General features: G+C 38.6%; 2 protein-coding genes across 5 annotated transcripts in view; both read right to left on the reverse strand.

Annotated features, from left to right (window-relative positions):
* Nucleotides 1–702: 702 nt before the first annotated feature.
* On the reverse strand, nucleotides 703–91,066 carry FANCC (FA complementation group C). 2 transcript variants are annotated; one of them, XM_064437905.1, is made up of 15 exons: nucleotides 90,994–91,066; nucleotides 76,730–76,903; nucleotides 75,038–75,122; nucleotides 69,705–69,799; nucleotides 36,927–37,046; nucleotides 36,202–36,266; nucleotides 32,209–32,373; nucleotides 29,062–29,218; nucleotides 23,351–23,403; nucleotides 19,286–19,385; nucleotides 14,513–14,588; nucleotides 13,607–13,688; nucleotides 10,200–10,371; nucleotides 7,106–7,306; nucleotides 703–5,220 (listed from the first exon to the last, which is right to left on the reverse strand). In XM_064437905.1, the coding sequence occupies exons 2-15, from the start codon at nucleotides 76,892–76,894 to the stop codon at nucleotides 5,077–5,079; spliced, it is 1,680 nt and encodes a 559-aa protein (XP_064293975.1). In that variant the 5' UTR covers nucleotides 76,895–76,903; nucleotides 90,994–91,066; the 3' UTR covers nucleotides 703–5,076. The 2 variants fall into 2 exon arrangements, with proteins under 2 accessions (XP_064293975.1, XP_064293976.1); XM_064437906.1 differs by lacking the exon at nucleotides 90,994–91,066 and adding an exon at nucleotides 90,389–90,764.
* A 24,425-nt stretch (nucleotides 91,067–115,491) lies between these two features.
* PTCH1 (patched 1) overlaps nucleotides 115,492–144,179 on the reverse strand; it is a 75,342-nt gene continuing 46,654 nt past the window's right edge. For 2 of the 3 annotated variants that reach the window (XM_064439594.1, XM_064439592.1), the window contains exons 14-24: nucleotides 142,496–142,895; nucleotides 141,668–141,977; nucleotides 135,926–136,068; nucleotides 133,785–133,968; nucleotides 131,972–132,252; nucleotides 130,293–130,430; nucleotides 126,716–126,858; nucleotides 123,653–123,752; nucleotides 122,014–122,268; nucleotides 120,402–120,930; nucleotides 115,492–118,727 (exon numbers count right to left, since the gene is read on the reverse strand). In XM_064439594.1, coding sequence (XP_064295664.1) covers nucleotides 120,403–120,930; nucleotides 122,014–122,268; nucleotides 123,653–123,752; nucleotides 126,716–126,858; nucleotides 130,293–130,430; nucleotides 131,972–132,252; nucleotides 133,785–133,968; nucleotides 135,926–136,068; nucleotides 141,668–141,977; nucleotides 142,496–142,895 — 2,482 coding nt within the window. In that variant the 3' untranslated portion in view covers nucleotides 115,492–118,727; nucleotide 120,402. The remainder of the gene's footprint in view (nucleotides 118,728–120,401; nucleotides 120,931–122,013; nucleotides 122,269–123,652; nucleotides 123,753–126,715; nucleotides 126,859–130,292; nucleotides 130,431–131,971; nucleotides 132,253–133,784; nucleotides 133,969–135,925; nucleotides 136,069–141,667; nucleotides 141,978–142,495; nucleotides 142,896–144,179) is intronic. The other variant, XM_064439593.1, reaches the window with a different exon arrangement.

The raw sequence follows: 144,179 nt of genomic DNA on the forward strand, positions 1-144,179 counted from the left end.
GCATTTTAAGAAGAAACTTAGCGGCCTATGGAGACAACATTTGTATTTTTGTCATGTATCCAGAAAAGATGGTAATGATCCTGCCTACTAGAAATTTCACAGATAATGCCTGAATTCACTGACACCCATATCAGTCATTTCCATCTTAAGAGTTATTTCTGTAGCAAATTTCAAGGCCTTTCTCCGCGTCAGTGGGATTCGATACTGGCTTTTCCCTCTCTATTCACAGCCATCTTAAGCTGATGTGGAAGTGCAGTACAATCATGAGATTAAAGGCACTTGAAACACTTACAGGGAACGATAATACAGATGAGAAATTCATATCTTTAGCTGCCATTACAAGTTAGTCTGGAATAAAAGAAATGGAAGTCCTATCTTTAGACAACATATACACAGTAGAAGTTACAGCATCATTAGTCAAAACAAAGAAAAGCTGCTTTCTCATACGTGAAATATTAAGGGAATTCTTAACAGCAGCATGCAAATGACATATTGTGTGCACCTGTTTTGGGAGCCCCAAACCCACACACTAAGAAATAAAACAGCAAGCATTGAATAAACTCTATAGACAGGCTAATTTGGCACATATGCATGGGAAATCTCAAGGACAGTGTAATTCAGAATGTGGATAACTAAGTGGAACGTTGATTATGGTCAAGAATTTATAACCATGTTCTTTTGAAGATGGCCATATGCATCTGCAAAAGTTCAAGGGCGTAACAGATATTTTTATTCAAAATAATAGAAAAGAGAGGGTCATTGTTCCTGAGGAGCTGCTTTTTTTATGAAATGAGTCTATCATCTGACATAATACAGAAGAGTTATGAAACATGGTTTTAAAATAGAAAGATTTGTTAAGAGATGGGAAGTTAGTTAAATGTACAGACCTATTAAAGACATAGTATTGCTGGTGTTTTTTCTGCTACTTGTTGACGTCCAGGTTAACTGTCTTACCTGGAACTGTAATTTCCTAATCCTATCAGCACTACAGTTACATTGAATATAAAAATCACAGCTAAGTTTCTGCAACTGAGTTTCAACATGCTGCATTTTTTCTTCCTTCTCACCCTCTCTCCCTTCATACACGTGCAATATAAAATACAAACTCAGTCACAATCCATGCCCACTAACTATATTGCTACAACTCAGCTACAGCCAGCTGACATTTCAAATTTCTGTTTCCGTGGCTGATGACAATCCAGTGCCTATCCCTAGCTGGCTCTTGGCCACTAAAAAGTCCCAGTCACTATGAGTACACTTAAGCCATCAGAAGGGGCTCATGAGGTTTATGCCTCTCCGGCAGCCAGACAGCTGGTTAAAGGAAGATGGCCAATGCAAGCAAGGGAAACTCCTTTTTGGCATTCGCTAGTGAACAGACCACCTAGCAGCAAATTCCCAGAATAAGTGACTCTCTGCTAAGGCGGCAAATGAAACAGCTACCATGAGCATATCTTTTAAATCCAGGCAAGCATTTAAGGAAAAATTGTATCACGAGTAAGAAAAACTTGCCAGAGAGGTAGGTGGAGTTAAACAGGCCCACATGTGAATACTGCTATGGATTAAGTGCTAGAAGGCTGCCTCTAGCACCAGCTAACTCAGCTACGTGGGTTTAACTTCTGGTGTTGCCCAGCAAAACATGCCAACTGCATAACAAACCCCTTGCAGGCTATCTGGAAAAGTATAAAAACATGGATTCAAAAACATGCTTGGTGCTCTCGTGAAGGACTCCCCCCATAACATTCTGGGTTTTGACTTTTCAAAACTGGGTCTAACAGAAATGCGCTTCAGTGTCAGAATTTCTCACCTTCCTATATCACATTTAATTAGCACAACATTACTCACACACATGAAACATTAGCATTTTTTCCTGTCATTGGATAATACAGCAAAGAAGTGGAGTAAACCTGTTTTAGTAGTGTTTGGTTTAATAACTGCAAGTAATTTTTGCTAGACATTTCACCCTAAACTTGTATAATGCTTCAGAATTTTTTTAAATTTTTTGGAAAACCAAAATGAAACCAAACAGAGACAGCCATGGCATGAATTCTAACTTACCAAAACTAATAGTAATTCACTTGCATCTTTGGTCGGACTTACTATTAACACCTCTTTGCACTTACAATGCTCCAAGTATTGAAACCTGATCGCAACTCCCAAAAATAACAGATTAACAGGTTATTGCTGGTCAGCTAAATTGCAATACCTGCTAACATACCTGTGCCTACCATATCTCTTAACATAAAATGTATTCTGCTTTGTATAAGCACTGTACTAAGATCTCAGTTGAATGAAAGCCACAGAAGTGGCTTTTTTTTCTGAAGGAAATCCACAGAAACCACCCAGCCCCATGCTAGAAAGCTTGCAGAATTCAAAAGGCTATAACTTAGCAGTCGTAGACTGGAAAGAAACATCATCAATGAAAAAGATTGTAGGTGTATTCAAAACAACTCCCTGAAGCATAAAAATTTTGAAAAGCCCTCTATATTCAGTACAATATCCAGGATCAGTGTGTGTGCTGACATGGAGACTGGAGGGAAGGGAACAAGCTACTTGAAGCCTGATTTTAGGACTCACTGTCTGTTTCTGCATAAAAGTACAGCCCTGAAGGCTCCAAAGAACTTTTCCAGGACACAGTGATTACAGAGAAGACCCATGTTAGATGGATAATGCAGGAGCCACCATACAAGAAATCTTCCATTACTCAGATCTATCAAATCACGCTGTTGCCTTCCACTTGCAAACTAACAAAAGTGGCTTCAGCATGCCACAAAATCATGGTTTATATCAAAGTTAGATCATAATTAAAGCACTGCCAAAGAGCAAGGAAAAGAAATAGCAAAGATTTATAAAAACTATACTAAAAAAAGAAAAATCATGCCACTACACATGGATCTTTTTAAAGTAACAGATAGTATCAAATAGGTTTCTTCCTTAAAGCCTCCTGAAGCAAGCAAACCCTCCTTGTAATATTTAAATCATGCAGTATTTCTTAAGAAGCCAAAGTCAGGAAAACAAGAACGTACCGGTTCACTACTAATTTTGTTCTTTCTGCCCTTACTGCATGTTTCCTTTCTGCTTGAATTGACTTATCACTATTTAACTGGATATTTATTGATTTTGTTTAAGAAAGTGAGAAGACTTTTCATGTGCTTAGTTGGTGGGAAAGAAAATGACTGCACTGTGAAAGAACAGTGAAAAATTAATCTCCAACAACTATAATACAGATAAAAATATAATATCCAATTAATGAATCTAAAAGATTTTCAAGAATCATATCTTGCAACTCTGCCAATCATTCCTTTAAGTAGTTAAAATTACATATAGTTGTAATATGGAGAGAACTTAAGGACAACCAGAGAATCTCACATCCAACAACCGGATTAGAAATTAAAGCAATAAAGAATAAAGAAAAATCATTCTTCCTTTAGAGACAAATTGTATATTATTTATCATTCTAGGTAGAACACTCTATACATATTCTCACTCGACAAATACCTCAGAGCTTGTGATCAACAACCAACTTTGTTTAATCCCATGCTTTTCAGGTATGATATTCAGGGAATAGAAAACTGGGTTGTTTGATTTTGCTTTTCTAGATATGTGTAGCTAAAAACAACTGAAAAATTTGCAACATATCTCTTTCTGATTTTTCATTCAGAAGTATTTGTAATCCAAAAAGAGGGAAAAAACTTTCTTCACAGATACACATTATGTATTTACTATGTTTTAATATGCTGGAATCAAATATTACAAACATTAACAAACTGAGAGGACATGTAACTTCTGTAATTTGGTCTGATATGACTCACTGGGAACAAAATTGTAAGAAATCAGTCAACAGCTTTACACAAAATATCCTCCCACTTCTCAGAGCCAAGGGACACTAAGCACATTGTTTTTCTTTTTCCTTGCTCAAAAACAAATGCTACATTCAGAGAGCTGTGTTAATTTAAGATACAGGCCTCTGATTCTGTATGCAAGGATAGTATTCCAAGTAGCATCTCTGAACATAGCACAAGTGTTGAGATTAAAGCTAGGTAATATATGAGAACAAAACTGAAAAGAGTTAAGATCCTCTGTTATTACTACTCTCCATGCTTATTTTTCTAGTTAAGCTAGAAACAGGTTCACAAAACTTCTTGGGACAAATACTTTCCTAAGGGTAAAACATTAAGCCATTGCTCCCTGTCCATGCTCTTTGCATGACACAAAAACCTAATCAAAGAAGCAAGCAAACTACCACGGGACACAAAAAGGAAGGAGCTGAGTTGCAACCATATGCTCTCCTTAGGAAATTCAGCCCTCAAACTGGAAAGTTTCCTTATTCCTATCTTGTGCTTGCCCTTTTTTGTCTGAATGAAAAAAAAAAAAGATTTCTTAAATGAATAAATGATAGCATCAGTCATGGCACACTGAAAATAGGCTGTACTGCAAGCAACCTTCTACCTGCAGTACCTGTTGACAGAGACCAGCTATTTGTATAGTACTTCGCAGAGAACACTGTCCTATAAAAGCTGCAGTACTGAAAAAAATCATTTAGCAAATCTGAGAGGAGTTCTGGAAACATTCTCAGAAAGAACTAAAAGTTCAGGAAATACTTTTGATTTCCTGAGAACACAGAGGGCATTCTCCATGAATCACTCTCACTTGAGATCATCGTTAGTTTCAAAAAGCAAAATTATAGAACAAAACAGTTTAGGAACAACTTACCAACCAAGCAATTGGATATGATTTGTTAATAAAACCATGTGTAATCTGGGAGAAAAACTGATCCTCAGCCAGATAAACAACAAGGAGATGAGTGAACTGCTTTAAAGAATGTATGTCTCTTGTTAAAGAAGATGGTCAGAACAAAATTTTCACCCATCTTTAATACCTACTCTTATGTTCTAAAAGGTTAACATTTCCAAAACCAAGGGCCATTTTCAAATATATCTGAGGAAATACAAAGTTGAGGGATATGCTTAAGCAGATATTTTTCTACTCTTGGTAACCTGTGGTGCAAATGTTAATAAAAGCCTGGCAAGTGGATAAAGATCTGACTTGTTGGCTTGATAAATAGGTAACATAAAAATTCTAAACTTTCAACATTAGTTTTTGAAGAATTTCATTCAGCAGCGTCACGGTCCTTTGGTTTTCTTCTCCATTATGATCCATCCTGTATGCAGTACGGATAAGAAGGCTACAAATTTCTTTGCTTGTATCAGTTGTCTCAGCAATCTGAAGGGAAACAGAGAAGATGGGATATAATGCAATTATGTGGCTAGGTACTAAGAATTCTCTGTTAATATATGCAACAAAACCACAGATTCATCCCTCACCACTGAACATGTGAGATGCTCTGAGTTCAAATGCAACTTCTGCCCAAGGCGCCTCTTTTCGCACATCTTGGTGGAACTGAGCAACTTTAAGATTTCTACTGTTCTCTCAAATTTAAGTGAAGCAAATCAAGAGGTCAAGAAGTTTTTAAAGAAACACAAATGGCCAGACAGCGTAACCATTTAGAAGTCATCTCCTTAGAAAACAACTAAAAGCACATGAAGGTTTTGGGGAGACAATTCAATGCTATAAAGCTTTCAAAAGTAAAAACAAATCCCTCCCCCAAAAGAAGACAAAATACCAGGAAAACACCCTTAGTTGCAGTGTTTGCAGATCAGGAGGGACTTTCTTCCACATTATCTCCTGTGTTAATCCCAAAGTTTACTAGGCTAACCAAAACCACTGCCATGCATCCCAGTTTGGTTCCACACCATTCTGCCTGTCATATATTGCCTTCAGGCCTTTCAAATCACATGGAGAGCCTAGTTACACATTAATGATTACACAGATACAGTCAAAATTAATTAGACCAACATACTCGGGCCTACAACAGCTCATCACTACCCTGCAGTAGGGAATACTCAGAGTTTTGAAAGTCAGTTATGTTGCTTTCTATAAAGAAATAAGACATTGCCTTTGGTCTTCCTGAAGCAGTTTAAAGCAGCAGCCTAATATATTACAGCACAACTGCTCAACAGCCACACTGCTCGAAAGAGAAATACTAAAAACAGCAGACAGTAAAAATAAATATATACAACCCCCCTAATTATATCATTATATTCTTATGCTACTAAGAAATTGACCACTTGTGAACTTAACCTAAAATGGTAGAAATATCTTATTCCTTCTTAAACAGAAAAATGTTGTCTGTTTAGTCAGTCAGATGGAATAACCACTAAAATAGGTTTCCAGTTCCCTGTGTCATAAAATAAGATTCCTTATACATGACATATACCCTATACAGATAGAAGAACACACTGCTGCTGAAAGAAAAAATCTTTTGAAGTGCTAAAACCACACACTAGCCCAAGACCTGCTGGCACAGGAGGCTTGTACTTCTTAAGACAGTATGGTTTCATTGTTAGAGAAGAATAAATTTCTAATCTCATACTAAGATGGCACTATTTATCTTGAGAGACAGAACCACATTATAACATTTGCACCAATATACCTCTGAAGGTTCTCATCAACAACAGCAAGATATTGTGGCATACTTTCAACATTTTAGTCCTCTTCAGCTTTTTTCACACTCTAAGTGACACTCTCTCGGGTCTTAGTTCTTTTTTCCTCTCAATTACTACACCGTCTTCCTCTCCGGCTTTAATAAAGCACCAAGCTTCTGACTCATCAATGCTAACACTTAGTAACCAGCTGTTTTACACAATGGAAAACAGAGAGAAGACAGTTCCATCATCTCTGCAGCAGCTGGATAATTAAGGGAGTGATTTATAAATGTGAAAAGCAAAATGTTTACACATGCTATCTATGCCAGGTGTAAATGAACAGTAGGTACCCCTTAACTGCAAGCTACTACTCCAACTGTTTCTGCAGCTGTGTAGTCAGGACAGCAACCTTTTCAGTGAGATCTTGTCAAGAAGTGTCAAGAAGGAAAAGACTTTGACAGTAGCTGAAATATATATGTAGCACATTAGGTATAGTTACTGTAGTCACAATCTTCTTTAATTCTCTGTTATGTATTTTCTTTATTAAGAGGTAGGAACTTAAATCCAAAATGGTAAAAAAAATTTATATTTTACTTAAACTGAAAAAAGGAAGAAACACTTACATGGTAAATGAATTCCTGGGCAATCATATGTCCACCAGAAGAAAAGAGCAAAAAGTTGGTAAGAAGATGTGTGATAAGATGCTGGTTACAACACTTCTCTATACCCGTTACACTGTGTACAGCAGCCTCCAGATCTTTGACAGAAAGGACTGTACAGCTGAAGAACGTCATTAAATTATTGTAGACTGCTTGAGCTTCTACCTGTAAGAAACAGTTTCAAAGCACACAGGATCAGAGGAGAGTAAAGGTCATACCTATGGTATTTTTCCTTTGGATTTATTCACTAACAGGAAACAGAATCCTTGGCAGAAACTACCCAAACATTAAAAGAATTTGAATTTAAGAAGCAGAGAGAACAGGGAAGGAAGGGCTGTACACATTTCTTTTATACTGATTCACACACAGAAGTGGACAGAATGGATTTTTTAACTTTCTTTGGTCTTGCGAATTAAGCACGCAGGGCATCAAGCCAGCATTTGACCTTTTTTAATAATAAAAGGAAATGGAGAGAGTCCCTCAGCAGAACATACTCAGATTTTTGCATTGTGGGAAAAAGAACGGAGGCTCCTCAAGGGCTCATTTCAGTATTGCTGCTTCAAATCAATTAAATCCCCATGCAACCTGACCTTGGCTGATAAAACCATCTGGTAAAAATGCAGTTTTTTCCTTCTTCCTGTGTTGTTTGTAACTTATGGTTTTACCTTTTGAGTTAGCCAGTAAAAACTAATTTTTAATGGGAGTAGAAAACGGAAGATTTTGGCAACTACACAATGGAAGAGAACTATAAGCAACTATTGCAAAAAATCCTAACAATAATTCTGTTCACTATATTAAAAATAAACCAAACAAACTGGTAGAAAAACCCCAAATGAGTAAGTGCAGGAACAATGAAAAAATATACCACTGCAGACCAAAGGAAAAGGACACCCATTTCTCAACCATGTTCATTAGGACAATTTATTTCAGTCGTTTACCTGACCTTGCTTTTCTCATCCCTGCCCTATTAACAATTCCAAATAAAATAGTTTGAAAAAGCTGCTGTTCTCGTATTATGTCCACAATTACATGTGAGGCAAGAAATGACACCAGAACCTAATGAAAGGTAACTGGAATTCTTCAAGATGCTTTTTCCCTCTGTGCATCTTATTCTTGGTGTGCCTCCATCCCATGTGCCAGAGACTGGAGACTGATACTAGCAGGCTCTGCTCCCATGAGCTCATGTACCCGAAGAGACTCATTCATAGTGCCAAAGTTACTGTGACCATCCTCCAAGTTTTGTTCCTCCAGTCTTTCAGAGTCCAAAGGTATGAAAGGGCTCCAATAAATTACTAAATATTGGGGAGCAGAATATTCAGTCCTGCACATATGAGTGAAGTCTAGTGAACAGCAAAAGTAGTCTTTTTCTTCTTTAAATCATTTTAACCCTACATACTCCACTTACAAGCTGCTACCTAAAGTAAGTAGCAGGAAGACAAAATCTTAAGTCATGAGTGTGTGCCTTTCCACACAAAAATATGCTGAATGGAAAGCCCCCCAGCTTAGCATCTGCCAGAAGTTCCCATCTTAATCCTCAACTGGTCAAAGTTGCACAGGTTGAGGAGGAAACCACTCCATTTGAAAGAGCTGAGAGCTAATCTGCCAAACTACAAATTAAAAGAAAAAGCAAATATCTAGCTGAAGGCAGAAGCTATGCATGAACTGTGAAAATGCTTCTGAAGTAGCCTGACCTGTGGAAAAAAAAAAAGTCTTACTTGAAGTAACTAAAGAAAAGAATCATAATGAACAGAAATATTAGACCTCTGGGAACACATGAGTAACAGCATGGGCTGTCAGTGGAAAAGCTTTTTTCTCATTAAAATTTGTCATACATTATGACAGAATAACAAACTGACAGAATAGGGGACACACAGGGAGATGACTTTATATATGGGACACAGTGATTTCATTCTGTGGTACTGGAGTTAGAACAGTGTTCCATACATAGATCTGCACCTGTGGGCCGTCAGTTTCATTCACTCACGTTTATTGCTTGGGTGTTGCCTTTTTTCCCAAACCTGCATTCTAAAACCAACCCTGGTTTCTTTACTTCACTGAAGCTCTAACCTAACTCTGCTCAGCCAACATCTCCCCCCCGCCGCCCCCCGCTTCTAGACTATAAGAAACTAAAAAGTTAAAAAGTGATTGGGATGTGAGCTTGCGTTTGTAGTGCCATCTGGGTGGCGGGAGGGGAAAGAAAGGAAATAAAATATTGCAGAACACATTGCTGTACATGGACCGTTAGATGTAAAATGAAAGCATTAATTTTTACTAGTGTGGTGTACTGAGCTGCATTTTTAAACCAAACAGAATCTGTTTTCAAATTACAGAAAACTAGAGGTGCTACAGCCAGATTTTGAACCCGGGCTTTGTAGATCAGATTGCTCGAGCTAGTTCAAATATGCATAATAGGTCTAAATTCAAGGCTTTCATGTATTTGCATGCATACACAGACACACAGCACTCTTCATGCAGTACAGTGTGTGAGACTAGAATACTGCTTCCTTCTATTAGAAATCTAGCACGTGGGAATATAACATACTTGTTACAATCTCATACATGCCAAAAATTAGTAAAGATACATATGAGAAATCAGAATAGATGGGCAAGATTGGGATTCAGGGCTGTGTCTGGTAAGTATCTTTACTGTTTCAACTGCTGTTGGGACTTCTCTTGTGTTTCCTTCTCAGAAGATGCCATTAATGCAGGAATGCTGAATTCTGCCACACAGTGATTTAAAAAATGCCATTCCCAGACTACTTTTACTTATGGTTAAAAGCACCCAAGATATTGGAAAAAAAAAAGAAGTCAAGAAAGTGCTATTCTATATAATACACTACAAAGAGGAAAAGTATTTTCTAAATGGCACCAAGAAAATCCACAAAAATTATCTTCCAACTTCTCCACTAAAACACAATTCCCAGGAGACCTTGTAAAGCCAAAAGCTTCTCCAGTGTAGACCTTTCATTTTTCTGGAGTGCACTATTTGTTTTATAGCAATAAGAGGTAAGCAAACTATTGACTGCTTATTGCTGCTTACTATCACTACATTACCCACAATTGTTTGAGTCCTTTGTTGATTTTCATTCTGAGGACTGTAGTAAAATGCCAGCAGCCACAGCAAAGCATCTGGTTCTACAGCAGCCTTCAGTAATTGTTCTGCTGCGATGTCCAGCCATTCTCCAAAACAAGCAACCAAAAACCAGATTTCAAAAAGGTTAGCAGGAGAACTGGAAAATAACAAAGACACAATTAAGTATTTCCTGTTATTTAACATTTTTAAAAGTCTTAAGTTAACTGCAGTGAGTGATGACATGAAAATAAAAATCATTAAACTACTCTTCAACAGATAATGCATTACCTGCTAAGCATACAGCCATGTACTACTCTATTATCTGCAGTCATGATCAAATGGGGAGATGTAAACTAATGGTAGCCATCTCCACAGCAAAAAGTCAAACTGAACGTGGAAGGAAAGACAGGCAGGAGGACAGCTGGAAGGAGATTAAGAACCAGGAACAATTCTTCCTATTAAATTTTGCAAAAGTTTGAAGAACAGAGGTTTTTCTTATGTTTTATTCATGGGAACTCCAAGAGCTGCTGTGCCACCCTTCCCAGGAAACTCCAAGACATCTTAAAATCTCAGGAGTTGATGAAGTTGTCTGATACCACCACTTAACCTGGAGAATGTGACAATGTCATAGTTGGAATAAACTGCTTTAACTTTAAGACTTTCTGAGGAGGTGGGAGGCACAGTTTTATGAATGAAGGTGTGGTGTGTGCAAATAGTATTCTATGTCCAGAGTACACTGGCAAGTGATGTTTTCTACAGGTGTCCCAGAAATTATTGATCCTGTAAATGACAGATTCTATACGCCACAGAATCTGAGGGTCTCAAAATCCTAACCCTAGGACACAAATCCACCACATTAGTATTCTGGGATAAGTGTGATCACTGACATCAGACATAAAAGATTTACATAGTGTGACACAGAGTCATAGGGAGAAAACAGAGTACTGAGATGACTGCTATAAGAGTCACCGTTGTTGATATTCCACAGCTTTTGGAGGGGCAGCAGCATGGCTCAGACTGCAGGGAACTAGGGACGTGTGACAAACTCCAAGACTAAAATCCCTTAGCTAAAGGAACAGGATCAGCACTAGTAAAGTCTTTGAAGATACTAGAATCCCGAAATGTAACTTAAAAACCTTTGCAAAAGCAAACAAATGTGATAGTGATCTAGGACAACAGCCCTCCCTTCAGCAAAATAATCTACTTATCTGACCACAATTCAAAGTTGTGACAATATAAGTGTATAGGCTAGCGCTGAAACCCTGTGATGTACAATCAAAATGAAATTTAATTAGAAGTTAATTACTGAGAACAGATAACTATACTTCGGGAAGTATAAACAGTAGTTAAAACTGGAAGTGTTCATAGCTCAAAGGGCCCTTAAACAAGTCCTTGAGCTTTAAGCATTAAACTAGTTTTAACAGGTACTTAGCAGAATAGAATTTAATTCTTGCCTAGAGACCCTAGGCACTGCTGCACTTGCAGCTCACCATACCTTTCCTGTACCATCACAGTGCCTGGTGTGGAGTCGTGTACCCTCCACTTCTGCCCACAGGGCTGTTTCTACCCACTCTGTAGTGGCACCTATGCCACTGCTCTACTCTAACTGCCAAAAAGTGGCCCTTCACTCTTTCTGGGACTTCCCCCCCCAAAATGTACATCAGTTGACTGCTTGTTTAAAATGTCACATAAGATTTACTGTTCACTCAGATTACTGCATATAATAATAAATCATGGCACAGAAGCAATCTGTTGATTAGAAGTACAAAGAAAGCGCCTTACTGTAGGACTTATATTTGGTGTAAAATAAAATAATTGAAAAACAAGCTATATAAACAGAGAGCACTGACCATAAGAAGCAATAGGATATGCTTTATAGTAGTATATTTTGCTCCTCTGTTAATCCCATTAAGTAGAAAGGATGGGGAATTGGGAATAAAGCAATAAAACAAAATTGAATAGTTTCCTCATGATTATTAGTATTTAAAAACTTAAGCCAGATCCATTTTTGTTGTACCTGAGAGGGGTTTGGTGGAAAACATAATTGTTGCACATGTTCTAAAGGAAGTAAGAGGATGTTCTGGCAAGTACAATACTATTCAAACTAGTGTACTACCAAAGCAAAGGGGAGAAAAGACAATATAAGCCAAGAAAGGGCTAGGGAACAAAAGGAGAACAGGCATGCTTCTTTTATTACAACACATTATGAAGGATGATATTTGTTTTATTTGTTTGTTCTAAGTCTCAGTTACGTATTTCTTTAAGAAGCATGGGTCAGCTACTGGTCACAGTCCAAGGGCAGAAAGGTTTGACAGAATTCAGGGACAAACACGCGAGACACAGCTGAACTGCAGCTCATACAGAAAGTGAGAAACTGCCAGCAGACAGCCCGGCCTCAGAGGGAACAGCAAAAAGGTTTTTTCTGCCATTCAACAGCAAAAATAAAAGCCTCCATGAGTTAACTAAAACCAAGCATGGATGAAGGTATCTGCCTTCCAGGACACAGGGGGACAGTGGGTCTTCTTGTTTTGCAGGTCTATCTGGGCTAGGTGTTCCATGTTTTTATCGAAATATTTCAGGGTTTAAATGAAAATGAAATTGGTTTCTTTGAATTTTAAAGCTGTTTGATATTCTTTGGAAAGCTCACTCTCGGAGCAGATCTAAGCAGAGTCATATCCAAGATGTAAACAAGTCAGATCTCATCACACACCTGATCAGAAAGATTTACAAGGCAGCAACAGATAAAGATCTTCTTTCATTCTTTCATATAGTTCTAGAGCATCTGCTACCAGAGCAGAATTCCTGTAGACAAACACTATCATTCATTATAGCAACTATTGGGACAAAAAAAAGCTAAGGGCAACAGGTCAGAAACATAGGTTATCAGGTCAAAGAGTAATGTAACAAATGATACTGCATTCTAGCAGTCATTTCTTCATGAAAAAAAATCAGGAAGTTTGAATGTTTGCACAATCCTACAGAAAGCCAATACAATCTCCTTTATAAAACAGTACCACTCACAACAGGCTCTTTCCAATATTAGCTGCTTTTCTAGTTGGAAGAGTTTTCTTGTTATTCAATCCAGAATCAGTTTTAAAAGTTTTGGGGGAGATGTGGGAGAATAGGCAAGTAAGTATTTCTGTTATACAGCTAGCTATTTGCCGAAATGAAAAGAATAACAAGATTTTGTTTACTCAGATGCTATTTGTCGGGTCTATGGGTGCTACAAAGTTCAGGTTCTTTAATCTAAGTCCTATTCTTTAAAACAAAGCTCTATTTAGAGAATAATATGAAAGTGATGAAATGTAGCCACTAAAGACTTCAAATGACATGATATTTCACAAAGTAGCATATGCAAAGGACAAAAAGTTAGAAAAGATAATATTGCTTACCTAATGTTTGTATCTTCTACTAATGCTTTGAGCATATCCGAAATGTGTTTCAAGTGTTGAGGCCAGTGTGTAGTTGGCAGTTCTGAGGAGGAAGGATGAAAATAAAACTCGTAAAAGTCTAGTCTGTCCAACTAGAACAGAACAGTGATATTAACCATATTAAGCTAGCATTAAAATTTGTGCAACTTGATTCAGCTATCACAAAGCATTTAAAACTACATTTTAAAATTTCCCAATTTTCAAGAATACCTATTACTGTGTTTCTTAGAACAATTCATTGACAAATCCATGTGAGGAAGTACAGCTAGTAAGAGTCAAATGAGGCTGATGCACCCTTGTGTAAATGCTACCTCAATATTAAATACATAATCAGTGGAGAAACATTCTCAGAGGCTCTTGTACTGAGCTGAAATTATTTCTCACGAAAAACTGTACCATATTGAGCAGTGGTTTCTTGATCTATAAAAATGGGAAACACGAAGAAAAATATTAGGTTCGCAATCTAAAAGATCAGCAGTATTCAAGCTTCAGAGACACAGCAAGGCTATTTCTTGTAATAGACATACAAATATTTTCGTAACCACCATTACTAATATTATGAGATAAGAATATTTAGCATTTTTACAATCTTGGTAACTTGTCTTCATTCCTAAAAAATTATGCACTCTTTCTTTGCTATTCACTTCTGGTTTAGTTTTCTTTAAAATCACTTCTGTATTATTGTTACATAAGAATTAGATGTTACTGCAAAAAAATACATTAGAAGAGTATTACTAAAATTGCTAAGTCAACATACCCTATTCAGGAAATAGCAAAATTTCATCTTCATCCCTTTAAAGTTATTTTAAGACATATACAGATCATGCACATCGACTAATGCTGCAAGTATTTAATGAAGAAGCTTACCATAAGGACATCTGAACAAAGCTGTTACAAGAGGCTGGTGATGATAAGGGAAGTAGGCCTTCAGTGGAAAATTATGCTAAGATAAAAAAAGCAAAAAGAAAAAAAAATTATTTTAAGAGCCTTCTGGTCAGTTTTCAAAACAAACCCAGACTGAACAATCTCATCTTAGGTAGTAATTAACAGTACAGACTGGAGCAAGAGAACACAGAAACTCTACACTTAATTTTAGGATTTTGCATAAAGAAAGAAGGGGAGTATTTAGGAAAAGCTTGCTTAGAGAAAGTAATTACAGATTTTTAAAAAACATGCATTAAAAAAGGTTCAGAGTATGAAGAAAATTACATCTGAATATTCTTGGGCTTTTCCCCTGTAATCAGAAAAGTCTTTGTTCTTAATAGGCAGAGGGAGACACTAATTAGTTTAATTTCATTTTCCAGTGTAAACAGGTTCACAGATCATATTAACCTAAGAACTAATAACATCAAAATTGGAAACCTAAAATTCTTAGAATCTGATTCAGCACAAGGTAGGGTAGTCATAGATAGCAGACTTGCCCTCTATTTTTCTGGGTATGTGTGATTTGTATACTGCGAACGTTGCTGCTTGCCTGATTGAGACTAGCAGCAGCATACCTTTAACTGTTTTGTTATGCAAACATCTACTGCAGGCATGCCTAATGTGTAGGATGCATGTGCAAGTACAATATGAATTACCTTTGAGTTGGACTGAAAACTGGCTGAATGGCCAGGCCCAGAGGGTGGTGATCAGTGGCACAAAGTCTAGCGGGAGGTCAGGAACTAGTGGTGTATCCCAGGGGTCAATACTAGGACCAGTTCTATTTAACATCTTCATTAGCAGTCTGGATGATGAGGCAGTGTTCCCTCGGCAAGTTTGACACAAAACTGGGAAGAGTGGCTGATACACCAGAGACTCTTGCTGCCATCCAGAGGGATCTTGACAGGCTGGAGAAATGGGCTGACAGAAGCCTCATAAAGTTCAACAACAAGAAAATATGAAGTCCTACACCTGGGAAGGAACAACCTCAGGCACCAGTACATGCTGGGAGCCAACCAGCTGGAAAGCAGTTTTGCAGAAAAGGACCTGAGGGTCCTGGTGGACACCAAGTTCAGTGTGAGCTAGCAAGGTGCCCTTGTTGCAAAGGCAGCAAGTGGTATCTAATGCAGCTCAGCCCTGCTCAGCTGCATTAGGCAAAAGATTGCCAGTGGGCTGAGGGAGGTGATCCTTCCCCTCTCCTCAGTACTGGTGAGCCGCCACTCTAGCAGCCAAACCTCGAGTACTATGTCTAGTGTTATGCTCCTTAGTACGAGAGAGACATGGACATACTGGAGAGAGTTCAACAAAGGGCCACAAGGATGATTAAGGGCCTGGAGCACCTCTCCTATGAGGAAAGGCTGAGAGAGCCTGGAGAAGAGAAGGCTCAAGGGGGATCTTATCAATGTATATAAATACCTGAAGGGAGGGTGCAAAGAAGATGGAGCTAGGCTCTCTTCAGTGGTGCCCAATAACAAGACCAGATGCAATGGGCACAAACTAAAACACAGGAGGTTCCAGCTGAATATTAGAACCCCCCTTTTTTAAATTTTTTTTTTACTGTGAGGGTGATGGAGCACTGGCACAGGTTGCCCAAGGGGGTTGCAGAGTCTCAGTTCCTGGGTATATTCAAAAGCTGACTGGACAAGGTCCTGAGCAACTGGTTCTGGGTGGCCCTGCTTGAGCTGAGGGTTGGACAAGATGCCCTCCAAAGGTCACTTCCAACCTCAACCGCTCTATGATTCTGTCATTTCAGACTTCAAGTCTCCACACCAATGACCTTAGAACTCTTCTGTTTCTTTTATTTAGGAATAACAGGCTATTTAGCAAATAGGTCGTCTCTTGAAACACAGACTGGGACTACAGAATCTATAAAATGTGATAAATTTCTAAATCCAATGAAGACCGTATTTAGTAACTTACTTCTGTTGGGATATACATGCATGCAGCTTATAAACAAATGGAATGATTCATTCTTTCTCTACTCACTTTTTTGTCCTATAAACAATAGTTAATTGAAATTACATCAAACTAATAAATACAGTATTCTCAGACAGTCTATGTGTCACTGGTACCATAAGACTCTAAAAGTCTACTTATCAAGTGGAATTAAGTTAATTTGAAATTAATAATCCCTACACTAAAGTATGGATGTCGCTAATTAGCTCGCACAAAAAATCCCCACGAAAAAGCAGCCCTTGACACAGCTAGTAGTAGCCAAGACAGCTCACAGCATGTTACATATGAAAACAGTATTGTCAAGTAAGTGAAAACCATTTTTCAGCATACTGTTTAAGCAAATCAAAAAAAGTTTGCTTCCTATCATACGCACAGTATTTTAGGCAGTTCTTTCCTTACATAAGCCATCACAAAGTGCAAAACAAGGTAAAAGGAGACAGAATTAGTTTGTATGTGGCTTGTGATAATAGTTGCCATGATCTATAACAGGAAGCAAAAGTTGAACATTGGCTTAAAGTATTTATTCAGCTATTCAAAATAAAATTTCCAGGTCAAAATCACTGACTATTCTAAAATGATTAAGGGAAAAAAAATCCTGGAGAAAATTATGATTTCCATGAAATAAAAACATTAACTATAAGGTCATAAATTTACAACAAACATGACCCAAATATCCTTCGGTCAGCTTTCACTACCATCACGAACTTGAAGAAAATTTGCTTGTACAGAACATCGAAAGGATTATCCCTACAGTGATCTCAGCACACCCACTCTTAAATTTCTTATTTAATGACTACACAAATTATCTTCTTCCTTAAGTAGGTTTAAACTCTGTGTTCCATTCATATCTTTTTCAGTCTCCCAAAACACAGAGGAAACAAAGCTATTCCTAAACTCTGTAGCACTGTTTTATCACACTCTTCAGCTTTTTTCTGCCAAACCTTATTCTCTCTAAATGGTCTACAAAGTTATTAGAAAACACAGCTATTTCTGACAACTTCCACAATTCAACAGACAATAGTTCTCCTACCTTGCAAACCTGTGCAACTGCCAGACGTTACCTAGTTCTTTTGAAAATTTTGTGGACGCATCTGTTTGCCTAGCCTTTTTTCATTTAACAGTACCATAAATTGCTATGGTCTCAGATGACCCAGTCAGAACCCTCTTCATCCTCTGTCGTTAATGGTTTTACCATTTCTCTCTGAAATGCTAATGGAGCACATTATGTCCTGTCAAGAGCATCCAGATACCACAAAGATGGGTGCCTTATGAATAGATATACTATTGGTATGACAAAAAGATATGATCTGACCGATTTAAACAAAGTTTAGGAAGCAGTCCATGCCTGCAGTTTTGTATGCCAACTGTTAATTAACATTACAGTTGATTAATAAACTGTGAAACAAGAGGTTTTAAATTCTAATATGGAAGATAATACCTTAATTAAAGCCCCCTGAATTAAAGTGTATGCAAGTTAAACAGATGAAACTTAATATTTAAAACCACTTTAAAAAAGTGGGCAATATTCCATGTCACAATGCCAGCAGGTGAAGGACTTTCATCCTGAAGCAAATGCATCACCTGCACAATAGGATTAGCTCTTGGGTGTTTGATGGTTGTGGAATCTTTACTTGTATTCTCCACCCAGTCACCCCCACATGGGCTACACAGTGTGCTGCTGCCATGTAGTCAGGATGGCATGCAATTAACATGCACACCACCTATATATTAAGCAAGACAGCCACAATGTCATCCTTAATGCATGTTGCCTGAAGATAGAAGACAGATTCAATCACACTGCTAATTAAAGGCCAGTACATCACAAGTTCCAAGAAGTCCCAAAATTTTCTTAACTACCATGTCCCCAAAAAAGATGCAAAAATCAAAGCAACTGGAAATTTTCTTAAGTCTAAAGTGAAAGCTATTAAATGATAGGATACTTTCAAAATTTTCGTCATATGAATTGGAGTTAAACCACCAAACAAAATGGTCAGCATGTGAAATGACAGGAACCTGCAAAGAAGCTTGCAACCTATAAACACAAGCCATTTTCATATCACCATTTTGAAATCTAAAAAACAAGGAACTGATTCTGCTCGTTTAAATTAATACATACAAAAGTAAGTCTACTTAATTCAGCTCAGTAAGACCTGTATAAAAATCTGTGCAGAAGAAGAGACACTAAGCTGGGAAATTTGAAGCTTTAGACTGAGGAAAAAGTTCTTAGAGGCCACTGTTGAAGACCAGAAGCTGAAATTTGTATGTATTCTATGACTTTTACCTTTTGAACAGACAAATGTGACTATTTGGTGTCCTACTTACAATTATTTGGGGGAACAGGCATGGGGTTATTACCTCTGTTTCATTAGTTATCAGAAAAACTGCTACTGCAAAAGGAAAAACACATCTGAAGTTTTTCATTCTTTGATATTTATCAAAGATGGATGACCATGATCATGTTCACTATGCAGGCAGAAACTTCAGCGGAATGGGGACTGCCTCTGCAAAAATCAGTTTAGGCTGCAGGATTACTCCAGGGTAAAGTAAGGTAAATTCCTCTTTCGTATTGGTTTTACACTATGATTTTATTCACAGGTGAAAATGTTTGAACTGAACTTCCGTATGTATATGCAGCTGTAGAGAGATGATATTATTCAGCTCATTATATTCAGTCACCATTCTTAACAACAGAATTGTTCTTTTCTTGTGGTGTTTCATACCTTCTCACTGAAAAGAAACATTAAGAAATAGATCTTGACTAACCTGCTTGTTTTCATTCTGATGAGCCTGAAGGAAGAGCTGTGTAAACACCTGTATTACGGTCATAACTTCTGGAGTTCCATTAGTTTCCAGCAGTGTGTTCCTAAGCATTGAAAAGTTAGATTATGACAGATCAGATAATTAGTCTGCCCATCACGCCATTGTTAACTGAAATGAATGGAAAAAAAAAAAAAGGTACATTCTTTGTATGCTGTCAATTCAAGCTGTGTCTAAGCTCATTATGCCAGTGTGGAAACTAATAGAAACACTAACTTTGCAGGCTTTTTAAATGTTATTTTTACTCAAAAAAAACCCCATATGCAACTCCTACAAATAAACTGGATTTAGTAAGTATATACAATATACAGGCAGGCACAAGTAATTTACCCTACCAATAGGGGAAAAAGTGTAAAACTAAAAAAGAGACTACCACAACTTTATTACGCAAATTTGGCATCTAAACAGTCTTATTGGGTTCAGAGCAACTATTCCCTTGCCTACAGTTAAGCATACTTCAGTGCTTGGCAGGACTGCATCCCACAGGCCATCTCAAATTAGAGAGAAAGCACAATCTAGTACAATCTCCTGGGATATGGTATCTGCAGGAAAAAAAAATCTTGACTTAAACTCTTAAGTATAACACTCCTACTGGAGCCAGGGAAACTAACAAACAAAACTTGTTGATCAAATTTAAAAGTTACACATCTAAAAAACTATAGAAGGAGACTGAATTTAAATAGTACAGCTGGCTGTTCTATTCTATCAGGAGTCACTGGGACTCCTTAGTGATCATTAAGCAATGAATCAGAAGCACAAACAGAAATAAGCATATACCAAAGGCATACTTTAGATCAGTAATTACTACATATTTAGTTAGGGATGAGTGCATTCCAATGTGCTTTCAATGGTGAAATCATAAAATCCACTCTAGAGGTTCAGGAAGGTGAATGCTTTAACTGTCCTTCCACAGGGCATAATGTAACCTTGAGCAAATAGAGCAGAAAAGCATGGGCAGCAAAGTATAATTTTAATTCTCTAATTTGAAAGACATGTAGTAATAAGTAGAAAAAATGTTCACAGTAAGTTGCCACTGAGGTATAAGGTTTTATTAGAGAATTGTTTCATTCTTTCCATAATGATATGAAAGGTAAGAACACAGTGTAACAGAGACATTTCACGAAACTACAGACACAGATAATCATTAATATAAACACAAGAAATAGTACACAGAAACTCAAGACAGTCTAAGAGTGTGTACTTCTGTATAGCTGCACCCAGCAACAAAAAAACCTTCTACTTGGGAAATAAAAACACAAGTTAATAAGCCTGAGATAAAACAATGTAGCGCAATCAACCTCAATAAAAAGCATGCAAACAGCAGGAACAGTTATTCCTGAAAGAGACCAAACGCTTAGATGATAGAAACATAGTGGTTGGAAAAGACTCTAGGATCATCAAGTCCAACCATCCACCCAATGCTTTATACATAATTTTCATAGTTAGGTGATGATTTGTATGTATTCTCAGAAAATCCACAGGAGAGGTCGTGCGTATGCAGAAGTGGTCATGGGTCAGCTGGATTCAGCAGAACAACAGCAGGGGGGATTCCTGTGTGATCCAGCTGAAACTGCCATTGCAAGGACCTATGCAACACACTTTCCTTACACATTTAGAGAGCAGACAGCTATCCTTTTTGAGACACTGGATTCCCCAAACATATGTTACCCTATGCCAAGATCCCTCTTTTTTAACACTCTGTATCTGTGCAATAGGCAACAAGAAAAATAGAGATACATACAGTATGTTTTGGATCTTTGCTTCTTCTAGCTATTCAAAATTAAAATTCTGCTTCAGTTGTTCCCAGGAGCCAGAGAGGTAGCTACCAGGTCTACAAATATGAGGAATACATCACCAGCTTTATCAGAAGGTGTAGAATTATTGCAGTTATGTTTATTTCCTTATGAGAGTTCAGTGAACTCTTGTAATCTGAGGGTTAGAGCACACCTTTATTTTCTTTTCAGATCTGTTTTCTTTTCCTTGAATTCTAATTCTATTCCTCTGATTTAGATTTCTTTTATTCACTTTTTTATCTTCTGATACTACTGCTCTTATGTCTTGAACACTGCCAAAAAGTTGTTCTAGTTCATTTTTGGTTGGGGTGTTTTTGTTCAGTCATACCGTCCAAATTCCGTTAACTCTTCTAATGCTGCTGCATTAACACCTACAACTTGTCCTGCCTAAATCTATGTTTCTTCAGTTGCATAGTTTTTCACAACAAAGACTTAACTACATAGTCTCTCCCAAGCTGATTCAAACTTTTCAGCATCTAATCCAGTATTATTCTGTTAAGTAGAAAACCACAACATTGAACCTCACAGATTTAGGACTTTAGATGACATCAGATCTGTGCTTCTAACAGAATATGAACCCCCCCAAAATAAAAGAAATTTTCTGCCAGATGTAGAAACATAAGTTTCCAAACAATTAAGTACAAGTTCTTTATCAGCAGCTCTCTATAATCTCACATGTGACTACATCTAGAATAGTATCTTAATGTCTTGCACACCACTTGACAATAGTTGGAAGGATGTCAAAGACATACAACAAACATGAACACAAGGCTGCAGAAACCAAACGGTCTCCAAAAGCGGGCTGATGTATATAGGTTACCTTAATACCAAGAGGACCTGAGACATAGTATTTTTAAAAATTATTAAGGGTTTAATACCAACAATGTAGAGGAACAGGCATACTAAGTAGAAAAAATGGAAAGCAAACAAGGGAGCGGAAATGTAGGCTGAGCACAGGAAAACATTATTAATTTCTAAGACAATTTGGAACACTAATAAAAGTGCAAAGTTCTATTAGGAATACTCTGCCAGACAGACTCCTGCAGTATCTGAGAAATGGCATCTCATCCATTTCTACTGCCTACCAAACAGAAAGGGTGCAAAAGAGTTACATAGCCTCATGTTACATTTAGAAAGTATTTTATATACCATGACCCTAAATAAGCCAAGAAGCTGAACAAATTTTGCTTCCTTATACCATCACAATATACAGCCTCCAGCCTACAACATTAGTTAGTACAGCTCTGTAGAAGTCACATAAATTTTCAAGTGCATTTTGCTTTGGGAAGGTGACTGGTCTCAACTATTCAGAAAATGGTAGCTGTGCTCAGACGCTGGACCACAGCAACAGAAAGGACCGCCATAGCAATAGCTGCCAAGTGGTTCCACTCTCACAATACAGCAGCCTACAGTTTCTACAGCAAAGACTCTTCTGTAAGTGCCTGCACAAGCCTAAACATGCACAGAGACACACAAATGCCTCAAGATGTGGGAGCCCTTTTTTTCTTAAAAAAGGAAAACACTTGATGAACGAAGAATGTCAGTCACTAAATATGTTACTGTTGGATCGAAGTGGTAATACTGATAATCTTGGCAGTAGATCTGCTTAAAAAGAATGATAATATAGTATGTCAAGTGAAGTGAAAAAGCCACTGAAAACTGAGTACAAAGGACTGGAAGCCCCCATGTGGTAAAAAATATATATTGCTTAAAAAAAATCTTAATGCATTCAGAGCCAAACTCATTATTAACAGGCAGACAGTTTAATGCCATTAAGAGTGTATCTGGTATCAGTCCTGAAGGCTATTAAGATAATGTAAAAAGGCTACACTGGTAAATCCATGTTTTAGCTAAATTCCATCATCATGTTCGCATGGGCCAAACCATTTCAGCATTTATAATTTTCACCTCAAAATTATATTTCAATCACAAATCTCTAATGAAGTATAAAATAAATTATAAATTATAAAAGCTAAAATAACAATGTAGTCAGCTGTATCAATTATTATTATAATGCAACTTTTATGTAAAGTTCACAAGATCTTAAACATTTTTCAGTATTTGCAGTATGTTACCCAGAAAGGGACACTAGGCATACAGCTACAAAGACATCCTGAAATTATAATACATCCCAGATTATTATACTTCTTCTCATGAAGAAAACCTCGATGCATAAACTGACCATTGAAACACTTCCCACTAAAATTTCAAAACTTACTTGAAAATTTCATTAACAATCCTGAAAATGACAGGATGGCTTGCTGCTTGTGGCTGTTGATAAAAAAAATGAAAGAAAATTAGTCATTAATAAGAAACAACTCAAACAAATGCCACTGTATAATTGACAGCTTAACTCATGGATGCTATTACACTGCAATTACTAAACTGTAAATGGCGACCAACACTTATTAAAACCTCAGATTTTCTCAGAATTAGGTTCTTCAAAATTTCTACGTCTAAGTCATGGAAGGAGATCCACAGCAATACCAAGCAGGCTAAAGAGCTGATAAATGCGCACACCTGGGATCCCAAACTTGTTTGTGACAACCATCACCAAAAATACTAAAGGTGGCAGACAGAAAGAAAAGGTTGTTGCACGTAATTGCTGGAGGCAAGAGACAGGGAGCAGATTTACAAAAAGTTTTTTCCTCCTCTTCACAGACAATCTCTTTTGGATGGACATTCTTAAATTCTAAGGTTTATTAGGCTTTTATAGAGCACCAAGAATAAATAACTACTTACACATTCCCCAAAGTATATTTGTCTAAGTTAAAAAACAAAGTCATGCTTTGTGTTTCTGAAGTTAGCACCTGCAGGTTTGATTAGAATATAGTTCTTGAACAATCTACATTGTTAATATGCTATTATTGTTGTTCAAGCAACGTCATTTTGATGTGTATCGATTGTTGATAGATAAACACATTTAATAAAATGCATTCAGGATTCACGGAAGGAATAGCGTTTATAAATGGCATTTATTGTAACAGCTTTAAGTGCCTGACACACTATTCCACAGAAAACTTTTATGCAGTTGTTTCAAGCTAAGAAGTACCAAGTAGAATAGAATCTTTTTCCTTTTTAATCGCACACAGGCAGAATGAGGACATTACTCTATATGATCCCTATCTGATAGTCTCAGAAAATAAAGAGACAACCTTTAATACCAACTGTCTAGAAAAGCTCCTTGTTTCTCACAGTTGTCTTTGCCATACAGGAAATACTTGGTGGCACCTCATCTTCATGTTTTACCACGCTTTGTCACACGGCTATAGCTAAGTTGTCCTATTGAACGTGTGCCATCTAGTGTTGGAGAGTATTTACAGCCGGTTGTTCGGACGCATGAAGAACAGCATGCAGCTTGTTGCAAGGCTGGTCTCCACACGTCCACTTCCTTATGGGGAGGAAAAAAACTGACTGGATGAGGCAAAAAAGAGAAATGTTCATCTCGGTTGTTTTTTTAAAGGAAAATTTGGACTCGACGATCTCCAGAGGCACCTTCCAACCCCAAACATTCTACAATTCTGTGAAAACAGCGGAAAGTGAGAAGTATGTTTTTCAGTCCTCTGGGCTAAACACTGAATTCAGCTATTTCTCTCCACTGCCTTTTCAGCCACTCTACCTACCTTTGCACACATACTTCTGTGGTGGCATACAAACCCATTGTTGCTTAAGACAGGTTGAGCATAAACTAGAAAGGGTCCATCAGCACATCGCCACACATAAAGATCAAGTGATAGTTTTTTTGAACAACACTAAAATAAATGCTGTATGCAACGACAAACTCTCCACCCTTTCCTGCCAGATAGCAGCAATCTACAAGAAACCACAGTTAATAGCTCCTAATATTTAATCTACACTACACTCAGTATGTATTTCATTACTGGTATTTGAAAGGGGAAACCAAAAAAACCCCAAACTCCACCACTGTTATCTAATTCCACAAGATTCCGATCAATAGACTGCATGGAATTAATCTGCATGCACTCAAAGTAAGAATGCTGTCACAGCGCAAAAGTCTCCAAGGCAGTTTGAAGATGTGCCTGTTTGCGTAGCAGGACTAGAGCAGGCAGCGCAGTTCTGCTGCGGCCAGCGGCGGTTCTGGAGTTTGGGACGGATTATCAATTTCAAGAGGGATTCTCATAGGGTTTTAATGATGTTGACATTATCTCCTTTTTTTTTTCAAAATAAAAAGGCATTTTGCATTTTAATAATCTTGTCTGTGACTATGCAATGTTTTTCACAGAAAGATCAGAAATCCAAACATGCTGTATACCAGGAGCTTGTCCCATCACCTTTAAAACATGCACAATATATACAGCACAACACAAACTAAACCAGAAAGATCCAAACACAGGGAACTGGAGCTGCATATGTGACATCATGGTTACATATTTTAAGAACATGTGCTTCTTCAGAAAAAAAACCCACATAAACACACTGAGATTTTTTTAAAGAAATAAAATAGGAAAAATATACTGTGACATAAAGTATTACATACACAAGTTCTATAGAACTACATTACTTTTGTATCTGTATTATCAGAAAGAAGAATCCTAAACAACTAATTTACAATACAAAACCAGAGCTGAATACAGAAATATGAAAAATAAATTTGTATCTACAGGTTGAAAGTAAATGGCACAAAGAGGGACAGACTAATAATCATATACTGCATTTTATTCCCGTCATAGAATGCTCTGTAACAACTGCAAGTAAGAATAAACATAGGGAAACAAATTGTGCCCAAGATCACACAGCAACAGATTTGAGGTCGTAACACTGCAAATACCAGTTGTCTTGACTTCCAGACTCACATGCAACTAATTGGACACAACTCTTCTCTTCTACCATTAAACACTTCTAGCTTTAAGAAACTACTACACTCCTGTATTTCAAATGTTATCTGTATTTCCAAATTGCCTACTTACCTGTATTCCTGAATTTTATATTTATCAATTAAAAATGAGAAATGTCACTTTTTTTTTTCTGATACCAAGTTCTGAATGTATTTTTACTTTGAAGCATACAACTTGTTTTGAAAGCACAAACATCTTTTTACAGAAGTTTAAAAAGCTCCTGAATTCATCAACATTATGAATAAATTAGTGTGCACTATTTCAAAAATTTTACCATAACAACACAGGTTTTGAAGACAGGCAATACTGAGGTAGGTAACTGTAACTTAGATGGAATGTATTCCAACAGGAAAAAAACCTTCTCATTTTCTCTGTCTATCCTTCCCCCTTCTCCCTCGTTAATGACTATTTCATTGGCACAGCTCCCAGTGAAAGGGAGCATGGATCCAGCTAGACTCAAAACTTGGGCATAAGGCACAGCTAGGGGGCAATGCAAGGGCATGGGAACCAGAGCAGTCTCCAGCTTGGTATCCTGTCAGGCAATACAAGAGTCACCATATCACCCACTAAAACTCTGGGTTTAGTTCTGTAATGCTGAAGTGAAAATAACAGCAAGGGAGACCCCACAGCTAGAGCTTTAACTGCAGAGCACAACGTAATTTCAGTTCTGGGCTGGACTTAGGAAAGCCAACAAGGCGGAAAAACAAAACCCAGCAATAACAGATGGTGTTTAAAGGAGAAGCCGACAAGTTTTAAATCCTCTCAACCTATTGCACTTCTCTTGCAACATAACTTTGAAAGAAATAAAACTACTTTGGAAAGCTGTCTAAGAACTGAACACAAACTATAACTGAGGCCGATTCATTCACATGCTTTAAAAATCTATTTATATACATACCTATGCATTTCTGGTAAAGAATAAAATTCTAATATGTGTATTTATTTAAATTTTAGTTGTTAATGCACACATACAAACCTTACAGTTACTTTAGAAAATAAGATATCAGCTCCCCCACCAAATTTTGAAGAAGCTAAAATATCATTTGTGATGGTCACTTAATCTGTTTCTATTACTTCTGAATAACTATAGAATTTCCAATATTAATTCCAGTGTAGCCTCAAAACCACAAACAGAATAGGATACTATATAAAACACAAGTTAGTGGACCATCATACTACAATTACTCTTGGAATTAAAATAGAAGAGTATTACATATCAAGTTTCTTTCATAATAGAAATACAGTGGTTTACAGCTATCTGGGTACCACAGATGTCTATGAGGATTATGTACAGTTTCATTGCTGTGTCAAGATATTTTGTTTAGATAAGTGACTCTGATAATGCAGTTATGAAAGAGCTTATTGAAATTTCCTTCTTACCATATACTATAATCAAATCACTTACATGTTTCTGCCTATTTGTACTCTAGGGTTTTTCTTCCAAATAGAAAAAAATGTATAGATCAAGTTTTGTCTCATGATTCCACTTTTTATTACCATACCCATAAGGCACACAGAGGCCACATCCTACAAAAAACGCAATCCAACTGCCAAAAAATGCATACCTAAATGCATTCCTAAATAAATATTCAAATGTCTTTCAGGCAGGCTAAATTAATCATACTGTTGGATTCAAAGTGCTGACTGTTATGTCACAAAAGCATCTTTACAGAACCATGTACAAGTTGTACAGAATACCATTAAGTATTTTAGAACACAAACTCTGGATCAAATCTTTTCCTTCTATACTGCCTCTCCGAAGCTTCTCATCCTATTGGTTTTAACTGGTATTCCATCTCCCATTTATGCACCCTCCCTCTTGTCAATGCCTATCAATCAGCAATATCCATCTTCCAACTGCTGTCTTCTTTATGCCTCCCTTCATCCTGCTCCCTGTCCACAGGAAGTCCTCTCTAAACTAGGATTCAGTGCTGTTGCACTCATCTTTCCACTCTGTGAATGCCTTATTTTGGAAGCACAAAGTCTTCGGAGCAGAGGAAATTGGGGACATAACCTAAGTGTGGTAGCACAGTAATGTTCCATTCTTTTCAGGGATCAGGATGTGAAGACAGGGTAAATACCAACACTGGTAATAAACAACAATAAATCAATAATTAAAACAAAGACTTTACTTCTTTTTATATATAACCTAGATATTTTTTCCCTCAGCCCTTTACAGTACCACATGCTGTATTCAACTCAGTGTATCTGATACAGAAAAATTAGGCAGAGGTCTTGTATATAGCCTTGTCTCCTGGCTTACCTACATCCCCAGATGACGTATGAAGTGCTTTTGACGCCAAGCACTTTAATGAGATTTACAAGTATTGTAACGGATCCGTAAAATAGAAATTTGCAGATTCAATTAAAAAGGAAGAATATTTAAAGGTATCATTCTTTTCCTGTCTAAAATACATACCCTTTAGTTCTATCCATTTTATGAAATAATTTAAGTACACAACACACATTCTATTTCACACTGTAATTAACAATTAAATTTACACTTAGTGTTGCAGACTAGCTCATTATTTTGGAAAAGGTATTCTGTCATGTTTTCGCATAGGAAAGATTTTTGGTGCACCGCATAACACAGCATTTGAAAACAAACTTTAATTACAGTTTAGCAAATGTTTCGGATTAAGAATTTTGTTCACATTTGCAAACAAAACTAAGTAACTAGGCAGTCCATAATAAAATAATCTACAAGGAATTTAAATTGTTTAAACTGCTAAACTCCCAAGGGTACAAAGATTGACGTAAAACCAGATTCAAATCCTCCCTGGACAAAGTTCATCATTTTTTAACAAAAAGGCAGGTACTCAGCGCCCTTACCGGTCAGATTCTTGTCTCTTCATCCATTCTTCATCAGTGGATGAAATCTTTTTCTCTTTTACCAATTCAGTGTAAAAACTAAAAATTTAGTGACACCTGTAAGACTCAAGATTTGTAAGACTTTGCATTAGCAAGTTATATGCCACATGACAGCCATTTCCCTGAAAGATGCTGACGTAAACTCTCTGGCACTTCTGAAGCATGAAGGAGCGGTATCAAATGTACTACATATTGCACATACCAGTAAGGATTTTTTTATGACACCAGCCACTTCTTCCAGTGAATTCAACTGAATGGAAACCAGCTGGTCTAAAAGATATACTGTGGCTTTTTCGAGGCTTGGTAAGTGACGAAGCCAGAGACTGAGGATAGCTGATTCAGTGAGGGAGATCTTCTTCCTGGTTTAGAAAGAAAAATACCGTTTTCCCTGAGAAACTGGAATGAAGACAAAAATGTGCTTTTGTTTTTTTTAAAGCACATCAGGGAAAAAGAAGACAAAGATCAACCTGTATCAAGAGAGAGAAAATCTTGCTTAGAGTACTCTGTTCAATATCAAATCATAATGGCAAAGAATAACAGGGCATCACCACCTATCTACAGTTGAAACCTAACCACATGGTTTTAAAATCCAAACATTTGGTTATGGTGGATTCCAGCAAATGGAAACAGAACGTTTAAGTCTGGAATTCCTTCTTCTCTAAAGGAAGGTCCTGCCCGGCCCTTGTGCTCTTTCAAACCCAGACTGCTTTCTGCAGACTGATCTGCTCAGAAAGTGTCAGCAGCTGACAGGTAAGCAGGAAGGTCCTGAATAATTTAACTGCTGGCTAAACCTGTCTTTGCAAAGAAATAAGAAAAAATCCCTAAATCCGAGGTAGAGGCAGGTAAGTCTCTGGCCCACCAACACTGACCAGAGCCCTTCAAAAGATAAATGGTTAAGAAGGCAATTATATCTTCAGCTAAAACTTCCAGCTATAGCTCAGCTGAAGTATAGTGTTGTATCACTAGGAAATAAAAGAGAGTTTATTTTGAGACAATACTGTAATTTGTGTGGACCAGCACAAATCAAAACATACTAAAAGTAACCACCTAAGGAGAAGAGCTATCACAGGAGAAAACATCCTGGAATATTTTTGCAGCTGTCATGATAGTTGCAAATTAAAAGGTTAAAAACAAAGAAATACATAAATAACAAGAAATATGTGCTGTGGTCTTAAATAGAGTTAAGATTAAAAAAAAAATTAGGCTGGAAAGTAGATATGTACTAAAGCCACTGATAAAAAAAGAAAAACATCAGCAGAAAGAAAGATTTAGCACCATTTTAGGATCTACTTTTAATGTTTGTATTTTACCACACATATGTTTAAATATCAGCCTTCAGAATTCTAGTTTCCATCCAAAAGCTGTATTTATTTCCATTCAAAACTACGTAATAGCTTAATTTAGAAGTGTATATCTGTAGACAAGAAATATATCAAAGTACATAAAATGTACTGCTCAATTTCAAGATTCTGTTTAATTAAGAATCACTACTAAAGCACATATGCACATCAGAGTAAATTTAGAGTGACAAGAGATTACTCAATTTTGCCACAATTCTCCTCTTTGTTGTTTTTGTGGTAGCATGCAGGTAGTGTTATGCCAGGAAAAGAAATCTAATAAGCTTACATAGAGGTGTTCCAACTCTGAGATTTAAAAAACATATAGGAAATAAACTGTAGTCATTATCCTTCTGCAACTGAACTTGCAGATGGTCCCACTGGGGCAATGCTGAATTCTATGGAGCACCCCAAGTCCCAGTATTTGGTAACCCTATTTCCTGGAGCAGGCTTTACCCATGTTGAGAAGGAAAACAAGTGTTCAGAACACCATGACAGAGTTAGGGAACTGGTCAGAACTGGTTAGGGAACATGGTCAGAATTCAACTGTTAAAGTGGGGGAAAAAAAATAAAATACAAGCACATTCATGTTAAGATCACATGAGCTTCAGTGATAGGCCAGGAGTATAGCATGCAAAGCATGTGTGAGCCTACATGTGCTCTCAGGGAAGCCATATGCTTTTGTCAAGACTCACTTAGTCAAGAGCCATATCAATGGAATTATTTTTGCTCACTGTGATAAAAAAGTAGTTCAAAAGGTAAGCAAAGGGACATCTATTTCAGTCAGAAGAAACTTTTATAACCATCTAAAGGATTCAGGCTCACACTATGAAGTGGCAAAAGTCTGTCATGGTGGACTGCCCGTTGGCTCACTGGCATCAGTATAGACCATCCATGCTGAACCTGTGAAATTGCTCTGAAAGTTTTCCAAACTGCGTTACTGCTTGTGGAACATGTCCAGTCTGAAGCCATGGAAGATGGACAAGTGAAAGTTAGCTCTCTTTTCTGGGACACATCTTTCACACCTTCACATTCCTTTTTCACTTCGTTTCATCAGCTTCTAGTGACATGTACAAATTAGTAATTGTGCTTTTCCATTAATTATTTATTTTTGCTGGAGCCATCAATGGACCAATGTATCAGTCTTCACTGGAAGATCTCAGACATTATCATGTTTGGTACAGAGGAAGGAATCAATTTTTGATCAAAAAATTTTTTATCTCCTTTGATCAAAAAGGAGATGAATGGATAACTGAGGTAAGTGTTCCCAAAGGACCTCTTTTAGTATGTAAAAAAAAGTTTATTATATAGTCCCTCAGCTACAACTTGAATAAAGCAACTCTCAAACAAAAATGGGCTGTGCTTTCCCTGATGTCTTTCCTACCCTGGCATAGCCAATCTTGCTGATGTTCAGCTTCGCCCAGCTGGCTTTCATCCATAGAGTGATTTTATCAAAACAGTGGTTTCAGTGCCAGCAAAACAAGCAAAGTTATAGTTCACAAATTGTTCCTACCAGACTCACTAAAACTAATCTGCTGAAAGAGAATTTAGAATTTTGAGAACCAATTTCACACACACACACACACACACACACACACACACAAAAAGAGAAATATGGAACCACTCAAACATAAGGATCTATCTTGTACACAGAAAAATACAGATGGTTCTCAAAATGTCGTTAGGAATGTTGATACATTGATATGAAAGGTAAATAACACTTCTATGGAAAGTGATCATATCTTCCACAAAACTCCTAAAATCTATTGAAGACTTTAACCACCATTTTAGAAAAAAGGTGGGACAAAGTCCCAGTCAATATTAAAAACTGTTATGCCACAATTTGTGTATCAGCATTTCAAAATTCTGCTTTGGCCTGCGACCTGAGCTCTACTATTCAACTGCAGAGCATGTACAGAGCATTCAGCATACAAACTCAGAGAAAAGACATTTAATTGCATTAACAATCTGTATGAAAAGAGCCTAAAAATCATACAGACCATACTACTTACTTTAAAAAGGCCTCATTCACAGCCTCCAGAAGCTCCAAACTGAGAATTTCTTTTGATGCACCTCCATGGTAAAGAAGAAGAGTTTCCAGAAATGGAGTTAGATCAGGCAAAGTAATGAGGGGGAGACAGAAACGGGACACAGCATTCACACAACTGGCTGAAACTCTGAGGGAAAAATACAGTTCATATTTTAGAAACATATAACTTTAATTTCTAAACTGATAAGGTCAAAAAAGATTTAAATAATTACAGAAGATTAAACGTAAGAGATGCATACCTAACTGCAGAAAAATTATTTACTGGAATGACTGTTGACATGTCATTACATATTGTCTGAAGAATCTTAAGGAGAAGTCAGATAAAATTTTGATAATTTAGTGCTCAAGGCAAACAACAATATCAACCCAATTCTGAAGTGCAGCCAGTTGTGTTTGCTCAGTAATCACACCCTTCCTACCATGGAATGCTTTGTCTTTTCCAAAATCAGAGAAGAACAGGTAAGGAAGGCTACAGATTCACAGCTCCCATGGAGGTTTGCTAGACCCTCACAAGAGACCACCCAGCTGCTTTTAAGGCCTCCTGTTGTTTCCTTGAACATTTCCTCTCAACAGAAAAAACTTTTATGAACCAAACAATACGGAATCCTGCTCTCTTCAAGTGCTCAGTTGAAAAATTTTTGTCTTACAGATCTACAGTTGAAGGAAAATGAAACACTCTTGGATCTTAATATACGAACCACTTGACCTGCTTGCTAAAACTACATGCTTGGAAATAAAGACAGTGGAACATGGAACATAAACAAAACATGGAACCTTTGGAACATAAACAAAAATAAAAATGGCACACAATGTAAGAGATAACATTTGCAAAAGGAAACCACAAGTTTCCCAGAGTATGTATAGTTTCTAGCACATGAAACTGCAGGTTTTTCTAGATGCGGTTTTGACAGGAATATATTTATGGAAGAACTCGAAAATACTGAACTCTAGCATATTAAAAAGTGCTAGATTGTTTGTAAAAGGCTTCATTGAGTTCCTGCAAGTTTCTCCTGATTGCATTTTTCACTAAAAGGGGTGCATTCTGTGCAAGCACCTAAAACTGTTTTCTTTGGGGAGCCACCAATACAGTGTATGAAGAGCTGAGACAGGAATTACACTACAAGCTGCTCTGAGTAAGAGCTAATTCTGTTGCCCTGCATGTATTAAAGCTACTCCCAAATAGGTGTTGCCTAATGGTCACTGGCATATGCTGGGACAGAAGTGCTATGATTTGTGGACATGGGGTACCCCATTGTGGTTCCCACAGTGAAATAAAACATGACACATTTTCAAAGACTCAAATTTCTGAGTAGGTACTTAACCAAATATGTGTTAAAGCTTCATACGCTGAAATACTTTGCGATGCAGTTTTACTGTAAGAAGTGTTTCTGTAGGAATGGTAATTCTTGGGCTGATATTTATTGTGCAGTAGTGTTTTTCAGGATATATATGTAAAGTTCACAAACCCAAAACTCTTTAAATCAGTCCCCTTTACAAAATTCTATTTCTAATTCCTTACCTAGAATTAGAAAAATTAGCAATTTACTTTACTCTTAACTTTGGAAGAAAAACCCTGCAAATGCAGTTTTCTTCTTCTGCTACATAATCTTCAAAATATGTTCTTGGAGAATGTTGCACAGTGCATTCCACTGTGTGCAATGAATTTGCACAGACATTGTCAACTGCATTGCTGTCAGCATCACTGAATGGAGAAATGAGGCAAGGTACACCTCTAACTCCTACTTGAATATACAGCCATATCAAAATTTCTAGGCTCAAAAAAATCCACGTAGAGTTCAAAGTTTTCCTTTTCTCCTAGTAGAATTCAGGAATTTCTCTTCCCGACAGTCTCATTTAGCTTTTCAGCTAAGCCTGTTTCACCCTACTTTACAAAATGTGAGTGGTTTGTTTTCTACATGATACAAAACTTTGTGATGATCCTCATTAACTGTGCGCATGATTTTCGTACTAAAGTCAGGTCTAAATGAATTCAGCTTATTTACTCTTCCTTAAGCAAACACCTAAGGGAGAAAAACAGCCAAGCTATTGGCTTATGATATAAGGAAGATATTTCAGTCAGCCTCATCTTTCTTATAACTTTACAGGCTATGTGGTGTAAATAGGTCATGGAACTCATTTCATCATATCAGCAGCTTTGACTCTGAAGACCAATATAATATAAACAGCAGAGTCATAAATTTAAAAAAGACACAATTTGAGTATATAGTCTATATTAAAAATATCTATCCTTATTTTTACTTTTGTGTTTTGGCTGGAATACACTTAATTTACATGCATTCAAAACGATCTACTAACGTATTCAAATATGATAATTTTTAAAGTATTGACAAAAGACTATGATCAGTATAAGGGCACAAATTACAAATTATAGAGTTAAAAGGCATGATCATATCAAAAATAGTGACAACAGTAGCATTAGGCAAATGTATTCCCTTTTTTCTGGTCACAGATTTTGGCTTAATTCACTGTATTTATGTAGTGTGGATAAAGAAGGTGATTATTCTCACTGACTACACCTAGACATGTAGAAACACCCCACACAAGATGTCAGGGTGATTATTAGCATCTCCTGATAATCTGGATTGGAGATTTGGCCAGAACACATCACAATTTCCTTCCCACCCACTTTCTCAGACTTTCATCCTTAGAGAACCAGGCTGAACAAGCAGCTAAAGGGTGGAAATACTATGTGCTTGGGTACATTTAAAATAGTTTTATATCAAACACACAGTATTGCCACACTACTGTTTGGTACCAGATCAAGGAACTAATAGCAGGAAAATGAGAGGTTCTTGAAATAAGCATGGGCAAATTTTATCATTAAAACAAGTGCAAGGTAATTTCTATTCTATGAAATTAAACTACCACTCACACAAACAGTGGAATAAATTCCTTTGGAAATTTTTTTTTTGCTTTTTCTTATAGTAACCACCAGTTAACTTTGGCTATAAGGACACACACAGCAGCCAACATTATGATTAGGAAGTTCATGAGGTTCAAAAAAGCCAAATGCAATGTCCTGCACCTGGGTCTGTGAAATCCCCAGTATCAATACAGGCTGGGGGATGAAGGGATTGAGAGCAGCCCTGCAGAGAAGGGCTTGGGGGTACTGGTGGATGAAAAATTGGGCATGAGCTGGCAATGTGCGCTTGCAGCCCAGAAGGCCAACCATATCCTGGGCTGCATAAAAGGAAGTGTGAGCAGCAGGCTGAGGGAGGTGATTCTGCCTCTCTACTCTGCCCTGGTGAGAACCCCCTGCAGTGCTGTGTCCAGCTCTGGAGTCCTCAGCACAGGAAAGACACAGACCTGTTGGAGCAGGTCCAGAGGAGGGCCACAAAAATGATAAGAGGGCTGGAGCACCTCTCCTATGAGGAAAGGCTGAGAGTTGGGGTTGTTCAGCCTGGAGAAGAGAAGGCTGTGGGGAGACCTTATTGCGGCCTTTCAATCTGTAAAGGGCGCTTCTAGAAAGACAGTCTTTTTACCAGGGCCAGTAGTGACAGGGCAAGGGGCAATGGTTTTAAACTGTAAAAGGATAGATATCGGTTAAATATAAGGAAGAGATTCTTTACAATGAGGGTGGTGAAACACTGGAACAAGTTGCCAAGAGAAGCTGTGCATGCTCCGTCCTTGGAAGTGTTGAAGGTCAGGCTGGATGGAGCTTTGAGCAACCTGGTCTAATGGAAGATGTCCCTGCCCAGAGCAGGGGGGTTGGACTAGATGGTCTTTTAAGGCCCCTTCCAATCCAAACCACCCTGTCACAGTATAAACTGTTATCTGAAGAACAACTTAACAAGCTTGTCCACACCTGAAATTATCTACATATATATCCAAAACTTTCCAACTGAAGCCTAAGTTGCCCAAGACTGTAAAAAGGTCCTCACTGAACTGTAACTGAACTAAAACGTATCAAAATGAAGTTTAGATTAACACCTACCTCCCCTGAACTTTAAGTCCATTGAACCAATATCCTCTGACTTCTGTTAGTAATGAAGAGACCATCTGTTAAATAACATAACATAAAATAATATAAAATAAAAATAAAATAAAATAAAATAAAATAAAATAAAATAAAATAAAATAAAATAAAATAAAATAAAATAAAATAAAATAAAATAAAATAAAATAAAATAAAATAAAATAAAATAAAATAAAATACACATACTGCAAATAAGCAGACATTAGTTGCACGGTTCTCTGTGTGACTGACATACCATGGAGGTTTCTCTGTTCACTCAGTTTGATTTTTTAATATTTTAATTATTGGTGCTAAATTAAAGCTGATCAGATCACTGAATAAATTATGCTGCAAAACATTTTTGAACACATATTTGAAACTAAGAAGCTATTTATTTTAGCTTTGCTCCCCAAGACTTGAGGCAAAACTTTAATGATAGGGCAAACATTGTTTTTCTTATAACACATCAGCAACAGGAATCTTGTTTTTATGAACATTTATTACAGTATACTCTAATAAAAATTTTTCTCATTTGTCCAGAGATATCCCACTTCATTTTTTCCCTTAAAAGGCTGTAAAAGTAACTGAGGTAAGAAAAGATAAACAAAGTCCAGTACATGTTCCTTATAACAATGACAGCTCTATATGTGCTTATAAACCGGTGATTTATTATTAACAAAATCCCAATTGCACAAAATACTTACCTTTTTAACTACGTGACTATGATAATTTGCTGACGTATAGCCAAGAGTTGATAGGAAGGTACCGGTTTCAGCTTCATTACTTTCCCACTTAGAAGAAGAAAGGAAATGGCACAGCAAACTCTGTGAAGAATCAACAGAAGGGCAGTAAAAAAAAGTATTAGGCTACAACATGCTGTGTGAAAGGAACTGTCTGCTATTGAACTATACCGGGGGTAAAATCTTTTGATCAGTTGTGGCCATGTCACACCATCAACACAGAAGAGAAGGCAGCTCCCATCAACCACAGGAAAATGCTGCAGCTGCTACAATCAAACGTGGGTCCACACACCAAACAATTTCAGAAGTTGTGCTATAGCAATAGAGACCATCTGTGTCAGAACCAGAGAGACGTTAGGTAGGTTGCAGTTCTCTGGGAGCCATTTCTGATATCATCTGGATAGCAGTAGTCATGTTGCTACACAGAAAAAAAAACTCACCTGTAGTCTTGATCAGTACCATGATCAAGAAAAGAAAGCACAAAGTTAACATTTACTTTTCCATATCACTCCTTCAAGAGGCCCCAGTATTTTTGACGGGATTCAGGGTCTGGCCTAATAACTTAATTTTCTTAATTTCCTCATTATCTTGAGAAGGTAATAACAAAATTTTAGTTTGACATTTACTTCTCTACCAATATCACTACGCAATGCTTTAAGTCACATTTAATAAAAGCTTTTTAATACATCATATAAAAATCAAAACAATCCTTTGATGATAGATTCCAACTAAAGTCAGATTAACATATTTGATACACTGGTCCTACAGGCACATACAGAGGATTCTGAACATAGTACTCTGGTGTCATGCTTTCCCAGTTCTTCAGCACTAAACTAAAGCTCGGCTGTCTTTCGGACAGATCTTACACCCAGCACCTTCCCAGCTGAACTCATTTATGAAAGCTGTTGTGGTAAACCTTGAGCAGGTTTTTGCATCCTGCTGTCATAAGGGAGCAGAGGTAGTTTTATGTTTCTCATCAAATGATCAGCTCTGATTTTGTTAGTTTTCTTTTCTTCCTGTCCTCTGTTGCTGGCATGCTGATACAACAGCAACTACATACCCTTTCCAGAGGTTCATTTCAGGGCTTTATATATCACTAACACTTAAAAGTATAAACTAAATTACACTTTGTATGGCAATAAGTATAAAAACCTTTGTAAAAGAGGGTCAGAATTAGCAAACACTGAAAAAGACCTTAATTTTTAAATTATGCAATTAGAAGGAAAGGTCAGAGAAAGCTCTGTGAATTCTATGGTCTTAGGGTGTTTCACTCTACATATTCGTTTTAAATGAGGGCTCTGATGAAAGATTCGAGACTAAAAAAGTAAAAATTAGTTAACCATTTTTTGCTTTCAGAATTCCAAACCAAATATTTATGCACACTTTCATTGTGCCCTAAGCAACTGCTTCAGAAGTCCTGGAATTAGATTGTCCATGTTTGATTAATGTCAGAGAGAAGACAGAATCAGCAGAAGCACACAAGACATCAAAGAAAATTCAGTACTATCAAAATAAGTAACAGGCATTTGGAACATCTTATTTATAGTACTTTTGTTTAAAATTATTTTACTACGTTGCAGACTTATGTTAAATGCTTAAATATCCTTTTCTTTCATCGTGAACCTTTTCTCCTACAAAGCCCTCAACAGGAGAAACTGCTGTTTTACCGCCATCTAGTGACTTTCCTAAAACTAAGGAGGAAGAAAAATGCTTGGCAGCGCAGTTTCAAAGAAGTAATGTATGTGCAACTTCTGCATTCTTGAGAAAAAGACATTAAAATGTGGATTGTCAAATTGTACAAGCATCTAAATATGTCAAAAGCTAAGATTAAAATCCACTAAACTGTACGTTCTCCAAACACCCCTTAATCAATTTATTAATATGGAACTATATATATTTTCATCGCCCTTTGCAACTATTACTAAAGTTAAAATTTGTTTACAGAACATTATCAAGGGTTCAGACAAGTAATTCCTACAAAACAGGATGGTTTGCCAAGTAGAATGAGATAAGGGATCAAACTGCAAGTTCAAAACAAAATAAAGGAGTTAGCAGGAACAAACCTGGGATGCTACTTTTGCTAGAGGTAGGAGCAGGGTTTGAAAAGTAGAAGTTTGTTGGGTTGCCCAGTGAAAGACTTGCAAAAAGCTTCACTGAGAGAAAAACATAACAAGCTCTGAAAAAGATTTGACAGGTTGACATGGCAGCTAATGACAGCTAAATGAGGGAGTAGCTTAAAACCCTGTAACACTAGAAAATACATTATCTAGTGACCCTCTCTGTAACTAGAATTTTCCTAAGGATAAAACTAATCCAACATTCTTTATGTGAAGAGTAATTTCAAAATTACTTTTCCCCTACTCGTGTGTAACAGGCATTGTCAGTTAACCAATCAATAGAGGAAAAGACAAGACAAAATTACTATACATTGTCAGAGTCTGCATATGGTCTGCAACGCTTTCCTGGTTTTTTTTTGTTTAGTTTGTTGGTTGGTTGTTTTTTTAGTTGGGTTCTCCTTTTCTGAGCACTTTACTATATCCATGCTAGGATTTTACAGATCACTTTAGTTTTTTTTTTTGGAACACACAAAATCTCTGAACAGCCAGAAGAGGGCAAGGGGAACAGGGGTAAGGAGATTTTGTAGACAGGAAGAAAGGAGGTATTAGGTATGTATAAGAGAAATGTATGTAATAAAGGTGAAAAACATTTAGAATTCAGTTCTGTATCTTAGGTATTTCATTTTACAGATGCTATTGCCACTGCAAAGCCTCAGACGTACCTACACGCAACAAAGATAAGAAATTTGGTAACAGTAATTTAAAGCATTTCTCATTTATGGTTTAAATGCTTTCTTTGGTCTAAAACATGTCCAGAAAGTTGTTCTCTCTAGAAAATGTAGCAGATTTACTGCACATAATTCTGGTTGTGATAATTCTTTTACTATGGTATACTGCATTAGCAGAAAGCTGCCTGAAAGAAAAGTAAATATTGACAATTCACTCTCTTATCCATCTAACAGTCCATTTGTCAAATAAGGAATCAGCTAGATAGCTGTCTCCAAAGAGTTGCACTCAATAGCTCAATCTCCAAATGGAAACCGGTAATGAGTGGTGTCTTGCATGGTTCCACACTGAGACCAATACTATTTAATTAATCTTCATCAATGGAATGGGACAGTGGGATTGAATGCACCCTCCACCAAGCTATGTGGTGCAGTTGATTTGCTTGAGGGAAGGGATGCCATCCAGAGGGACCTTAACAGGCTTGAGGAGTGGGCCTGTGTGAAGGTCACAAATTTCAACAAGGCCAAGTACAAGGTCCTGTATCTGATCAGGACAATCCACCATATCAATGCAGACTGGGGGTGCTAATATCTTTAATATATTAATAACTTTATCAGTTGTCTGGACAAAGGGATCGAGTGCACCCTCAGTAAGTTTGCAGGCTACACCAAGTTGTGTGGGAGTGTCAATCTGCTCAAGGGTAGGAAGGCTCTGCAGAGGGACCTGGACAGGCTGGATCGATGGGCCAAGCCCAACTGTATGAGATTCAACAAGATGACATGCTGGGTACTTGGGGCACAACAACCCCATGCAACACTACAGGCTTGGGGAAGAGTGGCTGGAAAGCTGCCTTGCAGAGAAGGAACTGGGGTGCTGGCTGACAGCTGGCAGAACATGAGCCAGCAGTGTGCCCAGGTGGCCAAAAAGGCCAATAGCATCCTGTCTTATATCAGGAACAGTGTGGCCAGCAGGAATAGGGAAGTGATCGTGCCCCTGTACTTGGCACTTGTGAGGCCGCACCTTGAATACTCTGTTCAGTTTTGAGCCCCTCACTACAAGAAGGACATTTAGTTGCAGTGCTAGGTTAATAGTTAGACCTGATGATCTTAAGGGTGTCTTCCAACCTAAACAACTCCATGATTCTATGAATAGATTGAGAGCAGACTTGCAGAGCAGTACTTGGGGATACTGGTGGATGAAAAATTGGACATGAGCCAGCAACGTGTGCCTGAACCCCAGGAAGCCAGAGACACTGGAACATGTTGCCCAGAGAAGTTGTGGTTGCCCCATCCTTGGAAGTGTTCAAGGTCAGGTTGGACAGAGCTTTGAGCAAATCATCTAGTGAAAATTTCCCTGCCCGTGGCAGGGGGTTCTGAGTAGGTGAAAGTTAAAGGTCCCTTCCAACTCAAACCATTCCATGATTCTATGATTTGTGTAAGGCAACTGGTTTCTTGAAAACAAGATGCTTTCAGCTGTTCTATCACATGATCCTCTTACAACAGTACACTTCTGTGGAAGTACACAGTGTGGAAGGGGTAGTATAATGGCCAGAAATAAAGCTTATACCTAATAACCTCCAACTAAAGACTATTTTTTTCATATGCTATTTCCAGACACTTAGCAGGTAAACTGAATAAGGCAAACTCAGCTGATGCAAGAAACTGAATTTTCCAGTTAGAACATGGAAAGAAAGATAAAACAAGCAAACCATACCAAGAGATAATCTTTAAAGAGACAAACTAACTGAGAACAAAAAGATCATCAGGTAATAATTTTCTTATGATATTTGCCCATGCTCTTTCATCCTATACATGATTAACTAGGTTATCAAAAATACACTGTAAACCAGGAATGGCTAATTTTTAATTAAATGGCAGTGAAAACTTGTTTTTACCTCAAGCTTCAAAGTTCATAATGTTTAAATTCCAGTAATTCTCAGATCTAAAGGGACTGTATCAGTAGTTATTTCACATCATACTTATATGTAAGTTTCTCCTTTCACTTTTGAAATCAAGACTTTCATAAAACACTATAGGGAAATCTAGAAGGCTTCGGGAGATTTTCTCACAGAGTTCCTTATAGGATGCTATAGAAATAACAAACTTAGTAATAGGTTCCATTATTGCATTATGAACTCCCCACAAAGCATTGTGGAAAAGAAAAATACATAACCTTTTATACAGCCACAGCATGGATTCCTGGGGTCAGAAAAACTGATGATTTTACAGAATCATTTCAAATCCAACAGAAGGTATTCAAGAACATGATGGGAAAGCTGTCAATACTAAATGCATTCCTGCACTGATGATCTTAGTCATGAATCCTAGCCTAATCCAGCAAAGCAGACAATTTGAGATTTACATAATTGTCAGTTACTTTGGGGAGTAAATCAATTACCAGTCACTGTCTAATCCACTAATGCCATATTCTACAAGCCAGAAAAATGGATGAGCCTGTGGCAAAAGTGCTGCATTCAGAAGGAAAAATAACAAGGTGTCATGATTCTGGCAAATGAATAGCGGTCAGGCATACTGTGATATCAGAAATATCTTTCTTGATTTCCCTCACCACTGGCTAAATAGGGAGCCTGAAGGAAACCACCTTGGTTCTAGTTGCAAGATACATCCATTCCCATGGCCTTGGATTAAAGTTCTGCAACAAAATCCCTTTCAGCCTAAAATTGAATTAATGATTTTTCATAAAGCCCTCACAATGACCAACTTCCTTGAACAGCCTTGCCAGTGTCTTTATTTTATTGGTGTAATTTATACTGAGTAATAGTCTAGCTAACTCAATTTAACATCTACTGGTGCACTGAGATTTCTAATACCCTTAACAGGCAGATAATCCTAGGATCATTTGCATGAAGACATAAAAAAAATTATTTTATCAGTGTAAAGACAGAGCTTCATATCTACCAGGCTTTGTAGTGGAGGAGGCCTGATTTAACATTTACTCCTCTGATTTACAGATTGGTTATAAGGCTGTCCCTTATTAAATCGCTCAGGGAAGGTGGAGGGAATGAGAACAGATTTGAAACTGAAGACTTCTGAGAATACAAATGAATAAAAGAACCCTCTGTGTTCCCTGGTTACTGTCCAACTGTATCTAAACAGGACTAAGCAACTGAAAAACATTTCCTACGTATCACTTTTCAATTAAGCTAAGCCAACTCTTTTGGTATTCCTCTTTAAATAATGAAGTCTGATTTCCATCTGCTACAAGGGCTTTGTTGAGTTACTCTCCAAAGTTTGCTTCTCAGAGACAACCATCTCTTAGAGCATGTGTCTATGAAACCCTGGAAATTATTTTCCTGGAGCAGAATTTACCCCTCCACTGAGATAAGTAGCACAGTACCAGGCAGATACCTACTCAGCTACTGTCCACAACTCCAGAAAGGAGGAGGAGGTGCTTTAGTCTTCTGATACTTTACTGAGCCTTTACTAAGCAGGGATCCAAAAGCTCTGAAGCCTTTTCCCTCTTCTTTCTGTAATACAAAATATCTTCCTGCTCATGCCAATGGGAAAAAATATAGAAGCCTGAATTAAAGGCACAATTACCTCTGAAATTAGACATCAGCACAGAAATAGCACTTGATTTTTATTACAGGACCACATGACAAGTTTTATGCTAGTAACTCTATTAGTGTAGCAACTGTTCCAGAATTTATGACACAGTTTCAAAGACATTCCAGGGGAACCAGATAAACCAATTTGTTTCTGGAAACTTCTCAACACACTCTGTCCAAAGTATTTATGATTCTGAATGTCCTCAGAAGCAGATGTGAAAATCAACAGGGGCAATATATTTTGGAGAGAGGCGATGGATGGTTTCACTGGGATGAGCCATTCAAACCTGATACTGATTAGGACTTCCCAGTGACACTACTGGGCTCTTTTTTCCAACTTGGATGAGTCAGTCAAAGCGACAGATAGAGCAGGATGGAAGAGAAGGATTAATCATTTATCCAAAAGGATAATTCTCTTCAGTATATTCTCCCTGAAACATAGAGTCACATTATTTTTTGAGAAGAGATCATTAACGACATTTTGCTGAAAATTATGAACTATGTGAATTTGTTGGAATTTGTACAACACAGAAACCCAAGGGTAAATTTCTGAAATCTGTTCAAGTAACAGGTTTGTTTCTGACCTTTACCTCCGCTTCGACGGGAACCAGATTTCCTCAGCTCTGCTAAGAAAAAGCAGGTACAATAAGAAAAGCTAAATCTTATTCAGAGGAAGCATTAGAAGTAAGTGCTATTTCCTCTTTGCATTTTACCAGATTTTGGAATGAGTATTTCTTGTATAGCAATGATTTCAAGAGTCTGTACATCAATTTTGTTCTTAGGTGTTCCCTGTACAGTCAAATGGCCCATTGCTTCCAACACAGGTCTAGAAGACAAAGAGATCAAGGTCTATTTCCAACCTGGCTTTAAAAAGACTTCAAAACTGTGTAATCAATTACAACATTAATGATAAGTTAGATAATATGATTTCCAATCATTATTAAAAAAAATAAAAATGCTATAAAATACGTACAATTTATTTCTTTAAATAGGTCAGAATAGGTTAGAATAGAGGATTCTAACATCCCAAATTACTTCCTAAATTATTTAAACAGAGTTCTCAGGAAGCAAGGTACACACATTGGTCTAATTTGTTTAAATGTAAATTAATTTGTATGTTTGCTAGATTTCAGCAGCTCAGTCCTAACCAAATTCCTCCAGATACTTTTAACAATATTTTATTTAAAAACCTGTCTGAAGGCTTAAGAGTTTTATTGTGTCCCATGCTTTCTAGATTAAATGATCGACAATAAAACACAAACAGTATTTTTAGAACCTTTCTACTATGAAATAAACAGCCAGTTCTTGAGAATCATAGTGCCTAAGTCAGTAAATGAGAAGGCAGGACGCTCATTCACAGACTGCTTCAACACCAACTGTTTATGAAATCAATTCTGTGAGCAGGATGCTGACCTAACAAAATTCATATTATTTCCACACACTTATCCAATCATAACAAAGTCTGAGACTTTTAATTCTGCTTACAAGACCTCTTGCTCACTTGCTCCTTGGTTCCAGGAAAGGACAGAAAATCAGTTTTCCACAAACCAAAACCAAAATGTAAAAGAAAATAAGGTAGTAAAACATCTTGCAGATTTAAATATAACATGCAGCTTTCAAAGTACTGTTTTACTCTGAACAATTTTGTATTCTCAAAATTTTATAAACATCTCAGTGTATAAATTAGGGGAAATTATATGGCATATGTTTGTTAACTTAATTATTATCTGTATGTAAGAGTGTATTTTAAAAGCTAGTAGAAGACATTTCTTAACTACTTACCATCGATAACCAAAATCTCTAATTTCTGCTTTAAAATTAAAGTTGTTTAAACACATTTCAAATAGACGAGATGTTACACTATGCATACACATATATTTCAATGATTAGCTAGTCTACACAACCTCCCACTTTACCAAATTGAGTCTATTACAGTAACCACTGAGAGGTTTTGCACAAAGAAATCACTTCAGTTTCAACCTAACTTTAAGAAAGTTTAGAATATTCTTCAGTAATTTACTGGATCAGGGCCAAAGTGCCTAAGTATATGGTGGGGAAGGGTTTTCTTCCCACATTTCTTTCTGACATTTACTGTCAGGAAGGGTTTTTTTTTTTGTTTCAGCACAGTTTATGGATACACATACTTTGCATTTATGGATGGTTTTCATTAGCTAAATTCTATACCGGCACACTAAATAAAATTGTTGGCCACAATTACATGTTTAAGATTTATTGAAGCTTCTCATTTTTCTCCTTATTCACTTGGAATGACAATCTGACATCTGCCCACTTCTAAATCTTCATTGATAACCATGAAGGACTAGTTGATGGTAAACAAATTATTCTGCTAAACACTCCTACAGAGACAAGGGTCTTGCCATTTAAGCATGTGATCAAGTTACAGAAAATCTACAGATAAATGACTAGACTGAGTGAGTATTACTTTAGAGTTAAAGAAAATTCAGGAACAATATTATACTTTCACAAAATTAATGTTGCCAGATGCACTGGCTTCATTGCTTTTCACATATTCCCAGTCAGGAAAACATAGACTCTATGAAGTTCTCCACACTGTACCTGATGCAACAGAGCCCTTCACCCTCTACTCTCCTTGAAGCATGTAAGCAGGCTTACCTTCAGTCAGCATCTGCAGTAAAGCTGCTCAAGTGCCCTTACCTTAGGCCAGTTTCTGTAACTTTGCTTCCACAACTGTAACTGCAATTTGTTTTTCAAAAAAAGTAATAATGGCAAAAATACACAAAAGGTCCACGAAAACCTACTAGAAAAACTTAACTGAAAAAAAAAAAATCAAAAACCCATTCAGACAGTTATGGTTTTTCTTTAGAAATTAATGTATGTTATGAATTGTGTTAATCTTTCTGATACCTGTATCTTGTTAACAAGACTAGGCTCATATTCTACCTCTGTTTCTTAAAATTGAAGAAAAATGTTACATACTTCTATACAATTCAGAATGAACCTGATCCTACTTTCCAAACGATATGCAGCAAAGAAAATTATGGGAAGGGGCTGGGGAGGGGGGACAGGTTGCATTGTTGTTCCCTCACCAATTCAAGCTCAGTTAACTTCTGTGAGACTAGTATAGGAAAAACATGTTGCACTACTACTGTGGCTAAGACCACACAACTTTTTAATGGATGAGATCCAAAGCCTAAGCTCCATCTGCAAATCACTAACAAACCCTTGGAAATCATAAGAAAGAAGCTAAAGAATTGTGGGTCTGGCAAGCTTTGAGTCTACTCTTGGCCTCAGACAGGAAAAGCTGTTTCAAATCTCTTTTCTTTTTCCTCCCTCTTTAAGAAACACCCACCTAAAAAGTGCTATTACTCTTTGTATTAAAAAATGGGAGACTTTTGCTGATGAAATAAAACATACATTTACACTAACTTACAAAAGGAAATTCAATAGCTTTACCAGAGTCAACCATAAATCTTTTTTTTTTTTTTTTAAAGCCCTCTGGTTTAGCCAGAGATTTAGAATTAATTTCCCTCTTCCCTCCACAATTTTCAAAAAACAAAATGCAAGCTTCCCACTGAAGAATTCCTTAATTCCACAGAAAAACTATGAGGATAAAAGGGATGAATAAATTTAAGTTTAGAAAGAGTGGATGCATCATAAAATGGTTTCTCTTCTTGTTTAAATCTGAGAGTTCAGTAATTTCTAGAAAAAAGATTATCCTGAACATGCTTTTTTCAATAAATGTATGTGTCCAATGTCACCTCTATATTTCCAGTAGGTACATGTTGCAAATACCCCAGAATCACCTAACGTAGAATGATATTCAGGAGAAATTACTTTTAATCACTTGGTTTTGGACTTCGTAAGTATCAGGTTGTTAAATGTTTAAGGGGAGGAAAACTATCCCTGAACTTCTTAGCAAAAAAGCACAAAATATCTCTATAATGGTGATGCAGCAGCTGCAGGTAACTAATTACATTAGGCTGAGCAAAAATATCTAATGCCGGTAGAATTTCTTCAAATAGAGACCTCTTTTCGTCTGTCAGTATCAAATCATTATTCTTTACTAGAGCCACCTGGCTCTGCTAAAGCACTGAGAAATGTCAGCTGGCTAGCAAATTGTGACACTTGCTGTTAAAGCTTGGGGAGCCTTGCAGGAAAGCGGAATCCTTAGTTTCTCATTTGTTCTTTGAGATACTTGGCTTTTGTTTATTTTGGCCCAGAAGCCAAGAAATTATTTACATTCATGTTAGCTTGGCATTATTGAAGTATTATCTATTTGGAAAGAAGAGTGGTCTGTTTTCTCCCAGCCCATTCATATTATCATATTATTTTTAACCAGAATAAAACGGTAATGTTTGCAAATTTGCAAATCTTGCAAATTCTCTTACATCCTACCAACGCAGTTATCTATAGGTGACTAGAGAAGGTCCAAATCAGCTTAGAAAGTTGATTCATAAAGGGGTTAGTGAGAAGGCTAACAGTTTATATGTATAATCTTCAATAGGTTAGAAACAACCAAGAACTCCCTCCAGTTGACTTTCTCAAAAATGAAAGAACAACAACAACAAAATAATGCCAGTGAACTCAGTAAAACTTCAGGACAAATAGCATCAGAAATTAATTATGTGCTGGGTATGAAAACCCATCTTCATTCTTAAATGTTCTCACACTACATTAAAAAAAGCCAGCCCCATCTCTTCCTGTATGAATATTTCTCAACATCTTCAATCACCCTCCTGTCCTTTACGAATAAAATTGTTTTAGAACTTATTCTACTAGAATTCTTTAATATATACGATCACTGTATCAACCACTTACTCATCTTAGATTCATGTCAGTTCCAATTTTCACTGCAATCTTCCCCCTCCTCCAGAAGCAACCCACTCACCCGTACCTAAGAACCTTGCTTTTTAACCTACTAGAGGCAGAACCGTATATTAGCAAGTTTAAGAGGCATGTATGTCAAATCTTTAGCAAGAATTGCTGGGAGAAGTGCGTTTCCCTAGGCAGTCACACACACTTCAACAGCTGCTGCAGCTGAACCAAAATGTTAAACAATGGTTCCAAAATCACTCCATCTCTGGCCCATGTATTTTGTTTATGCACAGGACATACACACCAGAGACAGTAATAAAGAGGGCCAGCAGCTCTGAGGAGCCTGTTTCCCTTTCCAGGTTGGTACCCAGGACACAAATAAATCGTACAAAGGACTGAAAAAAGTGCCTTTATCACTCATTTCTCCCTTGGGACGCATTGCAAAGCAAGCAGACTTGGTTCTCAAAACTGAATTTTAAGCAGTAATTTTGAAGTCGAAAGGTCCCATATCGCATTAGGAGTTCAATAAGCCATTGGGCTCTAATTAATGATGTCAGGTCTTAGAAGTGTGCATATATCTCATTTAACAGTCTTTTGCTTTCTGTTTTGATTCAAACAAAAATTTACTTTCAACTATCAGTTACCCAGTGAAAGTTAAGACGTTTCTTTCAAGCTCATTTGTACACTTCGTTCCACATATCCTCAAATACAATGTAAAAACTCATCTATCAGAATGTATCCTTTTTTGCCCATACACTTAAATAATAGAATTACAGTCTCTGTCCTCAACTGCAGTCGATTTACATACTCCAAAAAGGCCTGTAAATGCAGTGTAAGTATTTGCATGATGCCAAATTTAGCCTTTTAAATCTATTTCATGAAACTCAAGATTCCAGATGAGTATGTGTCAAACATTAAGGAGGTGACATCAGCTTCCAAAGCAGTAAACTGGCTGCCAGGTTAAAAAAAAAAAAGTTCCTCTTCATTTTGGGTGGAGGAATAGTGCTGTGCTAATGGCAAGAGCAACAGTAAAATATTTTAGAGAAACAGTAAAACAACACCGAAGCAAAAAAAAAAAATTGAGACAATGAAAACAATGAAGAGGAAGGGCTTTTAAAAAAGGATTAAACATTATACTGCACTTAATATAAGTGCAGAGGTTACTTCTTATTACGAAAAACCAATAAAATGTTCAGGTTTCAAAGTAATGTATTTTAACCAAAAAAAAACCCAACCAAACAAAAAAACCACACACACAAACAAAAAAAAAACCACCACCAAAACAAACCCCAAACAACTTTTTGAAAAGTCTATATAGATAACATTATATACCATGTACTTCAAGCAGAACCAGTTTGGTAGGAAGCATGACCTGTATGGGTTATGGCCGACAGAAGCAAGCAGGCAAAAGGAGGGGCAAAGAGAAGCTATACTTTCTCAAAATTAAAAGACCCTAAAAGTCTGTGGAGTGCTGTTTACTTCAGCTCTGTTTTACAACCACTGCTGCATGGAGAAGGGATTGACTGAAACGCCTGCAGCCCGTGGCCACCCACACTATGGGAAGCACTATGATTAAAGAGAGTGCTACGTTCTTGTGTCTGCCAGCAAAGTCTGCTCCATGCTGTAATTATTATACTTGCAGTCTTCTTATAATCTATTGCATCTGCTGCGGCAAGTCTCCTTACATTGTCCAACATGAAAACCATTGAACATGAACAGCAAGTTATTTTTAATGTGCACAAATGGCTTGAAAATTGGATACTTTAAATACTCCTCTTTTAAGTTTGTGAAAACATTTTGCCTTAGAGCATAGCCAATGCCATAGTGAAAGCAGATCTACCACTGAAACATTCACTTTAACCTACTTACCAAAAGTTACAGCCTGACACAACACCCTTTTACCCCACATCTTTATAATGAGCTAAGTTGTTGCTTTAGATCTTTAAAGCACAAAAACTATGTGAATTGTGGATTAGACACGTATCTAGAGAGCACTAAAATATTACAGTTCCATCCATCACTTTGTTAAGTGACTACACACATTGCACATTTCCGATGACCCTATGATTTAAATGCATTATAACTTCTCCCCTCTCTTTAAGAACATTTAATATTTTATAGTAACAGTAACTTTGAAAACAATAAGCCCTAAACATCAATAAGTAGCAGTTGTCCTAGCAGATTTCATTTTGAATCCTGATCTCTTCAATAAGTAGTAAAATAGTTCAAAACTTGTATTCCATGCATTCTCTTGATGCTGTTTGGTGCTCTATCACACAAAATTAAGCAGTACAATGCTGTTGTTGGAAGCACAACACAGAGCTGTTATTGCACTGCTCCCTGCCAAATTTATGAGGCAGTCTGTACCATTTCAACAATTTTGCCAGGAGTTGACTGTGCAGATGCTCCTGTGGAAAGCACAGATTGTCTACTGGCTATAAATACAAAGTGTTACACTAACTAGTGTGCCACCGCCTAGCAAAGGAGGGAAGAAGGCTGTACCAAAAGCAAGGCTGAATGAAAAAAATATCAAGGACTGGGTAAAAGCGCATTTGTCTCCACTGCTCCAGACCACTTCCTGAGGAAATGTCTTTAGACTCTCTTTGATATAAACCTTTGATTAGAGGTAAGGGTAAATTCCACATATAGTGACTGAGGAAAAGTGCCACAAAGACTCCTGAAGGACCAGAGAGAAATACAGAAAAAATTAATGGGAAAAGTATAAACAAGATACATACTTTAATCACCATCAGATGTCTTTCGTCTGAAGGAATACACTATGGCCTTTTCAGTGATCAAAGTTCCTGATGATTATTTGCACAGGTTAGATGAGGAATGACAACTCCTCTTTTCCAAACATACCAAAAAAACCATAAGATCCCTAAAACCACTAAAGTGGTTAGTGAGATTCACTTTTTTAGTGAATCTCAGAAAGTGATTAAGTAACTTTGAACCACTTTGCTTCCCAGAGACCTAACATTTTCCATTTCTCTCTTGGACACATGCCCCCTGGAACACAGACGTCTCTCTTCCCACAACTGCTAGGGAAAAACAGATCCCCTGCTCCACACCTCCCTTTCTCTCTTAAACTGGCATTTCCATCTGATTATTTTGTATTTTACCTATAGTAAAATATTATAGTGATACTAACACAAAGATAAGAAATAGTCTAAAGCAACTAGTTATTTATCTTAGTCTGAAAATTACTAAAATTAGTGTTCTCCCCTTAGAAAGGGAAAACTTAGAAAAACGAAATTTCAAAGATACTTGTAATAAAACCATGTTAAAGCCTATGCTCTGTGACACAGATTTTCTCCTCTAACTTTCTCAGTAATAAATAGCAGGTGAATTATGTTCATAATTTTAACTCTAATATCTCAGTTCAGCTCTTAATCTCCCTCTTTCAAAACTGTCTAGATAAGACGGAAAAAAACACCTTTCTCAGTATGACCTCTTGCAATTCATAAGCCTTTTAATAGACACGTTACCCATATATATAATTAATATTGTATTCTTATCTCATAGAGACATTTTTTATTGTAAATCCAACTTTATTTTAATATTTTTCTGCATCAAATAGTCTTGGGACCCATTTGCCCCTGTGGAATGACAAATGACAAATGATTTAGGTTCTTCCTAACTTAATAAAGCAGATTAAAGAACAGGTCTTAAAGTTGACCATAATTTGTGCACTAAATATCTTCTTCACGTTACCTTAAATTCCCACCTCCCAGAAATATGTGACTTTGTAGATTTGCTTTTATAAAGACAAGAGAACACTTAAACAAATGGAAAAGCTTTTCACATTATATTTTGATTAATCTTAACATATCTTGTTCTTTCCTAGCATTTTCTGACGTGTTCTTAACCATCTGACAAGGCGTGCATATAAATAAAAATAGTACATAGTGAGTTTTATTATAAGGTGACAAATATACTGGTCACAAAATCAAATCAACACTCTTCTATCAAAACTGCAGTGTAAACCTACATCTTGATGTATAAATAAATGCATCTGTATTAAAGTTGGCGATATTACAGATAGAATGAAGAGATGGAACACTGTCTCCTTAAATCACAATGATCTAATTTATATTAAACTAAGCTTATAAACAACAATAGGAAAAGCAAGCCAAAAAAATGTTCTTTTATGATGGCCTCACCCTCCATTAATGTCATTCCTTTTCTTCTAAAAACTATAGAATACAATGCAGTTGCAGTTCTTTAAGATGTGCTGGCATACAGACATATATTCCATCAAAAGGGCATTCCAGGAAAAGGGAATGTTTTGCAAAAAAGAGCATATCTTACCCTGCCCTACCTTGTGGTAGATGTGTGACCTCAAAAGGGTAGTATACACCCTAATAAATTCAATTCCTACTAGAAAGAAGTTGGTAAGGAAGTTAATAAATGTTAACAGCTCTTCAGGTTATAAAGAGAAAACCTTTTCTCACTTTTGAGTACTTACCTGAATGCAAATTCACAGTGTGGGAAACTTCAGCCTAGCAGAGGATCTTGGAGTTGTCTTAGAAAAAGACATTCTGCCAAGGATGGTATTGTTTCAAGGACCCTCCAAGAGGACTTATTGTTTGGTGAACATATGAACAGAACTTCATCCCACACATACTGGAATGAGGCCCAATTTCTGGTGGAGTGTGACTGGATCACTCGAATAATTTTGCACTCCTACAGTATATCCTAACAGAACTCCAAATCTTTACGGACATTTTCTTCACGCAAGCACTATGCCATGTTTATTTCAGCAACTGAAATAAAACAAATGGCAAGAACAACATACGGTTGGTTTTTTAAAAGACCTAAATGTGAAGAAATATTAAACATCAGTTTTGGAGAAGAAAACAGCAAAGTGAAGCTAAGCCAAATATACAGACAGGAACTACAGCTGGACCCAAAGAGACTAAGATATACAAACACTAAACAACAACTGATCCTGGGGGGGGGGGGGGGGGGGGGGGGAAGGGGAGGTGTGGGGGAGAAGGTACATCAGTCTCTAACCAACACATGAGGACAGGAACTATAAAAAACCAAGATATGGAGAAGTTCTGGGGAAAAGGATCCCTTGTTCATTACTGCGGTTCACCTCAGGAAACCCTTGTAATCTTCTATCAAAGAGACACCTTCATAAAATCAAGGAGAAACTACAGACAAGTGGGTTTGACGGTTCACAGTATGAACTACTGCCCACCTCAAAGAATATTATGTTCTATCTTTCTTTTTAATTAGGCAAAATACTTCTTAAAAATATTACCCAGTATCATCTGGTTAGGATGATCAGCAGACAAGGATTATGAACAGTCTTGAACTCTCGAATGTTAATATGCAAGCTTCTCTTGACAGGACAACAAAAAGATTAAAACTGTTAAGCAACTGTGAAATTGTCTCCCTGCCCAAAACCAAGTCACTATAACAGTCATCCAGGATAAAAGCGCAAAAAGTGAAACTGGCTCCCTTGACAGATGTTGAAGGACTTACCATCACAGACGAAAGACTATTCCTGGATGCACAAAAGCTGAGTGAGTGGATTAGATATTGAGAAATCATTGTACATTTGAAGCTTAAAGGACCCCAGTGTGAAGTCTTAATTAAGAAGTAAAGGCACTCGACTCAAACTTTCAGGTGAGGTTCTAGTCTGACAGTACAGAGTTAAGGCCTTCCTAGTGGGAAAGTAGTTATGAAAGAACTATGCTAATGGACATCAAGTCAATCCTAAGGTCCCTTCTATTACTTCAACGAAGTGTATTAAAGGAGACTATATTTTTAATTGTTTACCTGAAGAACCATGATGATGAAAATATTTGACATGTATGTGAGCCTGAGCTGCTAAGGCAGTTTCGCATAGCAAGTTGTCTTGACAGAAGAGAATAAACCTCCTGCAACACCCACTGATAGGAGGAAGACTTTCACAGAAATCACTGGTGCTAAGGAAAGCCAAACACGTGCTCATAAGCATGAGCTGTTACGAAGCACTGGTACTTAGAGCAAGCGAGTGTTCATAAGGGAATTTGAGATTAGACTTTGAAATTCTGTCTACGTGACAGAAAAAACTGCTCCATTATAAAATATATTAGTCAACCTCTCTCTTATTTATTGTAGCAGCCTGTAACGGCTACAAATTACTCCACTAATCAGATTGAATCAAGTCATCTAGAGTTCCTGTGTGGACCTCTTACTTGCCAGTTAGACCAAGGACAGAATGCTTGGATGGAGAATGTTCTTTGGGGTTTCACTTTCAAGGGATTTGAAAAGTGCCCAGGGAGCAGTTAATGCTCTTTGCTGTCATGCACTTTCCACACCACGGGATGCTCCTTTCATCTACCAGCATACTGCCAGTTCCGGCAAGTTTATAATAGATACCATCATACCCAGCATCAGTTTATCCTCAATCTATAACAAATGCACTCATCTTTGTGTTTCAGAAATTAAATCAACAAACTTTGCTTTGGCCATCCAGGAGAAACACACTGTGACCCTTCAGCAGAAAAAATTAACACCTAATAATCTGTCCCACTTCCCCACTAAAACTCTTTTCTATCACCATCTGTAGAGCTGTTCTCACAGTGCTCAGATGTCTGGTTACCTCTCCTATACAAGTGGCAACTGAAAGATACAGGAAAATTAGCTTAATTGCCTAAGCCTTTCTAAACCTTTTCATGGAAAGTTTTAGAAACTGTATTCCTAGGTCTTCTAATTCACATCTGCAGAAACATCATATTTTATCACTCAAAAATAATTCAAGGCAAAAGTAAGACTGAAAGAAATCTCAATCAGAAAACAAAGAAAAAAAAAATTCACTAGTGTGCCAAACCTTAAAACTAGCTTACGTATTTGGGCCCTACTAATATACTATATAGAAGAATAATTCAAGCACTATACGTACACTGGATATGCTATGGCTATTAAAAATAAGTGAATAAGGAAAAAAATCTTTATTAAATATAGTGTCTTATAGGGACATTATCTCTAGGAAATAGAGCAATAACCAAAGGACTTCTATTTTTCTAAAAAGTAAATCTATGCCTACCCAGCTTTAGAGGATTCTCACTTGACTTGTCCTGCAATTTCAAATTCTGAAATCAGCCTTAACTGATTTCTTTGTATCATGCCATATTCGAGACCAGCCTAAAACACCTCTGTCAAAACTAAGAATTCTTAAATCTGTGAATAAGCTTTATTATTCTCTTTTAATATATATTTTTTCCAGTGTTCCAAAGGAACCACCATAACAAGGCTTAAAGAAACCAGAGTTCTACAATACCCTCTCTTGGCACTCTCAAACTGACAGCAATAATCAGAACTATGTTGTTGTGACCCTCTGAACTATCATTCTTGAACTCTTAAATTACACTCTCTAATGCTACCTCTAACAATTACTATACATGGTATGTCTGAAATGAGACAAGCTTAATTACACAGAAACAGAAATACCATAAAAATAGCTTTCTATCTAGCTAGTATCCTGTCTCTGACAAAACTCAAATGCAGAAGCCTTAGGAAAACTTGTGTGAACAGAGCAGGCATCTAGTTGTATCTTCCTTATCCCTCCTTCCTAGAGGTTTGGCTGCCCGCACTCAAGGCCAGCGGTCATACAGTACTGTGGTGAGCAAGAGGTTTAAGAAGCTGGGTCCTTCTGGCTTCACTTGGGAACCGCATTTAAGTACAGGCAAACAAGGCTTTTGGTCCTTACCTGAGCTATGTTGCAGCCGCGCCTGTGGCTGGTCATGCAACTTGCTGCTCTGGAGCCTGACTCACAGCTGTGACTTCCCAGCTTGACCTTGGACCTGCCTCATCACTGTGAACCTGGTCTGGCGATCACTGGACTCATGGCTGACCCTGGTGACTGTCACTGGACTTGCTTTGCTCATCTTGTGCAACTGCACCATCTCTGCATAAAGCCACAGCTGCACCTGCCTTCTAGTCACCTGTGGATCCTGGCTTGCCTTCCCCCATGGAGCAGCCTACCCTTGGCCCTCCCTCACACCTAGTGTGTCAGTGTCCATTTACCTATGCTCAGCTTCCTCTGTCGTGTAATGGCCTCAATACTGAACCTCACAAGATGCCACTAACAAGTCTTTTCAATCAGCCTCTGCCTTCAGTACTCTCAGATCTAAGCTTTGCCTCACTAAGATTTTTCCAAATGCTTACTGGATTTTCCAGTAAACAGCAATTCTGCCCAACATCTGAATTTATCTTTGCAACTGCTATATTTAGAGGTGAAAAGTGTTTGATTACTAACTTCATCTTCATACATTTTTCCTGAGTGGCCACAACTGGTTTATTATCCTTTCAGCTGAAGTTTAATTTCCACCAAAGAACAACCCCAAACATTTTACTGCGAGAACTGAGGCCAGTGAAAGAGAGGGAGTTCTTACTCTTGCTTTTCTTAGGTCCATGATACAAACAGCAACATTTTCCAGTTTTAACTGACACGACTGTGGTGATACCTTTTCTGGTTTTTTTTTTTAGAGAGGTGATCACAAGAATTGAGGATTATTTTCATAAATCCCTTCTGTTTCTCAAACACTTTTCACGAACTGCACAGAATGTTTATTAAAGAGTTTTGCACAACACACTCAAAAGGATGGCTCAAGGAGCTTGATTAAGGACATAAACTGCATTCTGAAGACTTTTTATACAGTCCATCCACATACATGATATTCTTCCTCAGTACAATCTGTCTTGCTATACACTTCTCACAGGTATGTTACATCTATGCAAGGGCATTTTTCCTTGTTTCATTTAACTCAGAAGTTCTGCTTCTTTCAAACATGGCTTGGAGCTTCTGCCCATATTCTTTATTGTTGGTTTGGGTATTATTATTTTCTTCCAGATTCATAAAAATACTTGATTTTTAAAAATATGTTGCTGCATTCTGGTGAGACAAAATGACTGCTGTAGCCAGCCCAAATGACAGCCAAAGAAACAAAATCAGTTTTCCCTATGGAGAGGGCTGAACTTGAAAACATTTGCTCTGTTTTCCTAAGAGCAACTATTAAGCCAGGGTATTACAGCAAGCTTAATATCTGGCATTTATCTGAAATGTTACTCCTTGTATGTTACCAGACATCCTCTTTTTAAATATTTAATCCAGTAAATTTTCAGTGGTTTTGGTTTGGGTTTATTTTGTACAAGGCCAACAAATATACCACTCAGGTGTTCTTCAGAACAGCCAGCCTTCAGGAAAGAGAAAGGGTCATGGAGTATTTAGGCCTCTTCAGTTTTATTCTGCATGCTGAATATTACTCTTCTGAACTGGAAGATTTTATTCCCTTTTTCTTTGTTTTGTTTTTGTTGGTTTGTTGTTTTTTTTTTTTTTTGCCTGTCCACTGTGCCAGCTCCTGGTAAATGTTATGAAGAGATCCACCAAGTATTTTTAGATCTGCATGCCCTTTCAGCTCATCTTTCTTTTTTTTCCCCCGTCATAATTTATTTGCTAACTGGCTATGACAAAAGGAGCACTCCTTCTCCCCATATTTTAGCTCTGACTGACACAAGCTTTTGACAGAACTCAAATTGTCAAATTGCTGCTTAACAAATACAAGGCATCAGGAGTTAGGTCTACACCTGCTAACATTTGTCTCACCCCTGGTTCCAAATCCTGATCACACTGTGATCTCTCACCTGAGAGTCAGCCCTTAAGTTTGTAAAACCAGGTTTTACACATCTGAGTCTTTTCTATGTCCTTTCAGCTATACAGGGGGTGGAATGTTGGCATTTAATGTGTTCTATCTAGTCAGAACAGGTTTTTAGTTTTTTGCTAGTATACATAACTGAAAAACCACTCCAGACTAAAGTACCCTTCAGACACCTGTTTTCTTCTGCTCCTAAAATCTAGTCTAAAAATGTGCATATGCACTGTGTATCAAGAGAGGTGGACTAGGTGAGCAAAACACAATTTTATAGTCACTGCCATTATTACATATTTAAACTTCCTTTTACTATTAGAATCATAGCATGGTTTGGGTTGGAAGGGACCTTAAAGCTCATCTAGTCCAACCCCACTGCCATAGGCAGGGGCACCTTCCACTACACCAGGTTGCTCAAAGCCTCATCCAACCTGGCCTTGAACACTTCCAGGGATGGGGCATCCACAGCTTCTCTGGGCAACCTGTTACAGTGCCTCACCACCCTCAGAGTGAAGAATTTTTTGTCTTTCAGTTTAAAGCCATTACCCCTTGTCCTATCACTACATGCCCTTGTAAAAAGTCCCTCTCCTGCTTTCTTGTACTGAGAGGTTGCTATAAGGTCTCCCTGGGCTTCTCTTCTTCAGGCTGAACAACCCCAACTCTCCCATCCTTTCCTCATAGAAGAGGTGCTCCAGCCCTCCTCTGGATTGACTCCAACAGGTGCATGTCTTTCCTGTGCAGAGGGCTCCAGAGCTGTATACTGTACTCCAGGTGGGGCCTCACCAGAGTAGAGGGGGAGAATCACCTCCCTTGGCCCACTGGTCATGCTTCTTTTGATGCAGGCCAGGATATGGTTGGCCTTCTGGGCTGCAAGCGCACATTGCTGGGTCATGGTGAGCTTCTCATCAACCAACACCCCAAGTCCTTCTCCTCAGGGCTGCTCTCAATCCAGTCTCTGCCCTGCCTGTATTTGTGCTTAGGATTGCCCTAATGCAGGTGCAGGACCTTGCAACTTGGCCTTGTTGGACTTCATGAGATTTGCACTGGCCCACATATGAAGCCTGTTCAACGTACCTCTGGATGGCATCCCTTACCTCCAGCATGTCAACAACAACACATACCTTCATATTGTCAGCAAACTTGCTAAGGGTGCACTCAATTCCACTGTCCATGTCCCCAAAGACGTTAAATAGCACCAGTCCCAATACGAACCCCTGAGGAACACCACTCATCACTGGTCTCCACTTGGACATCAAGCTGTTGACCACAACTCTTTCAGTGCAACCATCCAGCCAATTCCTTTTCCACTGAGTGGTCCATCCATCAAATCCATGTCTCTCCAGTATAGAGACAAGGGTGCGATGCAGGACAGTGTCAAATGCTTTGCACAAGTCCAGGTAGATGACATCAGTTCCTTATCCCTTATCCACCAATGCTGTAACCCCATTATAGAAGGCCACCAAATTTGTCAGGCACAATTTGCCCTTAGTGAAGCCATGTTTGCTGCCACCAATCACCTCCTTATTTTCCATGTGCCTTTGCATAGTTTCTAGAAGGATCTGCTCCATGATCTTGCCCAGCACAGAGGTGAGACTGACTGGCCAGTAGTTCCCTGGGTCTTCTGTTTTTCCCTTTTTAAAAATGGGCGTTATGTTTCCCCTTTTCCAGTCAGTGGGAACTTCACTGGACTGCCAACTTCTCAAATACAATAGATAGTGGCTTAAAAACTTCACCCACCAGTTCCCTCAGGACCTGTGGATGGATCTCATCAGGTCACATGGAGTTGTGCACCTTCAGGTCCTTTAGATGGTTTCGAACCTGATCTCCTCCTACTTCATTCTGCCAGTCCCTACCTTTGCCTTCTGCAACTTGGGTAGTGTGGCTTGATCACTTGCTGGTGAAGACTGTGCCAAAAAACTCACTGAGCACCTCAGCTTTCTCCATACCCTGGGTAACCAGGTCTCCTGTTTCCTTCCAAAGAGGGCCCATGTTTTTCCTAGTCTTCCTTTTATTACCAGCGTACCTGTAGAGGCTTTTCTTGTTGCCCTTGACATCCCTGCCAGATTTAATTCTACCAGGGCTTTAGCTTTCCTAACCTGATCCCTGGCTGCTCCAATAATTTCTCTGTATTCCTCCCAGGCTACCTGTCCTTGCTTCCACCATCTGTAGCCTTCCTTTTTGTGTTTGAGTTTGTCCAGGAGATCCTTGTTCATCCACGCAGGCCTCCTGGCATTTTTGCCTGACTTCCTCTTCTCTGGGATGCACCAATCCTGAGCTTAGAGGTGTGCATTTCCCATCCTGTCCACAGGATATGAGCTGATGTGGGATTTAAAATTGGATTAAAATTTTCAAGAATGATGAGAACATTAATAATAGCATTACATAACAATAAATTTTCTAAAATTACATTAAGTTCCAAGTGCTTCAATGTTCAGACCAATCATGAATTATAAGAATAATCTAAAAATCTCCAAACATAAACGAAAGAATATCATAAAAAGGGATCACTAGTCTGTAATTACCGAGCATCTCCTGCATGTTCACAAAAGCCTCCAGAACAGGCAACCATTCGCAGCAGAATGTTTGGAAGCCTATTTTTGTTTGTTTCTATTTTTATGAGGCATATTTATTTAATAATTGCTCTTAGTTTTAACTAAGAATGGAAAACTTTTGTAACACAGAAGAGCTTAAGTTAAAGTACAATGCACAACAGCTAATTCCCAGTTTTTACTTCTTGTTACCAACTCCAGTGAATGGCCTGTTCATGCTTATTCTGTAATAGCATTATTTTACACGCATTAATTTGGTTGCAGAAGTCAAGTTCAACTTGGTCCTTCCTTAGAGGAAGCGCTCATGTTTGTCATCCTCATGACAAATTTGACAAATTAAAGGCAAACTACTGCATAATACTGCCTTTCTAACAAAACACATCCAGGTGGAACCAGGGAAAGGCTGCAATGTTATTACCATTAGTTTAATCTCTAGCAACATCTAAATTACCCTACTCTAAGAACAGTGTGTGAGAGTGCATGTTTCTGTGTGTACGCATGTTTGCATGATGGACATAGCAGCAATCACTTAATACAGAGAGTACCATCTACTGGTATCCAGTGGTACAAGTTTTTGCAGCTTATTACACTTGCTAGAGTTGCTGTCCTAATACACTGCAAAAGGCTCACTCTTAACAAGGTACCAGAAACAAATGGATGCTTTGTTGTACCTGACATTGGCGGGAGAGTCTCGTGCCTACAGCAAATAAACTTTCTAAACCAGCAGCAGTAAAAAAGGTGACAGAATAAATAAAAACATGGAAGCAGCAAACAAAGTAATATGATAGACGTATCAAAACCATTCTGAAATAGAATGATGTCTTGTCCTTAAAAATACAGTTGCAGGACCATACATAAATGGATCACCATGAAAATGTGTAGGAAGTTTTGCCTAGGAAAAAAACAGCAGAGGAGAAATACAGAAAACCTGCACTGTTCAGAATACTATTTGTAATTTTATAAGAGTAAGGAAGGACGCAGCTAGAGGAAATGAATAGATGTTTCATTTTGATTCTTTTTTCTAAATCTATTTGCATGATCTTTCAATGTAACCACTTCAGAACCAAAAATGTTTCCTGAACTGTTTGTGTACAGTGTTTAACACAACAGATCCTCAGATACAAAGCCTCTAAGTAGTAAAAAAAAAAGAAATAAATATGAAGAACTAGTCATTATCATAACAACAAGTGAAAACACAGGTAGAATTCTTCCGCATCTCTGGAGTAATTATGGGTAAGATGACAAAAATCAGTTCAACTGTATGCACTGTGCATACAGGAAAGAAGATCATTAAATTAACTTTCCTATTAATGAGTATTCTGAATTGTTGCAAAAAATTTCAGGAATCTTACCGCACAACTCACTAGTGCAGGCATCATTGGACATCTAAGACTCAAAATAATGCCACACAATCTGGGCAGCAGTGAATCTGGCTTCTAACCCAGAGACTACTATTAAAAGAAAATGTTCAGCTTCGCTTAGAATATGTATTGGAACGCTATGGAATGGAAAGCTGTGTACATATTAATATAAAACAAACATATCTGTACCTGTACGTAGTATGAAGAATGCCACCTACTGGTATCTAAGAATATAAACCACTGTTCCTAAATTAGTAAATAGCATAAGCAGCAACAAAGTTGCTATTACTATGTACTGTGAACAACTGTGTCCAGTTCCAAACTCTTCCTCACATACTTGGCATACTGTATTTTCACAAATACATATAAGCCATATATCCTGCAAAATAAGCTTCTTCCCATAAAACAGACAGAGGAATAAAATACGATTTTCTTATTCTAAGGTCTTAAAAACTTATTGCAAGCTTTGAATAAAGAAAGGGGGCTTATAAGAAACAAGGGGACAAACTCTTCAGTAGGGTCTGTTGCTATAAGACAAGGGGTAATAATTTTAAACTAAAAAGAGTAGATTTAGATTGGATATAAGGAAGAAATTTTTTACAATGAGGGTGGTGAAACACTGGAACAGGTTGCCCAGAGAAGATGTGGATGCCCCATCCCTGGAAGCGTTCAAGGCCAGGTTGGACGGTTCAAGGTCATGTTGCATGGGGCTCTGAGCAACCTGATCTAGTGGAAGATGACCCTGCTCTCTGTAGGGGGGTTGGACTAGATGGTTTTCAATGGTCTTTTCCATCCCCAACCATTCTGTAATTCTACAAAGAGAATTATAGCGTCTACCTCCCTTTTTCATCTTCCATTTCAAGTAACAGCTGTTTTGGATACTTCATAAAGGTATGATGAGAAACCCTGCATTTTTCCCAAAGATAATCTAGTCCCTCTCAGTTCCATCATAATTTTCTGTGATTCCTTACTATCCTTATTGTGATAGAAATACTGAAAATGCTTTGGCACTTCATTCCAAATAGAAGCCAAAATACATTAAAACATATACACACATATACATTTCACACTCCCTGACCTTAACATGACTTCTTTCCATTTTTTTTCCAGCTATTCTCCACAACTTTTCTAGTTCCATCAACGTCTGCTTTCTAACTTTTCTTGTCATATTTCTATTTAAATTTGTATTAGACTTCCTCAGAACTAACTGATCTTGCAAAGTCTCAGTAAATCAATGAGCAACTCTTTGCTGACAAAACACTAAGTCCAATTAAATCCTAAAATTTTAAGAAACTTCATTTTGCTGAACTCTTGTTTTTGTAACAGTGTGGTTTTTCTCCTATTCCTGAATACTGTTGCCTAACTAAAATATGTGTCAATGAATTGAACTATGAAGAATGACAAATATGGTAACAACTGATCAGACAGCTGGATGATCCAAGATACCAGCAAAGCAGCACTTGACATCGGAGGAGGAAAGGAAAACCACACATAAGTGCAAGTTTATCGTGAGAGGTAACTAAGCATTTCAGTGCAGGTGCATCTGTCCAAAGAAGTAAATCACAAACTCTTCCATTTTGAACCATCACTGAGAGACCATCCTTTCAATGTTAATTCATCACAGTCCTAGACATATTGCTACACAGAAAGTAACGGTCTTAAAAACCCATTTTGCTGAAAATTCTGGCACAGATTCAGAAGTAGGGGTGAAAGGTCAGTGCTTCATTAACTGAACCAACTCAATTAAAATTGTAGTTTAATTAAAAAGTCAAGATGATCACAAGAAAAAAGGTCATCTGGAGAACATCACTAAAAATCTCAAACATCCTGTGCTTAATTGGCAGTAAATTTCTTGATCTGGCCTATCTGAGGAGTAGCAATCCACTGCGTAACACTAATACAATTTAATACAATAGACAGAATTCCACCAAATTGAGTCTAAACAAATACAACTTGAAGGTACATCAAAAGGTTGGCATGTGGAGGATAGGTATGTGCCTTCCATTCTTCTGGAAAACAAGACTTCCATTCAGATGCTTTAATGTCTCCTCCACAGGAGGCAAGTGTAACAATACTAAAGGGAAAGATCCCACACAGCAGGCCTTGACATCATGTTTTCAGATTTATAACTGAAATTAAAAAAAACAAAACAAAACAAAACAACACAAAACCCTTTTTACCAGAAGCATTCAAGCATTGCTGTACAAGCAGGGGTTCTACTAAACACATACCATATTAAACTAATGGTTTTCAAACATGTTTTCATGTTTGCTATTCAAAAAAGTAACAAGATGACATTGAGGTTCTGGTATACCTCTTATTTTCCTAAAAAGCACAGAAATTCCAGCAAGCAAATGCTGCAGCTTTACCACAAACACTAAATTTGGCAAAATGGAAATCCTTTACCTGAAAAGGCTACGTTTGCATTCTCAAAGAGGTACTCTCAAGTGGTGAACTTTGTTCACTGAGTGCTGACAGTGTCCAAAGGAAATAATGTTACAGTCTCTGCTTTCCATTGCAGACATTTGGAAATAAGTGGTGTCCACCACTGTTCCACCAACATTGCTTAGCTCAGCAGAAAATTGTTAAACTCAAGGAGGGGGAGGAAAGGACTGCAGACCATAATTCAAAACTTTGATCTTACAGCAGAAATACCTCAGCAACATTCACACATGATTAATAGATGAGTAAGAGTTTTAAAGGCACTTTTTTCATTAACCACTTTTAGTATTTTCACAGAAACATTATTTTTACACAGATCTATTGAGGAACTAGAAACTCACTGACACAATAAAATTAAAACTTTCTGAATCAAAATTTTTACATCAATTTGGCATCATACCATCGTCAGTTCAAAAATTACCCAGAATAACACTGGTAAGAGAAAACATGTATGAAATCTTCAAGAAAGATAAACCACACAAGTTTCCTTAGGTGTTTTCCAAAAATACAACAAAAATAATTTTGTAATTCCAGTGCCATTAAAAATTACACTTACAAAGAACACCTGTTACTTTTGCAGCCATTAGTACAATGTGGCCTTGCATAGAAAACAGATACCCAAAAGATCTACATATTTCCAGAGAGGAAAATTTGGCCAAGCCCAAAAACCACCTCTAAAAACACATGGCAAGGCTGGTAGGCCTTCCACTCCTATATTTCAGCTATTATATATACACTGTCTTGTTCCTTTATATTCCTTCAAGGGATAGTAAAGCATTGAGAAAATTAATTTTCTATTAAAATAAATAAATGAACAAACAAAAGAGGGATATTAACTGGTCCTATTTTACCTAATTTGAAAAAGAGATGGGCTGTAACTCTTTTTTTCACATGTATGGGCTTCCAAAACAGTACAACAAAAGCAGCACTTGAAACAAATTCCAAAGACATAAACAATTCATAAACACAGTTTATAAACCGATCTCTCTAGTTGCTGCAATGTAATTGCACAAGTAACCCACAGTGAAAGGAAGTTGGTCTAGCCCCACCAGACAGAGCACTTGTTAGAACCACTTACTGCACAGCTCCAAAACTCTCTGCTCAGAGAAGGCCAGCTGGAGAACCTAAATCACTTTCTCAGAGACTGGTTTCACCGGGTCATGATTGACTTCATTAGTGAAAAATCTGTGGCAGCATGTATCTTGGTTTCCTACACTGTGTCTGGCTGCATAGACTTATGGAACCCAGATTCCAGCACTAAAATTCAGAATCATAAAAAACAAATTCTACCATTTTAAACTGTATCTGATCCTAAAAACACTGCAGTCTACATTGCACATTTTAATTAAATTCCAAGTCATTTCTTTGCACGTTTTATTCTTCCAGAGGACCTACAGACCTGCATGATCTTGGTTTCTGAAACTTACTAACGCGGTGCAAGTGGGTTGCTGTCCCTCTTGTCATTAAAAACAACACAGCTTTTCTGTGACAATGGCAGGAAAGTTAAAAAGCAAGCACGCATCAAATACATTTTTTGCTACTTTGAAATGCAATTTAATAGCTGAAAACAAAAGACCCGAGATCAGCCTTCCTGTCAGTGACCTTCGGCCACAAAGTATTCTTTAGGAACTCACGCTTGCCATGACAAAAAGGAACATGTCATTTAATAGTTAATGTACATAGCTATAAAAACCAAAGGAAGAATATTCACCACTAAGTTGACTGAATAATATAATTTTACAATCAGATATAACTTTGCATTTTGGGAGGAAAATTTTCATGTAAGCCATATTTAAAACCCATAGAAGTAGGAAGCAATCTTTAAACGTTTTTCTTTTCTTTTTTGTTGTTGTTTTTAAAATTCAGCATCTAGTAGACAGCAGGTAAAGTTATCTATCTCCACTACACTGTCTTCTTCATTTTTTAGTTGTTTGGTGGGGTTTTTTGTTTGATTGGTTGGTTTGCTTTGGTTTTTTACATTTTCATTGTTCTATCGTCAACTGAATGTACACCCACAGGACCCAATTTATTTGATACATGATGGGTTACACAGTGAACTACGCTTAACTCTCAGCTGCAGGGCCAAAGGGCAAAACTACTGTGAAGGTCACTTCCAGAGAAGTTGAACAGCAGTTTCTATATGTAAACTGCTTTTCCATGACTCCTGTATCAGTAAGTACTGACCCAACACTGAGCCCCATTCTGTGTGGTCATGGGTGGCTTTCCACCCATACCTTCTAGGGAGAGCTTAAATAACTTAGATAATCTATAATTTCATTCCAAGTACAGGCAAAGTTTTCCATAATACTAAAACCTTAAGTGGCATTCAAATTTCAGAGCTTTATTTAAAATTAATTTCTGGATTTCAACTCCCTTTACATCATGTAGCAACAAAACAACCTTCCTCCACGCCCCCTAAGAATTTGTTTCAACTGTATACTTCAGGCTTTTGGCCATATTTTCCACAGTGTACCACAGTGTATTTGGCATCTTCTCCACCAGAGAGTGAATATCCCTGCTGTGAAGAGCTCCCACCATATTACAAACAAGGATGAGATCAGATCAAACCACTTCAGAGGTTGGTCATCCAGTCAATATGAAAACTGCTGATGCAAACTTCAGATATGGCACTCTCAGCAAATGTGCCTTGATCCCTCGTTTGACAATGTTGGGTTTAACCTGGCAGGCAGCTAAACACTACACAGACATTCACTCACCAGGGCAATGGGGGAGAGAACGGGAAAAACGGTAAAACTCACAGATTGAGATAAAGACAAGTTAATAGGACAGAGAAAGAAGGGAAAATAGTAATAGTACTAATAATAAAAGAATATACAAAATAAATGGTGCACAGTGCAATTGCTTAACACTCATTGACTGACGCTTAGCCAGTTCTCAAGCAGCAGCTGCAACCCCTGGCCAATTCCCGCCATTTTTTGTGTTCAGTATGACATCATATGGTATGGAATATCCCACTGGCCAGTTGGGGTCAGCTGTCCCGGCTGTGTCCCCTCCCAGCTTCTTACACACCTCCAGCCTCCTTGCTGGCAGAGCAGCGTGAGAAGCAGAAAAGTAACTGACTTAGTGTAAGCACTGGTCAGCAACAACTAAAACATCAGTGTGTTACCTACATTATTCTCATCTTAAATCCAAAACACAGCACTATACCATCTACTAGGAAGAAAAATCATTCTATTCCAGACAAAACCAGGACAGACAATCTTTTGAGAAAAATAAAAGTAGTTGAAAAATATTATTGAAAAATTATTGAAAAATAAAGTAGTTCAAGAGGAAACAATGTTAAGTATGCACTAGGTGGGCTGACTTACTGAATGTTTATTTTTTAAAAAAATATGTTATTATCACACACGGCAAAAGAAACCCTTGAAGAGAAACAAAATATTTAACTTCGGTTCTTCCATACAAACAAGCATGATAGCCCTTATATCACAATTGCTGGTAACTAGAATCACAGTGCTGATTAGGAAAAAGAGATAAAACCACTTTGTTCAAAAAGCTTTGCGATAATGCATTCTGGACAGCAAGAAAACAAGAAGAAACTCTGATGACTAAAGAAAAAAAGAAGTAATAATACTCTTTCTTTAATCTCAACTTCTGTATCCTTATGCTGTGCATTTTACAACCTCCCTTACCCTTTCTTTTTTAATTGGAAACTTTCCAAGAGCTGTTTCTTTCCCTCCCGTCAAAATATGAATGTATTACATTTCCGATCATATTATGCTACACCCACTTCAGGCAACTAAGGAAGTCCTGAATGATAAAAATAGCTAGTAAGACATGTTTGTGCTTTGAATCCCTCCATGCCCTCTTCCCTATCACTTTTAGGTTAACTCTTGACCCATCAAGTCACAAATACTATTAAGGTTTATTCAAACACACACAGTGGGTGAAAAATTCCTGCAGATTACAGTGAGGCTTGAATCAAATGCTTACATGTTCATTCCAGTCTAAGACAGCTTCAGGTGGCAGTGCTGTCAACAGCAGCAGTCACACCTTCATCCATCCCCAACTGTTTGTTCTTGTTTACTGGATAGTTTTTCTAACCTCAGCAACACCAGTTGCTGAAACCAGTTCAGTTACATCAAGCAGATAAGGCAACTGATCTAGATTAAAACAACTGTTTTTTTCCCCTCCCAGAAATGGAAGCTATCTGTAGAAGATTGTCTGGGTACAACTCTCCCTCACCACTTAACAGTATTAGCGCATATGCTGCTGCTGCTAATAACCAAAAAAATGACAAATTTTGACCTGCATGATAACTAAGTGCATGCTATTGTGCATCCCATATGTTACCAGCAAGACTACATTAGAAAAGGCAGAATTTTTTTTTTGCATCCCTTTACTTTGGTACTCAAGTATTGCTGCAATGTAAATTCCAAGTATACTATTCTCAGGAAAAGCCTCATGAAAAAGGTGAAAGACAGGATGATTTTAGTTAGTATTAAGTTGTTGAGAATTTCATGGCGTGTGGTGCAAGCAATCAAATAGGTACGTATAGGCATCCAAGGGCATCTGAAAGTTTGTAAGAACTTCCTGCTGAGAACTAATGTACCTAAATCAACAATACCACGTAGTTACAGTTATTTACCAACAAAATCAGCAGTATCACTACCTATTTTATAATAGTTTTTACATCCTGGTATTGTATGCATACCTAGATAAACTGATATGTACAAAGTCAACTAATAAGAAATTAAATACTTGGAGAAGCCTAGAAGTACCTTCAGCTTTATCAGATATGTACATAAATGATGACCAGGCTGCTACATTCTCACTAGTAGTGAAGACTATAAGATATTAAAAAAAATATATTAACAATTCCATTAATATTTTTAACTGTACTTTGATAGGGACCTACAGAGAATGCAAGGACATAAAATCAATAACACTGCACCCTCAAATTGCTATTCAGCAATGTAAAGCATTAAGCATCACTGTGCTGCAAGTTATTTACATGTTGATGTGCTTTGCTAGTTCAGTGTGGAAATATATAAAATATGAACAGATGTGCCATGCAAAACCCTAAATTTGGGATTAAAGTTAAGGATTCATTATTCCTAAGTCACTAAATAAAAATCCACACACAAGCACTAGCCCTCCCCTCTGCCTTTGAAGAAAGTTTGGATACAATTAAATTCTTCATAGGCAGGAGATTAAACAAAAGCAAAAAAGAATAAAATTAAAAAGCAATTATAAGCTGTTTTCAAAACAAACTATGGCATTTCTCCAGGTTATTTATTTTATCCTAATTGAAAGGTTTGGTTTTTTTTAATAACACTTGCTTCCCTTCTGATTTGTGGTCATTGCTCACTATTCACAGTTACTAGACTTGGTGAATCTACTAGATTAAAAGCCATATAAACTATGCACTTCAAAATGTCACATCTTTTTAATATTTAAAATAACAGACTAGCACTGACTCTATTATAATTAGAGCGATACATATTTCAAGACGATATGTATGTCAGTTGTGTTGGGAGAAGCTTCTTAAATGACAGTGTCTCTATGCTATAGATGTAGCACCTTTAAATAATCAGTTTAATTCAAAGCAGTCCTGGAAAGGATTCATTCACTTACCCGTATCCAGCTGTTGGCCTTCAATTCCACAGGGTTCTGTGGTTCACTGCTGTATAGACAACATAAGCACCACATCAGAGTCTTCTGGCTTTCATCTGCGGGGGGAAAAAAAGCAAATAAGGATATATTCAGAGAAAAAAAAAATCAAAACACTGACAGAATTACACACAACAATCCTTATCCATCCACAAAACTAAAGCCCTAAATATCAGTCTCAGCTCATAATGCTTCTATTCTACCAGATTCACACCACACATTTAATGTTATTCATATGTAGTTCTTGTGTAATTATTTCCTTCAATAGCAATTTAAAAGGATCAAAGAGTCTATACAATATTTAGATGGTCTTATGTAAATGAATCACTAGGCCATGCATGTTTCTTAAATAATACTTGAAGCTACTATCAAGGAAATTTCCATTCAGTATCTAAATAATATCATTAACAATAATCAACAGTAGTAAAATAGTTATTACATTTTGTCCAAAGCTCACACAACTAAAGAATGCTCACTTCTGTAAAAGTTAAGTTTGTGAAGTATGAAACCATTCGTAACAAGAATGTAAAACAGCGAGTTTTCTGTAAGAATATATTAAGATTCTCCATGCTTCATGAAAATTACATTTCTGCAGACAGCAGAATAGCTAAATGCTGATGGAAAAGTCCTGTTGTGATTTTCTGTTCAGGATCAGATCAGGTTTTACTTAATTCTAACCCACTGTTGGAAATGAGTTAACTTCTCTAAAAATGTACTATTACTGAGCAATACTGTCACTGCTCAGATGCGCAGTTGTTATTATTATAGAGGACCTGATTATTTGGAGTAAGCAGGTGAAGAGCCACATAACTTGTGATTTTTTCCCACAACTTTGTTTTCAATAGGCTTTTTTTTCTTCAATATTCTTTGGCAGATACCAAGAGTGTCTATACTGAATTTCACCCCAGAATAAAAATGCATGATTGTAATAAAAATTTTGCAAACTGGATGTAGTATTGCAGCTCTGATATAGTATTCACTTAGTAAGCCATATTATTCTTGTTAAAAATAATACAAATGAGTAATACCACATGAGTTTTAGAAATTGTATTAGGAGACAATTTGATTATCAAGCTCAACAAGTGATTTATTTTGTTTTCTGTGTATTTGTTATCCAGGATGTAATAAACAGTATTATTTAGAAGTGCTTTGCTGACAAAGCCTAAAGTAAAAATAAAAGCTCTGTTAAGCAATGCCTGTATTTTCACCAGGTGATCAGAGAAGTTAATATTGATTTAAACCAGTATTCTTCAATAAATGTCTAACATGCCTGTAGCCCATTACTGGCCTCCCACTGACTAACATCTCTGCACAGAAACAGTTTCTCAAACATACACATTTAACTGAGTACAGTTTGGGGTATTGTCCCATTATGCATTTGGAGATTTTTGTTTTTAACATGGATTTTTATGAGGCTAATAATTTCCTAGGTTGTTTAAGACTGGAGTTAAAGAAGACATCTTGCATACTGCTCAGCAGAAGTTCGAAGTATCCTTCTACTTGGACTATAACTATATCCAACTAGCATTCAGATGTCAACACTAAGAGGCAACTCTAGAAAAATAAAGGAAAGGGGTGAAAGAAATGCATGTAACTGTTAATTAGATTTCTGGGTGAGAAGACTTTTTGCTACACATGATGACTTGCTGCATACTATAAAGTAAATTGCATATATCGTTGCCTGTCAGAAATGTAAATCAGTATGATGTAAGCTAAAATGATAAAGAAAAAAAGCTCAGATAAATGATATACCGGAGCACTTTGCCAGCATAATGAGTTTACACAGATTTAGCTAGATACATTCAAACCTCAGCCTAATTGAAGCCAACTTACATTGGTGTCATAGCTATGCGAACAGTTCCCAAAAAATAAGGGACTTGTACATCTTCACAATAATCCCAGTCAAAATTATTTATTGGCTACAACCAAAAATGAAGGAGCTTCCCATAGATCTGTGAAAAGTAGGCAAGGGGACCATACAGTACTCTTTGTGCAGTACCCAATAACACTCTGAGGGCTGCTCTCAGGTTCACTGTTTTCTTTTCACAACTGCTCTGGAACTGGGGAGGAAAGATGGGAAGACTGAGAATAAGGGGTAAAGATCTTAAAATAATTATGGCAGCTGCAAAAGATAATCACATCAAAAGACCAAACACAGCCACAGAAAACTTACTCATGGGTTTTTTCCTCCCATTTTTCTAGTAACTGTGATCCCCATGGAATGGGGATGGTATGTTCATCATGGTATGCACTGAAAACCATGATCAGGATACAAATGAAGGCATTGATCTTATGGCATGAAAGAATGCTCACTACTCATGTAAGTACCTGATTAATACATCCAGAGGAACAAAATCAGTAACTGAAAGTTGGAAATCATATCCCAGAAAAGGTCACCAACTATCTAGTGGACATCTTAAGTAAGTTAACGTTGTAATTCCAACTAAAGGAATGAAAATATTCTGTAGGAAATTTAAGACAGCTTGGAAGTCATTTTGGGGAAGAAAAAAAAAAAAACACCACCACCACCACGAACAAACAAAAGCCCAAACCTTTATGATTAATCAGATTGCACTTCTTCTCTGCCAGTCTCACATCAAAAAGAAAAAAAATAAAGGCAATATTTTTCTCATAACACAGTGTGGTCTCAATCATCCTATGATAAAGTCAGTTTATAAATACCCTGTCATGAACAGAGCCAGATGCAAGGAACTAATAAGAAAACCCTAATATTACAGCCAGAAATATTCTTTTTAGAGCTTGCTATAAAATTTTACTGAAATATATCAGAAAATGTTGATTAGCTAAACCTGAACTTTCTGTGGAAATGAATGCATACATAAAAATGCACACTCACACACATATACTGACATACAGAGCCACCAAGAAATTTCCCAGCTTTTACAGCATTAGTTTGGGATTCAAGACATTTGGGCTCAAAATTCGAACCAGGAGGGTCCTACTGAGAAGATAATCCCCCAGCCCACAGAAAAAACATTGGAATTCCTCACCAAGACTGAATTCCTCATGTATCCCTTGTGGTTTAGGACCACAAGTACAGCCATGAGATTTTCTTCTGTTGTGCTTCCTTCACATTACCGTTCTAAATAAGGCTAAGTTGGTCACCTCCTGCTCAGGAGTGTTTATGAGGAGATTATTTTCCCTTGGGAACCACGCTTCCTGCACTGAGTGGTCAGCTTCCAGCACCAACAGACATTGCTCTAAGGTGATAGGCGTTGTGGTTTGGACATGATGCAGAAGTATAATGTTTTTCCTCCTCCATTTATTAGTATGAAAGACTGAATTGAACAAAATTAGTTCCTTCTACTGCGAGGGTGGCCTGGTCTCAGACACATGCCTGAATGAGCTATTTATCCAAATCAGAAATTACATGAAACCCACTTGAGAGTCAGCATCTGCTATAGCCAGCACTATCTTAAAGAATATCTTCAGAACTAGTGCCAAAAAAATTTAAAATCTGCTGAATCTAAAATGCCAGCAGTCCAAAGAGTGCTCAGGTGGCTCTAAAAAGAGGAAGTGGTGGGAATGTATAAGCAGGCATCTTCAGGTCTATTGAAACCCAAAAATCTCCTTGACTCATCTTTAAGCATTAAAGTGAAGGATTCCATTTTGAGGAAGTGAAGTTCTCTGAATTGGCTTGCTTGTAACTTTGAGACTGAAATTACCCTATGGTAAAACTCCATTCTCTTACAATCCTCAGAGGTGATGATCAACTTGCAGAAAAAGTGCTTTTTCTTGTATCAGAAAATGCTGAGGGATCCTAAAGAAGAGTAAGTAAGTAGAGGAAACCAAGAATGTATTACTGGGACTGCTGTGAAAAGGAGTCAAAAGCAGAAACAGATGGCTTTCAACTTTGATGAAAAATACAAATGAAGCTACTTTCTATACCGCCAAATATTGTCAGCTCAGAAAAACTGATGGTCTAAAGACTTGTATATTCCAAACAAAAACTTAGAAGAAAAGCACGTGTGTAATTGACACACATCAACTGTTATCAACATTCTCAAAACCTGGAACTATGATTTAAAAGGGAACCTTTTAAAAACCATTTTTAAAATAAGTCTATAAAGTATGAAAAGGCTTTTCTCAAAAGGCGGCACAAAAGCACACATTTGCTGCTCTGTGAAAGTGATCTATGTTTAAATCTAGGATTCCTTCCCAAATTTTCCTTTCAGAGGGGAAGTGCTGACATAACACACATCTACCATGTGTTTTGCAGACAAGTTCATTCTGCCTGTGCTGACTAGAAGAAGGCAAAGCCAAACCAGAAAACATATGACACTTCAGCCTAATGCCATGCTTGACTTAATAAGCCCTTCCAGGTGAACACAAAAATTGTCCTTTCCTGTATTTCCCCAAAAGGAAGCACAAAGCAGAAGAGGCAAAATGCAACTTTCATGTTGTAGTAGTAGAAGACTGGCAAAAGATTATTTTAAGGGGCTCACAGAGAAGCTCAGAATTAGTTTTCCGCTTACAAGTAGATCCCGAGTCATTTATCATCATACCAACATCTCAGTTCCTGAGAAATGTACAGGAACTGCTGGTAAGGTAGCACAAGTAGTGTCTCCTCCCTCCCAAGAGTTTTCCTGTTCCCAATTTCTTTTCTCCTCTTTATTCTCACCTACACAAATATACACTACCAGTAAGAGGCTTCTGGTTTTTCATATGCGTTTTTCCTATGTTACTGCTTTACTATTTTACTTTTGATTCAATGTGCATTTTCACTAGTTTGCAAGAGGGGAAACACACATTCAGAATAAACTCAACAAAAACAAACACAATCATAGCTTAGTAGAATTTTAGACTTATGGAAAAAAACAAACTAAGGATCAGAATAATTAATTCTTCTATATTAGCATATGTAATAGAATACTCTGATGTATAACTGGAAGAAACTTCTGTTGAAAGTAACCTCAAACACTAGATTCTGTACATTTTGAGATCCTAATAAAATGTAATTAATACAACAAGAAGGTAAGAAACATGGAAATCATGATGCACATAAACACTCACTGGGTTTAAAACCTACTGCTCCCAAGTCAAGATTCTGTAACTAATCCATGAAATTAATTATCTCAAAAAGTAAATTTAAGATTTCTCAATGCCATATATTTAAAACAACTTGGCTAACCTTTCCATCTCAATATTTACTTAAGCAAATAAGAATGCTGTGTTTTATGGAAAAAAAATCAAAGTATATAACAAGTTGTATTTTCCTAATTCCTATAGAATAAAATTTATTGAACTGCTGCAAAAATATCATTACACATTCTTACCATATCCTATAACAAAAGGATTCCAAGAAAGTCTTCCTAGAAGCTGGCCAGTTAAAGGGAACTGCTGGATTCCTACAACTGAATCCTGTTAAAACATAAAAACAAATGAAAAGATAATAAATATACTGCACATCGAAAGTAGGTTAGGAGAACTGTTAATGATATGGTTGTTGTATATTACAGTCTCAATGGTTTTGCTGTGAAATGCTCTGGAAGCAAAACACCTGCAGGTATGAAACAAACACAGAACTTCCTGGATTGGCTATAATATCATAATTCAAATAAGTTAAAGCTTAAGTAAGTAATTTCCTCACCTAATACTTAATTATGGTAGAAAATTTGTTCACTTACCTCATATCCAGTAATCAGAAAACAGAATTAGTAACCAAGATTTCATGATAATAAAAGCAAAATTAAACTATACCTTTGTTGATCCTCATTGCTTTAATATACCATCTCAGTTTCTGAAGAAATTAATACCTACTGTGGTATTTCACTAATTATCTTTCTGTTACTTTCACGTGCTTTCTTTAAATTAACTTACCTAATGACTAGCCAATAAAAAACTGGAATTTAACTTTTAAACAAATAGAAAGCAGCTTTATTATAGAAGTAGTAGACAATGCAGTTTATCTACAATCCTGTGTAGTCAATCTTATTTTTCCATTTTTTTAGCTTTACTATCTAATAAATGAAGGCTTTTAAAAATGGTGCTGTGCTGAGATAACATGCAAGTAGCAGGAACGATAACCATCTCCTGCTGCTGCAGTAAATTCCTTACATTTGTCTCACATTTGGGGCTAGCCCTAGACTTTCTGGGGCCATATTCACAAGGTCCATTTCAGGCCAAGCCTCAGATTACTTGAAGTAGCAACATTAAAAATAGATTTTTATTCCCCCTCTTAAGAAATAGACATATATAAATACGTGAAGAAACACTACTCCCCCAAAAATCTTTTACTTAAAAGGTAAATTCATTTCAGAAAAAAAATAACAACTCTGCAGGCTTCAGATAAGTAGAATATTTAAAAATAAGTACTTCCATAAGAAGTCAGCCACAGACTATAATGTAATATTTCTAAAGCTTATTATGCTGAATACATACACTGAAAAAGCCACACTTAGAAAAACATATACATAACTAAACATATAAACAACTACACTCACTTTTTAAAAAGTGCTCCGGTGAGTGCAGACAATAATTATATTACTAAAGAGAACAGCCAGCAACATATGCCAAAGATCTGATTATGCTGCTAGAATTCACTAAGTGTGCCACAATGGTGGGGTTAACGTGTCAACAGACTCTCTAAGATTTAAAGGATCAGTTACAGTTTTGCATGTTAAGGTCTTTAAATAATCCAATTTATGACCTGACAACCAGAATCAAATTCTTGTTTATTTTAAAGAGTTTTTTAAAGAGGCTAGAGCATTGGCTGGGAAATCTCACATAACAACAACCAATCAAGAAGAAAAAGCTCCTTTCACAATAAATCAGGGAAATAGGAAGCACACTCCTGGTTGCATTACCTGTGACTATTTCCCCAATTTGCCTCTCTGATCCAGCAATACATTAGGTCAATAACACAAACCTCTTTGCTACTGTTAGCTTCTGTTTTTGTCAAAACAGGGTACAGACTGTTTCTGAGGGTGTCTTTAGAACAGGTCAGTCTTCCTTTTAATGTCACTTACCATATATTTTAAAGTTTCATAAACCTGATGTAGAAACTCCTGGAGCTGGGGCAAGTGAAGGCACACATTCTTCTGGGATTCCAATGTGGTGGTTTGACCCCATTCAATAGCTTTATCCAACCAATATTCAAAGTTTAGTCTGGGCACTGTAGTGTCCTGGGCCATTCCACAATACTGAAAAAAAAGATTATAAGTCCACATCAGGCAACACTGGCTTGAAACTAAGAAAGAATATAGGAAGAAGGATTTCTGTTAACTCTTTTTGTGTTCACATGTAAAGGGGGGCGTGAGGGGTGTCTTTGTATTTACACCTCATAAGGGTGCCAATTTTCTTTGTAGTAGTAAGAGGGTAAAATAATAACCCCATTGTGACAAAGTAGCAAAGGGGGCACAGTAATCGGTAAATTACCTTGGAATGTACCACCCAGCTGTGTCTCAGGCTTTTATTATCTGAATTTGTCATCACCAGTATTTCACTCAAAGTATATTATAATAATGTGTGTGCATTTATTTAGAAAGTTTTGCCTGATGAAAAACTGAAAAATGCCTGTTTCAAGATAAATGAAAGCATTAAAATAAGGCTCAATCAAAACGAAAGGAGTTTGGGGGCCTTTGCTTGTTTTAAGTTCTACATTTGTAAATGACCATTAGTTTTAAGTGCAAACAGAATATTCACCTTAAAGAAAACTAAAAAGTTTAGTATTTCAGCTGGTTTTCTTTGTATTATTACAAAAAGTAGAGGACAAACTAAGATCACATGCAGCTTTACATATAACTCTGTTCTGAATAAAAGCTGTATCATATATCATCTATATCCAATGGCATACTTCGCAGTAAAAACTGGGTCTTTGAGAGATGAACATTATTGCCAAGCCAGACTGTTAAAATCTAACCGAATTGCCCCAGTAAAAGACACCCCAAAAAAACCCCACACGTTTTTTTCTGCTTTGCTATTATATTTTTCGTTGGCAGAAGGACAGAGAATAGCACAGCAGGCACTACACCAACCTTTAAATCTCTCTGAAAGAAACACCTCATAGGCTGAAACAGGAAACGAGCTCTTGCAGCCATTCAATCATTGTTCTTTCTGTCAAGACTGTAAAGACAACTGTCAATTAACACAAACGTGGTGGCAGTTTTCAGAAATGAACTGTTGCCCACTTGGAGACATTCAGACACTCATGGAAGCAACAGAAATCAGTGAATATTCATCACCAAAAAAAATAAACCTGAACCTGAGCAGCTGCCTTGCGAATCAAGTTTGCTTTATAAAGCTAACCCTTAAAATCACTTCACTTATATAGCATCCTAATCTGAGCCAGTCAAAAAACAAGTTTATTAATGATCTTCAGATTAATCTCTACAAGTAATGAATAAATAAATAAATACCCCATAGTGAACCACAACTATTATTTCACTTTGGATCCTGTCCAGCAAAAAAAAAAAAAGTAAAGTAAAGCTGCTGGCTTGCCAGAGTTCAATGCATATTTGCCCTAAACATTTTCAAAGTAATGTTAGCAATGCCAATGCTTTTGTGTTCTTTATTACACTCCCATTTTTACCTGCAACTGTTGCTGTCAACAGAACTCTAACAAACCTGTACACTGCCAAGATCTTACTGATCCTCTGCATATCAAAAACAGGCTAAAAGGCTTCATCACCACAGGTCTCTGAAATGACATAGGTCAAACACCCAGCAGCAATTAGCCATCAAATACTCTCATCATCACTGGGACATAACAAAGACTTTAAGAACAAATTAAAGCCAGGAACTGAATGTACAGATTTGAGTAAATTAATGTGCCTGTTTGATGTTTGCAGGTAAGATTAATCCTCCTGAGTAACTGAAGAATAAGTCCCTTAACAAAATGGCTCCTAAAAGTTTAAGAAAAAGAAGGAAAAGGAGGGGGTGAAGGGGGGGGGGAAGGGGGACCATGAAGACCAGCATTTTGTGGCCAGTCACAGGAGTTCACTATGTATTAACAGAGAATTCAAGGAACAGAGGAAATCAGAGCAAATCAGGCAGGCTTTTCTTCTATGCCAGGCACCTGTGACTACTATTCCAGTACGCAGAATGGCACAGCCATTACAGGGTGAGGAAGGTCTTTTTCCAGAAGTCTGAAATCCCAGCTCCACAATAAGAAAGGTCTTCTATCTCCCTTCTTAATTATAGCTAAACTACAGCTAATCTGGATTGCTGGTCCAGAGAGGTTTCTTAGCAACATCTTGGCTGGTCAAGAGCCATTGCCTTATAGAAAAAACTGTCAAAGACTGATGTACATTCTTGTTTAAATGCAACAAAAAAAAAAGTCAAGGAGGATGTCAGCACAAACCATAAAAGAAAGGAAATCTTAGAAGTATATCTATACTATATGTTACTAACTGCAACTATGCATTTTTTTACAGTTTCTGATAGTTAATTCCCTTAAGATACCTGTCCTGGGTATCGTGGATATGAGCAAAGCACACTGCCGTGAACAGACTTGTACTAGCCACATAAATAAACCTGTCTTTCCTTCACTGAGAAAACAAAGCACTTCTGTGTTCAGCGCTATTGAAAATCCTCAGCTGAAATGTAGTATATTTTCCACAGTTGTCTTGTAGTATGAAAGTACAAGCAAAGGACTTGAACCAAAAAAACACACCTATACATTCTAGAGTTCAGAGCCTATCTTCAGAAAGACCAATACTCAGCTTGCTCCTTTCACATCATTTTATGTCCGTCTTCTAAAAGAGAGGTCAGAAATTATAGCTGCAGTCTAATGCTCATTCATGGATGAGCTTACAGGCAAAAATGGAGAAGTCAGTTTTCCATCCCATTTCTAAAGTGGATTAAGTGACAAATAAATGTGTTTTCCTGTACAATTAATTTTCTGAAACTGCTCAAAATACTCTAATATCAGAAATAAGGAGCAAGTGATCTATATGACTAAAAGAACAGGTAATCCACACTGCATATCTGTAATAAACTGTGGTATATACACTGAAAAAAACTGAAAATAAAACATTAAGAGTGACATGAATAACAATCTTTGTCTGCACTCTTTTTGGGGGCAGGAGGCAAGGTTGAGCACTTATGTAAAGCTTTATACAAGAATTACTCTTGCCAATTCAATGGTAGCAGAATACCTTACAGTGACTGTTAGGAGCTGAATCATAGCATAGTTTGGGTTGGAAGGGACCTTTAAAGGTCATTTAAGTCCAACCCCCCTGCAATGTAAATTTTCAAGAATTATCATCACAAAAAAAATCTGCAAGTGCTAAAAATATTGCTATTATCCGTTTTGGGATACACTTACATTGTTATAAAACACATCCTGAGATGTACAGAAGAGTATATTAAAGTGACATTTCCAAGAATTGCTGCAGTGTTCATATAGGCCATTGGCCCTTGTTTAGCACTTAGTATGCACTTCAATTCATCATTGATCAAGAACATGCTTAATCCAATATGCACTAACATTTTGCTGCATCACAACACTGCTTATGCCACACTAAAAGAAAACTAGAAAAAAAATTTCCCAAGTATCTGTTCTGTTTGCAATAGCATGATTTTTTTAAACTGTACTTATATGTTTGTGTTCTTTAGAAGCCTCCAATGAGATAGTTACTATATTGGTTGTTTATTTTAACTACAGCATCTAGTCCTGAAAAGAACGATTTTATTAATATAGCTTACTCTTCTCTTCACCTCAACATAACTGGAAAGCATACAGTAAAATCACTGAATATGTAAATAACACAAAAAGAAAACATAACACACCAAGCCTGACACACAGATTGTATCTCAAAAACTGCCACAGGATATGTAGTTTATTAACAAGAGAAATATAAAACTATTTGTAATTAAATATAATTTAAATGTTCAGATCCCAGTAAGACCCAGAACATATTAGAAGAAATTATAGATAATAAAGACTTGATTAATAATTTGAGTTGTCATACTGCCAAGCATATTCCTAAAGTCTCTTTCAGGTTCATTTCCACTCTCTTCATTTAGCTGGGTCTCCTTTTATTGCAGCTGCCAAATCAAAGACTGCTTCTTATTTATGACTATTTACTCCACAATATGAGAAAATCAGAGGCTGGATTTACAGTGAATTGCCTTAAAATATCCTTTACTCTAGAAAGAAGGGGAAGAAATAGTCCTCCTCTCTCAGAACCCCCCAGTCAAACCCTCCTGGGCTTGTACTTTCAAGCACAGGGAACCCTGTGGAGCTCAGGCATGAGGGTACTTGTATCTTTCAGAAACTGAAGGCAGCATTTCTAACAAGGAATGGATTAGCTTTATTCTGTCAAGTGAGCTATCTGGATTAGTGTCTGAAATGTAACACTTCAGTCAGTAACTTTTGTTACCACATCTTGAGGCAAAGCCCTACAGTATACCAGGGCACTTCACCGAACAACAGAGTTACTGCTACATCCTACAGAACGCACACACACACAAACACCTCAACTGCCACAGCCTTCCACCTTAGGCCATACCTGAACACTATACAAAGTTTTCTGAAAAATTCTCACAACTATCTCCTTATCAAGAGTCTGAAAATGAAATATTTGTGCATTCAATATGTAAAACAGTAAAACAATGAAGATTTTTTTTCTCTTGATTTGTAGAAATATTTTAAAGTAAAACCATAAAAAGAGAACTAATCAAGTGAAAGATAAGCAACTTCCTTATTATTACAAATCCTGAAACTCAGGACTCAGCTATAATAAAAAGGGAATATGTGGATGCTAAAACATTAGAGGTCCTCAGGAAGAATTTCTGTCAATTATGGAAAATTCAGTAACAAACTTCCATAGCTTTCAGCGTCCCCAAATCTCGCTTTAATAGATTGCCAAAAATTACCACTAAACTTTTATTAATTTGTTTGTCTTTAATCTTATAAATTCAGCTGTTACTTTTAAATAAATAAAAACATTTCAAGGAGAAGGATCTTTGAGACACAATACCATTCAGGCACAATATTGCCTTATGTCACAGCATTCCAAATAAATGTGATCAAAACTTGCATTCAAGATATAAAGCTCTCATTGTATACTTTTATTTCTACCAGTGATAAGTAGCTGCACACTCCTAATAAACACTTCACTTTCGATTACTCACCTCCTCTCTCAAATCTTGCCCATCACCAACCTCAGCTTGTGAGGAAAAAAACAAAACAAGAAAACAGTTAAAATACTTAAATGACATCACGGTCCAAAGGCCCCAAGCAGAACAGGTCACCGTTGAGCTAACAGAACACATAAACATACATTCCAAATTCCAAGCTACTTTTAGGACTGTTAATACTTACAAAAGCAGTAGAACAGTCCTTTCGTGCATGTTTATTACTCTAATACATATTAGGACACTAACACTAGGAATCAGGAGGCTAGATATTAGATAAGCACTTCAGTATATTATATAAGCAAAAGATACCAGGATTCTGACTCCTTGATTAACCCCCCTTAACTCGATTATTATAGAGTATGGTTGATACACCAATAGAGCAGAAGACCATTAACTTACTGTTTCCATGTTTCAAAGATGATGACAATCATGTCACAAATTTACTACCTAATGGATGATATTTTGAGGTTATGACAAGAGAAAAAAAAGGTAGCAGTTATCCAGAACACAGATACTATTTTCTCAATTTATTATTTCTCTACGTCAAATGTCTATTAGGTTCTTTCACCTTGTCCCCACAAGCATATTTTTAATCTTCACCATGACAACTCTCCTTTTACTTGCCAAGACCAAAAAGAAAGTGTAATATATACTTAGTTAGGCAGTAAAATCAAACATGATTTATTCCCTACTTTAAAGGAAACCTATCACTAGCCCATCACATCTCCCAGACAAAATTAGAAAAAGTTTATTAGGAAAAGAGTGAATAATTTTTTTAGAAACTTCAGAAAGGCCCAAGAGTAGTAAAGACTATGTGAAAATTAAAAATATGTATTATCTATTCCTAGCATCTTACTTTTCAGTGTCCATTGTTGAGAAAATAGGTTCACAGGCTGGTTTATAGGTTGGTATTAAGTATAATTTCACCTTACTGGCAGCCCAGCAGCCAAGAATAATCTAGAGAGCAACTTCCATATTGATTGTGGACAGCATGCTTACATCCAGTGTTGATTAGTTCTGATTTTTATATTTAATAACTTTTCAAGGTAAGAGCAAGTAGGCCTATTCCTCTTTGGGCCTCCATCCACAGATATTTTACAGCAACAACAAACCACTATTATAGAAAACTGCCTGTCTATATGCAGACTTTCCAAATTAAAACTAATTGCATACAAATATATCTTCCTCTGGAAATAAGACCAAAGAACAGAGTTTTGCCAAAAGAAAGGAACCAACAGAAGTAGACACTCCAGAAAGAAGAGCTGCTTTGCAGGGAGATCTGGATAGGCTGGAAGAGTGGGCCAGCAAGAACCTTATGAAGTTCAACAAGGAAAAGTGTAAGATCATGCACCTGGGAAAACATAATCCAGGAATGCAGTACAGACTGGGATCCACCTGGCTGGAGATCAGCTCTGTCGAGAGGGACCTGGGGGTCCTGGTGGACAGGAAGCTCAACATGAGCGAACAGTGTGCTGCTGCGGCCAAGAAGGCCAACAGGAGGCTGGGTTGCATCAAAAAGGGCATCACCAGCAGAGAGAAAGAAGTCATCATCCTGCTCTACTCAGTGCTTGTCAGGCCACACCTGGAATACTGTCTACAGTTCTGGTCCCTGCTATACAAAAAGGATGTGGACAGGCTGGAAGGGGTCCAGAGAAGGGCCACCAAGATGATCAAAGGACTGGGAAGCTGCCATATGAGGATAGGCTGGGAGAACAGAGTTTGTTCAGCCTTGAGAAAAGGAGGCTTAGAGGGGATCTCATCACCATGTACCAGTACTTAAGGGGTAGCTACAAAGAAGATGGACACTCCCTTTTTACCAGGAGTCCCATGGAGAGGACAAGGGGGAATGGACACAAGTTGCTCTTGGGGAGATTCTGATTAGACACAAGAGGGAAATTTTTCACATTGAGGACAGTCAACCATTGGAATAATCTCCCCAGGGAAGTGGTTGACTCGGCCACGTTGGACACCTTTAAGAGTCATCTGGACAGGGTGCTGGGCCATCTTGTTTAGACTCCACTCTTCATAGAAAGGTTGGACTAGATGATCCCTGAGGTCCCTTCCAACCTGAGATTCTGTGATTCTGTGAACACTGGCTAAGCAGCACGCTAAATCTGGTAATCTAAATAGCTGTCAAGCATATGGGTGGCATTATAATTCACCATTTAGACTAACAATTCTTCTAGGTAAAGTAATTAACTCCTCTATTTTGCTCCTCTGTATTTGTTTCCGCTATTTAGTCCAATAATTAGTATTTTAAAAATTTGTCAGCTCTACCTTCTGAATTACATTATCAGGTCTCACTGGAAAAAGAGCCCAATTTTCATCTTCAGGGGACTCTGGCCACTAACAGGGCTACTTTCATGGACAGCATAGGTACTGAACCTCTTGCACAGGATTAACCTGAGTAACATCACTAACAGCAAAATTATGTTTCTAGCTGCATTCGGTTGCCCTGCGGGACTGGAGAAGACTCAATGACCTGAGGAAGCATGCATTGATGGGATTCATACAAGATCTCACTTTCTAGAGCACTCCAGAGACACAACACCTCCCTCTCTCCCCAAAAGGACTATATGTTCATAATAAGGCCTTCTCCTTCCCATTCATCAGGCTATAAGCATCATGAGCAAAAAAATACTATTTATTAGCTTTCCCTGATAACAGCAACCACTTAACACAAAAATTAGTTTTAAAACTTTCTGATTCTGATGGCAGGCTTGTATCGCAGCAGATCTTCCTTCTGACCTACCCCATCTCAAGCAGCTAAGAATAAAACCTTATTTAATGGGAAAGGCAGAAATAACATCTCAGCATATCCATCTAACTCTTATCTTTTGCCCAAGGGAATAGCAAAAGACTTTTAGGAGAGATACTGCTGAATTTTACAGATGTTATTTGTTACCTTTCTATAATGAACCTTAACAGGACAACAAGGCAATTATTTATCACTTCCATATCCAAAAAATGCAATTACAAGCCCACAGAATGGATGACTATGTTTCTAGGCCTAAACTGAATACAAAGTCTGATCACAAGCTGCTGGAAATCGCTCCTGCAAGAAACACACCAAGTTAGTTATTAAGACTCCAACACCACAAGTATTGATTTTTTGAAGTTAAGAGGAGAAAACAGACAATGAGGTGAAGTACATTTGTGTCTCTGGCAGAAGGTTCTGTACCACACCATACGATGCCCTAATTTAAAAGGATTTCAATGTCAGGACTAGCCAGATCAAAATCCAGCAAGGCCCACATAAAGCTGTCTGTACCACACGGCAGGGAATCAGAGGCATATACAAAATGGAAATTTGTTTCAAGGCAATAAAGCAAATCCCAGATATGACCAGTGCACACTGACGTTAAGCAGATCAAGATGCCTTCCAAAACAAAAGCCAGACTTGAAAGAAACAGGGGGCTTCTAGCTCACCCTTTAACTCCTTGCTTGTTCTTCCATATCTGAATTTCTTACCTCCCATCAGTACACAGAGATCTGCCACAGAAAGGTAAAAACAATATATGACAAAATACAGCAGAAGCTAGAAATGACATACTGGGCATGGTGAATGGAGCACAAACAGGTACACATCTTGTTAATCTTGTAGAGATGGGTCAGTGAAGTACGTGTCCTTTCAATGTATTTCCTCAGTAAAGCAAAAACTTACATACTTTGTCTTGTACAATCTACATAGCAAACCTAGAATATCATCTTCCTCCAACTAAGCTGTGAGGTAGATTCTGCAAATGGGTAGCACGGTCCAAAAATATTCACCTTTGTTTCACCATTTAAAAAAATAAAAGGGAGGAGGGGGTGGGGCAGAAGACAGGAACACAATCTATTTAGACATAGAGAATTACTAGCCTGCCTTTCTTCAATTAAAGTGTAAGTTAACACTAATGGGCTTCATGCTTCCAACAATTTTGCTTCTTTAATAGCCATCCAACTATGCTAAATTCAAGATATAAGACACAGATATAAGACAATACCTGGTCCATACTGCCTATGGTATTGATACCCAGAGCTGTTCATACAGTGTAATGCGTTGTCTTGCTCATACCAAGTGAATTCCTTTTCTCTGAAAATCTCTAGAACCGTTTAAGAATCTCTAGTATTGACTATAGTAATGAAGCCCATACCTTTCATTGAAATTCTTCAGCTCTACAGTTAAAGCATTTCTACATAGGAGTAAGGAAACAGAAGCACAAACAGAAAATGACTTATCCAAAGTCACTGAGGAAACAAAGGACATAAAGAGATAAAAGACACAAATCTCATATGTTCTAGCCCATTAGACAACACCGCTTCTCAAGGATTTCCTGTTATTCAACCTGAGCTCCTCAAGCATGACACACTGGTTTATGCAACAGTGAAGGGCAATATTCCACCAAAAAGAAAATGACCACACAACAATCATGGGAAAGTATTTTCTTCCCAAGTTTTATTATACAGACTTACTTTTGTATGAACTGTAGTGACAGCATAATATGTGTAAGTAAAAACGATACATGTTTATTCTAACATCAGCTGAGGCTACTGAAATCCTGTGAAAAGCATTCACATTGGCCACACAAAACGAAGGCAAGTTGCAAATGGAAGAATGCATTTCTCTTCAACATAAAAAAGCCCCACTTATCAAAGCATCTCATACTTTTCTCCCCTCTCTCCCTGACTACTCAGACCCAGATACAGCCACAGAATAAAATCTTCTGAATAAAGATGTATTTATAGGACTAAGTACACCTGACAGAAAAAGAAAAATGTATTCTTCAGAAGAATAAGAATAACTTAATGACATCCTCATCAACATTTACACCTTTTTGTTGTACATTATTTTAACACACTCCCACAGACACTTGTCCCTGGAGTCCATTGACAAGGTTTCATGCTATTCACAGGCATTAAATCAGTCTATTCATTCTTTGCAAACAAGAAGAGATAAGTTTCCTCAGAAACATCTAAAGCAAAGGCTTTCAGTGATTCACTCAGTCAAACTCATACTGCAGCAAGAATTAGCTATGTAAGCATTTAGACTGGAGTCAGAGCACTGGCATTCAAAGCAATGAGGCACTGATTTGGGGAATTCTCAGTCACAATTATTCCTGCATATTCTATGAGCATGTACTTTCTAGTGTGCTAATAGTGGATCCTGTGACTTGGCAGTAAAAATTTTATCACATCTGTTCAGGAAAAAACACTCACAATTTAGCAATACCACTCTTGGCATGATATTAAAGCTATATATTTCTGATATTCTATGGGAAGGGAGTTCCTTATGAATTTCCGTCAGCTGGTGATAGATGAGAACTTTTAATGTACAGCATAGGAAATTAGTATTAGCTAGTGGTATGTCTCTTGCCCTCTTCTCCTTGGACATTCACATATGTCAATCTACTTGTATATTATGATACGTTATTACAGTCACTGTTCGGAATATTTCAATACTGTCACATAGTCAATCAAGATTTATAAAACAAACATGTCTAGTGAATCTTCTAGCAGGGAGGAAGGACAGCCTTGCAGTTTGGCCTCAGGAGTCAGAAATCTAGAAGTCTGATTCTCACTCCTGACACATCCCACACGTGACACTAAAGAAGTCATTTAAGTTTCCAAGGCCTGTTCTACTGTACCTCTACAGGAGCCTGATTAGTACTTTGCTAATTTTAATGTTTAATGGTAGAGTGTACTTCTTTTACTTTTTTTTTTTAATCAAACTAAAAATACATATCTGATAATATCAGATTCGCTCCACTTGCAGGTAAAAAGAATTTATTCTTGTCAAATATTAACAAAGTTACTGTGCTGCAGGAGCCACATGGACTTCGTTTTCCAACATTACCACAACTGATGCTGTGCAGATTACATTTAAGCAAGTCATCTGTCTTTAGATTGTGTCCAATAATATCTGTAAAATTCATGACTAGTTATGTTTATGAAAATGTAACTCATGGCATCGCTTTCCTACAGATTTATCTTTATGATTTATTTATTATTAATTTAGGTTTAGTTAGTTCATGATTAATACTAAAAAAAGAGTATATTTTTGTACTAGGGATAGAGTGTTCAACTCTGAATTGTCACAAGCTATTTGCCATAGCCATCTAAAAATCAATATTATTTCTATAGTGAAATGCACGACTAAGTCTTACTAATTTTTAAATACTTTTGCAATACCCACAAAGTTATTAGCCATCACAAAGGAAAAATTATTTAACATATTCTACACTCCTGTAACCCACAAAGTAGCTATGTGGTCCTAAAGTGGTCTCAGAAGTTGGTGGGATTTGCAACCAAATTTCAAGACACAAAGGATTTTTTAATTCCAAAGCTACATGAAAGAAAATACAGATTTTTAATAAGCATTATCACTGACTTCATTTTAGCAACATTAATAATAATGACAGTAATTTATGATAGCATTAACCAGAAAATTCAGTCTGGGAATACCCTACTTGATGAAAATTACAATTGTTTAATCCAAGATTTAGCTTGATTTTTGAAAGCTGTTCTAGTGTTTGTACATGCAATAAGATCTTTACAACCTGGCATACTTTTGCACATTTTTTAGTTCAGCTGGCACAAAATATGCCATATTCACAGACAAAATTCTGATAAGTCAAGACTGAAGATTTTTATTTGTCATTAATCTCATCCAATATATGCATCTTCCTGTAAATATGAAAAACCATTCTATGTATATCAAAGGACTCTAAGATTTTCTGAATTATTGTTTCAGGAAGAAATTGTTTCACCCATCCTTCATCCTTCACAAGATCCTTCACGCACCTTTTGAATTATATCTTTGTTAAACAAACAGCACCTTCACAGCTGTAGGTCAGTATACTGAAACATATGGTTTAGGGGAAAAGAAAGAAAAGAAATAATGGTTTAAAAGTACATTGAGTGCACAAGGCTGCTCCATTAACAGGAGAACAACTGCATGTACTACCTTCAGATTGGTATCCTTTGTTGCTCTAACTCTCCATAACATCACCCTTAAAACCACAACTCTTTTAGCCAGTGTATCCTATGGCTCAATTCATGCGCATACCACCCAGCTGGCTCATTTGCACGTGCTGAGTAGACAGAGGACTACTGCCAAACAAAATGTGGAACGAGTGTCTCTATCTTTGACCCTGCCCTCAATTTCTAGAAAATATATAGGAATTGAATTATCTTCAAACCTTTACCCTGCTTCCAAACTTGGTTAATATTGACTAACGTGTTCAGTTCTTAGCAGCCAAAGACAGGAAGGATCTGTGGTATCACACAGATATCATTACCTGAGGAAACTAAGACAAAAACCACGAAATTCTTATCAACACTTGATCCATGCCTCTCAGTGAAAAGACAACCTTCAGGATCTGTGCCCGACTCATACTTTCCCGCTGCCATGTTCTCTAAGGCCAAGGCTCCACTGAGGGACAAGATTAGCAGTATAGCAGCGTTTACATTCTCTTTACAAACCCATCAGTGGAGGACAACCATCGTAGCCATTCAGCAGGCCTGCTTCTGTCCAAGAGATGGCAGTGGTGAACAAACAGCCACATAGGAAAGAGAGACTGCAACAGGGAGGGGAAAAAGGACAAGTAACAAGTAAGAGGGCTTTCGAGCAATGCCAAGATTCAACAGAGAGATGCCCGTAGGCCTGTCAGTAGCTCACAATGTAGTTTGATAACTTCAATTTCTGCTTCAAATGTCATATGATTATGAACTCTTATGTCACAATTTTTGAACCTTGAGCAAAGAGGGAAGATGAAGATAAAAACAAGTAACACTGTAGATAATCCATCTAACTCTGAATCTAAATTGAATGTTACTTCGTTTAGTGGCTGCAGACAGGAAAGCTTTCCTTTTTCAAAAGAGATTCATAGAGTTTGCACTCAGGGGAACAAAAAAAAAAAGATCTTCAGGTCCTTAAAATTACATACTGGAAAAAAATCCCAAATTCTTAGTATTCTCCTGGTTTTCAAAGGCCTGTCCCACAAATTCTACCGAAAGGATTCTTCACTGTGATATAGAGCTATAACCATTAACCCCTTTTTAGTTATTCTTCCACATCAAAAATGATGATTTGTTAAGATTTTGAGAGCGTAGTTAACTACTTACATTTGTGAACCAATACCAAAAATAAAAATGGGAACTTCTCCCAACACTTACAAGGCATTGGTCTTCCCTAAACTTTGGTTTAAATAGAAGGACAGCTACACAATCTGACAGTATACTAAAAAAGCATACTGTGTGGAAGTTCCTCCTCTAGAGCAGATGTCCGGAAGCATCAGACTGCACAGAAGAAAAGTTGGGACATCTGCTGAGTCAGAAACAAAGCTGTAAACTTTCCACTCCCTCTCTCTGTGAACGATCTAGGGAGGTATCCAGGTATTACAGCTGCACTGACCTTGTACACATTTCACAAAATGACATTTTATCGCTCACTTTCCCGAGTTCCTAGAATGAAGAGGAATAGCAAGATGCAGAGAGCGCAGATGTGCAAGTCTCTTTTTTTCCCCAAGTGTTTTCACTTGCAACCAAGCACCAGCTGTTACCTGGGACGCGCATGCGCTCCAGGAACCTTCCTCTACCACGGGCCATTCCACCTCCCGCAACCCGCTGCCTGACCGGCGTTCTCACCGGAAGGCTCAGCCCTTGCCTGGGGAAGCACCGCACAGCGGCCTCCCCCGCGCCTACAGGCGGGGACGAGGCACCGCGGCGGCACGGCCTCGCACACCGAACACGGCCGCTGCGGGCACGGAAGAGCGTTCCGGGGGGAGCCGGGGCGGCTCGCCCCGACCCCTCGGTGCCGGCACCGGGCCCCTCGGCCGGTTCCTTGCCGCCAGCTGCGGCGGGGAGCGCCCCCCCCCCGGGGGCGGCGGCTGCGGAGGCCGGCCGCCCCCGCACGCCCTCTCCACAGCACGACCCCGACTGCCGCCCGCACACCGGCGCATGCGCCAACCCTCCGCCAGGCGCCTGCGACCACCACCGAGGCGAGGCCACCAGGGGCGGGACAGGAAACACCGCCCCCCCTTTCAGTCAGTGGGAAGGGCCCCGCCGCCGCGGCGGAGTCCCCCGTTCCGGGAGAAGGAACGGGGACCCGCGCCCTGCGCCCCGTCCCTCACCGGCCCTCGGCCCCGCCCCATCCCCACCGCCTTACCCCGACGCCCTGCTCGCGCCGCCGGTTTGGGATTTTCGCGCGCTCCGCCGCGCGCCTGCGCGAGGGGGCGGGGCGGGGGCGGGGCAGCGTTAGCCGCCGGGCCCATGCGTGGGCTCGGATACTGCACCGTGAAGGGGCTCCGGGGGGGCTCCGAGGGGTTCCGGGGGGGGCTCCGGGGTGCGTGTGTTGCCTGCCTAACCAAAAATGTATGGGGCGAAACAGCACGAGATGGGTAAAGCCTGTGCGAGGGCCAAGCTAACGACTGTGCAGGGAGGTGAAAGTGATGAGGCGTTGTGACCATTTGGCTGTGGTGGCCCGGTGAGGGTCCCTGCCCGGGGCCCACTGCTCTGGTCTCTGACCACGAATGAATAAAACGCTTTGTTTCCCCCCCTTTCTGGTAGGGCTAAGTGCAAAACCTATTAAACTTCGGCTTGTTTTCCAACTTGTCAACACCAACAGGCCTTTTCACCTGTCTGAAACAAAAGCAAACATTACGAGTACAGATGTACAGTAGATAAGAAACTTTGAATAAACCTAGGGTTTGAAAAAAGACCTGATTAACTGAAATTTGTGCTGGTGCTAAAATCAGAAATGCACCCATGGTGCACTTTACTAGCCCTCAATTTGTTAAAAAGCTTCAGTAGTAAACTGCCAAGGCCTGTATTCTGTCACTTAGCCGCTGCTGAGTTATGCTCGTCCTCAAGGAAATCTTGAGGACCTGGTGATGATGTGCTGAAGATACCGACGCTGCACAACCTGACTACTTAGTGCAGCTTTGCTCACCCCTCACTAGACCACTCACACACTCCTATCTTCTTCACCTTCCTGTCATTCTTCCTCTTTGGCTCATCTGCTCAACTCCTCCTCCTATTCACCCTTGTAGTTTTCCCACCCCTGACTGGTTTTGCCTCCACACTCACTACTTGCAGTGAAGAGGTGGTGGGAAATTGCTGCTCTATTTCTACCTGTCTTTTTGAGAAGCCATCAGCACTTAAAATTTCTTTATTTTCTATCTCTTCCTCCTCCCAAATATGTATGCTTACACCACTTCGTCCTTTCTTCCTCCTTGAAGAAACTGTGGACAGTGAGGCACTCATTGCGATCCTAACTACAGAAAAACAAATTATTTGAAAGAACAAAGTCACTAAGGGAAAAAAGGACGTATCTTGAACTTAGGTTGGAATGTATCTATTCAGATGGCTTTTAAATTAAATCCCACTGACATCGTTAGTCTGAATTGACAGGCTTGTTTTTATTAGATTTATGTTCAAGATTTGTACTCTGCATGAATGTAGGACTACCACTGCTGCTAAAGCTGAAGTTGCCATTTTCCTCCTTACAATTTACCTGGTCCAGCTGATGTTCAAACTCCTTATTCTCATTCTGCTTTTGTACTCATCTGTTCAGATTTTGTGCCAGTATGTCATCTTTTCTGATCACCACTGCTTTCAGTTTTCTGTAAAATGAGACAAAATGCCATTCAGTACAAAAGCAAATTCAACCTACCCTGTATAGTGAAATTCCCCATGAATGAATACTTGCGTTACCTTTTTTCATTTCATCCTATCAAACCAGCAACCCCCTTAAGGCTTGTCTGTGAAAGTTTCGAAGTACTTTCTTGGGAGACAGCGACTGCTCACCAGGCAACCCACCAAGGCAAACTGGCGGGGATGTTTCCCACACATCCAGCACATCTGCAGAGCACAACTGAGAACTTTGGGTGTAATGCCTATATTTGCACTCCAAGTCCGGTTCATAACTCATTCAAGTCTTTAATCATTCTACTCCTTCTCTTTCTTGTCAAATGAAAACACAGGAGAATTTCTATTTGTTTTCTACCATCAATTGTGTTAACACTTCCTTAGATGTCAGCATTATTAATTATTTAATTGCTGAAATGTGTAACTGTTGTGGTACAGTGGAATAAGCTTGAGTGCAAGAAGTTTGATAACATAATTTTTCATCTTTCTGATTGAACATATTCCATTGTTGTCCCATGTCTGTTTCTAGCCCATAGTCACAGAGCAGCAAAAATCAGCCTTTGTGAATCAGCTGTTTATACCATCAGCAGAGCCAATTTTCTTCTTGCAATGCAAGAAGCCATATCCCAGTTCTCATGCACACCTAGACATATGGCCAAGGATCACTGTAATATACCAGAAGCTGTGAAAAATAAACCCAGGAATTTTAAAAAAAAATTTTAAAAGGCATTTAAGAAAGTCATGGGAAAGGGTATGGTACACAGATGTAATAAAATAGGAATAAATATAATAGCAAAGATGAAATAAAATGGCTAATATGCATAAACTCCAGTGGGTGGAAGGAACACTTGGTAGTATTACCTTCAAATGACCCTCATGTTAAATAGTCACAAAATAACTGGCAATGATATGAATAATGAATTAGGTCGTACAAATCAAGTGATTGCCAATACAAATGTTATGTTACTTCAGACATGCTGTGTGCAGTTTGCCACTCTCCTACATTTAATAAATGCAAAACATTTGAGTGTTAAAAAAATGTTATTGGGATCGTTTTTTGTGGTCTTGATCTTTAATAGCAGGTACTACTACACTTAGAGCTAATCCAGCTGCCTCATCTCAAACAGAGAATTACTAATAGTAAATATTTGAAACTTCCAAAAAACATTTGAAACTCTTAGAAGTCACCAGAAATAGTACTGTTTTAAGTAAGAATGCTGTGATTTCAAAACCTGAATGTTTAGGTAAGGGTCTTCCAAATACTGGAGAATTGCTTGCGGCTCCCTGAGGACCCTAGCAATCTTCTCTTCTGCAAGGTATGTTGCAAAAGCCCCCTGTTAAGTTGGCACTTAGATGAGATGGAGGAGATAGTACACTTTGGTTCAGGGCAAAAAAAATCACCATTTTGTCTTTTGGCCAGTATTAATTTGGTAGGAAAATAATTCCCTGTTGGGGGAAAAGGAGGAAATATATCTTTGACAGGTTTTGGAAAAATAAAAAAAAAGAAAAAAAAGCCCCAGCTGTTTGAGGCTGCTCAGAGGTTTGGAATGTTAGAATAAATACTGGGGGAGATAGATTGATGGGACAAACTGCAGGTGAGGCACACAAAGGTGCGTGGTAAATATAATTTATCAGTGCACATGACCACCACATATGTAATGTATTTTATGCACATTATAGTGATTAGCTAAAGAGCACATACTGCTTTAAGCAACAGAAGGGCTACTTAAACAAACAAATGCACAGTACCAAGCAAAATGCCCTCAGACCCTTTAGCTGAAGTGAATGTGATACGTGCCTTCATCTAGGTCTGTGGCTAGTTCAAAATGGTTGCTACAAGACAACGAGGAGCTAATGCAGCTGCTGCATACATATTGTTGTCCCTTATGGATGGAATTGGAACTGCCCAAGTATGAGAGTGGCAAGCAAAGCAATAGTAATATTTGCGAGGTTTCCTGTCCTTCCAGAGAATACCACAGTGTGTAACAAGGCATCGATACGTTTTGGTTTGCTGCTGTTTGCTAGCCACATTGGGGGATTTCTGAATAGGCAGATGTGTGATTACTAGCTGGTGATTATATCTTTAGAAATTTCCCCACTAAAATACTGTATTTGGGGTGACTGTTAGTGTAATAGCGAGGCATACTAACATCCCTGAGTTCCAGGTGATCATTGTCTCCCCTATCCCCCATGCACTTTTCAGTATAATTTCATGGTTCAGCATTGCGTATGCTTTCTGTGCTGTTCTATGAAAGAAACAAAGAACCACCTCGGTAACAAGAGGTGGAGTTGCTTCTTGGAGGCACCAGGCTCTGCAAATCTGATTGATGGTCTTTGTGAGTGGTGCTTGTCACACTGTCTTTATGTTGACACTGGAATAAGTTTTCCTCTCCTTTTGGTTGCTGATTTTCTGCTTGTTCTTTTGCTATGACAACCTGGAGAGGATTACCTGCTCCTAAGAAGGGCAGGAACATTTGCTCTATTCCATGTCCTAAGTGATAGATGAATATGTTTGTTTTCCTCTTATTGCAAATACTATCGAGTCTTTAGCTGGGAAGCCTCTGTGGGGTTCTAAAAAATTGCCTCTGCATAGGCCAATGGTATTGAATGCTCCTTAAACCAGACCTGAGGAGTTCTCCTAGTATCTATTAAAGCTGTGCCCTTGGTATTTCTCAGTCTTGTATAAAACATGTGTTCACAAGGATAAATTTGGAAATTATACCAAATACCAATCAATTAGCTAATCTTGACACAGTCAAGATTTCATTATTTGTCCTGTTGTGTAACCTTTCATTATGTGCATTATTAGAGAAGCTGAAGTATTTAGCTTGGTGATTGATTATGTTTCTATCTATAATTTCTAAACTTCCTTGTGGAAAATAAGTCTGAAAATAATTCATTTCCCTGCACCTATCTGTACTCTCAGCAGGTGCTCTAGAAGAAAACATGAGTGAAGTAAATCATTCACCAGACACTGAGACAGCAAAGATATAAAAATCTTCCATGGCGTCCTGCTGCTGTTGTGTGACACTTAAACATTTTAAGAATACCGGAGAGCATTTCTGAAGCTTGGTCTGCAGAAACTAAGTACAGTGTATAGGAGCAGAGAGCTTGCTCATGTCTGTGGTACTCCCTGTTGATACTCTGAAAAGTTTGTGTGGCATATACGGAAGGAGCATAAAATACTTGCTACGGAATGGAGAGTTAATGACTTTGCCTTGACCTGTTCTCTTACTGACAGCTGTTAACAATATGAAATACTTCAGTGAGAATTTTGGTTTCATGTGTGTGACTGTATTCCTTCTTGCTTTATATAAAGCACTCTCCTTAACTAGAAGAGGTATTTACACATTCTAGAACCTGAACAGTTTTAGCAAAATTTAAGATAATAAAAAGGGAAATGCTGATTTTACTGGCAGCAAGAAGGAGCCAAAATAACAAATCAGCAAATGGTGATAAAGACCACATTTGAACAATTTACGGAAGTTTGGGGGTATGGGAAACTGCTCACTGAGAATCAGAATGCAGCTACAAACTTTATATGCTTTCATGACTTACATCATTATTCAAACTCATGTCTAGTTATGAAGCATTAAATCTTAGAAAATTGAGTTGCGATCATAATTTGAAGTATATAAGTGAACTCAAAGACATCACATACTCAAAGTCTTTAATTTTTTTCCTTTTCAAACTTGATTATTACAATTGAGATTTTCAAATTAAGAAATTAAATCCCAATAAATTTCTTTTTCTTCACATTTTAAGTATGAGAAAGCTGATCACTACTAGAAACTGAAATTTCAAACAAGCCCACAACACTGTAAAATGTTTCAAGTAACACAGTTTATATGTTCTTATTCCTTTAAATACAGGAAATTTGAAATAAAAAGCAAAATTCACACCCACACCCACAAAAGATATGCCTCAACTTTTCATGGCATAATACACATCATAAACTGACATAAAAAGAGAATGTTGCCTTTTAACTTCCCACTGTACTAAAAATGCAGCAAAACAGAGTCACTGTCCATGGAGAAGATGACAAGTGGGAGACTACAAGGAGAAAATGTAAGCATGTAAGTGGATACATTTCTCTTATAACTGCCTTTTATCATCTGGATGAAATGCTTTTATTAAAAATGAAAGCACAGTTGCCAAACTGACATAGTTTTGTTTGAAACATGAGACTGCCTTTTCATCTATAAGCCTTCCCAAGCATGTCTCCATCGAAACCAAACAAAACCAAAGTGTAAACATAAATACTAGACATCAGATGAAAAATGAAGAAATGACCAATATTTACTCAACGCATGAATTTCCACCTATTAACCATAGTATTCCTAATGCTGATTTCTATGGTACATATTAAAAAAAAAAAGTAATAAAACATTAAAAGGCTGTAGAACACAGGAAGAGAAGACTGGATGGAGAGACAGTGAGAAGATCTCTCTCTTTGGTTTTAACCCAACCTCATGCTGGCATCTTTAGCTAATCAGTTTGAGAAATCCTGTCCATGGTCTGTACTTTTCAATGTTTGCTGAATGTTGTGTGTGGTCACAGGGAGATAGGCTAGTGTAGCTTCCATGCATTTCCAAATTGCACATTTTTTCAGTGTTGTAGACACCTGCCTCACAAAAAAGTCCGTAAGTAGGGATTACCTTCAAAATGGAAAAGCACTCCACTTACTGAGCATTACAGTAGCTACCAAAATAGTATATAGCACATCTGTGGAATCACAGTCATTCCAGCATGTCAAAATAAGGCTAAAGAACATAGCTCTGTGGCAGAAAACAAGAACTGCAGTTCGTGGATTGCTAACTTTGCACCCTCGTTCTCTATACATTAACTGAAAACCTCATATTTCTCATTTCTTCGTTTAGTTTATTGGACACTACAATATAGTGCTTCTTTGACCTCCCAAAGGAAATATAACTCCAATATTCTAGTGCCTTCACTGCTCCTTTAAACAGTTTGTCATCCACACTCCTTCGCATGCAATACTCATAGTTGCAACTCTGTGGAATGCACTCTTTCATAAATCTCCTCTTAGTTGTTTTAGCAATCCTTCTTCCTTTATTGGTATTAACCTTGCTTTAACCTTGTCCATCTTCAGATTTAGTCCATTCCTCGTGACACCCCAGACAAAATATCAATTTGTTTTCCATCATTCTCGCATTAAAAGAGTGTTCCTTTGTTTCCTTAATTTCCTTGCCGCATTAACTGAATATTTACATTAGATCACCTTTAAATGGTCTATAATTTAATATGGTGAATCTGATTCACAACTGATAATCATTTACATGCATATAATGCATATGGTTCAAAAGTGCTTTATTCCGCTTTTTACAGACCATGTAAAGCCTGGTTTAAAGGTGTTTCAGATATCTCTATACATTAAAAAATGTATATGAAAATATGTGATAAATAATAAAATAGCAAAGACAAAATTTTATTATGATGGAGTTAAGGTTGAGAATTTATATCGGTAAATAACAAATCAATAAATTCAACACAAGTTGTGTTGAATTAATCCAAATCCGAGCATCACAGTGCCGATTTATTAATTAGGTTCACATATAAAATAAATCTAAATGTGATAAGAAACAAAGTAAGAGCCAAAAATATCATAAGGCTGTTCATGCAATAATCACAAGTTTAAGGCATAGAGTTTGTTGCTCTGTACAAGATTTTATCGATTTCGGAAATAGTTACCTGCCCCCTGTTTCTCTTGTACCTACAATGCCACCCCCCTTGTTTTCTCTCAGCAGTGTCTGTGGAAGCTCGCTCAAGAGCTTTAGCTCAAACCTAGAATTTAACTATGCATTTCCTTACATTTACATACTTCTTTCATTTCATAGGACATAAAATAACACTGGGGGCAGCTTCAACATCGTTAGACACTCTTTCATATTTGATCCTGTAAAATAGTTTTTGTCATGAATACAGTATGGTAGCAAATGAAAATATGAAGCAGAATCCTCTCCCTGCTAAGTGCTACTATATGGAGCTCCTAGTGACCTGAAAATAAGTGCAAACAACCTTCTTGCCTACTAAACTCTTATCTGAAATTCACTGTTCTGGACAAAGCATCAAATAAAGAAATTGTGCAGGAAGCCCCGTATTTTAAACTGATGTATCCATGCTTTAAGTGCTCCTCAGTTCTCTTGTGTCAGTCTGTCCAGCTGTGAGGGCAGAACTGTGCAAGGGAGCCTTTCAGGTACTAGAAGAGTCCTAAAAATATCTCAGTAACCAGGCTCTTACTTCATATGATTGAATTGTACAAATTGACCAAGTGGCCAACAACATTTGGAAAAACTCCAGGAACAGGTGGTATCTGACTGTAAGAGAGCAAAGGTTGTATCCTTTTCCTCCATGAGCTCCACCTATGCCTGCATGTAAAATATGTCCAGCCTGACCTCACCAAAAAAGCTAATGACCTGGGAATCCATTTCTATCCTATCTAGAAATGTTATGCTCCCTCCTTGAAGTCACAGTGTCTTGTGCACAAGCGTGTCGCCGCCGTAAAATTATATTCAAAATGCACCTAGTGGGCAACGAATTTTGCGGAGACTGCACTGGATGAACCATGAGTCTTCTGGGTGATTGAAAGCGTTTTATGTCCTTCCTCCAAGTGGCAAATTTTCCCCATTTGGTAAATGGGAAAAGTGATACTAGCGTTGTAAAGTGCTCTAGGACTGAAGACGAAGGAACACGATGTAAAATGTAAGTCTAATAATTATTGTAGAGGAAGAAAGACATTGAAATGATAGGAGTCAAGAAGCCTGGTTCCTCAGAGCCTTCATTAATTGGCTTTGTGATTGCTAGGAATACATTAACCTTTGCCTTTTCCATGCACTAACTAAATACTGCAAGGCCCTAATTAAAAGTAAAAATATTAAAGTGTCAGTAGCTTTAGTAACTGAGTAGGAAAAGTGTCACTGGGAAAGTATCTACAATGCAAAAAGGCTTGAGTCGTTTCCCAGTGAGTTTATTTACTGGAAACATACGGGATACAGCAGTGAAATGTTGTAAACGTGGTAGTATGTAGCTGTAACACATAATTACAGCATATTAAATGCTGCAAACAAGTAACTATATTAGTTAGGGAGACATTTTCTATCTTCAGTGGGTCCAACTTCCTCAATATTCAAAACCTATGTAGGGGCTGAAGCATTAATTTTCATCTCCCAAAAACCCTTCTCTGTGCGACGGGGTGAGAGCCGAGCTGTTGACGGGAACAGATGGCCAAAAGGACGAGGAGACTGGGAGCTTGACCCCTGTCTGGAATTTTTCTCAGGCTGTAACAAGGGTGGAGCAAAAACTCCACCAGCAAGACCTTCTGCCTTGTGCTGAGCTGACCTTGTGCCGCTGCTGACATCTTGATGATTCACACTTTGCCAGGCACTCTGTTCAGTGACGGCTGCTCCGTAGCTTCGAGAGGAATCAAAAATGGAACACGATTAAATGCTGCTCCAAGTTGTGCCAGTGCATTAATGGGAATGGAAAAGACATGTGAAGTCTGATCTGTAACTGGATAATGGTGAGATACCCATTTGTCATGGAATAAAGAAAGCCTAATTAAGAAACAGCAGGGAGAAAACACAAGAGGCCTGTTCTTTTATGAAAGTCTGCAGCCACTGAAAAAAAGGTTTTAAAATGTCGTTTTGCTAGCTTCAGCAGCATTCCATTTAAAATTGTAGTAAAAGCCGTTAGTACTTGTTCAGATAACTTGTAACCATGTTAGACCTAGAAAATTGATGGTAGTCCAGTTGCAAATAATGATATAATTAAAAGGATCACTGCTGTGAAATAGCCTTTATCAGAAAAACATTTTCTTTGTCAGCTGTGGATTTGAGGTTGTGAACTCTGTAGTAGCTTTGTGCTCATCACCAGTTTTCATTCATATCCACATGATAAAATTCCTTAACCAATGTGTGTCAAAAGTAATTTATCATATTATATTTAGCACTGTTACAAATCTGTAGAATCACTGTCCCCTCATTTGCAATTTTAAAACAGGCAGGTTTAACAGTGGCTTGTTATGAATTCATTTTTGGCTCCGGGAACTCTGTGTTTCTGTATAGTGCAGCTGCATGCCTAGTAAAGCCGTCTGTACAGCCTTTGCTGATAGCCTGGCAGAGCCCTTGGTCCTGTGCCTAAAGTTAGGCCGAGTATTGCAGCAAGTGACAGTGCAACTGATGTGCATGCTGTTAAGTGCAAGCTTACATGATATCTCAACATCAGGGCTAACTTCCTCAGCACCTCATTAATGCTTGTGTTTGAATGGGAAATGGTGGTCTGAATGCGCCCCCTTTGAACACACTGTCTCTTCATCCTTCTGGTTACTAGTGTCTCTGTGGATGTTCTTGAAGCCATGTCAGAAATCAAGAGTTCTTTTGTCCAGCTCATCCCTTTCAGTAATCACATGTTCCACTCCTAAGTCCCCTGCAACGTGCAGCCATCACAGATACAGCTACACTGCTGTAGATGTTGTACCTATAAAATAAGACTTAACCACAGACTACTTATAAGCATTTTTATTTTTTTTTTTTGCATGTTGGAACTCTGGTGGCAGACATTTGCAGACTTTTGACATATGTCTCGAGAAGACTGGTAAATGTTCACAAGATTCAGATCCTTTTGGTCAACAGCCAGGGCTAGAAAAGGGTAATGCTAATGGTTCTCTAGCCTACAGCCAGAAACACCAGCAGAGGGCAATGAGACAACCCTAAGGGTGGCTAATTTCTCAGAGGCACACTGAGAATAGGCATCTTCTTAGTGTTGTCTGTTACAAAATAGGCTATTTTCCCAGCAACAAAAATCATCTTTGCTTGCTTTTTTTCAGAACCATTGGCTTGTGAATATTTTGGAGTCTTTTCTGAAGGAAGGTACTATGTGCATTTAACAATAATAATATTTTCTCTGCTAATAGCAATTAACAGTCTAGGTTGTCATGCCCTTAAGCAGTAACAATCAAGGAACAGAGCATTTCCTAGGAATTAATGGCTGGCTGGGCACAGTTTAAAGCCTGAGGTGCAGCCAGAGGCTATTAACTCCAGCTGGTCATTAAAAATCCTTTGGAAATACCTTGCTCTAAGGTCAGTATTACTGTTAAAACAAATGTAGGCAGATAGATTTATTTCATGGGTTGCATTTTCAGTTGGTATGCATAGGGCTTTTCTGGAGAATTTACACCTTCTTAACATTGGCCAGCCAATTCCTTGAGTCACCTCTCAGCATTCCAGTCATACAGTTTTAATTATACTTATTATGAGAAATGGAAGTACAGCACTCTGGCAACTTTCAGATCAGTTTATCTGATTATCATTTCAGATCTGCTGGCAGGCATCAGGTGTTTTTTGCCTACCTGAAATGTGCATATATTCACCAAGAAGTGAGTACTCCATCTACTTCTCCTTTTTATCTAGTACGCTTGCATAAAGACATGATCATTCGGAATACCAGCTGGCCAACAGGCCAAAATGAAAATTTAACACAGGCAGGGTTTTATAGGCTTTAACAAGAGCCTATAAATAATAAATAATTCCCCTTAAAACATCTTCTAGGGAGAGAGCGTAGTAGCAAAAGAAGAATTCAAGAAACTACATTTGGAATCAATTTGCTGGAAGGGAAAAGGAGTGTTCAGTGGAAGTATTCCTGCTCATAAGTGGAGATGGGCATAGTTCAGAATAAAACAGGAATTGATTTAAGCTCTACAAACTACTGAATAGATCTTGAAACTTATGTGTCTAATAGGTCAGTTATCTTTCAGAACAGCCATCCACACATGGCTGTATATTTTTGTAATATTCAGATTTAAAAAAAAAAAAAAACCCACAGTAAAAACATTGTCATTGAAATATTGCTACTGCTGCTAGGGGAAAAAAAGAAATTCTGGAAGTTTAGTAGAAAACATTATTTTTTACTGTTTTATGTGTTTGTACTGTGGTAACACAAATAAGCTCAGATGGGTGTCAGTATATCCAGTACGGATAAAGCTGAAACCTCTCACTCTGCCAATTCTGTAATATCTGAGTCTTTTATCTCACTACCGATTTTCATAGTAGAATGCAGATGACTCATCTGAAGCTTCTGAGCTTGATGGGTGCATAAAACCAGTTGTGCTCTTGTCAAATGACAGATTTTTATTTTGCCAGAATTTAACTCCCTGGGTGATTACCTTTACGGGGAGGTGGCAGGGCTTTGGGATTTTACTTCACCACTTTTAATAAGATGAAGGTTAAGTATCAACACATCCCTCTCAGCTACTGTTGGAGCTGCTATCAGTAAATGGGCAAGTTTCTAAAGCTAGTCACCCTGCTAGGCAAATTATGTTTCATCAGTGAAAGTAATTATTTTCTAAAGGTGCTCAGAGCTGTAGAGCCGAAGATGAATCCAGCAGTCCTGTCAATGTCCTGTTGCACTACAAAATCTTGTATCACTTCTGCTGAAATACTCTTGTAGCTATTTGCTTGCTTTCCATACACACATATACACCCCAATAGCTGTTCCATCCTATTTTAAGATTATTTCCACTGGCATATGGGTTTCTTCTATTTTCGTTTCAAAAATGTTTCAACACCTCAACAATGTGCATATGTGTTACCTTAAGGCATCTGAATATCCCAAACCTGACCTCCATTCAGCTTGGTAGGATACAGAGCAAGTCCTGAGGCACAAATCCTGCAAACAGTTACACATCTGCTTAATTTTACAGACTTAAGAGTCCTCTGAGAGTTAAGCACTTAGTAAACATTTGCAGGATTGAAGCTTAAGTATTTTTATTGTAATATTTCATTATGCATGTAGGAGTATGCTTACATCCCATGACTGTACTGTCTGTTCAAAAGTAAATTTTCCCTCTCAGCCACCAACTTCTGATAGCAATAGCCAAATGCAATCCATGAGGTCAGACTCCCAACCTGAATTCAAGACACTCTAAGGCATGCAGGTTTCTCCAACAAAAAAAAAGGCGCTTTCCCAGTTTAGGTTGAAATAATTGCAAATGCTGCCTGTGGCTGGGCATGAATTATGGACTTCTATACACTGTTTGAAAATCTGTGCTTTTAGTGTAAGAGACAGTGTGTATAAAATGAAATTTTGTCCATCTAAATGTGTTTGCGAGATGAAACATCCACCCCTTCAACATTAACTGGATAAGTTGCAGCAGTTAGAGTGAAAGGATGCCAAGACTAAACTATTTACTTAAAGGATTCCAATTTGTCCAAGCACCAAATGGTTTAAGTCTCTTAACCAGACAATTAATAATAAAAACACCATTCCAAAACACAGTTTAGCACCCCAGATATATAACCAAGTTTAGCAATATCTGATTGTCCAACATGTTGCACATTGCTCTGAACAAAAATTTCTCACCAAATGGATAGCTTCAATCCTGAAATCCATATCAGACATTCAGAAGGTATAGCAACAAACAATTTAAATGCCTCTAGGTTTTAAATTGCAGCTTTTCTTCCTGAAGACAAATACTTGAAAAAAAACCCTTTGAAAATATTTTTGTTTTCACTGGGATATTCCAAGAATTAACAGTTCTTCATAGTGATCAGGTTTTAAGCAGACTTCTTTCCCAGTGAGGATAGTTAGATGTCACTCATCTGGGTAGAAAATGCATTTTCCATGAACTGAACAGGTTGCATCAAAATAAAAATACCCTTCTTGCAGCATTACACCTTATCGTGTATTATTTCTGTGTTACTGACACCTGTTTAGAGGGCCAAACTCAAGTGTTTCAGTTTTTAATGTGGACAGAAGGGGGAAATCAGAGCAAACACAAGTAAAAATCAAAGTGAAAACCGTACATGAACGTATATAAACAATATGGAGGTCCAAAACAGAATGCTGGAAACTAGAAGCAAATACAAATTTCTGTATTTTTATAAAAGACATACAGCCACTGCAGAAACTTGCCACAGTCACAGACCTTAGTAAGCAACATCCACTGAATTCAGTTCACAATTCTGAAGTCAAGCCATTCCAAATGGTAGGTGCTCACATGATAATGTGGTTAGATTCCATGAAGGATTAAACTAATCTATGCCCAAAGTTCCTAGGTTTTACTGCAATGCCGGAACCACTACCGACGATGCCCAGAATAAAAATTTGGATGCATGTCTACTAGAAAGATGAGTTATTGAGGATAGTAGACACATCTTGGAATCACAGTATTTCATAGGAAAAGCAGTGCATCCTCTGTAATAGGATTCCAGGTATAATTTTATTTCTTCCCAGGGTCTTCCTCAGATCCATCTTTATTTGATCTCATGTACCGTAAAGATTTTAGAGAGAACCTAACAGAGGTGCTTTTGTTTAGGTTCCTTGAACCTATAAATTTTTATATATAGGAGCGTATGAAGTTGTACATTTCATAGAGGCAATGACTTCTTTCAGCAGCTTGCAAACAACATGCAATTTCAAACTTTGTATGCTCTGGAGTGCTGTACAACATTGTTCCCTAGCTGTTACAACAAACTGCTTAAATGGCCGTGTACCTAGACATACCATTTTTATCAGAGGGCATGGGAAGGAGGACCAGTATTGTGGCTATGTTTCTGCTGACTCAGCGAACACCCTTTTTCAGTAGCATGTTTTGCAGTACATACTGAGCTCAAGAAGTAACTACCTGACCAGACTACCTGATCTAAAGACTTTGCATTAGCATAAATCCTGCTATCAGATTTCTACATTCACTTCAGCTCATTTTATCTCAACTAGTTACAGAAAAATCCTTCCTCAGTGCCTCCTTCTGAGCTACTAAACATGGAACTTTCATTCTGTGGAAAAGCAGAAGAGAATTAAAACCCTGATAGAGATATGGAAGAAAGTTTAAATCAAGTTTAATTTTATGAAACTGGAAGTCACACTTTTTTTTGTTAGTCTAAAAGATTACACTGCTGGTCCATTTATCGATTTTCTACTTACAGGACCACTCAAAATTCATTCGTATTAACAAGCAATAAGCCATTTAGAAAAATTTAATGATAACAAGTTAATCGGTGAAAGCGCTGAGCTAACTAATCCAACAATGATAGGATAATTTTTTTTATTTAATATCCTTTAAGGGACAAATCACAAATCTATGTTTTCCATTAGAGTGGCAGGAGAGATCTTAATAAAAAGGCCTCATTATGAAATATGCTTCAGCTCAAAATTCTCTGGAGAAAATGCTCTGACCCTATAGAGCCATTTAAGAAGATCATATTGGATCAAAGGCCCACTGGGATATGGAGCATCTGTAGTGGATGAAAGGCTTAGATCTTATCAGTTCTTGTAAGATATAATCATAAAAGAATGGGAAAAGATTCATGGCACACAATAAATAAGATGTGTAGCCACTTTTAATTTTAAAACAGAAATTAAAGAACACTTCAATATCAGTATTTTAGGTAGATTACTACTATCCATTGTGATTTTCATATATTTTCAGGTGACAATACAGCTACCTCTGTTCTCCCAACAACACAGCACTGGGAGAGTCTGAAAACGCAGAGCAGCAGTTAAACAGATGAACAAGTATCAAATTTAAGCCATGATTTACAACAGTGAATGTTTCCAGAACCCACTTCCTTTGGAACAAAGTCTAGTGAGAAAAAAAAGAGAAAAAAGCTTTGATAGTTCTTTCCTACCTCTGTAGGGTGGAACCAAGGGGCCAGCATCCAACAGAGAAACCATAGCTGAGTTCTCAGCCCTCTTGAAGGTTTGGTGACCTATTTTCTTGCCTAAATAAAACTGTATGATCCTGGAGAGGGCCACAGGATAAACCAAAGCCAGAAGGGACTTGCAGGAAGGTAGAATTCCCAATCCACTTGTCACAGTTCTACAGTGTCACTTCTTTCTATCATGGCTCTTTCCTGCTTGTTTTAAGCAGTGTTTTGTTCTCAAAGCTTTAGAGGAACAAATGTTTGAGATGCTAACTCAGTGGGAAGTGTTCTTTGACTGTAGATGTGCATCTATGAACTTGCAAGCAGAATTTCTGAAGTTAAAGAATATCTTTAACTGCCTGGGTATTCATAGCAAGGTTATACTCTTACTGACAGCCTTTCACAAAATCCCACTTGCCTTTTAAGTCTGTCTTTATAAAAAAGCTAAAAGTCATCAAATTGATCTTGGAAAAAAGGACTTATTTGTAGCCAAAGCTGGGGAAAAAAAGTATATTCTTCCCTGTTGTTGATTTTAGTGTAGCAGAATTTTGAAAGAAAAGGATTAGGACAACATTGGCACCTCTTAAGTTTTGGGGGGTTTTGTGTCATTGAGAATTACAAAAAAAAAAAAAAATTGCAGCAAAATGGGCAAAGTACCAACAGAATCACATTTATAAGAGGATCTAGCCTCCAGTTAGCCAACGCAAGACCCCTTCTCTCGGTTTTGTGAACTGCAAGTGCATCACATACCCCTGTGATGGTCATGCCTCCAAACAATGCCCTAATCTTGTGTAGTATTTATTATTATTATTGTATGGTAGGACTCTTAAATACATTATTTGGACTGAACAGATCATAACTATTCCATACATTTAGTGAGTATTTTACAAGGGCTGATTTCTTGTGGTGATAACAATTTTGATGATGTTGTATTATATTTTAACTACAATGGCATTGTTTTCTGTATGTTTCATTGGTCTGTCACAAAGTTCTATGAATATTTTAAGGTTTTTAATATTTTGAAGTGCAGAAGCTGGATTTATTTCACAGCTATGCATTTGCTTTTCTGTACATTTTCATTGAAAAACTCCCCATTTCCCAAACTGATCCCAACTTCTTGCTCTCTCCAAACCACCAGCCCATGCTCCCATCTCAGAAGTCCCCTGCTCCTTCTAACCCATCCTCTCCTGGCTCAAGCCCCTTGTAACCTTCCCCAGCCAAATCCCCAGCTTCTCAAAACCTCCCAGATCTTCTTTTGTCACTGCCTGAACACAAAGATGGGCTTTCTTCCCCAGTTCCCGTGGCTGTTCAAGGGAATACTGCTGCTGCTGTCCGTAATTCACGCCCAGACAATGCCCTTTCTGGCACTTTTCTCCCCATCTGCCACCCTTTTACTGGCTTTCATGCCTAGCCAAGTCCGTTCACTCTTTCATTTCATTTTGACCAGAGTGCAGGGACTGAAAAATGCACACCAAGACGCACGTATCACGAATCCCCACAGAAAGGCCAGGAAAAGCCAGTGCGACAGCCAGACTCCCAGCTGTCCCATAAGCAATGGCTTCCTATACACCCCTAGTGCAATGCTTCTTCATGAAGGCTTCCAGAGTCTTTGGTTTTTCACATACTTAGCCTGTTAGGTGGCATGTGAGGAATAATATGGTGGTTATTAGGGGGATGTGTGTTCTCTGGAACAGGAAAAAAGTGTCTGCTGGGCCACAGCCCACTTCTGGGTCTGACACACAATTTCAATGGGAAAAAATTAAGCGTCAGTCCAAGTATCCATGCAAAGAAGACCTTAAAGGGAAGGGTACTCTGAGGCCAGAGAAAATAATTTTAAATGCCACAGTGGAGTGTCTTCAATTCAAAGCCTTTTTCTTCTATTACATGTACATTAAGGAACCTAACAAGACTATTTCCAGTAAGTCAGTACCCTTCCATTCTCCTTAATCCCTACTTGTACTCTGAAGAAATTAATCAAAACAACAGGAGTGTGGAAAGGAGGTCTAGAGACTCCCATAGTCTGTAGCACAGTGCAGAAGAAAACTTTTTAGGAAGAGTCAGTGAAGCCAGCCCCCAGACCAAGAAAAACCACTTGTCTGGAGCCTCTTCTTCTAAGCTTCCCTTCAGGAGTTTGCCAAACAACAAAAATTAAAGCAGAAACAGAAAATGAAGCGATGTGCACCGGGAACGTCAGCCCCAAGAAAATTGTGAAACCCCAGGTGCAACTTCCTGCATTTTGGAAGACTTTTAAAACATTTCAGGACAAAAAAGCACATGTGAAAATATAAGCCTACCTGGTATTTATCTTGGACTCGGTGCTAGAATAACTTGCCAGTAGCAAATTCCACACACTGAAACCACAGTTCTTACTACACACTAGTGTGTTTCCCATCATACACACTCACACACACATAGACACACACACGTTGCATAGAAAAACATTCAAAAAGCCAGCATCAACATTATAAAAAATATCCCCCAAAGCAAGTTATCACCTCCCGTATGAGCAGGAACACTGGGCTCTTATGCTCAGCAATCAGGCACAGCCAAGCCTCCCTTGTCCAGCAGAATGACACCCCTACTCACTTTACACAAAGTTCAAATGCACCTTTTAAAGAAAGTTCTGTGAGTCCTCCCACATGGGCTCAGGTACAGTTCTTTCTCATTTCTTTTTCTGCTGTTTCCTTTCACTTTCTACTGTACGGCTCACTGGATTTTTTGCTTCTCTGTGTCTCAGCATCCCTTCACACTGCATCTGTGGAGGCAAGCAAATAAGCACCACAACATATGTGTGTGTGCGCTACTGCATGGAGAATATCAAAGTCCCATGTTGCCAAGCTGAACCAACCCTCATCATCATTAGGAGTAAAACTCAAACTTTCTTACATGTACTTTTATCAGTTGCAGCACTCACATCCCATTTCTGCAACTACTTCAGTACTTATTTAATTTTTCCAGTTTGAATAGTCCAAGCTACTCACTGTGACTGTGAAACAAAGGACTTAAATGCTCAAAGGATCAGAGCCCATGCCACTTTTTGTTGGGAGAATCTTGAGTCTGCTGTAAAACAAGGTTGGACTAGATGATCTCGAGGTCCCTTCCAACCTGTGAGTCTGTGATTCTGTGAATAGTGTTTTTTTCTGCTAAACATGTCTGATACAAATGACTTGGCTTTCAAAAAGGTAAAACTCTCCATTAGACGCATGCAAAACCTGAGCCATAATACAATTTGTGAAACATATGCACAAAGCAGAGAAAGAAAACAAAGCAAAAGAAACGCAGGTAATCATTTCCCAGGGAACATACTCTGAGAGGTTTCTTAGAGATATCTCTTTTCTGGGGTTCGTCAGTCCTGCCCAGCCGCAGATTTGTACTGTCTTACTGGTGCACAAGAGATCTTGTACTTCTGTATAAGTTCTTTTCACTGGCTTTTTGGAACAACTCCGTTCAAACTGCATACCACAGGTATCTCTGGGCATATCTGCATTCACCAGCTAACCATGAGCCATGCTGGATCCCATACTGACATCTCCACGAGGATGCGCAAGGGGGAGGGCAAGGAAGGGGGAGGGCAAAGAGAGCAAGAAGTGTTGTAGTTGAGAGTAAAATCATATTTACGGGGGAGCGGGGTGAAGACGAAGACCTGTTTCCCTGCAGAGATCTAGTTCCAGAGAGAGAAAAGGTGCAATCTAGGTCATGACACTTAGGTTACAGCAATTTTCTTAAAAGGTATTGTAAGATTTAAACAAAAGGAGAATTAAAAAGATGATAATTTAATACAGAATGGCCAAAACAGAACAAAATTATAAAATATCACAATAATGAGAGAAAGACTGGATGTAATGGCAGTGACCTGGAGGCCTAGGATTAAGGTTCACAAGCATATTCCAGCATAGCTCTTCTCCACGTCTCCGCGAGATAGGCCGCTTCCACAAACAAAACCTGCAGCTTGTTGGTTTTCTTTGTGCAACTCTGTTTCAGATGCAGCTCAAAAAGGCTCCTGAACTATGCAAATCCATTCAAGAAGTCCCAGAACACCACTGACTAAATTATGATTTACAGTCTGAGGGGGGAAAACCCTGATTTTTTTTACTTGATGCCCTCAGCTATGAGCTGGAGCCTCTACAGTCAGAAATCGGTTTACCTTTTGTAGTCAATGACAGCCAAGGGACACCTCCACAGGGTTTACTCACTGTGCCCAAGTTACATACTGTGGTTAAAGGACAAGGATGAATAGCATATCAGGACCGCACTTTTCAGTGCACAGTCTGTGGACCAAACCATGCAAAAATTAATACAAATGCAGTTTTACCTATGAGTAATCCCACCAAAGACAATTTAAAAGCAAAATTTTCTTAAGGCTCTTAAACACCCTTGCTGACTCATGGCTTATTCCCCTCAGATTTGGCAGGAATTTCCGTGCTCCATGTGTGCTTATTTCAATAACAAAATGTCTAAATATTCTCAATAGAAAGAGGAAAGGAAAACGAAGAGGAAAAAATGGAAAGTGGAAAGAAGGAAAGTGGAAAGAAGGAAAGAGGAAAAAAGGAAAGTGGAAAAAAGGAAAGAGGAAAAAAGGCAAAGGAAAAAAGGGAAAATATATTTTCAGCTGGAAGGGACCTACAACAATCATCTAGTCCAACTACCTGACCAATTCAGGGCTGACCAAAAGTTACATCATGTTATTACGGGCTTTGTCCAAATGCCTCTTTTTAAGGCACTGACAGCCATGGGGCATCGGCCACCCCTCTAGCAACCCTGTTCCAGTGTTTGACCACCCTCTTGGTAAAGAAATGCTTCCTAATGTCCAGCCTAAACCTCCCCTGGTGCAGCTTTGAACCATTCCCACACATCCTGTCGCTGGATCCCAGGCAGGAGAGATCAGCACCTCCCTCTCCACTTCCCCCCTCAGGAAGCTGTGGGGAGCAGTGCGGTCACCCCTCAGCCTCCTTTTCTCCAAACTAGACAAGCCCAGAGTGCTCAGCCACTCCTCACAGGACATGCCTTCCAGCCCTGTCACCAGCTTTGTGGCCCTCCTCTGGATGCATTCAAGGACCTTCACATCCTTCTCAAATTCTGGGGTTCCTAAGGAACCATGGCCAACTAATGTGTAAATCCTCATTAGTTCATGGGTTACTGATTCAATGGACTGTAATGGTTACTTTGGAGCATTACAGTCTATTGCATTAGAGAACATCCATTGAAATTGGTTTAAATCCATGTACTGTCTAATTAATAGGGAAAGCTATTTATGAATGAGATTAAAGCTTTCACAGACAGTGTGCTTACAATCACTTTTTGCCCCCATACATACACTTTTCCTTGAAATTATGTTGAAATGCCTGACAACAGCATAGAGGTGCAGAGTTAAAAGTTAAATTAACTAAATGAAGTAATGTTAAATAACTTCAGCAGAGGAGCTGGATGCCACAGCTTGTGTATTGGTTAATATTTTCACCAGTCATATGCTTAATCATTATAGTCATACGCAGATCTTTTTAGGTGCTAAAAAATAACTCCTCTTAATTTATAGTTCTGTTTCTTCATTCACTATGGGCCAGGCTGAAATAAACTATAAATACATGGCATTCACAGAGCTTGTGCCATGGATACTTCTGTTCCATTAATTTAGCTTTACAAGACCTTTGTTGTCACTTTTTTGCAAATTTTGAGAAGAGAAGTGAACAAAAAGAGCCTCCCTGAGCCCTTCTGCCAGGTAGACACCTCTATACTACTAACCCAAAATGAAAAGTTTTAGCTGTCTTTTAGATGCCATCTGACAATTTGCATAAGTGCTACATTAAGGTGCCTGGTGCTGTACAATAACACCCTCCCTTAGTCTTTACAGCCATTTAAAGTAGCCTCCTAAAAAGTTGCAAAATGGTACAGAAGCTGCCAGAAGTAAGGGTTCTTGAAATAAATAGCCTACTTTAAATGATTGCATAATAGGGAAGCAATAAAGTGAAAGAGGATTTGAATTCTCTTACAGCAAATGCTAGTTATTTGGGGTGAAAGTTGTGAGTTTCCTGTTTACCACAGTTATTCTTACTGAAATAATGTACTCAAATCTTTAACCTTTATTAGCCTTAACATCTAATAAAATATCTCGTCTCTTATTTAATGAGAAGATATAACCCATTTTGCTCAGAGAGGTAAACTGTAATTACAGTTTTTAGGCTTATATGTTTGGTAACTAGGAAAGGGCTAATTGGCACTTTAACCTCAAGATTATTAGTTCAAGTCCAGCCATCTCAAAGGTCATTTGTCACCCATGTCTGGTGACTGACAGAGTCACGTGCACTTTCAGTAAAGCCACCTTAGTGCAGGAGCAGCATGGTGTGGTGGGAGGGTCTCGTGAAGGAAGCTCCCTGCTTAAAAGCCTTGCCAATATCTGGCAGACCAGAGAGGTGCAACCTCCTGTCTTCTGAGCGAGACACAACACGTGTCACAAGGGAGAGGAAGAAGAAAGGTTTCCCTTTGTCAGCATAGCAAAATCTGGGAAAAGGGAACATAATAATATTCTTTGAGTCCTTTCTAGTTACCAAGTAATTCTTGTTTAATCCCTTTCCCTTCCCCTCTCTTTCAAAAGGCTAGCCAGACATTCCTCCCCACAAGTCTATTCCCTGACAAACTTCAGAACAAAAAATCCAGGATTGCTGAACAGGACACAACATGGAACAGAAAAATTGTTCTTACCTAGGCTTTGAAATACGTTTGCAATACCATTTTGGGTCTCCTAAATCAGATGTTGGAGCTCTCCCTCTTCCAGAGCACCCAGGGTCTCTCACTTCTCCCATAAATCACTTTTCAAACACTTCGGTGGTCTTTCCCCCTCAATGGATGGGGACACCCACCTAATTCACTCACCCATGAATGAAGCCTGGCCCCTGCTCCCCAGCCCTTCCTCTTCAACCGAGGCAGAGCCCTCCATTGCTTGGGAAGCAGTTTCCAACCTCCCCCTTCCCGGCTGCCATGGCGTACCGCCTGGCTCCCCAGCAGGTTGCACAAGGCTGTGGTGTCTGTGGGCAGCTGGGGACCTGCAAAGTCAGCCCCATTGCAAAGGTTTGAGCTCAAGGGATGAAAATCAGACGGAAAAGCCACAGGATTTTGTGCTCCGTTGTGCAAAAGTGTATCTCCACCACGTGAATGTGAGGCTACAATGCAGATGAGCTGACTCAAAGATCCAGCAATTCCTAACTGCCAGCTTGGGTTAAGCCTGGACAAGAGCCTGGGAGGATGCTCTGATTAGCAAAACAAATTAAAACGCACGCTGCCTTGTGTTCAGTTTTTCTCAGGGCAAGCTGGGTTACAGCAAGCTCACTAACCCAAGGGACATAAAATTTTCTCCATTGCAGCCTTACCTGACACCAGTGGCAAGCAGGTATAGCTGACATGGCAGCAGAAACACTTGTGACATGTGCAGTCACAGCTCTTACAATGAGGGTGGAAATGTTACTAAGAAAAGCTATTGTAAGGTGCTAAGTGTCCTGGATGGCACTGCGGGCAACCAAAAAATCTGAGGTAGAGATTTCCTTTGCTTACCTAGTATCCAGAAGCAGAATGGTTTCTGCAGTACCCAGTATGCCAGGATATATGCTAAACTTCTTTTTGTCAAAGCAGCAGTACTGCTTCATTTATGTGTTTAATTAGCTGTGGTTAACAATGTGAAGTTAAACTGGGCATGTATTTTTTTAAGCCACGCAGGCTGGGTAGTGCTGTTTCCTGGCATGCATCCTGTTCTAGTGGTAAGGTTCGACATGTCTGCCACAAAAAGGACAAGAATGATTAAACGGAGTAGGGAAGTAGTAATTGTTCTCATTACTTGCAGCAGCCATTAAAAGTTATTACAATTTGGCAATGGTGGTTTTCAGATATAAACAGTCGGTGTCTCAGATGCTCACTGGGAGTGAAAGTTAACAAAAATGAAACACCTGTTCATACATCAGTTCTGCTGCATTTTAGCAGCATGCAGCATTCCTGAAGCTGTTAAATACATGTATTATGCCAACAAAAATTTGGCCACATGTTTACTTAAGGCCTGAATAAATATGGCCAATCTCTGACAAAAACCTGATTAAGGTCTTACCTGGGGTTAGCAAGGCTGACAGCAAGAACAGCTATTTATAAGAAATCTAAACATGACAGGTAACGTACAGTAAATAGCTATCGTTGATGCAAAATGGAATTTTTAAAGAAAAACCCTGTGTTCTGACTGGCAGAATGTATTGATTTACTCATACGGTTTTCAGTCCTGTGAATGGAGCTGCTCCCATGAACGGCTAGGACACAAAAGGCAAAGTCTGTGAGTTGTGCTCATGCAGGACTTCATTGGCCACTGGCCTCATGGGCTGTAACCCACCAAGGCCGAATCTGCAACCTGATGCAGTCTGGCTACTCCCAAGGATCTGAAGGAGAGCATTTGGAGTAGCAAAAAAACACGTGTAGGAGTTTTGCAGTTCAAGTCTTTTAACTGTATTTTTCTCTTTTCTGGTTAAACCTCCAGCAAATGTAAAATAAAAAGTTTTATTTCCTCTGACCATGAAAAGCAGAGGCTGAATTATAAATTATCCCAAGACATGTTTGGGCTTTTTGTTTATGAGAAGTTTAGAAGACGCATGGAAAAATCACCTACGGGTTATAGGATAAAGCGAAGGATTGCTGGCTCTGTGGCACTTCAGTGAATGCTCAGCAGAGCACGTTTGCACAGGACAAGGCACACTGATGTTTATCATGCAAGTGACTTCAGACAGATGCTGCTGCTCACAACCTTCACCCTGCTGCCTGCAGTAGCCTCTCCTCCTTCCCGAGCTGCGCCCTGGCTTGCAGTTGCTAGCACACTCCCTGGAAGGAGCTTTGCCAAGGGTCTTCCCTGCTTATGGAGCGCTCTAGTTTTCAGAACTTCTTGTTTATTTATTTTCTTTGTTCCACAAACTGGGAAAAACGGACTATTTCTGATCCAGTTTAGGGAGCAACCAGAGAGATGGAAAAAGACAAAGAATTTCCTCACACTTCTAAGCAGAAATAACCTGTACAGAAAGTGCTTTACCGAAGGGTTCAAAGCCTGCATAAAATGCTTCATTCAGAGTAAGAATGAAAGGTATAATCCAGTCCTAAAACTATCCCCCAAGACATAAATAAGACAACAGAATCAACAGACAAGCAGCAGCTTGTTACAATTTAGACAGGATTTTCAAATTGCCTCCTGCTCCAAAATGGGCAAATCTGAATCTCCCAAACATCCCAAATACTGAAACATGCCAAATTCATGCTCCAGATCAGAATGATTGCATCACTGTACCTGCACAGCTGACCAGCAGTACATAAAGAAGTATTCTATAAACAACCAAACCCGTAACCGATAAGTTATAATATTTTTTTATTCATGTTAGAATTTCTATCAGTGTTTGAACATTAATATTTAGAGAGTTTGTACAATTTTGATTCAAAGTTTAAAATGAGAACCACACTAGATCACAAAATGGTAACTAAAACACAGTTCAGAATTGTATGAATATTCACACTCTCTTTCTCTCTTAACATTGTTAAACACTTTCTTTTCTGCCAGGGGGTTTACAAGGAAAAGTGTGCACCGTAATTTTATCTCAGCAGTGTTCCAAAACATAATGGCATCATCATTACATATAAACTCTTTAAAAATATACTTCTGTCAAAAGACTTGATGACTACTATGTACACTACAAAAATAAATTTTCATATAAATAAATTATATGGCATAATTTTATCTTTGTAACTGAAATGACACAAACTCACTCCTACCGGAACAGGCAGGCAATGAGACCCAGTTTGAATATTTATTTCCTTTTCACTCCTTATGCTAAAAGCTACGATGAGTCCTTAATGTAAATGTTATATAATCTTTCCTATTTAACATTAGTAAGCACTCTATACAAATAAAAATCCATTAAACAGTAAAAACATAGCTGTAATAGTGTTTCCAATAGAAATAAAATCCCTGCATCTTGTTTGTTATAAACTGGCATGACAAATACTGTAAGAAAACATTCTTATATAAAAATATAAATATCACCCATGATTAAAAAAGTTAAAAAAAAAAAACAAAATAAATGTTGCCAGCCACTGAGTTCTCCCCTTGCCAATGTGACTATCGGAGAAGAAGGTCTACATTGTGCACGAAGCAGCAGGCAGCTCACCCACACACAAGCACGCAGGAGGACTTGGGCAGGGGCAGGTGGGAGACACCGTGGCTGGCCTTGGCCCCCTTCCCTCGTGAGGAAGAGGAGGGAGCGAGGCAGCCCACCGTGGTGGTGGTGTCAGTGGGAGCCCTGCCGACCTCTGACACGGGAGCGCACACGCTTGGCGGTTGAAGGTAGCTTCCAATTAGTATCATACAGTTTTGTTGCCAAGTTCGTATGATCTGAGGTCACTATGCTGCTAGTGCTAAATTGGGGCCCCTTGTCTTTTTGTCATTAAGAGTTTTCACGTTAGACAGTGAACTGGACCAGTAGGCAGTTGCGACATTAACCCTTAGTGTGCATTGAGACAGTAGCTTATGTATCACGGGAATGACACCAGGCTCTCGCCACCTGCTCTTCGAGCGTTCACATTGGACATCTGTAAACAAGTGCCTCATATCAAAGTGTTTTCAAGTGAGCAAAAAAGGCATGGAAATTTGTGCATTCTAATTATCCCCATTCGTTATGCTGGCAAGGTCTGTGGACAAAGATAGACTCCCTGAAGCCACTGGAGAAAAACACTTTCCCATTCAAAGACTTGGCCACTGCCGTTTAGGCATCGTACTTAAAGAAAAGCCCTACCACTGCTGTGTTTAGAAACTGAATATTGGTTTTGTTTGTCTGGCGCTGAATACACCATTGAACATCTACCTGCTCTAAAAAACAGCTTGGAGAAGGGCAGGGAAAAGGTGAAGAGAGAGGAAGACAGAGATAATGAAAACTTTTGTTCCGTTATTTTAAATTAAGGTTCTCCATTCTTAGGGTTTCTTTCCAACTGGAACACAGATTGTAGCTTTTTTTCAGACCCTTCACCTGCAGTAATCCCCTTTTAGTTTAAAAATAATAATACAAAAAGCTAAATTAGTTTCGCAAAGAGATCCCAGTTTAGCTGTTTCAATTAAAAGTGCCAATGCAGCATGGGAAAACACAAACAATAGAGAAAAGAACACCCCAAGCCTTATGTGTCATGACAGTCCTGGACCCATCAGAAAGTCACATTTAAAAAGTGAAAATAAGGTTGGTGGGATTTTTTTATCCTTCTATTTGATTTTTATCACTCACTATTAACTTCCTGCCATGAAAATAAGGTGACCAAAGATACTGCTTTTGATGCTGTAAGGACACAGCTGAGCTGTGGCTCACTGTCAAAGAACTCAATTATCCAGCTTCTAATGCCACCCATAGTTAACAGTATCAATACCAAAATAAGGCATATGTTCACTGAATTTCTATAACCACCAACACCTCTCAGTATCCAGCACCTCTCAATATCCAGCACCTTTGGAAGTGAAAAAATAATGGTTATAGTGTTTGCACTTACCTGGCACCTTTTGCAAAAAGAAAAAAGGAAAAAAAAAAAACAACAAAGCACTACACGAAGAGTAATTAAGCCTCACAACATTTCTGGGAGGTAGGTAAGTGTAATTATACCCATTTTGCAGAATAAAAAACTGAGGCATGGGGCAGTTAAGTTACTTGACCAAAGTCACGAGAACCAAGTCATTAAGAGTGTGGGAAACTGAACCACAACCCCAAACCTTGACTCCCTGTCTTCTATTTTAGTTGGGCCTTTGATGACGGCAGTCTATGGTTTATGTTGGTGAACACCAACAGTTTTCACTAGTGCCTATTAACAGGGAAAGCCAGACTCGCATCAGCATCAGTGGGTTTATAAGCCCACTAAGTGTTACCATACAGTAAAAGAGAAACTACAGTACATCAGAAACATACACAAAAAAGCATGCACACTTCGAGATGCACACATGGATACACACAGCAAAACAAAACCTGCACATAGCTAAATCTATTTAAGCCTCCCAGATTAACTTGCTTTTCTTCATATCTGCTTATTTTAAAAATTACCACGCATAGCGTGTTTGAAAGTTAACCGTAACATTTCATACTACCACAGGGTTGTGATACGCAAATTTAAAATATTTTAAACAGACATGTACCTTTTAAAAAAACCCCAACCTATTACATAAGCAATATTTGCATAGAATTATACAAGTAAATTATACAATATTTAAGCAGCAGCAACTTATGCTGAAATTTAGAACTACATTAAGCTTAGTTGTGGCACAGATATCAATGTACAAGAAGTACAAAGCGCACACAATCTTGTCCCCATTCCATTGCCCAGAGGCAAATGACTCCAGATTATACTACTTTACATTGTTCTTTTGTATATTACATATGTGTACATCTTTTAAATACTTAAAGAAATATTTAACAAAATAATACAATAGGTTACAGTAACAGTGAACTGTTGTCCTGATGCAGCATGTCCTTTTCTACAACTTCAAGCAGTTCTTCTCTTCAAGCAGTCCTGGAAGTAAGAGTTTTCCATCTTTGGCCTCTTCTTTGCTTCAGTTACTACCCTTTACAAATAAAGACAGAAGAAAAACAAACATTCATTAAAGTTCAAGAAAAACAAACAAATCAAGCTAATCCAAAACTCATTTCATTATTATTGTGGTTACAGTTAGCGGTCAGGAAACGTGGGCTCTGCTTTTATCTTGGTCATGAATTTCCTGGTAAAGAAGTACTGATACCAATTTAAAAAGTGCGGATGCTTTAATTTCTCAGTTTCCACAGCTTTAGATACCTGTGACAAATTCAGTCAAAACCAATGAATGCTTCAAGGAGAAACATGCTACATCGAATACTGTGCACAGTTAAGAATCTCAAATTACTATGCAGTTCAGCGTGAAAAAGCTGAGCCCGAGTATTTCCTTATTCTAAGGATACTATTACTTGCCATACTTCTAGATACTAAAGGCATTCATTCCTGTTTGCACTTTGAGATGTCTGGAGAGACATTTTAAAACCAGAAGGCAATTTTATTACGAGTCATCAAGAAATTTCCATCAAAACTCTGTGTGTGTTTGTGTGCGCGCGTGTGTGCGCGCACATGCGTACATATATAATAGTTCTACAACTGAAATAAAATGGCTTGCCCTGGTCAAACTGTCACTGTAAAGCTCTGAAAAGCAAAGAGAGAAAACAGGGATCCACAGCTATTTTATACTTCCTCTTTCTCCCAAAAGGGAAAAACAGAGTTAAAAAAGTGAGAAATGGTTTCTCAGGCACAAGCCCCAGAAAGCTTTCAGGGTAAGAACTCTGTTGGTTTCTCCCCTTCAAAGTTGCCTATAAAAATAATGGAAGTTTTTCAAGAAAATGAACAGCTTTATTCTTCTCCAAACACCTGCTAATATCCTGTCCTTTCTAGACAGTCCTGTTTCCTGTAACCTTCTCTTGCCAGCCTAACAGGCTGACAACGGTTTAGGTATCAAGTCTCACAAGTTTTTGGGTGTACCTATTGTTTCACAGCAGCACGATAAATGCCGTACTAGGTCAGCTCTACCCCACGCAAATCTGCAACTGTCACCGCAGCTGCCCATGGCAAGGGAGAGATTGGCCCACGGACCCCTCCAGCGTTTTGAGTTTGCTGGGTGGGTCTCAGAAAGCCCCTGAAAGCGCAGGGGACACCCCACCATGCAGCAATGCACTCGGCACGGAGGGGCCATCTTCCAGAGGGATTCAGTCGTCGCTACGGACTTCAAATTCTTTCACGGAGTTTTATTCAAGGGAGGAAAACTCTTAAAGTAGCTGGCAATTTTACACTCTCCTAGGCAATGTCATTCTGTACAGTGTTTTAGAACATGCCTGATTCAGGGATCAGAAGACAGGACCTATCAACAGTAAATGCAGTTGCACAGCTCTAAAGACATTGGTCAACATTTCTGCTTCATTTTCCTCGTCTGGTAAACTGGGACTGTACAACCTACTTACCCAGTTTGTACGGCTCCTGGAAGTAATTCGTGCCTGAATCTGCTATAACTTCTCAGTGTTGGAAAGTACTATCTTATCCAACCTGATTTCTAATGCAAAAGGTACTATATTCACAGTCAGCAGATTTAAGATGGTGAGGGACCAGTAAGTAAACCCACCTGAAGGAAAGGTACCTCAGAGAAATTTTTACTTTCTCTTTTCTTTCAATCACACCATTGCCTGGCACAGGCAAAGCTTGCAGCTATAGGACACAGACCTACCTTACTGTGAGCTGTTGCCAGGTGTCCTTTCCTCACATTCAACATCTTGCAGTTCTATAACTTCTACTTTAGAATTTCTTCTTTCACACCGAACATTAAAAGGCACATGAGGGTCCTCAAATGGCCCATGGTCAGCTTCATGGTATCCCTCGCAGGATGGAAAGCTCCCTCCCCGAGAGCTGTGGCTGTGCGCCGGAGGGTGGACAGCAACAGTCACTGAAGCTGAGGCAGTCACAGTAGTGATAGGCTGGCAGTATGCTGGTCCTGCGGCGCCCATGGCGCCGAACGCTGGGCTTCTCATGTTATGAGAACGAGCCTTGTGGCCCAAGCGATCCCTATTGCTAGGTCCTGAATGCCCTTCAGTGGAAATTTCAAAAGCATCCCTGCGAGGGCGGTAAGGAGGTGGTCGCAGCCCTTCCCTCGCTTCCCGTTTGGGTTGTCTGCCCTGACGCCATGCCTGCTGCGTGCTGGACTCCGGATTTGATTGTAATCTGGGACTTGACTGATGCCTTGGGTCTGGCTGAACCACCTGAAAGAAAGATGCACAGTTATGCCTGACAAAGCTAGGCAAACAAACACAACGCTTGCTTGTATTTTAAGTTGAGAACAATTATGATAATGCTGTCCTGGCTCTAACTCTACAAAGGTAGATTCCTGGAGTCTGACAATTGTTGTTTTTTCCGGGTAGTTTTTGCCTGAAGTTACTAAAACCTGGGAAGCATACCTTCAGAGCAACACAGGATGACAGCTGAAAACGTTATTGTAAGCTTCCTACATTCTGGTCCCTCTTTTCAAAGGGATGGGTGACAAGCACTTCATCTTAACTCGTTCAACAGGCAGAATTGCAGGCATTTGGAAAAGGCTCTATTCCATACCGGGTACGCACAGGATGTTAGTAGGGTAGTTTGTATAGACTGTAGGAATCTGTTTTCTGATTTCTGTAAAAAGCGTGAAGCACAGCGGCCACATCAGTCAATAAACCGTGACCAACTTCAAATGTGGCTGTGCTTGTACCTACTTCTAGGCCTCTGCTGAACAAAAACAGATCCGCATTGCAGCTCAGCATGCAGCATCAGCAGGGGTAGGAGACAGAGCTTTTTCACTTTCCTTTGAAATCACAGTTATGGCAACCCAGTAGCAAGATGCAACAGGGCCAAGATTTGGTACACCCCTGGAACTGTTTTCTTCTAGCTCTATCAATTTTTCTCCCCAAAATGTGCTGTCAGAGAGAGGTATGTGAGATGGTGATCCACAAGGACCTGTGTGGGAGGGAGGGAAGAGGTCTGGATCTTTTAATCTCTCCCCGTTCTCTCTCTGGTAACAGCCATCAAACAGACAGAGAGCTCTCTCTTGTGGCTGGTGCCAGTGTGATATAACAGCAATTATGCATGCCAAAGACCTCTGCTTTCATACCATCATTTTACACCTAACTTGATTCTGAAGGACAGGATGAGGAAAGCCCTTCATGCTCTGCTTACAAGTTTTGGCACAAAGTCACAAAGCATAATCAGCCACAATATGAAAGAGCTTTCCACAAAAATAAGTAGATTTAAATAAAAACCCCCAAACACACTTCTTGCCCTCCTGCTGGTCAATATGTGGAGCTACTTACAGTGGATCTTGCAAAGACAGGATTCTCAGTGGCTTCCACTATTACTTGATGGACTGGTGCCCCAGGGCCTCGGGTGGCCTCATACTGATGAAGCTCTTCACTGATGCCGGACACTGTGGTTTGAGAGCTGTACTCTGAATCAGAGGAATCTGATCCGTTATTTGTGTGGCCGGGTGGCAGCGCAAACCTCACAACGCTGGGGGGCGGCTCAGGAGATGGTGTGGGCAGTCTGTTTCGTCCATTGGCTGGAGAAACCTGAGAGTGGCAATGCATTCAGTAACATTCAATTAGCATTACACTTTTAATCATTTTAAGCGTTTACCCTTTAAAGCATTACCCTTTTAATTTGCTTGACACAAATGTTCTTCTGCCAAATACACCCCCCCATGCCGTGAGAACCTTAGCGCCAGTTTTGTGATGAACATTTATACTGAACTGAAAAAATTAATGAAAGAAAAAGAGACACGATCTCCATCTGTGGATGTGTATGTAAACAGGATTACACAGACTCTTCATTGTCTCAGGAAGTGCACGTATGCATCTGCGTGCATGTACTTGCACTTACAAATATAAAAGTAACACATGGACTTGCTTCCCCCTTCAGCATCCGTTAACAGTGCTTTCATAAAGTCACCTCAAATGTGTATGTATAGCATGGTTCAGTGTCTATTTGAAAACAGAGATGGACATACACATAATAGCAATGTCTGTGGTAATTACATATGGTCATATACATTGCTTAACTAAGGGACAGGTCATGTATACTGTTAGGAATATAAGAGATTATACACTGTTGTTACTAATTGTTTTACTAATACTAAAAAAGCAAATACTTCTGAGATATTACCAGTGCTGTATACAGACCTTGCATTTTATTCTTGTGTACACACAGACACGTGAAGCATAGCGCACTGATTCTACTAGTATGGGATAAAGATAGCCCTATGTTACAGTGTAATTGTGTTAACTATAGAGTAGGTAATGAATAATTAACAAATTTGGTATCTGCGAATCCTTTTTTGCTGGACTTGAGCTTTATACTGTAAAGTCATCAACATCTAACTGAAGCCTTCCACTCATCAAAAACGCTGCTTGAGCCAAAAGCATACTACGGGGGGGAGGTGCGACTGGACGGGGGGACCTTCTGGCAGACCGGTCATGGTTATCAAGGTGTGGTCTGTGGACCACCACTGGTGTGTGTTGGTCCACACAGGCCTTCCTGGTGGTCTGCTCAGTTAAATATTTTGAGGAAAGCAACAGAGGCAGCGAGGTAGGAAAGAAGAAGGTATGTGTACAAAACAAACTGTCTTTGCAAAATACTGGGGAAAATCCTTATTTTATGGACTTACGCTTTTAAAGGCATAAATAATCCTACACTTGTATCAAGTTTGCTGATTGCAGCCTCTAAAACAATACTTATTAAAAAACCTTTAAAAATATAAGTATCAACTAAATAACAAAGAGCACATTTAATAAAGATAAAAAAAGAAGTAGAGCAAGAAACTTATAGACGGGGGGTGGGGTGGAGAAATCCAAGAGAATTTAAAAAATAGAGCTTCTAAAAAAGGGGAGTGATCTGGGGGCGGGCAGGACTGCAGGGCTAGTATTATTTATTCTGTTCACCGTGAATTTTACTGACCTCAGGGTATGGTCCAAAGAATGACAGAAGAACAGGAAGCAGCACCAATCCATTGAGAACTCCCAGAATGGTTAAGATTGCCAGAACAGCAAAGAAATACCTGAAGTAGGGTTTAAGGGGTTTGAGGGTGAGAATAGCCACAAATCTTGTTAGAAATAAGGGACTACAAATCACTCCTAAATATGTCAAAATAATACATATACTACATTAAATCTAGAATATTACTAACATTATACTAAATAAGTATATAACTTTCCATTTATATATATAGGGTTTTTTACCTTTTGAATTAGGGAAGCTACATTCCACAACCCAAAGTGTTAGTTGATAAAGGAAAGAAAAAAATTACATTTGTTAATTTCCCAGAATCTGGAAGCATGTAATGTTATTTATGAATGTGTTACACAAACACAAAAATATGGAATGTGCAGTGAATAGCTGAATGGATTGAAAGCACAAATACAATGAAAAGGGGCCCCCATTAGTGAAAACCCAGCAGAAGCAAACAAATGAAGTGAAGGGTGTAGAATTTAAACAATTTAGCCTAGAAGGAAAAGAAGCCCTCTTCTCCCAGCAGCTAATCCACTGTGAAATGCTTCTGCATCTTACAGCAGAATCTCTAATTAAATCTCCAGTGTATCAGGTAAGGGTTTCCTTTGCTGTTCATTAATCACAACTTTCCGCCTAGAATTCTGTGAGTTCCAGTTTTACCAAATAGCTCGAATTGCAACCTTTTTACAACACAGGAGCCCACTTTCTGCAAAGAAAATGCTGCCCATTCTATAGTAAGCTTCAGCATTGTACTGAGTAAGAGCACTCCACAATGGCAGAGCTGCATTGCAGGCTAATCTTTTGTTGAACAATTTAGCATCTCTGAATACTCTTGTTTTGCGTCAGCCAATTCAAACATAAAGGCTGAAGTACTATGGAAGAAGAGGAAAGTGCACAAGTGGTTGTCCTTTCCCACCACTGAGGGCTAAGGTCTGGGATCCTTCATGAATACCAAGGTAAACCTGTCAGTAAAAGGAAAGCCTTGCTAGTTGGTATTCGGCACAGCTGGGGCTCAGACTAAACTGAAGGCTGCGTTGTAACTAATGATTTCAAGGACTCAGTCTTGGTAAATTCCTGGAGGAGAAGGCAAAGAAGAACGGAGGGCAAGTTTGCTACTAATGGGTCTGCTGAGTACATTGTCTAGCTGGCAGCAAACTTTACTGGCCCCCTGTTTCCACATCTGATCAAATATATCAGACTCCTGTAAAACTACAAATATCCTGCTATTGTAAACATTTGGGAATTTCTGATCTGCATTAGCAAAAATCAGCACGCCCATCTACTCTACTAACATAAACCACCAGAACTTTATACTGGGACAGAGATCAACAACAGGCATTAAAAACATTTGCATCTCATCCATCTAACGCTAGGATAAACAGGAGGATTATAGCTCTGACCAGTTGGTGTATACAATGTCTGTTAATTTACTTAATCTTCCACATTGTTGGACTAATCTATCGCTTTCCGGAAGTTTGGGATCTTCTTCACCCACTATAACAATGCTCAGACTCCCATAGTTTATTTTATTTTGTTTTTTAAACAAGGCAAACTAAAGTCAGATTGTGCTAGGAAACGAGAAACTCATGGCCAAAAAAAGTAAAATAACTAAGTTGAAAAGTTGAAAGGCTCATTTTATAAACTGAGAGCACATCCAATCCAAATTTGGTGTGAAGGGCTGATATGATCTTCCGTTTTACTGCGACACAAAAATATGCTTGTCAAAATCTTGTCTGTTAAGTAGGAAAGTAGCACACCATATGTACCCCTGTAAATTTAGGTTAAATCTGTAAGTAACCTATACGTCAAAGTGTTCCAACCCTTACAAGTTCAGGTCCTAGAAGAATAATGCTACCTTATTTCTTCAACATCAGTAAAATAAAGTAAAAAATACTGACTTAGGAAACAACTTACAAATACGATTTCAGGACATGCAATATCTGTACAGTAATGTAGGTTTCATGTGGCCTAACTGCAAACTGCCTGCTTTCTTCAAATCTCTTACATACATAAGCAAAAATTCTTGATGAGATTTAGCAGCCATTCTCTCAGTTCCTGCCTCTGACATTTTGTTGTTCTTGTTGTCAGGTGGATGTCAGCTAAGTCTAGTCATCTATCCTGCTTATGTCTACCTAAGTAGTTAAGTCATCTTTCAGAGCATTTTTATTTGGCCCAGTTCTAGCTCAGTTCCATTTTAGGGCTTGGATTATTTTTTTTTTTCATGCTGTAGTTTGCCACAAAGAACCTGTGTTACTTCTAAGATTAGCCATTTCGCAGAGCTCCACAGGTTGTTTGGAATAGAATAGGATCTGTTTCATTGCACTTCTCAAATTCCCCTCAGCGAAAAAACTTGCTTTCCTCTCATACTTGACAAATTCACATTCTTAATTAAATTCACAAGAAACAGTCCGCCTGTAGTTCTAAACAGAAGGGCCTTCAGGCTTTGCTTTACGAAAATTTTAATATGAAGTTCTGTGTTCATACTTATGGCTCCCCAGCTCCCAAACAGGGCTTTTTTTCCTCTCCGTGTTATACATTGCTATAAACCTCACATAACGATAGAAGGAGAAGGCCCAGAGAGAGTCACTTGCAGCGCAGCCACACCGTGTTTGTAGGTTCACGTCCGCTGCGCGCAAACTGTTGTGCGTACAAGAAATCTGGAGGACTTAAAGGTTAAAGGCCAAACCCAGCTAATACTGGACAATGCTAGATGCTTTGAACTGACTCAGACCCAGAATTAGCAAACTTTGCTGAAGGGGGCCATTTTTGTGTTCTTTCATGCTGGGTGTCAGATTTTCCTGGAACGGATTTTAATACCAGCAATGGAAACACTACCACGTCTAGCATGTAACAAGGAGTTAATAAAACAGAGGGAAAGCAGGACCATGATGTAAGCATGCTTGACACACCATGCATAGTAATAAAATGACAGATACACTGAAGTGATTAAAAATTAAAAGCATACTTATTTTTATTTTAAAAAGAAAGTCAAAACACACACAAATGCCTTACCTGACAATAAAATCAAACTCTGATCCTGCGAGCATTAACACTCCAAGCAGAGTGGACACGGCCCCATCCAGCACTGGTGCAAACATGTGTTCCAGCGCAAGGACAGCCCTATGGTTCCTGTCTCCTATGGCAGTTAAAAATGCCTGTAGAACAATGAAATCCATTCCATTAGACATACATAATTTTCCAAACAGTCCCTCTCATAGCATGCACGGCTTTTCACCAGTTAATTACTTCAAACTATAGTTTATGAAAGTACCCCTATAGCTGTCTAACCTGCAAGAGAAGGCCTGATTCTGCAGTCATACCACACAGCTGCTGCTGAGGATGCACGACCAGAGTAAGAACTGATTACAGAGTCAGACCACTGTAATAATTTTGGAAACAATGCCTGCCTGCCTGCCTACCTCAGTAGGCTTTCCTCTCCAGCTTTGCTTATTTCCACCTGCAAATAATTCTTTTCATGGTGAAAGCACTTCAGGCATCAAAATTACAGGGCTGCTCCTCTCACGCTTGTGGGGCAATGGCTTCCATGACTATCACGGGAAGTTTGCTGTGAAAACAGCCAATACTGATGCAGGCTTTCCCATGAGCTTGCCACAGACCGAGGACTGGTATCTTCAGTTCAGGTACATGGTGACACCCACAGCAGCATTTATTAGAGCATCAGGTCCTTCTGTCCCTTTACACAGAAGCGTCTGTTGGTACGGTGCATTTCTTCTCACTGGGCCGAGGCTCCAGACCATCGGATGTTACATACAGCAAGTGCCCAACTGATGGAACGCTGTCAGCATACTCAACAGGGCTGGTATGAAGTAACACTAGACTGTGTGCTGCTTTGTTTTTATTTTTTATGCTTCTATTTCACTCAATATAAATGTTTTTCCAACTTCAATTACTTTAAAACTAGCAGGCCTATATGAATAAAATTGCCTTAGGAATAGAGCCTATGACTAGTGAAATGTCTTTCTCCCTCCAACTCCTTAGTGAACAAGCTGTATCAAGAACACTCAAATGCTCCTGTTGTGTATGAATTTGTCTTCTCTGTCTACGACTTAACGGTTTAACAAGATAAGAACCTGGTTGATTTTCTTCCTGTGATTTATAAGGGCTCTCTCTTTGGCAAATTCTCTGCTGCCTATTAAGATACCAGCTCAAGCAGCTATCTTACTCTTGGTCCTGGAATTTAAGTCTCTCTTCTCTAGCAGCTTATTTTCACTTATCTGACAAATTTGGGGTGAAACCAGTCAACACATTAAAAAGTTATTTGGTGGGACAAGCAGACCAAAAATGGGTACATGTGGAGTGAGATTCCCTACCCTCACTTTTACAGTTGCCAAACCATGTAGTATTAATTTTTAGTGTCAGATTAAAAGTGGTCTATGGAAAATTAAATTTATCCAGGACATTTTACATTCCCATATACATAAAAGGATAAGGAATCTCCCTCAGGGTAAAAGCAGCTGTCAGTGAGACAACTCACATGAATGAGAGCTATAGGACCTGATCCACAAACATATTAACAAGTAATATAAATGTTTGTATATGTGTGTAATTAAAAGATGCATAATGTAAGAGTCCACTATTGATTCAGAATTTATTTGCAGAATTAAAAAAATGGGGTCACAATTCACAAGCGATAGCAGAGAACTAAGCCACAAGTAGATTGTGAATCAGTCTTAAACAAGGTCACTTAAGTTCTGTATCAACAGTTCCAGCACTGCCTTTTTTGTTTGTGCAGCACTGGTTTGACTGTTTATATGCAGAAGTTCTGTGAAGGTTGGTACTGATGCTATCATCTGAGGTCTACTAGGCATTCTTTTATTTAAAGACTACATTTGAAAGTTTTTTACTCCAGACTCAATGTGAAAAAATGCAATTTTCAGTTTGTTTGGCATTTTACCTTCAGCCACAGGTAACTTTTACATATATCTATATACAAAATCCTGTAAATTAATCCTGAGATTACTTTCTACTTTCTACACATTTAGAAACAGGTAAGTGTTTTGTCTTTTTTAATACCGATTTTTCAATTTTAAATCTTCAATTTTAAGGAACTGTCCTTTCTTTCTTCCTCTTGTACACCATTAGTTTCTGACACTTCCCAAACTACTACAAGTCCTAGCAAACAGTTTTACCTCCAAAACCCTAACTATCCATAGCAGTAGAGGAAAAAATTATGTCACCACTTCAGGGATCCAGTTGCTTCTCTTTAACCTTACCCTACTTCCCCTATGATTTTTCTTAAAATTATTCTTTCCATCCTGCCATTTTATGTGCCCCAACTCTGTACATCATACACAACATGTTCCCAGTATTTGGCCATCTCCTCTGTGCTAAGATCCCTGTTAGTTCTCTCTTTTTCACTGTCACCGGACCCTCTTAGCAGTCTACCAGTCCTCCTTTTGAGTCTAAAAGGCCCATGCATTCCCATCCAATCTCACCACCACTTTCCAGCCCCTTCTCTTCACTTCTTTTTGATTGCTACAGTACTAATATACTAGAGATTACAGAGACTACAAGCACCTCCTCCCTGAAATATTATATCGACCGCTCATCCTTTCCTACTTTGTAATAAAGTAAAATTAAAATCCATGAAGACACTGATATTCTTAAACTATTCTAAAATACTGATTAGAATAGCCTCATAGGAAAATTACTTCGCTGAGCATGCAAAATGTTGGAAAGGTCAGTGCTAACATTGTCAAAAGTGAACACAGAAGAATAGCCCTTTATTCTTAGTCACCAAATAAAGCAAGATGAGTTTTGCCTATCTTGAACACCAAAATTGCCCCCTTGCAAGCACGCTGTTTTTCTACACATTTTTGCACATTAGGTCGACTAAGCTGGGTAAGTAGGTGCACTGTAGATTTGGACACTTAACCTTGAAAATGTTGAAAATCTTTATTTATACATATATATTTATTTTTTAATATATATATGTATGTATGTATATTTATACCTACATTTTCCCCCTCTCTGTTCCCCCTCATCGGAAATCTATTTTCCTAAAGACTGCATGTTTGTGCCCACTATTAATAGCTGACAGGTACTGAAAAGAAGGTGCAGATTTTCCAAGTGAAAAACGAATCCAAATACATTCAAATTTTAGTGGTCTAAAGAGATTAAATTACATTATATGTGATTTTGAAAATCTTTTTAAAATGCTTCTCTTCCACAAGATACAGAATCCACATGCAAGAAGGAACAAACAGCTACATAGCACTGAGGCAACAACAGCGAGGCTGCAGACAAGGACCAGGAGAGTCTGGGCTGAAGTAAGGTGCATTAAGAGCTCTGCTTTGACTACATATTTACATCACTCAGACAACTAGATACCACAGCTAATGTATTCCCTCTTCTCTCCTGGGAGACTGACTCAATAGTTAGAAACGGCTTCATCAAGATCAACTCTGCTCTATAAAGACAAACCAAACAGTACACAGAACTGTTTGTCAGCAATTTCCTTCTAAGAATCAAGTCACTGGCTAGGAAACCTAAGTAAAGGACTTGTGATCCTAACATTGCCACCTTTTTGTTTTACAGTATTTTGAAAATGCTTCCTGATTTTACATACCAAAGCAACATGAACAGTGAATTCCACGCCAATGCCAACAGAAGCAATCAGGATAACCACAGGCACTGCACTCAGCTTTATTCCAATTAAACCCATCATGCCAAACAGCTCCACAGTCATCAGAGCCAGCACCACCACCTAGATGAGATGATTTTAAACAGCTGTTAGTAACTTCTTACACTCCGGACAAAAGAGAAAGATATTTCAGAACAACACAGTGACTGTAAAACATACTCCTCAAAGACACCCTATACTCCTGAAGACAAGCTGCTCCCCTTGTTTCGTTGCGCTCAACGGCAATGGCTTGCTAAAGATCCAGTTTAAATTATACTCCTAAGAACCAGTTAACAGACCCAGCATCAAATCTGCATTGGTTACAATTTATCAGTGATCTGAAAAACAACTTATTCTTCCTTATCATGGGTACCCCCCAAAACATACATTTTCTCTTTTTCACCTGTTTCTCAGCCAATCCTTCCAGAAAAAGTAACTTTCAACTACCTGTACTGGAATTCTTTTTGTAGAACTGCAAATATAAGTGAGTATGACTGCTGAGTAGGTTTAAAGCCCAGAAGAAAGTGAATGCCATAATCAGCTGATGAGTCTCAGGTTACAGAGGGGCTCTAAGCTTTTAAGATATTTGGAGGGATTGACACAGACAAAGTGAACAGTTAAATCTAACGGAAAGCTTTTATTTTTCTTTCATCTACCTTGTAAAAAAAATTGAGGAAAAGGTGGGGGGAGGAAATCTGTAGAATCAACTTTAAAAGTTGCTAAAGCCAAGCAGGAAAAAAAAGATAGACATGCTTATAAAAGCAATGGCGGACTCTGAAAATAGACGCTTTTTCCAAGGGAAAAAAGTATGCACTACAATAAATGATTTTATAAGCTAATGAATCAAGAGTAATAACATAAATTGCTTGATTAAGTGCTATGAAAAATATTCTAGACTAAACATTTACCTTTTAACATACCTGTCTTATAAACGTACATTACAAAAACTAGTAACCGTTTTACACTTTTCTACTTCTGGCATTTTATAAACCATAGGATAGTTTATGGAATTTAAACATAGGAACATCATCATTCAATTTAACTTGAATGTTTACTGAGAGGCTTATGGTGCCTTGCAGAAAGCATTGAGGAGTATTCTCTTCAGTTTATAATTTTATGGCTCTTTCTCCTCCATAGCTCAGTTACACTCTTTCCACACTGTGTACCATACAACCCAAGTGTTTCAGTTTTTCCAGAAAGACTGCATTCAGAAATCAGTGGGAGAATTTATGGGCAAGTTAGTCACAAGCAACTGCTTGAAAAATAACTACGCCTGATAAAAGGGGAGAAGGAATAAATAATTAGAAATAACTTTAATATTTAATAAAACCCTTAATTTTCCTCTCTTTATTTCTCATCTTAGCATGCATCTGAGCAAGGGCAAAAGTTTATGTACCTTTCCAAGAAACCTTTAAAGCTGCAAAAAAGGTGGCCAACGGATTAAGGTTATTAAGGTTTGTACTTTTAGCATGAACCCTACCCCCTCAAGTTGAATAAATATGTAATGAATGATGCAATATACATACTCCACCAGAGGCCCAGACATAAACAAAACCTTCCCGACTACAGCAAGAGCTATGCTGAAAGGAATTTAGCTTCAACAAAGACCCTTATAACAAACTTACAATGATCCCAGCCGTCCAGGGGTTTAGGAGGAAGAGGGCACACACCAGAAACGTGCAAGCCAAAACCACACTAATGGATAAAAGGAGCCAGTGACGAAGCCCAATGTACTGCTCCCAAAACAGGAATGGATAACCATTTGGGTAGCTGGCGATCCCCAGGCTGGTGTAGTTACTACAGATAGCTCTCACTTTCTCGATAGCCTCCACAAAGTCAGAAGTTTCACGCAATCCATTGAGGTAGAAAGGAAACTGAGCGTATTCTATGGGCTCAGCTGCTGGAACTAGGAAGAGGACAGAAGTGTTAAAATGTGTGTTTGAAAAGAAGAGGAAACACAGAAAGCATGATTAGCAAAACACTCTGTTCTCCAAAGCAAAATGCTTAAAGGTGTTGGAATTAAATTTTACTTCTTTCGAACAAGTGACATTTTTAAAAGTCCCTGAGAAATTGAAAGCTGAAGCAGCACAGGAGATTACTATGTTTTATCATGTGGTACAATGGGATGAACACAGTCTACATCAAGTCCCCAAACAATTCTATGCAATTTAACAGATGCATTTCAATATATGTATTTAATCCTTATCAGTGCTGTACTGTTTTTTACTGAATACCTGGCCCAAAAACCCCTAACTGCAATATAAAGTAGAAGATAACACCATCTTAAACATTTTATCCAAATGCTCTTCTTTTATAAAAGTGCAGTTTCTTTGAAATCAGCGGTCATTTCCCTGAGGTGAACTGGGGTCCACTGACACGAAACTAGATAAAAATTACACTCAATCAGGCTGGCTGGTTTTTAAGATTTCTATTGAATATTTTGAAACTCAGATTTGGAAATCCATGTTCTGTTACTGATGCAAATGACTGGGGGAAAAAAGGTAATATAAAAGTATTGGTTTATTGAGGAAATACATAACTTGTTATCCTTTAATTATTTGACAAACCAACATTGTCCATACTTCTTTTTGAGTGCAATGCTAAGTCTACTGTATGACAAGAAAAAAAAAAATCCTCTACAACAAGCATTTTGTTACTGCCGTTGGGTGTTCCAGACCCTGCAGGGTCATTCAGTTGACTTGCTAAACATGATTTGCCCTATTATAATCTCAACTATAAATTTTCATTAAGACAAGACTTGGCTGACTGCCACAAAGCTGTAGGGTTCGGATACACTGAAGCACGGCTACTAGGTTACCCAATCACATTTCCAAGTGCACCAGTCCTCCTCTATATGCCCTCTCCCCTTCCCCACTGGTGTCCAACTAGCAATCCTCCCAGTAAATAGAAAGCTGAAGCAAAGCACTGCAAACTGGCATCGGTGCTCAGGAAAGCACTGAATGGCGTGGAATGGGATTGCTCCCCTACCTAAGTAGCTCTTGTACTGTATCAGTGTTGGTAGCTTAGCCTATGAGCTAACTTGATAAAATTCTCTTAGGTATTAAAAATTGAGGATAAACATGATATAATCTCAGTGATGAAATTTCAGAATTACATAGGCAGCAATTTTATGCAATCTCTAGGTTTCTCTCACAGACACAGCATGTAACACTCAGGTTACACTAAAAAGCAATGCTCACTGCAAGTTTTTAGGGCTTTGAAGGGTTATAAAACTCATTTTTCGACATGACAAAACCCCGCAGTGGTGCCACATTTGCAATGGGGTGTCCTAAGATTACAGAGTAACACAGTATATTGTCCTGTTTAGCGCTGCCGAGCCCTGTGCAGCATCAGCCAACTACAGAGTTACTGGTTCTTGAAGGAAGGAGCAGGCACATGTACATGAGCTTTAAGACATTAAGACAAAATGCTACTCACTTCTCAGCCTTGTTTCTGGCATATAATCTGCTTTGTCGTGGACCCACTCTGGGCGGTGAGGCCGGATGTTTGCTTGCGAGGCAGCGTAGGCCACAGGGTCATTGCTAACCCAGGCTGTCAGGTAGATGTAGAAAGCATTTGGGTTAATGATTCCATCTGCATCCACCAGACGCTGTTTAGTCAACTGCAAAATGGAAAAAATTAGAAGCCTTTCAGCATAAGTGTTGGTTTCGGGGCTCTTGCCGTAAAACTTTCAACAAACGGCCTTGAGATGCAATATACATACAGGAGGGGAAAAGCAAAAGAGTATGAATCTTCACTTTAAGTGACTTATCAGTAAACTATTGTTTGCTATTAATAACAACAAAAAAAAAATCTAAAAAAACCACAGTGACAGTAGAAAGTGGTTATTTATAAATTAGTACTCATATAATATTTACAATAACCACTAGATCAGCAGATGGTTCCAGAATAGGCTGAACCAATTAAATCCGAATTCTGAAAGCCTACAGCCAAGAGTGAAAAACAACCAAGTTGGAGAAACATATTTAAAGAAAGGGAAAGAAAACCTGGCAAGAGTCCCTATACACGTCTGTGTGCAGTTAACCTCTGTTGTTAACACTGAAGGAAATGCCACCCAGTAAATGGAGGAGAGCTATAAAAATAAAACAACATCTGTATAAATTTTGCTAACACTTGCCTCCTATGACCTATGTATTCAGAAAATGCCCAGCGTCAAGAAAGCAGACGAGTGCCCTGTGTTATTTGGGTCACTGTGGGCAAATGCATCTGTGGGGTAAACAGCAGTGGTGCACTTCTAGGGTTCTGTAGCCAAATCCTGCACAGCTAGAGCTCTGACAGAGCACTCTGTGGGTGAAAAGTATTACTGGGGTTTTTTGTTTTGTTTATTTAAAATTCTGGCTTGGCTCCAGTTTCAGGTCTTTTTAATGAAATGAAAAACAACAGTGACAGCCGTTAAAAAAAAAAAAAAAAGCTGGATTCCAAGGATCTGGATTCAATTAGTTCACAGGATATGCAACAACTGTATGTCTTCAAGCTGTCTCTGGAACTGCACAGTACAGCACTCAGCCCCTGTGGGTGCACCACACTTTTCTCCCTCCCAGGCACAGGAAATTATATCAGCAGCTGCAGTCCAATCGCATTTGTTCCACAGCGTACCTGGTACACTCCGCTAAACAAAATCTCACTGAAAGTCTTCTCTTCAGCTCCCTTTCTTTACTTAATTCATAGCTGAAGCTTCATTCAGACCTGACAGCATGCTGCATGTTGCTATACAGCAGTGTGTTTTACACACCATAGTAACTTTGAACAATGTATCCTGTAAATCTGTCACCTTTAATGCCAAGAAAAAGAAAAAAAAAAAAAAGACAGTAAGCAGATCTGCCAGGAAGCTCATTAGAAAGACTATTTTTCTGCCTGAAAGCACAGCGAGTCAATGATGACTCTAAGAGAGGAGAAGTTATTTCAGAATTTCTCCTTAGGGGTTTGAAATCTAATTTTAGCGTAACGAGTCAAACCTAATGTGTTTTCACCTACCAATGGCTACAGCAAATGCAGTCATGTGCTGTGATAACCTTGCAAAAGAACCTCAGACATATTTTATTTAGGCAGCTCAAGCAACTGCCATTTTTAGATCTAAAAGATTATAGCTGTATTTAGTGATGACGGTACAAGAATATGATATCACACATAATGATTTCAGTCCCCTTCCATTATCATTCATCAACAGTTTCTTTTAAATGGTATGCTTTGCACAAATCAGTAGGAACTAACCAAAAAATTGCAAATGCTAGAATCGAAGTCACAGCAGAAAGCTGAGCAAAGGTCAACCCTGTAAGGCAACCTGATTCACATCAGAAACAATGCCACTTAGGGCTCGGTCTGGCATAGGACCAAACTCCATCCACCTATGGATGCAGCAAAGCATTTTTTTTGCAGCAATTTCAGTGGAAAACGACTGTGTTTGGCATAGGAGAAGCACCAAACACATGCCAACCAGTAACTCAGGCATTCAATTCATAAAGATGAAGAAAGAGACTATGGCATGCTCTTTGCATCTGCCCCCGCTCCTGATGACTTTTGTATGCCTGTATAAACCGGTATGGACTCTGATACAGTACCTGGTTGATGTCAATGGGCTTTGCTCGGTTGCCTGTTTGTACCAAGAGTTTGTAAGCCAAAACAGCGTCATCAGATCCATTTTTATAATTATTGTAAGTGATCTTCCCTGTTTCCCAGTCACTGTCAAATGCATCCTGAAGTCCTGAAGGGTTCATGGACATAAGGGGAAGACAGAACAAGCAAGTAAGCAATCACTTTTATAAACACATTTCAGTAGGAAGAAAGAATGATAACTCTTTTTCATAGCTGAATCAGGAATAAAATTATCCACCTGCTGCCTTCTACATCTGGGGCTCCTCATTCACTGTCAGAGTGTGAGAAGGTAAAGTACCAGTTGCACGTCTATTATTTTGCCCAAAGGAGGGCAGGGGAAGCAAGAAGGTGCAAGGGAGAAGCCTCAAGAGTCTTCCCATGTTGTACAAACCAGCAAACCTGACCTAGCAAGCTGCAGATGCAATGTGCACTGGTGTAAACTGGCTTCCCCTCAAGGCAAAGAAGAGATCTTGGGTGGGATTAGGACCCTCTGGTCCTGCATCCTTCTCAGAGCCTCTGAGAGCAACTTAGCACTCTGCCTGGAGAAGTACATGGAAAATAGTTAAGACTGCTGAGAATCAAGTGGTTTTTCTTGTGAACCACAATTCCAGAATCATCACACTCAAACTCCTTAAGCATATTTGCATTTATCACCTCCTTCAAACACAGCCTACTTCAAAGCAAAGCTGAAGTCTTGCCCTGACCCTGTTGGTGCCAGAACAGAAAAGTGCTGAGTTCAGCCCTGATCTACCACCTACCATGGAGTTAAAACCAGAGGAGGCATTTAGTCTGTTATCTCGAAGGGAAACACTCTCCATATTCCAGTTTGCCTCATCAAAACCCTGGCTGAGTGCACTGAGCCACAGAGGAGGACACACACCGCTCTCATTAACTGTTTTGGGCTACTGCAGAGCACTGAGGCAATAGCTTCTACGATATAACCAGAAATTCCACTACAAGGGGGAAAAAAACCACACTCAGACTTTCAACTTCAAACAGCAACTCAGCTGCTCCTCGAGCACAGCGTGAGTGAACACGATTTTGTCAATTTGTTCCATCTGTTCAACTTGTGCAGCTAATACAAGTCGTGGGATCTGCTGCCAGCACATGTAAAGATCACAGCCAACACCTATTCACTCTCAACTGTTATTTTCCTCTTTGCCACCCTTCAAGGGGGAGGGAATACCTCACAGCACAAATTTGGATCAGATTTAGTACAGGAAGCCACAGCCCAGTACAAGGAGGCTCTGTGCAAGCAGATGACAAACCGCATGTCCAGGGAAGGGAAGGAAAAGGCCGGGGGAGTGGCGGTGGAGGAAATCACCAACCCACCTTGCAGCTGTGCTGAGGAGCCGTAATGAAAACCATCATTACAGAGCGGATAGGTTAGCTACAGCTGTGTGGAGATAAGAGTGCTGGAAGAGAAAACACACACGGCCAACACCACCCCAGGGCTAGAGTACCCACTCCCATTTATAAACTCATCCCCCCTCCCTTAGAAAACTACCTCCCACATCGCCCTGCCAAATCGTACCCACTCATGAAGCCAACAGGGTAAGAACCCAGTGATGAAAGAAGCCTGACAGATATCTGCACACAGCCCTCCAGCACCTGCCCAGGAGGAGGACAATTTGCCATCAGGTTTTCTGGCAACACCAGAGGAATTCCAGGGCCCTTTAAAAAAGCCTTGTTTGCCGGTGCCTTTGGAGAAGGGAAAACATTGCCTAGGACATGCAAAAATACCAAGCTGTCCTTCCTGTGCCAAGCTCAGCTCCACGTCAGCCTCTCTGAAAGTGGTCAGGTGAGAGCACTTATGCTATCGTACCAGTCATGTGAAAGATGACTTTGGGAAGCTAAGAGAAGGCTGTCAAAAAAGCACATGGGAAAGAAGACAACCACCAAAACCCAGGTTAACTTACAGTGAAAATGGCTCCCTTCAGCCGGAGGAGCACACAAATTGCTGTGATAGCCAGCTTTCAGACTAACATCCAACCCCTGTCAGGGGGCTCCACAGACACACAATACCAAGTATATCCATTGGCACATGACATGACCAATTTGTGATTGGAAGGTATGTCGAAAAAGGGCATGTATATTTAACATTACTGCAGCGGATGGAAACTCAGCTCTCTCGCATCTGCCCCCCCTCCCCTGTTCTCACAAGTTTGGTCACCCTTCAAACACTAGTCCCTTTTATATCTTTATTCCTCAGCTGCCTTAACCACTTTATGGTCTGGGTTATTTTACTACTGACCTTGCTAAAAGTGAAAGTCTGCAGAAAGAATACTAAGAAACCACTATCAGTTGTGCTTAATTTCTAAAGAATTAAAAAATTTCAGCAATTAAAATTTCCCATATCACTGTGAAATTAATAGCAAGGTTGCTGCTTTCAAAGCAAACAGTACTTCTGTTATAAACTGTTCATACCAATGATTTTAAAAGATATTTATTCTTTTATAAATGGAATTAATGAAATGTTTCTGGGCAGAATTGTAAAAGTAACTTGTTGACCTCTTTCTGCAGAAAAGTTATAACAAATAAGGGAATTTAAAAAAATCTTATATATGGGATTTTTTCATATCAGCGATCAATTTTGCTTAATACTTCAGAAGAAAGTGAAATCCTCCAAAATTATGTGGGATATGCAGGAATGAGGGTGAGGAAGGAATTCCTTCCGACTCATGTGAACAGCTGGCACCATGAAACATCAGGTAAGATTACCCTTTGCAAAAACAAGCCTAATTAAAAGCCATCAGGGAATACAAGCTACCTCATTTACATTCAGTCACTTACAAAAATAATGTTCATATTTCCAGTTTAAATGAATGACTAGTGTTAACTCTTCTTCTGTTGCGTTTTCAGTAAATGTGCTAACATGGTATGATACCAGAAAGGAAGATAAAAGGCAACCTCTGAAAAAAGAAGTACCATAAGCTGAAGGCACTCCTACACTGCTAGTAAACGAGGAGAAACATATGGCTAAGACCAAGGATGCCTTCTTGATAAAAAAATGCTTTTGTTCAGATACTGTTGCTTCACTCATTCTGCTGGACAAACGTGTGTGTGCCAGAAGGCCACCTTGAGCCATTAATCTCTAGCACTGAATTCCCAGCCAAGTTGGCAGGAATTAGCCATGAAGTTAAAAGTTTCCCCTACTTTGATTATCCTGCCTCTCCAGCACGTAAAAATGCACCAGCAGAACTGTTCACACATCACACAGGGTCCTCCCTGAATCCAGCCTAAAACTGCACCTTGTTCTTAAATCTGTTTTCACCTTCCCTCCCCTTCACTCCTTCAGCATCAGCCCCCATTGGTAACAATCAGGTATTATTCTGTTTATTAGTGTCTGCAGCTTGAGGTAATTCCCTAACTATGACAGGTGTGGCAACTTTTTAGCATCCCAGTTTAGTTCCCTCGTTACACCAATGCCCTGTACCATTTTAAAACATAACTTCTTTCTATTGATACATCTCAATATCCTTCTTATTTACAGCTCTGTGAATGCAGCATCACACTCTGCAAAGACAGGCCTGCGCCTTTACAAAGCAGCTGGTTTGTATTAATTGTGCCCCTCTTGGGGAAGGTGGGGAGGAAGGGTAAGGACACAGGCCTAATCTCTAATTAGAAATCATAATAATTAATTCTAAAGCTATGGGTTATCAACAGGCCAAGCAATGCACCTTCAATCAGAGGGCTGCCACATCCAGTTGAACCACTACAAGACGCTGCTTCCTGGGAGTATCCCTGACCGTTTCAGTATAACGTTTCATCTCTGTGCACCCCATCAGTCTACCCAGGGTACCAGGAATACTCACAGCTCCTCCAGTTGAAGAAAAGTGGAGGACAATGAAGGAAAGGCAAGCAGGCTAATGTGGGCTGGAAGGGAAATGTAACTAGGGGGAATAGGAAGAGAATAGGAACACCCCTAAGAGAAGAGCAGACCTGGAAAGGCCACATATGAGCATGGACGTATAGCACAGAGGATGTGCAGGCCCTTGGCATTGGGCCAGGGCCACACAAAACAGTCCTTAGCACAAGATGATGATTACAAAGAGGACAGGGAGGCATCCCAAGTGGAAGAGGTTCAGGAAAGTATGTGGTGGGCCTGAGAGGGGGGGAATGGGAATGCGAGTGCCCCTGGGAGCAGCACCAAGCAGGCTAGCTTCCAGTGTTTCACTCCTGAGAAGCCAGCAAGGGAGCAGATCCAAGGGCACCTCTTCCCGACTTCATCACTGGCAGACTGTACTGAGGTTCAGCACTAACATGTGAGATCCTGAACATGATCTCAGATTTCCGTCTCCCTCACAGGTTTGGGAGCAGGTGGCAGGGGGGACACCAGACACATTTTCTCCTACTGTTTTGGAACAACAAAAAATGCCCACAAAAGAAATAAAATAAGCAGCAGAATTACAAGAGCATTTGGAAAAGCATGTAGAGAAAGATGTATAGTAAGGTTCCAACCCAGCAAAACATAACCTATGTTGATTTTTCTTCCTGCCAGTAATACCTTGCCTTACAGCTCAATATGCTTATGTGAGCAAAATATTCTAAGTAAAACTTCCAGAAAGTAGACCATAATGCATGGATCCAATATATTTTAAAACCATTAAAAAACAAAGCTAGTAGCTGAAACACTGCTTTGCATGATTTATCAGTGCATTAAACAACAGGGAGCTTGATCATTTTGTTCAGATGCATCACTTAGATGCATCTGCATTCCTAGTATCGCCCAATATATTTTCGGAAGGAATAAAATACCCCAAATAATGGCAGTTACCTGCATGTTCTCTAAGAAACATTGGCTGCACTGGTTGTCTGTAAACAGTTACGGTTAAAATTTGCAGTCTCACTAGGTCAGCACAATTTACTTTTCTGTTGACAAAAGCTTTCTGGAGATTCTCCCAGAGGTAGACATAGGTAGGACAGAAGTACTCCTGGGCAGAATACATTTGCTCACAGCAGAGAGCTGTTAAATTTGCTGAGATGTAACAGTACTCTTTATTTTAAATACAAAACAGTTATTTTACTCAACATGTGCAATTATAATATCTTTAATAAGCTGACTTCAATACAATTATCGTCATAATACCTGAAAGGCCATGCCTTCTCTTGCCTCCTTCCACCCCCTTACAATTAATTCAGCACAGAAAAAGCAGCACCATAGAAAGTGAGGATACTTGACTGGAAATCTACAATGTATAGTAAGTTCCCAATCCAATAAAACGCATAAGGCACACTGAATTTTCTTCATGCCAGCAGTCCCAGCTAAAGCCAACAGGATCACTCATGTGGTGAAAGTTAAGCCTGTGCCAAAACACATCGCTGGATGGGGACTTTTCATTTACTGTTCTCAAAACACTCAGTAAACATTTATTTTCCCAAGACAGCGGGCCATATTTGGCCATTAATTATAAAGCTGAATTCCTCATTAGCTGCTTGGAAATTAATGGTACGAGATGGTCTCTCATGGATATGATCTCTTAAAGCTTCATAACTGTCTTACCAGGGAGTAAACTTAGCCCCAAAAATTGAAGTGACCTGTTGGAGAAACAGCGAGTCAATGTGCAAGTTTGGAGGAGCACCTAGGCGTTCTCCATCCTGCTCACGGTCTTTAACTGTGTGACTGAATTCAAAGAGGCGAGCACTACTAGCGTGAACAAGTCGTTACTACTGTAGAATTAAGAAACGTTCATGCAACTCTCTCTTACCTTGTAGCCAGTCCCGAAAGTAGTGCAACCACATTTTGGGCAGCTGCCTATCCTCTTCCAACAAAACATATGTCACATTGCTGAAACTTCTGTGAAGTTCATAAAGTAAGTGCTGGACATTTGGATAGTCTGCTTTCTGTGTCACAATATACATGTTGTAGAATGAAAAGTACTTGAACTGTGCGGCAATAAAGTCATATTCCCGTGTTTCCCGTGGTACAATGTCTGTGAGATCTAGTCCATCTCTCACCCGGGTAGTTCCATAAAGGCTGAGCCCAAGTAAACCCAGAAAAAGAAAAATAACCACAATCTGCAACAGAAAATAGAACTGCATTTGGTTTTATGTTTCTAAAGAAGCTAACAATTCATAATGGCACAGTACAAAGCCAGGCTCAAAATTAACACCCATCAGTCTACTTTTAAAGCTTTTTTTTTCTTTTTTCGTGCATATACACACTACAAGGCTAAGCTAATTTGTGTTTTATTGAAGGGACTTGGCATCATAGATGAGAGATTTATATCATAATAAAGTTTAGAAGTGGCTTTAGGTTCACTATTCACAAGCTTATGTTACTGGAAGTCACGAAAACCCTCACTCGTAACTTATTTAAAACTTATTTGAAAAGTATGTATCTACAAGAGACAGCACTACAGCACTCACAAGATAAAAACTTTTAAAGTAGGAAATGAGCTGTAAAATTATCAAGAATTGTTATTCCAAAATAATTCTATTTATTCCTTGTATTTAATACCACTGCCAGAATAACTTTATTACTGGGCAAGGCAGAAGTCTATTTCTGAAAAACAGGTAAATAGTTCCCTGATTACCTTAGCTTTTGGTTTTAGGAGGAACGGAGCATAATGCTTTTCTGCAAAAGACGAGAGTGTCCACTTCGTACAGGGCGGCTCAAGGCAATGCATACTAGAATCTGAGAATTGGGAAAGCAAATCCCTCGTCGAGCTTGTGCTTTCTGGGCTCTGGCAGCTAAGATTATCTTGCGTCACTGTCACTGGCTGCACAGATATTTCTGAGCGAGGCTCTGCTGTGGTGTAGTACACCTGCGTATGAGGATCATATTCTGTGCGCAACTGCACTGTAGACTGCATTGTAATCTGAGTTTCATGTGCAAAACTGTGACTGCTGTACGGGGGTGGAGGACTGTAGCAAGTATTGTCGTTTTCTGCATACACTTGAGGCTCAATCTGAATCACTCTAGTGACACACGGACTGTAAGAAAGGAGAAAAACATCTGTTTGCATTTAGATGGACCTTTTTTTTACTCAGACTAGATAGGATAACCTACTTATACCTGAGACTGCTTCTATTACTATTAGGAGGTTTATATCAATTAAGTGTAATGCTTTGATGTGAATTTTATTCTGCACCTTTAGGAAACGTTTCTCAGACATGGTTCAAAGTACAGCCTTCTGAGAATATGTGCACGTTTCTTGTGCTGAGGAAAGAAGGAACCAGCATCTGTCTGAAGACGCTGACATCTACCCACACCACTCCACTAACTACACATGCTAATCAGCTCAATAAACAGGTAGTTGCACACAGTCTGAATGCACAATATGTGTGTGAGTTTGCATCTACGTGCCCATGCTGAGAATTAAGCTATTTAGATCAAAACGTAAACACATAACATACTGAGTTCTTCTGTTTAGAACTACTGAAGTAACTGTTAAATAATATTTGGGCCTTCTGGACAAGATCTCAGACTTCTGGGAGATGGGTGGGAACCACTTGCCATACACTGACTGTTTTAAAAATTAAGTAAACATATGCAAGGATTAATTCCCAGGAAGATGGGCAACATGAAGAGACAAAATTACAGAAGTAATTGAAGCATTTCTTTTATTTTAGTCTACTCAAGACCCTACAAGATACCCAGTTCATATAAAAAAAATCCAAAATTATCAGAGACAAACCTCTTCCTGTAAATGAGAAATGATAAACTGATGATAGAAAACAGTATCTGAGATTTTTCACCAAGTGGACAAATCCTACCCAACCATGAGGAATTCAGAATGTTGCCTACCTAAACAAAGCAAGATCTCATTAACTGCATTTCCTTATATGTAAATGGGCCCGCCTTCTGATACACATTTCGTGCAACTTTAGACGAGGGAATAAATGGAAGGTCCGATCGCCCTGTAATTCTGAGAATCAGGCCTTCAAAATTAAAGCACATTAGACCATCATGACTGAATCAGAAATAGAAAGTAGGAGTCCTGCCTTGGGATCAACTCCCTGTTCTAACCACTCTCTCAAAAACAAATTTAGGAAAGTGCTCTCTCTCTTTGCTATTAAAATGTCAAAATATGTCAGCTCCTAGGTGGGTGTGAAAGGCTAAGATGACACAAGGTGGATTCTCTACATCCCGGTTATGGTAGTAAGAGTACATGTGTAGAAATGTAGCTGATCCTCTTCATTGCAGGCAAAAGCAAAAACCAAGGTAGAAAACATGCTTACATTCTAAGCAATGGCTCCACTGATGACAGCAGACTC

This window comes from Phalacrocorax carbo, chromosome Z (genome assembly GCF_963921805.1).
Source record: "Phalacrocorax carbo chromosome Z, bPhaCar2.1, whole genome shotgun sequence".
Lineage (NCBI taxonomy): Eukaryota > Metazoa > Chordata > Aves > Suliformes > Phalacrocoracidae > Phalacrocorax > Phalacrocorax carbo.

What these genes read in the sequence shown, in the direction of transcription:
- FANCC (XM_064437905.1), bottom strand. Translation starts at nt 76,894, where the DNA reads ATGGCCCAGGACACTACAGTGCCCAGACTAAACTTTGAATATTGGTTG. An exon ending in ATGAAACTTTAAAATATATG is followed by an intron (nt 75,123 to 76,729) that starts GTAAGTGACATT and finishes ATGTTTTAACAG; the next exon opens with GATTCAGTTGTAGGAATCCA. An exon ending in CCCAGGAATTCATTTACCAT is followed by an intron (nt 5,221 to 7,105) that starts GTAAGTGTTTCT and finishes GTTTCCCTTCAG; the next exon opens with ATTGCTGAGACAACTGATAC.